Here is a 144,179-nt window from a genome sequence, read left to right as displayed (position 1 = left end):
TTTAAATTAGAACTAAGTTATACTTTAATGATTTAAAGTTATAAATAAAATGAAATTGTTAAAATGAAGCATTTAAGACTGTAGAAATTTTACTTAAACTAAAATAAAGAGAAAAACATCACAAAAAACAGCAACAATAAGAAAACTAACAAAAAACGCTACTTAAAATAGTTTTGAGTTGTAGAAATCTCGTTGTGTACAAACTTTCGACTCGCGAGTTCTAATGAACAATGATTCTAAAACTGAGGTATGCTAAGATTTTCTCGCTCTAGATCAGAAAAAATAATCAAACGTAAAACGTTTAATTTTTTTCCATTGTAATATAGCTAAATAGAACGATTAAAAAAAAATCACAAAAAATAACGCTTTTCTTATAGACATATAATAAACAATTATTTTTTTAGCACCTTTTAAGTTCTGCACTATATAACTTGTACACCAGTACCATCAGTTAATTCAAACAAACTCACAGTGCACTTGTTGGGTCGTTCGCCGGAGTGCACACGCATGTGGATGAGCAGCTTGTACCTCGCGTTGAACGGTTTGAACCTCCTGGGGCAGTCGAGCCAGTAGCAGGTGAACTCATCGCTCTTGCGCTGGTCGATGTGCATCTTCTCGATGTGGCGCACCAAATCGTCCTGTTCCTGATTATTGTTTCATTTTTCAATACTTTTGTGTACAATTTTTTTTTACTTAAAACGAAATGCTCATGCAAGAAATGGAATGATTGTTTCATGTAGCTTGTTGCATACAATAACCAGCTGTTTTAAAATGGAAATAGAGGCTCAAATGTAGAGTATAAATATGAGAAACAAAATTACATAAAAAAAAAAAAATCATGATAGTCTTTTTTCTTTTAGTATTTTAATTTTAAATTAAGTATTTTGAAGCCCTTCCAAGCGGGCTCAGTGAAGAATGAATCTAGTTCTATATTATTTATATATAAAAATTATTCTCCTTATCTTTATTATTTTGGTCATTTTAAAGAAGCAGTTTCTTAATGATTGATTCTTTAAACACAACTTGATAAGAGGATTGTTTTTTTTTTATGAAAGATCTGTTTCTATTAAAAAAAAGCATCTTTTTCTAAACTATGAAAATTTTAAGTGCTTAAAGTAAAAAATAAATAGCATTTTTTTTACATTATTACTTTGCAAAAAATCTTAGTTGAAAACGATTTTAAATTTCTTTTGTAATAGTTCATTTTTAAACTTATACAACATATCTCTAAACTAGAACTTGTTTTCTTGAAGTTTTAATACTGCCTAATCCTAATATAATTTAAACAGTTTTGTTGTTTTTGAATAGTTTAATTGTGTATGTTTTATTGAAATAAAAACAAAAATAATGCTCAAAAAATATTTTAGTCCAAGGACCTTGGTACACAAAAAGACCTTTCGGTCATCGAGTCGCATACCCAACTCTAATTAGAGTTATAATGAGCTAAAAAAATATCAGTCACAGTTTAAACTCTAAAACGAAAAAATCTATGAAAAATGAGATTATTAAAAAGCTTTAGAACATAAAATACTTTCTTAAAAATTTATTAAATTAACATATATATAATACTATAAATCTTATATAACTTTAAAAAAAATATATTGTTTTAAGTTTATTTATAATAAATTGTGCGTTTTTTTTATTAAGTTTGTAGTAAATAGTTATTTAAGCGATAAAAATACAGGTATGTAAAGTTTTCAAGTATATCTAGGTTACGACGAATTAGTTACAAGTACATTAATTTGAAAGCTTAAAAATTGATAAAATGCATTGGTTTTTAGTATATAAAACTTCTAATTTAAATATATGAAGTATAAAGATTTGTACGCTTTCCTTATTTATTTGAAGTAAATCATTAGGAATTTTTGTTTAATGAGAATGTCTAGTAAAGCTTTATCTATTTATTTTTATTTTACAAGCTAAAGTAAATAAGCACTTTAAAAAAAATACAATCATTTTCTTAAAAAGTTTTAAACTAAAAAAAAAAAGGAAAACTAAATTTTTTAAATTTTTTAACATGCCTAAAAATTTCCCAAATTATTGTTTTTGTTTTAATTTGACTTTAAAATAACTAAATTTTACATTTTTTTGAGCTTTAATCATAAGTTTTGATGACAAACTATGAAGAATAGCGAATTTAGTTTTTAATTATTTTAAACTATAATTGTAAAACAATAAATATCATAATAAGGTTGTAGTTTTAATTTCTAACCTACTTTAAAGTACTTCATATTTGTATTATTATTAAATTTACTTAAACATGCCTGTTGATAACTTAATTCTGTATTATTATGGTCTTTTTTTATTTAAATTGTAGTAATTACTTAATTATTACTTGAATAAATTTAAAAAAAGTACTGCTGTACAATGAAACTTTTGAAAAACTGGTTACTACAACAAACTTTTCCTACTATATTTTCTAATAATCAAAACACAGACTACGAAAATTAAGCTTTTAACCAAAGTAGTAAAAACAAAAGTAAACAATTATTTATCAAAATAATACTTATTACATTATACTCATAATAAACTGAACACGCTGAAGTTTTACATATAGAATTTAATGTGAAAAACTATTAATATCAAAAGCGCGCAGTATTTAATATCACTACAAATGAGCTCTGTAATATTTTGGTCAAATTAACTTGACAGTGGTAAACAGTCGAAAGTAACCAATTACGCGTTGTTTGGTGAAAACATCACGACCTTGCAGCTTCACGACTCTAATTAAAAGTTTATCTTGGTTTACAAATTGACCTTTAGCAAGATAAGCCGATCGCTCGAAACTCTGCGTATTTGTGTGAGAATCTAAAACATTTGCAAAAGTAGGATTTTTTTCAGTGCGCAAAACCTTAAATTTGGTGTCAAGAAGTTTTAACAATAGACTGGAAAAATTATCTTAAGATTTCTCATTACAAAACAGCAAAGTTTTTAATTTTCCGTCTACAAAGTATGAATTTTTTTTTGATTAATGTGTATGTTGTTAATCAAGATAAGCCGATCACTTAAAACTCGGCATATTTGCGAGTGAGAATCTCGCAAATTTTCAAAAGTGTTTCAGTGCTCAACGCTTCAGTTTCATATTACAAGCAACTAACTGTAGATTTAAAATCTAATATGATTACTTTTTATTGCAAAACATCAACACTTTTCTAATGATTAAACTTTGCTTATAAAAGATTTAAATTATTTTAAGTTAAACAAAAGCTGTTAAACGTGGTCTGTATTCAGAAAGGTGTAATTTTTTTCAAAGAAAAATACTAGTAGTACGTGTTGTATGTCTACAACGTATGAAGACCTTTTTTGATAACTGTATATATTGGTTTAGTTTACCACAAGTTGTTAAATTAACTACTTAATTAGTGAAAAAAAAGTTAACTTGTAAGTTAAAAGTTATCAATTATTTTAAAGCTTTTATTCTAAGCAAGCTGGTTCAACTTCAACATATTTATCACTTATAAGCTTCAACTGCTAATGAACAATAAAGTCTGATGTTGTGAGTAAACAAGTTGCACGTCTTACGTAACGTCAGGCGAATTAACGTGAAATTAACCTTCACAATTGCGGAAGCAATAAGCCGGCACAACTTCCAACAATCACAAAGTTGACGCCATTTTAATTGCCAATGTATACAGTTTTTGGCCATTATCTGATAAACAACATTAACTTAATCAGTTTTTGTTTTCAATTCAAAGTTTTACTTTTAACTGGTCTTATCGAACATAAAACCTCATGAAATATTTCTTATTGTAAACTCACCTTGAACTTGACCCCGCATTTTATCCACCTGCACACCCACCCCCCATCTTCCGACCTCGCCATGTTGCTCTTCTTGCTCTTCGCATCGCCCTTGACGAAATGCTCGCACTTCGCCACCTTGTGGCCGGACCCCGTTTCGGGCAGCGACGGGGGAGGTGGGTTGGGCGCGAGAAAACCCCCGCCCGCTTTCTTGCTGTGACTGCACGGCTGGTGTTGGTGGTTGCTTGGCAACAGGCGGTCTTCCCCTCCGACAAAAGCGCTGCTGCCCCTTGAGGGAAACGGCGAGCGTTCGACCACCATGCCGGTGTGGAGGGGAGAAAAGTCGTTGGAGGGCCGCCGCGAGGGGGCGCCAAATATGGAGTGGATGGTGGGCGAGATGCGGAAGAGGGAGGCGATCTCGTCGATGGAGAGGGGAGAAATGCTCAGCTGCCTCTTCTTCGACGGGTTGGCCGGCTTCAGGTGGAAATTCGATTGGGCGAAGTTTCCGTCGCTCGCCCAATCGAAGTTCTGCAGGTAGTTGTGGTTCGGCTTGTCGTCTTGCTTGAGCTGCTTTGAGGAGGGCGTGAGTGGCGGCAGGACCTTGTAGGGGTTCAGAAAGCCCGGGCTGCAAGGGACTTTCCCTGGGTTTTGGCGGGTGCACAGCTGGTCGACGATTTTGTGCTTTTTGTCGAAATTTTCGTCAACTGCAAAAGACTCGACGTTGACCGAAGGCACTAAGCTAGGCTGGCGGAGACAATTGACCATGTTTTTGTCAATGTTTGATATTTTCAGACCATTTTGTGTCGAGTCAGAAGTAATCTTTGTGATTTGTTCGTTAAAGTTTTTGTTGCCAGCATTTGCCGCTGTTTGATTTTGAATGCTGCTTGAGAACGTGGTCGTAGGTTGATTTTGGAAATCGTTGTGACTTTGCAAGTTGCCCGGAAAGTTTTCTATCATTTGAAGGTTTGAAAGCTTGTCTTCTTCATCAAAGCTAGCTGTAAAAAAGTTGTGTTGTTTATATTTTAATGGTTGCTTAATTTTAAGTTAACTCGTAGCTTTGGAATAAATTTAAAACTTTAATTAGCTTTTAAATACCATAAGAAAATAATAAAAATAAAAAGTTTTTACAGTGATTCAAGCTAGTATCACGTAGTAGTAGTGCTAAGGACAGCTTGTAAAAAAAAATTGCAGAGATAGCAAACACTTATTGATAAGTTTTAACTATTTTTTCTGAACATTATAAACACTAAATAACTTATATTTGTGTTAACATATAAAATTAATTCAACCTTAATACCATTGAATGTTAATCATTGAGAAAAATATTTTTTTCAAAATAGGTTGTTGTGTCAATACCGTTCAAACCTTCAAAGGCGCCTCGATTGCAAAAAGCGCGAGTTAAAATGGTCAAAGTTGAAAAAGGCCGAGACACGGGCAGGCGCCAGCCGATTTTCAATCAACCCTTACAAGACGTTTCTGCATGCACTACAAACCTCTCGCATAAACCGAAAAGCGCATGTGAATTAAAATCGTCGACGAAAAATATAAGTGGTCACGTTTCCGAGTCGCCATTGAAAACATACGAGTTACTACCACTTACACGTGTAGCGAGCGGATTAAGTGGGGATTAACCGGTTTGCAATAAGAAATAAGCAGCGCTCGGTCGTAATTAGGCGGTTTTCTTAACATATAGAGTGTTTTTTCAAACTTAAATGTTTTTTCGCTTATACAAGTAAATGTACCTGATGAATACTTTTTAATTGAGCTTTGTATTGTAACAAGTTTGAACACGAATTTCGAGCTATTTCGGTTTTTAAAGGACAAAATTTTCGTGAAGAGAAAGCTCTTTTTTTAAATGCTGTAAATAACTTAATCCTCTTTAGTTAGGCAATTACTTACAATAAAGGCATGCTAAAGAATTTAATGAGTAAACGTTTAACATCAAAGTTAAAGTGCTCAAATCGCTAATAGATGTGTCACACAGTTTATGCAAGTTTGTTTAAGTTAATAAACTAAACATGGCTTAGCTGCTAAAGCCTTTAATTAGAGAAGTCCACTTTTGACATACAAATCATGTTGTATTTAACGCTTGTTAAAAAGATACATACAATTCTTGAATATGGGACACGATAAATACAAATTGCTAGTTGTTTTCCCACCTGATTTGTAAAGGCATTTTAGTTTTTGTTTGTGTACATTCTTAAGCGGATGTAAAATGCTCAATAAGCTGTTGTAGTTATTTGAATTTTTTAAATATCTTGATGTAATCGTTTTCACATTTGTTTGTTTTGTGTAGTGTAAAACACATTAAATAGCTGGAGATAACTAAAATAACAACATTAAAACATTTTTCTAAGTAACAGTAAGAATAATTTACTTACCAAAAAATTATCTGTAATTTTTTGAATGTCAAATTCTGTTATTTTTTAAAGTTAAACAAGTAATTCCCGCAACAATCTATTGTAATTTTCTATTATCATCAAATTGTTCGCGATATACTTTTACTTTTACAGACGATTTAATCCTTTATTAAGAATGATGATAATAAGCACGCACGAGTGTGCTGTCTTTAAAGAAAAAACTTTTTACTTTCTTAATTGCTCTCAGTGCCTACTTCAGCGTGCAGACAAACAAGAAAGTTTATTTGTTTGTCACGCTATTCAAATAATAGAAACCAAACATTGCGACTAAACAAACCGACTTCCAGTTTCGATTTAAAAAGTTCACTTTTGTCATTCGAAGAGATTTAATACTTATATAACGCGAGGTGAATCGTTTAAAAGTTTTAAACGTGGGAAATGTTTATGACTAGTTTGTGTAGCGCTTTTTGTTCGTCGTAACTTGTTTGCGCCAGACGTCTTGGCAATAATGGAAAAAATAAAGGGCATTAAAATAAAAGCCCTTGAACTTCAATAAAAGCTATCTCTTTCACACATAAAACGTATCGAGTGCTGCCTAATAGCGAATAAGAAAGAGCTGGCTGCGGACGACCTTGTTTCGGACAACAATATTAAACGCCTTATCTTTGACACAAACGAGAAAAATATCAAGTTTTTTTTTCCAGAAAAGAAAATAGTCTTTCTGTTGCAGGGAAAAGTTTTTACAGCGCCCTTCCTCGCTGTCATCGAATATCTTGTTTAGTGATTTGAATTCCCATTGTGCGGGCAAAAGTTATTTTATTGGTTTAATCTGCAAACACAACTGTTTCTTTTTCTTAAACTAACTCGGTACGTTGTAACTCTGGAGTTTTTCTGTAAACTGCAGGTTTTGGTCGTAGTTTGGTATCGCGTTTGAAACGTCGTAGTCTTGCTCGTCGAATAACTACAAAATTTGTATGCGTTATCTCTTTAGTAGTTGTTAATGTTAGTCTAAAAAAAATTTCAACTCTTAAGACTTTTGTAAAAAATTCAAAATTAAAAGTATAAAAAACTCTTATGAAATTAATTTAAAATATGTTATTTTCTTAGCTTAAAACTAATATTTTTTACTATCACATTATTCGTATGAAGACTTTTTAATATACTAAATATGAATTTGTTACTCAAATTCGTTATGAGCACAAAAAAAATATTTAAGTTTTTCTGCTATTAAATCTAAATACAAAAAAATTTCTAGTTGTTTATTACTAATTTTTTTCTTTAACTCTCAGATAAACAATCGGCATTAGTTATGTGTTATTGTTAGAGTTAACCTTCATTTGTGTTTAAACATTAATTAAAGTATTGTTCAGTAGTAAGCAAGAATTTTTAATTCAATTTCTAAGCTTCTTAGTATGATAAAGTTTAACTAAACTAAAAAAGTATATTCAAGCTTTAGGCTTTAAGCTTTAAAAGTTATTTGTCAGTTTTACCTCATTTCCAAAAATAAAACAGCTTGGCTTTAGGACAAAATAAAAATATTAAAATTCACCAAGCTTTAAAAGTTATTTGTCATTTTTATCTTATTTCCCAAAATAAAACAGCTTTGCTTTAGGACAAAACAAAACTATTAAAGTTTAAACGGAACAAAGTTATTTTAAGTAGAAACTAAATTCACGTAAAAGTTAATTTCCTTGAAAAATTGACTTTTAATTTTACCAGAACCGAAACGTGTTAACAAAAACCCACGCAAAATTCATTGTTAATGCCAGAAGTTTCCGAGAACATCCCGTCTATGTTGCCGTAATAGCCGGGCTCTATCGTGTTACGCTGACAGCCGTCGAGGGAGGGGTGAAACTCGGAGGTTTGCTGGAAGTCCCGGCCCTTCTGCTGACACATTCGGTTGCTCTGGTCGACGTTCAGCTTGGAGAAGTGCTCCTGCAACTGCTGCCCTCTCGGCGATAAAACGTGGAGCTGAAAATGTTGCGTGAGTTAATAAAAGTTTTGTTTGTTGTCGTTTGTTGAACTAATAACCGAGCTGCCAAAGTGTTGTACATTAATGAAATGAAAATTTAGCGGTTTAAATTCTGGAAAAGTTCGTTTAAGTAACTTTAAACGTTATTCGTGTTTGGTTAATCACTTTGTAAAATAGTAGGAGTTTATTATCTTCAATAAATTTGTTGATAATATTATAATTGCATCTTTATTTTCAATACAAACATGTTTTTATTTGAAACTTAAAGCTTTTAAAAATGAAGTTGTAGTTTTGGACTTTCTTTGTAGTATCAATTAATAGTTTCTAAGTAATTTATTTGTAAAAAGATAACATAAGCTTTTATTTTAAAAAATTACAGTTAAGGATTAATTTAAACTGAAGAAGACACTCTTTAGATTATAATGTATAATCAGATAACCTTAATTATTTAGCTAGCTGGTCTACAACAATCGACTCAATTCAAATTTATAAATTTTTGGATGCAACAAAAGTCAAATGCTACTAAAAAAATACTAGTTTTTGTTATAATAGGAATTTTTTTATTTGAATAACTAGTCAGCGAGTCCGTTTGTTGGCAGCAAAGATTTTTGAAGAAAAAATCCGTTTTTTATGTATCTTTTTACACTTTACAAAAACCTTTAAATACTAGAATCAAAACATGTGAGTTATTTTTTCTAGATTTCAAACAGACCTACACAACCAAATTAGATTAAATATAATATAAACTGTGTCTTTTTAAATCATCGAATATTGTTAATTTTATTAAGCCAATTTTTTCTAAATGTTTGTACACAAGTCTACATACAAATTTGTTTTATACCCACAGAGGGTTTGTGTCAATAAAAGTTCAACAAAAATGCATACATGGTAAAAATTTTAAGTTTTCTTAGCATACTGATCTTAAGGTCCGTTAAAAGCTAATAATTTAAACACTAATAACTTTTTTATAAAACCATCTTTGGCTAAACGTCTTTTCACAAGTTTATTGTAAAGTTTCATTGTTGTAAATGTTACCTAAACTTAAAGACTAATGTTTAGGTTAAAGTACTGTGTAAGCTTTGTTTTCAAATATCTAAAGTAAACATTTAAAAAAACTTGACATTTTATTCCTGAGAAATTAAAAATCAAATTTTGTTTAAATGATACGCTCTGCGGTTTTTAAATGCTTTATACATGTAAACAAACCAGTATAAATCAATAAAATAATCGCATTAACAGTTGTTGTGCAAAACAACTTAAGACTACCAAAAAAATACTTAACTCTAAATAGATGGTTGTTAGTACTACTTTACGTTCTAGATACAAACCTGAATTGTGACTTACAAAAATAAACTATTTAAAACTTAGTTGTATTTTTTATGTTATGAAAGTATGCTGTAGAGGTTGCGTTCAACATTAACAGCATAACACCGCTCAAGCTCTTTGTTGCAGTTGTTTACGCTGTCAACTATTTCAAACAGAAACAATAAACACGTGACAAGCAACAACCAAATACCTCGTTTACACCTGCCGCCATCCCTTCTTCTTTGTTCGCGAAGCTTTCCGTGTCGACGATCTGAATTCTCGGCGGGTTCCCGTGGCATCCTGGCGTTTCGGGAAAGTGCGGCGATCGGATCTCGTATTTCTTGCAACTTTCAAAGTCGTGAGCGAGGTACGTTGAGTTCTGCGGGAAACATGGCTGACAACTGGGCTGCTGAAAGTCTTTGTTTGCTTTCATGCTCGCATCAATCAAATCGTCCTCGAACAAGCTGACTTCTGCTGCGTTGCTCATTTTTAAATTTTATAAGTTTTTATTTTGCAATAATGGTTGAAGTTTCGGCTGGTTTAGTTCTAAAAAAAAATTTTTTTGTTATAGCTTCACACTTTGTTTTGTAAAAGAAACAAACTTGGTAGTTTTTAAACAGTTTAGCAGCAAGTTATTGACAATTGAAACTGAAATATTTTCTCATTAATTTCTTCGCGTCAATGTTTGACGATTTATCACTATTATTACGTCATAATCAACAAAGTTTTGTTCAAATGACAGAAAGTTCAATTGTTTGCATTCACGGTGGAAATTAAACAACGCAATGAAAAATAACTTGTGTTGAACAATTTTGTTCAAAAATCCACATGAAAAAGCGAACTTGTAACTGCAGGTAAAAATTTTAGCAAAAATGTTTAAAAAGTAGTTCAATATATTTTTTGAGCAACTTGTCAAGTAAATAATTTTCTCTAACATAACGTACAGTATTTTTATAACTTTTGTTGATGCTAAAAAACTCATTAGGCAAAAACAACTAATTCATTTTTACAAAAACTGAAATACATCAGTTTAAATATTAAGTTTAATCTTTTTATTACAATACATTTAGTACTAAAACCGTATAAGCTTTTCAAAAAAATAAGCTGCGTAAAATTTATGTTTATGTTATAATAAAATTAAAGTGTTTTATAAAAAAGTTAACAAAACTTAAACACTTTTTTTTTCTATAAAAAGTATTACCTGAACAACTTTACTATATCAAAACATAAAAAAAAACTTTATATTATGCTTGAAGTAAAAACAAGAACATTTTCAACAAATAGTTGAATATTGAAAAATAAATCTTATTTGGATAGTGTATTTAAACACATTTTAAATTAAAAACCTCTTTTTTCTACCGGACTAATTAAAAGACTGGTAATTTTAACTATTACAATAATTTTAACTAAACAAAAACGAAAGCGTCTTCACTGTAGACTATTTACTAATAACTGTATGATACACTACTGAAATTTGAAAATGTTCAAGTTTTAATAAAAACACATAAAGTTTTATCGCAAATCAAACATGTAAGAAGCATTTTTATCTGCTCAAACATACTTGTGAAAGGCAAGTGCATCTCTATCGATGTGAGTAAATGCAAAATGTTTTTTTTTATTTGATGGAAACTAATTTTAAATGCAACAAAATTTATTATTGCTTATTAAAGTTGTTATAAATAACAGCAAAAAAGTGTACACGGAGTTTGATTGGAAACTAAAAGTTACCTTTTCTTATGCAAAACAAACAATTTCAAGTTTATTATTTGATTAACATATAACGAAGTTAAAAACATTATGAACGAATTTAGTTTAATAACTAACAAAAAATAAAATTGTGTCTGTATAGAGGAATGTTACTGTACAAAAGCAATTTTAAAAGTTAAATTTCAAAGCTTACCTTGGTATTAAATTGTATAAACTATTAAAGTGTTTTACTTTCGGTCACCTAATTTTCAACTTATTTTTATTTAAAATAAAATCTTTAAGCCTAAGTATCTTTACACCAGTAGGTTATATTAGGTTTTTATAGCACTTTAACATAAGTTTATCGTAAGTAAAAAAAATAAACTTTAATGAATAAATTAAGTAATATCTCATCAATACGTATAGAAAATATAAACTTTTAACAACTCTTAAGATAAATCTCACAAATATCCTTTTAGATGATAATAAAGTAACTATTTACCAATTATTTAAAAAAAACAAGCTTTAAAATTATTCAAGTAAACTAAAAAATGACACTATTTTTATTGTACTATAACGATATTTTTCCTAGTCAAAAAATAAATTATACATTTATTAACTTATACTCAGGTTTACTAGGTCACCTACGTACAGCTACGAATTATAAAACATTAATGACGATATATCGTTGATCAACATTTTAATAATGAATACCTGGAATTAATTTTTACTTATTTCTTTGTAGCGACAGCTTGCGGATTGCGTTTTTCTTAAACTAGATTTTTGTTTGCAAACGAAAAAGCTTTTATATGGTTAAAATCGACTTAAACGTTTTTCCAAAGTTTCTAAACTATCTAAAAATTTCTAATGTATTTTAAAAGCTTTAAAAATTTTTTGAAACGATCGTTAATAAAAATTCATTAAGAAGTTTTGTATGTAGTTTAACTTTTAATGAAATTTTATATAAACTAACACCAATAAAACAATTTTAAACAATAAAAAACTATTTATGAGATTTTACATAGATATTTTTTTGTTAACGAACCAACTAATATTTTATGAATATAAATTAAAACAGTTTATTCAAAAAAAATTAAGTATAGACACGATAAAAATAACTTTCAAAAAACATTTTTTGTCATATGACGTTTCTCCACCATATGACATTTCTCCATCACATGACGGGGCGGGCCTGGTTGTCTGCCACGCACACGATCGGTTGTCCGGCCAACGAAGGTGACAATTCTCCCATGACGCAAGTCCTGACGAAAATGGTTCCCTGCTGTCCGGTGCTGCCCACCTCGCACCTGTACTCCATCGCGTTTCCGTTTTTGACCAGAAAAGTCTCGGTGAGTCCCCTGACCTGCTCGGTGCCGTGCATCGTGGTTCCCGGCAGTTTTCCAACGTAGCAGTCTGAAAAATATTGATTTAAAAAAAGTCATGTTCAAAAGCTAGTTATCAACCTTCTATGTTGAAAGTTTTTAATTATCAGGAATAAAATGTTATTAAGGTATGATTTAAAAGTAAAACAAAAAATACAGAAGGTAAGACACTAACTTTAAAAGAGAGTATATTTCATTTCAATCATAAGCTGTTTAAAATAAATTTTGTCTACCATAGAGAATTGTTCTGATGATTAAATACTTTTTTATACTTTTAGTTACAAAAGTTAAAAAATCAATACTGGAAGTATGTTAAGTCAATTAAACAACATTAATATATGCATACTTACGTGCGTAAGTAATTATTTACAGTTTTATTTAAGTTAAAATTATTCAAAAATTAAATGCAACTAATTAAATTATTTCATCAAAACTGTATTTTTAATTTTATTATCACTTTTTTTTCTAACTAACGGATCTCTTGGGTGCAAACTAGCGGCTCCTCCTCCATCGACGGCACCACAGTGCCACTTTCGCACTTTCTGCTTTCAACCGCCCCCTCGTTAGGGAAATACCCCTCCTTGCAACCCAGGTTGATCGACTGGCTGTGGTACAAAACTGCGGGCATGTCGTTCGCGTGCTGAACTTGCATCATCGGGCAGTCTGTTTGAAATACGAAATATATATATATATATATATTTAAACAAAACATTTGTTTAAAAACACAAAACTTTATATGCTTGTGTATATCTTATTACAATCTTTGTTTGAAATCGAAAAAATACAGTTAATTAGAGATGAACGGCTGAATTAAGTTTAAAAATTACTTGTATTGGTGTAATGAGTTACAGATAAATTTTTAATAATTTATCTTGAAAAAAAAGTTTCAAACAACCGACCGACGCCCATCCGGGTGCACTGCAGGTTGAGGCTGGGCACGAACTCCCCGTCCACGCACTCCGTGTTGAAGGACGCCTCGTTGCTGTCCCGGTAACCGACCTCGCATCCAACTAGGAGCTGGTCACCGTGCTCGTACTTGGACTGGGCCGGGAAGACGAACCTGCCAGTCGAGTTGGTCAGCATCACGCATCCTGTTGATGATGACTTTGTTTTAATTTATGTTTTTCACATAGTTTGAAAGCTAATTACTTATGACTTATTTGTGTGTATATGTTAAAATATTTAATTAGAATTTTGAATAGTTCTTAATTTTTTCAACTTAAGTTTCAATAAATCATTAATCAGTGTTTACACTTTAGAAATATAGTTTTTTTTAAAGCTTGGTAGTAAATCGTGTATAAATTTAACTAAATTTTTAACAAAAAGTATTTTTAGCCTTTTTAGTTTGAAATATGTTTGAAATACAGCTAAACTTTACTCTTAATTCACTATATTTATAAGTATAAAGCACTTTAAGCTTAGTACTTTGAAGTACTTTTTACTTAAAAAATATAAACTCTTTTTCAGCCGCTGAAACTAGTTTGTTCTTTAATAAACGTTTTAATATTTCCAAAAACATCATAGTAGTATTTGGGAAAAAGTTTTGATTGACTGATTTATTTTCATTAAGCACTCTAAAGCAGAGCGCTTTGAAGAAAATAATAATGATTAAAGTAGACATTTAGAAATCAAAATAAGATTAATTAAGGTATAAGTTTATCTAAAAACTTTTTTTATACTGAATTTTGGTTACAGCTTTTTGTATTAAAGTTTCCTCACTGCTACAAATGCTTTTTATGCTTGAAAAAATTTCATATTAAATATAACATGCATAAACTTATTAGTTTATGACATAAAACGAGCTTTTTATAACCTTCTCTGTTGTTAAACATAAGTACAAGCACGACAACTACGGCAAGAATTGAAATAATTGCCAATGTTCCAATAATTGTCAAAACTTGATTTCTGCTTGATTTCTTTTCGATTACCATTTTGTTATTTTAGTCTTTTTATTTATAGTTTAAAACTTGAAAATTAAATAATACTTTTTATCAGTTTAAGCTACTATATAGAGAACAATGATGGATTTTTTAAAAATACAGTTACAATATTATTGCTTTCCTAGCAAATAAACAAAGCTTGTTATTTCTGATTGTTTGGCATTTGAAAACAAATAAACAAAGTTAATTTTTTTTTATAAAAAAAGTTTTATTTAACTACCCTAACTTAAAAGTTCTACTTATGTTTAAAGTAAAACTCTATAAAATAATTCAACTAACTAAACCAAGCATAAAAGTACTACAGATTAAAAATTTGTTAATTTTATCACTTAAAGTAGCCATGAATCATATTAGTTATTATCTAAATTGCTACGTAAATAACCCTTGACGTTAGTTTGTGATTAATAATACTGCAGGAGTACGTTATAAATGTGTATTTTTCCCCATTAAGACTCGCATACGTTTAATTTTAAAGCTAAATATGTTATTTGCTTAACAAAAGTTTATAAAAATAAATTAGTTGATGTTTTTTTCTCATAACCTTAGATATTAATGATTCGTATGTAATATAGTTTATGTATTTTAAGGCTAGAATCTAAAATCGCATTTTAATTTGGTACCATTATTTAGTTTATATTACTTAAAATAAAAAGTTTGTAGACTAATCTTAAATGTGTGTAAACTATTTAAAAATTCGAAAAGTTATAAGTATACTGAACAAAACCTACTTTTAAATTTTTTTTAAGTTTAACTTTCTCTACTCTAATTCACTTAATTAGTATAACATAGAATCTTTAAAAAAGCGAAAACATTCTACATACTTCTTTTAAATTCACAAAAATTTGAAGGAACTTTAAAACAGTATAAAAATTACAGCTAATTATTCAATTACTTTTACTTATCAAAAAAAAAAATAGTACAAAAAGAACTATATACAGCTAAAAAAAGTTATCTTTTGAATTCAATATTTTGTCTTCTCAAAAAAAAGTTTGAAATAAACTTAAGCTAAAATGTGTTTACTTTCAACACAACCTTTTAAGTTTATTTTATTAATAACAGTAGTTCTAAAATTTGTTTTAATAGGGTATTAATGAGAGAATTTTTTATGATGAAAATAAAAAAACTAAATTTGTTTCGCTAACTTTAGAAAGGAGCAGAAAAAGGTTTGATTATTTGAAACCAATTACAACTTGAGCTTGTAAAACAGATACTGATATAAAAAAAATTATCAAACCTAAATTAAAAAAATTTTTGCTGATAAAGTTGGTTTCAGGCTATAATAAAACTTTGTTAAATCTTTTAACTTTCAAGCAAACTTTTAAAAATTACTTTTTAAACAACTAATTTTAACAAAAATATTTATCTCTGACGAAAGAAATGTTTACCAATCTTTTATTTAAGTAAAATTTTAGCTACTTATTTTTTCTTATATTTTTCAGACTGTTATGAAAAATTTCAGAAAGTATTTTTACTACGACTTGTCGTACATTAGTATAAAACTATTTTACTTACAATACATTAACTTTAACATAAAGACGCAAATTGAAAACATTTATTTAATTTTTATAACGAACTAAAACAAAATCACAGTTAGTTGTTAGATAAAAAAAGCTTACAGTGTTTTCATACTACATTTAGTTTACACAGTGTGGTTAGAAGTACAAAGCAATACTAAATGAACACGAAATAAATAGAAAGTTAATTTATTTGAGCCTTTTATACTAACGGACTTAAAGATAAAACTTTTAAAAATAGGCATAAAAATGCAAAAATACCAAAATAAGTAAAAGATAAATAGGCTAAACTTCATCATACTTATTTATGTTGTCTATTTCCCGTTTTTCTTTAAGATTATAATTGATCTGCAAAAAATAATTTTCTTTGTTTGTATAAGATATCACAAGCTTTATGTATATTTTACTTTAACTCATTTGTAATTTTTTTAAAACAAACTAACCCAGTCGAGTAATGCGGATGAGCTTCTGCTAATTTTGTTTGCTTCATCTGTTTCCACTTTGCCTAATGTCTTTTCTACTCTCCTTACAGTTCTGTCACTGACGTTCCTGACGGAGAACCTTTTGAAGCTTGAAATTATTGACGTTTCGCCGTTCACAGCTTTGAAAGTTTTTCTTACGTAGTTCCAATCCTAAAACACGTTTGTTCGAAAACTTTTATTTTTATTTTCTGTCAAGTTTCTTGATTAAAACATTGATTTCAATATATTTCTAGTATGCAAGTAGTTTAAATTTTTTCATAACTTGATAAAACAAAACGTACTTCAAAAAATCACTAGTTTTATATACAATGCATTGTTTTTTGTTACCAGCTTGTTTTTTCATTAGTCGTTTTCCAGATGCAAAAATTAAGTAACTAATATATTTATTTATTGTTTAAAATACTTCCATATAGTTTAGTAATGACCGTTTGAAAAAATTAAAAAAATCTAGGTGTAACTAATGGGAAAAAAAAACTGAGTGAACAAAGCTTTAGAGATGAAAACGAAAATATGAAACTTTATACAAGTGTATTTTAATTATTATTTATTAAAAAACTAGATTTATAAACGATTAAAAATAATGAAATGAAACTAGATAAAATTCTATTAGTTGAAATTTGTTTGTGTAATATAGTTTAGACGCGATTATAATTTTTAACTTTCATATTTATAACAAATGAAAAAGATTTAAAAACATGCTTAAATCAAACATTATTTTCTTAACAATAAAGCTTATAAACTTTTTTGTCAGTGGCGGACATCAAACTGTTTATTATTCAGTTTAAAAACCAACATTTTAAAGTTTGTACTCATTCATTAACTAATAATACAGAATCTTACTTTAACTTGAGTCGGAGTATGTCCAAGTAAGAGTAAAGTGGAAGACATTAAGTTCTTCAAAAACTGTGGAGGATTGGAAAAACTGTTTATTTCAGTCAAATCTGCTTTGCTAATACTGTTTTTAGCTTTATAGTATCTTTTTAAATGATCTATCTGTTGTTCAGACTTCGCAACCTCAGCTTTTAGATCTTCATACCTGTGTTAAATATTATTAAAATAATTTTTCAAGTTTTGTAATCTTCTTAACAGAACTTATTTTTTGTGTGTTACAATTTGAAAATCTATAAATTTAAAAAACGTTTATTTGTTACAATAAACCTTATTATGCATGTACTTTGAACATTTTCACTTGGTCATACAAAAATTTTGTAGATCAGCTCGCAATCTTGAAGTTGCTCACAACTAACAATATATAACTATAAAAACTACAGCTAATATTTATAAGCTTATTTACATCTAAATTTTTTAAACTATAAATGAATTTTGCTTTTTGTTAAACTTTTTTGTACACAAACTTACAATGTGTGTTACAGCAATGTAAAATGTTATAAAAAAATTTATAAAAGTACAATTTTCGAAACTAGTCTATATTATGTAGAATAATAAAAATCACGATGGTTAAAAAAATAAAAATTGGTAGGTTCTCATTTCTTTAAAAATTGTAAAAAAAAAACAATAATAACACAACTTTTTAGTTAAGCAACTTCTAGTTTAGCCATAAGAAATACAAATGGTTAACATCAAAGTGGTTTAAAAAGCAATTGGAAGCATTTAAATTATGCGCAAGAATAGTTTTTATGATTTTCTTTAAGCCTCATACAGCATTAAAAGTAAGAAACCAATTTTTGTTTAGCTTTTAAAAAGTTTTAATCCTTAAAACTAATTAGTTATAGTTTGACAATGTTGGATGAAACTTGTATATAGAAAGCATATTTAATAGTTTTTTATGTGCAGAATAGTTCACTACGGAAAGTTTATACAATTTTCATTATAACTTTTTTAATATAAGTATATTGCTTATTATGTTTTCAAAACTATCTACGTTCGATATTATAACCTTTAACTAGTATTTGTTATCTATACATTAACTTAATAAAAATTAAGTTTTTAACAAGTTCATTATAAAGTGGATAAAATCTAAAAAAACTTAACAATACGTTTAAAACTAAAAAACTTACAAATCTTCACTGCTAGTGGCCTTTTCAACGAAATCTTCAAGTTTTTCAACATTTCTGGTGTTAATTCCCACTGCATACTGCACTTTAAGCTGGTTCAAGTTCAGCTTGACTTCCTTCTTTTCTTTCACACCTGATTCTTGTTTGTCAGCTTGACTTTCACTCACTTCGTGTATCATTTCGTCGTCTTGAACTTTTTCGTCAATCTCCCTAAGCTTGTCAATTTGATCCGCTTCTACCAGCACTCTTTTAGCCTGTAGTTGGTTTAATAATAAAAGTAGTTTGTTTCAAAAAATAAATACATTTGTTCAAAAGCAAATATACTTTGTTTATTCTAAACTATACACTCTAATGTTAACCTGCGCAAAATATTTCACGACTTTATCTCGCTGATAAACTAACTAAACTTATAAAGTTTAATACCATAAAGTTATCAGTTTTTTTTCAGTTATCAGCTTAAACTTTAAAGTGCAAAACGTTGTTCATTTTCTCTTGTAAAATTTTACCTACCCACTCAACGAAGGTTGCGGCGCAGAAGCTGACTCTTTTGACGTCACCGGTCCTTACGTCATCGATGAGCGAGCGCGCGTACTTTCTCGACCTCACCGAAACGTTTTCCGGTTGATGGAACTTCACCCTGTTGGTCACTGAGTATCGGCCCTGCTTGCTGAGCCACGACTGGATTGATGACCAGTCCTAAGTTTTACAAACTTATAAAAAATAGAATAACTTATTTAATTTTGTAATTCTAAATTTTGATCAAAAGCTTAATCACAAACCGTTTAATGTTTTTTATTTAATTCAAAGATAAGATTAAGGTTATAAAAAGTATAAGTTTTGCAGATACGTAGTTATGAGGTTTAAAGTAAAATTTCAATTATAGTTTTAAATTTAAATAAGAGCTTTAAAAAAAATAACTCTTATAACAACGCATAAAGTTAAGCTTGTTATTTTTAAACTTTTAATGTAAGATGCTCTTAAAATTCTCAAAATATTAGATAAATTTCTTGTTTAGCAACCATATTTCAACAACATACTTGTAAAATATTTTTAAACTTTTAAAACATTTTTATAATAAAAAAAGCACTATATGTGTTTACGAAATCACTATTACTAAACTTAGTTAACTTAAATTAAAAACCACTAGTTACACTTCTTGAAAAACACTTGGTGTACCAAAAACTGTTCTTTATAACAAACTTTAACTTAAACTCTATAAGACTTTTTGAATTTTAACTATCTAAATATGATATCAAAACAAATTTAGAAAATTCTAAACAGATATTAAGTATAACATGTACTTAAGTATGCAATGAATGAAATTAATGAAAAATAAAAGTTTATGTAAACATTGGTTAATGATAAGTAAAACTTCTAATTTTTTATTAAGTAGCTTTAACACAAAACTGTTAAGCAAGCTCTTTCGAACACTTTTTTTCAAGTTTATCATCAAAATTGACCCTTAATCGACTAGGATTTTTTAAAATCTATATTAAAACAGCAAGTCTCGATTTTGATAACAGTTATGTATAAAAAAAAACAGTTTACTCACATTTGCTTGCGCAAACGACTCTCCGAGGATGACAAAAGTTGCGGTCATGACGGTTTTGACCAGCTGTGGCGGCTTCGGGTAGCTGCTGATTTCCGACAGCAAAATTCTGTTTGTTTGCACCAAGTTGTTGGTGCAGTTCTCCAAAGCCTTCAAGTGCACGATCTGAGCTCGGGAAACTTCGATTTCCTTTTCTAACTTTGTTGAATACCTTTAAGTTTTCAAGTAAAGTTTATTTTTTGTAAAGCTTTGTTTTAAAAATAGTTATCCTTATTTTAAAACTACAGCTTTAATATTTTAATATTTCTACTGCTATATTAAAAAAAAAACCTATATATGAAGCATAAAATGTAAATTTATGTAAACTATGTACTGTACATAAAAGAAATATAAATAAGATAAAACTTGTAAAATCATTTTTTCATCAATAAAGTTAACGCATCTTTGTATATCATATAATTAGCTATCAGTTTAGCATAAAGAAAAAATTTAGAGCTAACTCACTCATCGGTATCTGCATGTTGTAAGAAATCTTCAAGCTTCAAAAAGTTTCTCTCGCTCATCGCTATAGCGAACAGCTCAAACAAATACTCGATTTTCAAATCCTTAAGCAGCTTCTCCGCTTCCTTAAAATGAACCAACTCCCCTTCATCTATTTCGTTTACCTTCACAGCTTCAACCGCCACTTCGAGCTTCTCAACGTCTTTAGCCAGCGCGGCCGCTTCCAAATCTCCATCAACAATTTCAATCACTTTCTTCTTGTGCGCTTCCAGCCTGTTTTGCCGCCTTTTTTCCCGCGCTTCCCGCCTTTCCAGCTTCTCGAGCCGGTACAGTGTGCGCTCGGCCTTGTCCAGGAACGCCTCCTGGTTCCGGACGTTTGCGGCGACGAAATCGTCTATGGCCGTCCGCAACTTGTTCGTGTCACGTGATTTGGCGGCGCTTTTGATGTCGCGCATGCGCAGCTGAGGGTCGATGAAGTTTGCCAGCTTGCGAGCCGCTTCGATATCTTCTTCGGTGACGAAAAATTTTGCTTTTTCCGCTTTTTCTATCGCGTCGCAAAGCTCTTCGTGGTTGCGCTTGGCAATTGCGGACTGTAGATTGCTTTCTGCCAATTTCGAATTTCCAGCTTCGATTTCAAGCTGGTTAAGTTTTTCCTTTGTACTGATGTAAAAGCGTTCGTTTTCATGAGTGAACAAACCTTCGTACCGCATAAAGGCTTCTTTCAGCTCTTTTATCTCAGCAAACACTGATTTCAAGGTCTCAAAGTTCTTGGGGACGTATTTCAAACTTTCCTCTCGCTCCTTCAAGGCAGCCAGCATTCTCTTCAGCTCGCTCTTCTTCGCTTCTTCTTCCCTCTGCCTTTTCTCGTCTTCTTCTTGCTTCTTCTCGAGATCGCCGACGCTCTCCCTGCAGGCGCGCAACAAGGTCTCGTCGTTATTGGAGAAGACGACTCCGAACTCGTTGAGCTTGTCGCGGAGGCTCTGCGACTTTTTCAAGGCGAACTGCAGCCTCTCCAGGTTTTCTTCGTTCACCTCAAGCTGCATGTCGCTCCTCCAAACTTCCATTTCGCTCTGCACGCTTTCTTGGCGCTTGATTGTTTTTTTATTGGACTTTCGAGTGCTTTTTGAGCTTTTACTAGAATGAGACTTTTTAGAAGAGTTTGAGTTACTAGATTTAGCAGACTTTTTACTTTTTGAATCACTAGCAGCTTCTTTTTCTGATGAGTTGGTAGAAACTGCTCTTTTAACTTCAACGGTTTCAGCTGCTTGAGGATTTTCTGATTTATTTGATTTTACAGATTGTGTATCAGAACTAGACTTATTTGATAAACTTTTTGCTGAAGATGCTCTTGAATTGACATTTTTCTCATTTTTTTCTGAGCTTTTTGAACTGGATTTTTTAGACGTAAGTGATCTTTTTGATTGCTTAGAAGAACCACTTTTTGCAGATGAAGAAATTGAACTATTTTGATCAATTTCTTTACATTTAGCCGATTTTTCAGCTGAACTGTGTACTTTTTCTTCGATTTTACTAGTTTTTGCGGTTTTACTATTTTGGGTATTTTTTGATTTGTCCGACTTAACAGACTTATCGTTTGAACTAACAGAGACTTTACCAGAATTACTTTTTGTTTTTGAACTTTTGCGTTCTAAACCGTCATTATTCTTTTCGCACTCCTCAGCACTTTTAGCCTTCTCCGTTTCACCGGCATCGTCCTTTTCCACACCCTCGGATCTTTCCAGCTTCTCTACTGCGCTCTTCACCTCGACGTAAAGATCCTCGTCCTCTTCCGTCAGCAGGTGCCCGGACCAAGACCACTGCCGCATCCTGTCCAGTCCCCTCCTCAGCTCCGACACGTTCTCGCTCGTCTTCGGCGACCTGAGCTGCTCCCTGATGACGCGCAGCTCGGCGTCGTGGGTCAGCCGGTCGATTTCGTTCAGTACTGACCGCAGCAGCATCTCGTCCTGCTCGCCCTTGTCCCTCATGTACTTCTCCTTCAGCTGCAGCTTGTGCACCGATGAAGATGTTTTGTCCGAAGCCGCGTCGTCCGGCTGCTCTTCCACGAGGCTCCTGAAGTCCTTCAAGACCCTCTTGCACTCTTCGATCACCTTCTTCTCCACCACTCTCGCGTCCTGCCCGTTGAGGAGCTCTTCGAACCGGTCGATCAGCTCGGCTATCTCGCCCGGCTTCTGCGACTTTCCGATCGCCACGTTTATTTCCTTCTTGATTTTTTTCACCGCTCGGAGGAAGCTCTCCTTGCTCCGCTTGGCGCTCTCCACGTCTTCCTTGAGGATTTTGAGGTGGTAGTTTTCGATGTACTGGCCGTATTTTGTTTCTATCTCTGAGAAAATGAAACTAAATTCAAAAAAGGTTATCAGTATGTATAACAAAAGATATTTAAAACTGCTTAAATGTTTTTTTTTTAATTTTACAAGTAGTGTATAAAATGTACAGCTGCGACTTTTAAACAAATAGTAACTGTGCTTGATGTGCAAAAAGCTTTTTTCTAGCTAATTTGAGATAGAAACTTTGTTGCTAAATTAAATGCTTTTAACAGTTGTTTAACAATTGTAGTTAATTCTAAAGCCACTATTACTCTCATTAAATTTAAGTTTAAAATGTTTTGTGTTTTTTAATTGCTTTGAATTTACATTTTTAGATAGTTTATTTAGCAACTATGATTGTTATACTAAAGAACTAACGTAAACCAATATATTGACTTAAAACTGTACCTTCAGAAGTTTAAAACATTTAGTAAGTTAAAAAAAAGCATACTTAGCTTTGTTCATAAAACATTAAACCACAGTTTTAACAACATAGTTAAAGAACTCATTCAAATGAAGCTCTTAAACATGTCTAAAACAAAACTTTTACCATGCTGTTTAGCAATAAAATAATTTTTTTTATGCTTACCTTTCAACAACTTTTCCATTTGAAAAAGATTATTTTCCTTTTTAAAGATGGCAAAGTAATTTTTCAAGTTTTCCACGTACTCATACGACTTCAAGTCTTTTTCCATCATTTCACTCTTCATCTTTTCTCGCTCTTCATTTTCTTCTGGCATTCTAAGAGTAGCTACTTTAGTCTAGTAAGATTTTAAGATAAGATTTGCTAAAGTTAAAAATCAAACACATGTATTACTAATTTATTTTTGAAAAACAAGTAGTTGAAAAATAAACGTATTAAAGTTAAACTCTAAAACATACCTAAGACTGAAGTTCTTATAAGTTTACTCTATAAAAAAAAAACTAAAAAAAATAAAAAACTTAAAAAAAATATTTTAAACTTGCTAGTCATAGTTTTTAGAGTATTGGTTTTGCTTTTGCCAAGTAAAAAAAACATATTTAAATTTTTTATTGACTAAAACACGTTCACAAACCGATTAAAACGTTTTAACTAAGTGAACAAATATGATAGATTTTAAAGATATGTGAAAAACAAATAGGCACAAAAAAAAAAAAAGGTTTTATGTTTAATTACAGTAACCATGAAAACCTTAAAAACCCGCAAATAGCAAACACCTACAATGAAAAAGCAACTTGACGCTAAAGAAATAATTTTCAATAGTTTTGTTTGCTTACGACAAATAAAATAAATAATAATAAGTCACAAACAAAAGATGAATAGATTATGTTCTGTGCGGAAAACAAAGTCAAAGTTATGTAAAATCGAGTGTTTTTGGTTTTAGACTTATAATAAGTTAAAAATGTGTTACAACCCGAGATTAATACTGAGTTGTAATGACTTTTTTCGGTAAGCCACCATTAATGCATTTTATCTTACCAGGTTTTTAGAAGTTAAATAACTAGTTGAAAATAGTTTAAAATATCAGACTGTTCTTTTGATAACTGCAATTTTGTATCTAATACTTATAATTAGATTGTTAATTATTTTCTCTAAAACTAAAACTATATATAAGAATTATTTTTCGTTAGTTTAGATAGAATTAAATACTCTATCTAATGCAGTATTTAAATATTATTTACAGTATTTATGACGTAGTATATGCAGTTATTGTAATATAACAGTAAACAATTAAATACATTACTTTAATTCCCTGCTCATAATATAATACAGATGATAGTCATGAATTATTCAAGTTTTTAATTAAAATATAAATGACAGTAAACTTAAAATAAAATCAAAGTAAATAAAATACCATAAAAAAATAAAATTCAAACTAGTTTTTTTTTTGTAAACAGTACAAGTATATAACTTAAGTTTTACAGCTCAATACAACATATTATTTGATGAAGACATACTTTAAGCAATAAAATGACAACTGAAGTCCAGTGTCTACATTTTTGTATAGCAATTTATCTCTAAACAAACACAACGCTACTTTTCTATATGTTACAAAATAAAGTGTTCTTTTTGTAAAATAAGTAACATAAAACTTAAGTTTACAGATATTTTATACTTGTCTTTTTACGGTTTATTAGTTTGATAGTTTATACAAACCAATCAACTTTAAATTTCTTAAACAGTGTTGTTTTTGTACTAAATATTATATAATTAAACAAAATTGTTGCCACTTCAAAATTGTTATTTTTTATTAAACAAATCCACAAAAAAATACTTTAAAACATAATACAAGAAATTTTAATGAAAAAACTATCATTTCTAACTAAGTGGGCATTCGCTTTTGCACCTTTAAAAGTTTTACACGCTACAGAAAAACGACGTGTTGTTTTAAGCAAACACGAAAAAAGCCACGAAAAATTTTAACAAAAGGCATTTTTAGTAGTATAAAGAGTAGAGCGTTATAAATAGACGAAGTAAAATGTGATTTAATAAGGTATAACAGTAAATTTTAAATATGTTTGTTTTACATAATATAAATAGACAGCACTTGTAAACAATATGTTTTTGATGTTTATTTTTATAAGAGTTGTTTTGTTTTTACCATTTTGACTTATGGCATTTTTAAAAATGTTTTTTAAATTGCTTTTAACAAAAAATTAAGCTTTAATAAACAAGCTTGTTTTGAGTTGTATAAAAATAAACTATAATAAAAGAACTATTTTATTAAATCAGTTAGATGTTTTTTGTACGAAGCATTTCTATAATAAATAAATCCTAAATAAAAATTGTTATTGGTTTCTTCTAACTTTTTTTTTAATTTAAAGTGTTACTTACTTGTTCGAACCTTCTTCACTGTTTTGATTTCTTAAAGGTAAATTATTATCTTTTTCAGTATTTTTAATAATTTTACCACCTTCTCTACATTCTACCTCATTTTCTATGAATAAGAACGTGTTCTTCACATTCTGAATAAAGTAATAAATTTCTTTTTAACTTTAAATTAAAAATTGAAGGAACATGTGTATAAAGAACAATAGTTTTCTCATACTGTTTTAACTATTCAATATGTTTTTATTTAAAATCCTTTGCAATTTTACCTAGATAAACTTAATATTTCTTGTGTTTGTAGTTAGCTATCTTAACTATCAAAAATAAAAACTATAATTTGCATTAATAAAAAATTTCTTTTTCAAAAAAAACCTTGAACATATTGCATTTGTAAAATTAAATAATTAGCTATTGTTTATAAAATTGGGTAAAACTTAACTGTTTTGTTTCAATATTGATAATTTTGTGTAAGTAGACTACTAAAAATACATTAAAACACAACTAAGTAACTCAGTGTATAAATAAATTATAAACACTTAAAAAATCTAAACGACTTATATATTTTTCAATTTCTTAGTTTATACCATTTTAAACAAAAGTGTATACATGATAATTTGTAATTAAATTAACTACTTACTTTTTGATTCTCAGTTTGAGTCTGATTGTTTTTACTTTCTTCATCACTTTTGATCTTTCTTTTGCGTTTTTTAATCATATAAAACACAAACGATAAAGAAAACAAACCGAACAGTATGCTTAAAATATACACAAGTGGAACTAAATAGTATTGGTTCATTTCAGTTAATGTGTGTGTATTCTCTTTAGTGTTAACTAGACGATTAATACCTGTAGCTTCTGAAAGTATTATTTCCTTTAAAATAGAAAAACAAATCTTTTGTTTCAATAACTTAAGTTGTTTACTTTTAACGAGAATACTCTATTGATCACTGTTTTAGCTGATAAACTGAATTCAGTTAGCTTTAATTTTGATGCTAAATATTTTTATTTTCTCTTTTTAGAGGTTTTACGTTAAAATATAAACATTTATACAATATTACTTTAAGAACATTTATACTATAAAAAGGTAAGTAGTAAGTATGTTTTACAGTATCTTTTAAAAATTCACAAACATTATTCAAAATATTTTGTGTATGTAACTTTAAAAAAAAAAAATTTATAACATAAAGTTTAAAATAAACCTGTTATGTATGTCATAAATTCTAAATTTTAGGAAAATTTTCATTAAATATATATGTTTAAAAGTTATTTGCAAATTATTTTCGTACAAAAAAAAACCTTAAAAAAGTCACTTTTTAATAACAACCTGAAACGAATGGACTAGTTTGTAAAATAACTGAATAACTTTATAAAGTACAGAAAAGTTCTAAGATATAAAATTTAAGTATATAGTGTTTGTTTTAAAATTAAAAAAAGTATTTTAAAACCAAATCTTAGCCTAAATATCAAAAAATATACAACAAAAGCCTACCTTTAACTATTGATGTTGTTGTTAAAATAACTTCTGTACTAAGAAAGCTGATAATGCTACTAGTAACATAACTATGATATGTTGAAAGCTCGTTTGTAGTATTATTAATTATCGTTGTATTTAAACTGGTAGCTTGTGTTGTTTTAACCGTCGTTGTATCTTCCCCTAAAATTAAAAAAAAAAGTTAAACACAGTGTTTTTGTTTCTTTGCTAAATTTGTGCTGGTTAATGCTTTATTTTCTAATAAACTCCTAAACTTTGTATTTAGCTTTACAATTTTTGATTTAGTTGTGACAATGTTTGCCGTTAGGTCGTACCCAATTAATATGACAGCTGAATAACATGAATATGCAAAAAGTGTTTGTGATCGGTTACAAACTGTCTTATTTCATAAAAAAAAAGTATGCGACAAAAATAAACGTTGAACTGACTTATAAAAAAAAAATTATTCATAAGTTAAAACAATATTTTTTTTAATGTATAAACATTTGTAGTTTTTTGATACTCACAGCTTTTATAATTGTTTCAATTAGTATTAAACAGCACTGGATAATATTTCATGTTTGTGTATATTTTAGATTTTAAAATTAAAAGAGTGTTTAAAGAATTGATAAAATAATTTTTCTCCATGCTTGATAAGCTCTTATGCTACTGGTTCACAATTCGTACCTCTAAAACTTAATTAAGTTTTCCTGTACCAAGCTCAAAAAATAATACTTTTAAATACGAAGTTAAATACTAATGCCTAAAGTAGACTTTTTAAAAGTTATATGATTTTTTTACTTATACGTGAAATTTCCCGGGATAAACAATGTATTTTCTATTCACAAGAGTATGGTAATTAGTAAACTGCTGCAGAAAATAAGTGATTTCGTGTTAAATATTTTTTTTTTAAACTTTGAACAGTAAATCTCTTACTCCAATTCTTATTGTACATTTAAAGCTATTTTTGATTTAGTTTTACCATTTACGTATTAACACGAAAAAACACGATTTTGAAGTATAAAAATACATTGATTTACATCAAACATGTGTTTACTCTAAACAAACAAATAAGGCAGAGTTAAGGCATTTATAATTCGTGCAGTTACGTAAATCGTTTTGTTTATTAAACTCGTGCACTTGACTCAGTATTGCACTTACGTCTCAATTACTATTAATCTGTTGAGTAAAGACGGGATTATAAGTGTTTTCAATTAAAGCTTAATCTGTCCAAGCATTTAGAGAACAAATCATTTAAGTTTAATGCAATGCAAACACTATTGTTTGTGCGCTTATTTTCATGAGATTTTTTGATGAAATCAAAAAAATGTATTTCAATATGTTTCAAACAAAAATAAATATTATTTGAATGTTTTATTTTTGAGGCTTACTTTTTCTAAAAACGTGTAAAGTTAAACTGTAAGTGTTTTTTATGATCGATACTGCTTCAGTGTATTAAAGACTTTTCCTCAATATTCTAGACTAGTTTTAATTGCACTCAACAACAATTTACTTAAAATAAATATGTTTTGTTTGTCAAAATTATATCAAACAAAATCAAAAATAAGAAAAAACTTATTGACTATACGCAAAACATTTTAGTAAAATATTGCTTAGTTAAGTTCTACTATTTTATAGAACTTAATTAGGTGTAAAATTAAAACAAATTTATCTATTGTTTTGTGTATTTTATTATCATTAAAATAACTTACCAACATAATAGCTTGAGCGATTTGTTAAAAACTCAGTCGACGTTGTCATTTTTTAACCTTATTTGCTACAATGCTTATTAATAAATAAACTATAGATACTTTTATATGGAACTTTAATTGACTCTAATGTAAAACAAACAAAGTGCTTCATCCATTAATACATACGAAAGCTTTATGGTGACTATGGTAAATAGAAATAATTTTTTTTCGTTACATTAAAAATAATATAATTAAAGTGTTTCCAAATTTTGATTGCAAGAACATACTTTTAGAATAAAACACAGGAAACTGTCAAAAACTATGCAAATTAGTAACTAGTAGTATTTTAGTTTTCATTAAATGTTAAAAGTTAGGTATGGTTTTGGTAGATTTTAATCTTTATGTGTACAATTAATATTTTTGTTTTTGTAGTTATGATTTTCATAAAAAAAACTTTAGCTTCAGTAAGACAGCCGATCAGTTTTATTAGTTTAAAGAGTATGTTCGTGTATTTTAAAATTTTACTTCTAGCAATACAACAATATAACATTTTATTCTGTTATTTTTGTTTTTAATAACTATTCGTTTAAAATTTATATTGTGTCAAAATATTTCATTATTTTAACTTAAACTAGTAAATAAGAAACATTTAAATTAATAATGAAAAAGAAAATATCTCGAATACAATTTATAATTCTTTGATTACATTTAAATAAAAATCACTGAAAAATAAATAAATACCTTATCTAATCTAAGTTTTAACTTTAGAATTTTTGAAACAACCTTAGAAAAATTTAACCTTTACAAAAAAAAACTTAATTTTTTTTGTAACGTTGTTCTATCAATACAAAAAGTACAATAGCTAATCTTAATCTTTTTTAAGCATAACAAATTTCGAATGAAAGCTTTTAATTCTTGCGTGCATTTATTTTTTATTAGTTCGATTAGTTAACCCGTAATCTAAACTACTTTATCAAATATTCTAGTATTTAAAAACTATACAATACAAAAAATATTAAATAAATAGTTACATTTATGTAAATATAGATAAATGTATGTGTGTACCTGTAAAGTGTTTATAAAGTTTATCTAAAATACTCTTTAACTAATTTTTCTGATACATTTGAGTACAAAATTGGTATTTATATTGGTAAGTAAAAGTACATTGTTAGATAAAATGTTTGTTTGATTTATAGTTTTTTTCGCCCTAAAAACGTTTACAAATGTTAAGCAGAGTGTAAACCTTTAGATTCAATACATGTTTAGATTTCTTCAATACTATGAAAGGGCATGTTTTTATAATTTCTTGATATAATTGCAATCAGAAGTCTAGCTTGTTGAGATTCAAGTAAATTTGATATTATAAGTGCTTGATGATTATATTAAAACGCAAAAATGTTCTAGCCTACTAAAAACTTTGTTAGAAGTAAAATGTAACTTTGTTAGCAATAAACTATTAATGCTCACGGTTTACTAAAAATGACAAAGGCTAATTTTTCAAAATCATAGTATAGTAGAAAACACGTCTTTAAACTTATGCTAGAAAAAAAGTTGTAATTTAATAAATTGTAGTAAATTGTAGAGTGCTTATATAAAATGCGACGTTTGAGCTTTCAGCAAGGTAAATAAACTTGGAGGGCATCATAAAAATAACTTGGGCAAAGTTTTTGTCGATTTAAAAGTACTTTTCAGAGGCAATTTTGGATCTTGTTTGGAATTTGATGACCTCATTGTAACCTCAATATTTGGAACCTAAAAAATGCGACCTTAAAGTTTTTAACTAAATTTTTTTTCCATATATCAATCATTACAAAAATACGTTGTGCAGAATTAAATACGATTTGAAGTAAGTTTCAAGGAGGCACCTTTTGATTATAAAAAAATCTTTAAATTTAAACAAACTAAAAAAAAGCTATAAAAAATTACATAGAGTCAAAAAATGCCTCCGTCATTTTTTTAAGTCATTTTCAGTTATATTCAATTTATTTTTATAATAATTGCCACACGTAAAAATATATTCAGCTAAAAAACTTTAGGTCGCATTTTTAGATCCCAAACAGTTTAAATTTGGGTGGTATTCAGAAAATCTAATAGTTTCTCTGTCAAACGTTTTTCAAATTAGCTAAAGTTTTGCACAATGTGCTTTTGTGATATTTGCCAAATATAAAATCTTTCTAGCTTAAAACGCAAAGGTCGCATTTTAGTAAGCATACTAATAAATATTCATGCTTAATATAAAAAAACATCTAAGATTTAGATTAAACAATGTTTAAAAATAGTTTGTCTTAACGCTTTTTATTACTTAGTTTTATACAAACTTTAATGGCAGTAGCTATACAGTGAATCCAAGTAAAAATAAAACATACAGTTTACTTGTATACAAATCAAAAAGATACACGTATTACCTACACCAAGAAAATACAGTCACCTTTAAGTAACTAGTATAAAAAAGGAACTTTCGACTTTTCATTTAAAACTAATAAATTAAATTTGTAAAACTAATCAAAACAACTTGCTAAAAAGAAATACGAATAATTTATATTTAAAGTTTTTGAAAAATCACTTAAAGCGTGGCTTATCAGCTCTAAGCTATGATACCATTAACAACATGATCAAAAAAACTTTGCATTTATTTCTACCAAGAAAAAACCTTCTATAACAGTCCCGATACTTCCAAAGGTTCTGCAACACTCCCACTCCTAAACCTGGAATCTTTATCTTTGATCTTCAACGCGAGCACCATCAGCAACACGCCCAGATTCAAGGCGACCACCAAAACCGCCAGCTGAGCCACCGGGTACAGGACCCCGTCGAGCAGGAACATGAGGCAGGATCCGGCCGCCCTGCTGGCGAAGTACAACGCGCTCGTCGCCGCAACCCTGCCACCTTGTGGCCACAAAAAGCTGTAGCAGCTGGGCGCCTGACTCTCGAACACGCCTCGGCAGTGGCCCAGGGCCGCGGACGCGATGTACAGGGTGGCCGTCTGGTTGCGGTCGGGTCGTATCTTCCACAAGAACAGGAGCAGGATTATTGAGTTCTCCGCCACGGCGTTCAGCAGCAGGATTTTCGGGAGGGAAACGTGCTTGGCCGCCCGGCCGCTGAGAAAGCTGCCGATCGCTTTGAACAAGCCGAAGGAAACGAGGCACTTCGCTACGTGGGTCACACCTGCAGTTGGTAGTTTATTAAGTGTTTTTAGATGTTTCTGTTTTTATAGATTGACATTTTAACTTTAACTGATTAAGTACAGGCTGTAAGTTATGAAAAAAGTCATCACAACTAGACTTAATCTGTTTTTAAATATAAAAATGTAAATCTTTATTTAATTTAACTTTAGCAAACTTAAGAAGCTTGCATAAAGTTAATTGTTAATTATGAAACCGTCGCTAAAACTTTCAACTAGAAAACTGTAATGTAAAAAAATTTATTAATTTATGTTTTAAAAAGTATACAAGTCTAAACATATGCTTGCAGTTTACTACATATACTTAATAAGAACAATAGTTTATATATTTATGTACCTTTTGACCTTTAAATCAGATACAAAAAGGTTGTAAAACAAGGTGTTAATAATTTTCACAAACAAATATTGAATACTTTTTAATCTTTATCATTTTAAGTTTTTAATGATTTATCTTATTTAGATACAAATCTATTTAGTCCAAAAAAAAAAAACAAACACCATAAAATATTTACCTATTGAGCAAGAGACCCAGGCCAAAGTAAACTTTCCAAGGATGAACGCCCTCATTAGGCCTCCTTTCATCGCCAACAAAATGACCAACGGTGCTGCTTTATCTTCTTTGAGAGTTTTGAAGATAAGCTTGAAAAGCTGTACATTAGTCCCGTCCTTTTTCTTATCAGTTGCAGCTGACTGTGGCTCCGACAATAGAGTAAACAGCAGAGAGCTTAAAACTTGCATTGCTATAAAAATCGGTAAAGTTTTTCCAAGAGAAACTTCTTCTTTTAGTGATATTTTTTGTAAAACAGGTGGCTCATAGTACAAACCACACGTGCAGTCGGAACTCACGGTTGAATTGCAGGAACTGCTGTTTGCTGAAGTTGAATTGAAATCACAAGAGTAGTCAGCAGTCGTTTTTTTTGACGTGGTGAGTGTGGCAACAACGCTGCCTGTAACGAGCGAAAAGCTGTAGAAAGCGAACACCACTCCCGAGTAGAAGCAGTTCACTTCCTTGGCGTCTTTCCTCTCGGCTTCAGCCTGCCACGTTGACGCTTTCGTGACGTAGACGCGCGATGACGACCAAAGTAAAGATCCTCCGACGCCGACGAGAAACGCTGAAGGGTAAATCAGGTAGGTCGCAGGGTGGTAGTTGGCTGCATGAAGTTACTTGTGTTTAATCATTTAAAATGACATATTTGAAAAAAAAAGTTTACATAAATACAAAAAAAAATTAATGATTAAAAAAATTTTTTTTATAACAATGTTAAACAATTCTTTTTACACCCGATCATAAAAATAGCAGTCTTTTTGAAATAGCTAGGTAGAAACAAGACCTACAAGCCGTGTACGGAACGTATAGCAAAGTTGACAATGACAAAATTGTTTTACTTCTGAATTTGTTCAGAAGAAGTGAGGGCAAAAGAAGTGAACCGAGTAAGAAAGAGATGTTCAAAATACCGAGTGAAATTGTTCCGACGTCAGCATTTATGTTGCTTTGCAAACCTATAAATAAAATAAATCATAAGCCAAAAAAAAAAAATTTTAACTTATTTGTAAAACGTTTCCGTTTGCAAATCTAGCACTTTTACAAAAGTATGCTTAAAACATTTTGAAATGGTTTGACTAGTCACAAAGCAACTAATTTTGATATTAACACGCTTAAAACTTATATAAGCTTTGTAAGTGAAATGTTTTCGTTTTCAAAGTCTTAACGCCGATATACAAAAAAGAATGCTTAAACTTATATGTAAATGCGTATAAGGCAAGTAATGAAGCTTCTTAGAAAATGCATTTTTACAAAGTCAAGTGAAGTATTCAAACTTTTTTTATAACAAATATGTTTACAACTATGTAATATCTACTCAACAAATGCATACATATATTAATTAACAAACTGTTAGCTTTAGTGCATAAATAACTAAATTTGACAAATATTTGTAATTATTTACTGTAAAAAATTGCTAGCCTTCTAGAGTTGCGAAGGCTGAAAAGTTAAGCAATGTTGAAATTGAAAGAACAATCACAGACCTAAGGTAACTTGTTTTTTCTGGTTTACTTTCCATTGAAGTAATTTAAAAAAAAAACCTTTTTATATTAAAATAATATGATACTGGTTTTTGTTACATAACATTTTCACTATTACAACATACCTCCTCAAGTTTATAAATAAATAATATGTATCTTTATTTACAAAGTTTTTATAACATTTATGCTTTGTTTTTTTTTTCTTAACAAAGTTTAAAAGTTAGAAATAAGATTTTTACTAAATTTTTAAATAAATACTTTTAAGCTTCAATAATTATTGTATTGCTTTCTTTAGCAGATTACTGCATAAGTATTGACGAGTAAAGTCAAAAGTAAAAGAAGTTAATTTTTTGAACAAAAAAATTATAAAACCGTGATTTTATTATTATTATTATGTTTAATAGTATTTTTTTATTTTGTAAAAACATATATTGTTTTCAAACCAGTAAATATTTTAAGTATTTCTTATTTACTAATTCGCTAAATCTGAGAAAATAGTAAATTTAAGCAATAATCTTTTATTCTTTTTTTTTAAGTCTTAAAGTAGTTTTTTAGGAGAGACAACTACTTTTAATCGACATTTTGTTGTTTAAATTAGCACCTTACTCAAGCTAAATTTTAAACAGCTTATATTAAAAGATTTTAAAAATATCTGTTTAACAAAATTAATTCAAAAGTTTAACTATAAATTAATTATTTTACAGGTGCTTCACATCGAAATAAAAGTTTTGTACATAATTAGTCACTTTTAGAAAGGTTAAATAAATTTATTTTAAAAAATCTCTAATATCTAAAATACTCGTTTAAAACAAAAAGTATATTAAAATAATTAAGTTTACTAATGCTTTATTGCCACTTTAATTTTTAAGTTTTTTTATGACTAAACATAGTAATATGATGCATCAATGAGTATAGTTTACAAATATAAAAGTTTGTCACATTTTTTTACCAAAATTTATTGTTTTAACACTTACTTTGAACATGTTTGAGTTTATTCTACATGCTGATTGAAAAAGTTCAACTTAAAAAGTATTAAAAAAAAATATGTACATGTCTACTTACTGTTTTTGTTATATTTAATTAAAACTTTATGTAGGCTTCTATATGGATTTTGCATAGCTATTTTTTTAGAAGAAAATTTAATTTTTTATTATAAGCCTCGATTAGGATTAGAAAAAACAAATGAAGCTAATATTTAAAGTTTTTGAAAAAAATTTGAAAATTTGGTTGTGTTTAGCTTTTTTAAGTTCATACTTAAACAAGAACCGTTTAAAAATATTCTTATTGTTATCAACTACATTTACTCTATTTTTGTAAAAGTAATAACTAATTAGTTAAAGTAAATAAATTTCCTAGTCTGAAACTAAGAGTTTTGTCACCATGTTTACATCTTATATTTTATAAAGCATTAATAATAGGTATAGTTTAGCTAAATGTTTCTAACAATTAACTAATACCAATATTTTAGCTCTCTTCATCAAATCTAATTTGTTTTCGCCATCATACAATAAACATTAAACTGCACTGCACCATCGTCAACAAACTATAGAAAAGTGTAGTAAAATGTATTTTTTACATCTTAAACTTAAAACTGCAGATAAAAACACTTAAAATAATGTTTAGATTTTTGTTGTTATAGTTTTTTTTATATTCAAAACCTGAAAAAAAGTCATTTATACCTTAATTTTAATAAAATTAATTATAAATTTAAATAATTATATATGAAACAAAAAACTCACAAAAAAAAAACTTATAACTTCAGTCATAAATGACTTTATATTTTTCTTATAATTTTGTAGAATATCAGTGTAAAAGTTTGTAAGCATTATGGTTAACCTTGAAACTTAAACTTTTTCCAATGCTCTTAAGTGTACTTTTTCACAAATTTCGAACATTAAGAAACCTCAGCTTTAAAAGGTAGTTTCAGTATGATCTGTAATATAAAAAAAAACAAAAGATCTCTTTGAAATTTTTGGTGTGTAGAGTTGAGCGGTTTTATAATTGTTTTTACTGTGTATAGTATTTATTAAAACAATTTCTTATAAACTGTTTATTAAAAAAACACCAACTTAAAGTAATGAAACATTTTTGATTTGATTTTGTATCGAAGTACTCAGCTAATATTCAGTTTAAAATAAGTAAAAATAACGAAATTTTTTGAATAAGATAATAAATACGAGTAAAAATAATTGAAATATGCAAAACTCTTAGTTATTAGTAACTGGTTTTGAGAGAAAAAACAGTCATTTTAGTTTGAAAGTTCTAAGTTATTATTATTATCAAGTTTAAAAGCTTGTTTAGGTGCCATACCAACCGAAATATGAGCAAAAAATCATTTATTATGGTTACCAACATTGATAGCAATCATATGATTTAGCTCATGACTGAAGTCAGTGTTATTAGTATTATTCTTAAAGCTATATTATTAATATTTATTCAAGAAATTAGTTACCTCAAAGTATACTTGAACACTTTAATATTTTTCACTAACAGAACTATTTAGCCATTTTTTACTATTTACATTTATGAACTTTTTTAATACTTTTTAAATATGATAGATAACTTAAATTGGCTAAAATTAGTTTGTTAATACCAATAAACATAACTATGAATTCTTACAAGTATAGTTACAGATCTTTGATAAATAACTACAATTAAACAAAAATGTATAAATTAAGACTATAATTGATCATTTTTATCCAAAACTAAGAAAACAAATAGTCTCAGAGTTTAGGTCAATATTAAAGGTATAAAGCTGAATTTATTTTAGAAAATACTTGAAATGACTTTGATAAATTATTTAACTTTAGATTGTAAAGTAAACTTTAACAGTTTATTAAGTTTTATTAATTTTATTTTAGAGATAGTTAATTTAACTTTTACAAAACGGTTGTTTATATGGTTATGTTTTTCATTGATAAAATCTGAGTTTGAGCATAAAGACCAAGCAAATTAGAATAAAGGTCATGTAGACAAATTTTTTTTTAAATGTTGGGTTAATAAGATAAGTAGTTTATTTTTTTATACAAATAAACTAACATACGACTTAAATTATAAGTACGAAGAAAGATAGTTTATAAAAACAGGCTTTGAACACTTTAAGAAGTAAGTCTTAGCATATGTTCTGAACCCATTTTTGTTTGAAAAAAAAAATCTTTTTTGAATGTTTAGACATAAATAATTAATCAAATAATTGTTACAGTTTTTCAAAAAGCAGCACACTAAACCCTATTTATTATGAACTGCAACCAAAGTATACTCAATCTAATCACATATTTTCAGAGTATAATCATACTTAAAGTTACTTTTTTTTATAAACTAAACGGTATATATTAAATCTAGTTACTTAAGACTATTTTATTATATTATGTTTATATGATATTATTATTATTATGTTATTATTTAATGTATTTGTTAGTCTTTATAGTAAAATAATTTTGTTTGTTAATTTTTTAAATCTTTTTAAAAAAATTTCTCGTTTTTTATAACAGTAATAGAATTTTGGTATTATATTTTTTTTAAGGTTTCATGTGTCTTTTTTTTGTTCACAACTTTTCATCAAGAAGTAAAACTTTAGCAGTAATAAGTTTAGATGTTATTTTTGTTTAATGGTAACTAGTTCGTAACTATAACCTTACTCAGCAAACCTTAAGTAGGTTTTATGTCTTTTATCAGTTTTTAGTTTAATTTGAATTAGGACTTTTACTAATATTTAATAGTTTATCTTTAGAAATACTGATATTGTTTCTTTTTATTTTAAGTATTTTCAGGTTTAATCATTAATGGGAACAAAACTGTAAAAGAGTTTTTACTCCCGTGTTCGGTGTACTTTGAAAAATTATTTGTTGTACAAAACACTTTGAACAGAAACCAAATACTAACAATAAATAGTAAAATGTATTTTGTTTGTTTAGCTAAACAACTTTGTTTAGTATATAAGTCTTAAACCTAAATATTTTTTGTGAATTTTTAATAAATCTAAAACTATTATACTTATTTAAGTATGGTATTTCAAAAAGTTTTAGTTTTCAGAACTTCTTTGTATATAACACTTTTTTTTTGACACAACATTACAAAAATAATTTATATTTCGATATTTTATAAATTAAACCTATATATATTAAATAAAAGCTCATTTTTATTGAAGACAGCATAAAAATAAAAAAAAAAACTTTGTTTTTTAAAAGTTATCAGTAATTCAGAACAGAGTGACTAAAAGAGATTTAACTAAAGTTTATTACAAAGTTTGTTTTTACTCTTTTGGTATTTAAAAAAACTCAGTGTGATAGCTAGGTTATTAATTTTTTTTTTTGCTTAAATCCGATTATATTGACATTTTTAATTAATAAATGATACTTGGTTAATGCTGTACTTTAATTAATTAAGATAAAAATTTGTTTTCAAAGCATTTATAGCAAAGTTTTAGTTGTGTTAACATATATAGATAAACTTATTTCAGTAATAGTTGTGTACAACCGTTTTTTAAACTGTTAAACTCTTCACTAAATATTTTTTAAAAATAAGTAAAAACCAATTACATTTAATTTAAACTAAAACAATTTATTTCATCTAATTCGTAATTATTTAAACAAAGTTATCTTTTTTGGTACAGATACTAACTTGTTAATATAAGTCTTAATTTTTTTTGGTAAACCTAAAAGCTGCCTTTTAAACAAAACATATACAAGTACTTTTAAGATACCATTTGGAACATAAAATATATGAGCTGAAATTACTCTCTTAATTTTTAAGACTTTTTAATTCTATACAAGCGTTTTCAAAACATAAAACTATATGTCTTTATAATAAACAAAGTAATTTTAAAACTTACACTTGAGTAAAGACTTTAAAAAAAGCTTGAGGTATTATAATTTACACAAATAACATTAAAATCATAAAAAAATACTTTGAAATAGTACAAAATGTTAAGTAAAATTGTACCAATAAGTAAATTCCAAACAATAAAATAAACAAAAAACTAAAATAAATAATTTAGGTTTACTTATTCTTATATACTTTCTTTTTATTTTTAAGGTCACTTAGTTTGGTTGAATTGTTGTTATATTTACTAGTATCTTTATTTTGCTTAGTTTTTTAAAGATTTAATTTATTAACTATTATGTATAGCTGTACAACTACAGAATTTTTTTTAATGTTAACAAAATCTTTTTAAATATGCTATATGTTTACGATAAAGGCCTTATAAAATATATAAAATGCATCAGATATAAACATTCAAAGTATACTTATGTATTTTGAAGCTAGTTTAAATTCTTTAAGATGCTAAACTTATTTGAAAATCATAAGTAAGCACCTAAAACTATAACTCTTATATTGATAGATTTTAAAGTTACATAGAAGAGCAAAGTATCTTACTATTAACAGTGATTTATAGTAAAGGTTTTGAATCGACTTTGGTAATATTTTAGTGTTTCTGCATATATGTGATAAATTTTTATATAGTGTTGCTTATTAAACGACAAAAGAAGCGTTTAAAATATTTGGTTTTAAGACCTGGCGTACAAAGGTACCTTTCAGTTACCACTTTGAAACAGTTTAACGTCATTGTCCAGGACAGTCTTTTATAACTTAAACTAATAGTCATTTTTAAATTCAAGCAACTTTAATAAGAAATAATGTTAAAATCAACTATCTCAGAGTCAAAGTTTACTCTGTGTAGAAAAGTATTTTTACTTTTAGCCAAGATGTCAACATGAAGTTAAAACAAGATCTCGATAACCAGTATCGAAACCCAACTGCAGGGTTTTTAGTTTTAGGAATAGGCACATTGCTAGAAGAATAAGTTAATTTTTTTAAGCAGAATTGAAACCTCCTGAGGTAATTCAGAGATTGCTGTATCAAATGCAATCGATTTTGAAGTGGAAAAACAAAAACTTTTAATAAAAAATTAGGTTTCAAGTTGAACTGAATTAAAAAAAAGTGTCGCAGCGAACGAGTTATTGTTTAGGTTTGTGGAAGGCTTCAGCAAAGACTTATGTATTCTAACTTTTAGTTTAAATCATTTTAATGATCAAAATAAAAATATTAAACCTCATTTTCGCTTGAGTCAAAACGTCAAAGTATGCCTAACCAAACAGTTTCTTGCCTTGGGAGCTAAAATAGTAATACAAACAACAAAACAAAAAACTATGTCTTAAACTAAGTCTCATGAAATATTGTAGCCTTCTTCTTGAGAAGGTACTTTAATACAATCCAAAGATAGAGATACGTACTCAAAAAAAACTGCGTTTCTAAGTGTTACCAGTTCAAATGGAAATATACATTTTGAACACAAAGTTTTAGCTAAAAAATGCGCACTTAGAAATAGTACTTGACAGGAAGATTGCTGTAACGAAATAATATAGAACTACATATATAAAAATACAATGTTTTTAAAATATTAATTATAGTATAACTCAAATAAGGGTTTCCCAAAGTGGACCATAAGCTGCAAAGAGGCATTAGGGATCCATGAGGCCTTAATTAGAAAATTGCACTAGATATTCTTGAGTTAATGATGAAGACCAAAAAAAAAAGGTTTTAAGCGTATTTAAAAGTTAGTTCTGTAACTTATATTAGATAGTACGGGAAAATTTCAGAGATTTAGGGGATCAAAAAATTTGAAAGGGAGGGGGGCACAATTTGAAATTTACACTAGATATTCTGGAGTTGATGATGAAAAAAAAAAGTCTTAAGCCTATTTAAGGGCAGTTTTTTGAGATTTTTTTAAAGGGGCCTGCCTATATATTTTTTTTTCAGAGGGGGCCTTGACATAAATAATTGAGGAAACAATGACTTAAACAAACATGAGAGGTTTAAAGCTTAAACGATTTTGTACTGCTTCTCGCTCTAAGAACTGCTTGTACAATTTCTTCATTTCTTCAATAAGCACATATCATATATTTGGAGCGCAACTTTGCCGGTAATGTCTAATTTTCTCAGTACATACTCGACATTTTTTTATAAAAGTTTACGCGCTGTAAACTTTACTTTATGAAAATATATTTCAAACTGTTTATAATTTTTTATACAAACAACCCTGCAGGTTGTACTTGTTAGTTACGCGATTTTTGATCAGGTATTTTTAGCAATAACTTAAAGTTTTGTAATACTTTAGTTTATTGCTTAAAAACATTAATCAGTTGTTTTATTTATGATAAACTTACTTCAGGGTTGCCACTGACTTTTGCCATATTTTCTCCAGTTTTTAAAAGCACTTGTTTTTTGGTCTATTTTTAGTTTAAACTTAATTTTAAGGTAAAAAAAACTGTGTTAAATAGTATAAAAACATTATTTAAATAGATACTGTAAAGCTGCTTTAAATGTGTTTTTTAATAAACAAATTTTTGATGATCACACATTTTTTTTTATCTATATGGTAGATTTTTTGAGTCGAATCAAATCTTTTCTACTTTTCACGTTTTTCCAGGTTTTTAAGTGTTTTTTGTTTAAAATTTCAGGTATTTTAAAAATTTCTCAAATTCCAGTTTTTTTTTGCCTTAATTGTCAAATTCTAGGTTTCTAGGTAAAGTGGCAACCCTGTTACTTTAACTTTATGGCGTTTGAATTAACATTAGTCACTAAAAGAGCAAAACATAGAGATCAGCGCGGTTAATCAGCCTAAAAAAGTGTATTAAATCCTTTAGGGTTCTCGTTTTTTGTTATCGTGTGTAGATCAAGAAAGTCATATCTTTGCAGTGCGGTAGTAACTGCTTAATGTTTAAGTTACCGTTTAGTGATGAATATTCCTTAAAAATTTATTCAAAATACCGCTGAATTTGACGAACTTGGGCTTCTCAAGTTCTTAGTTATTTCATAACTTATTTAGTGCACACCAGGGGCGTCGCCAAGGGGTGTTGCACTGCCGCAATTGCATCACTCTAAAATTTTTCAGAATAAAATCTTTTATAAAACTCCAATTTAGACAATGACCATTTTGCTCACTACACTGCCGCAAACTCTTAGCTGCCTGCCGCAAAAATCAATATCTTGCGGTAAGTGAGCCAAGTTGAAGATTTTCTAAAACAGTACAGGCTTAAGTGTTATTCCACAAGCTATTGTAAACAAGAAATGAAAAAAAAAGCTAAGCAGAGCAGAGGCATCTCAAGCAGAGGCTACTCGAACCGAGGCAACTCAAGCAGAAGCAACTTGAGCACCGGCAACTCGAGCACTGGCAACTCGAACTAAGATGACTCTAGCACGGCAACTCGGCAATTTTTTTTTTAATTTTCTGCACCACCTAAGAAAAATACCACGCAACGCCACTGGTGCACATACAATCGTATTTTTTAATCGTGCAACAAACAGATTTGTAGTTTCTTATTGTGTTTCTTCTCGAGTTTTTCAGGTGTTTTATTATGTGACTATATAAAAGTAAGCGAGAAGATGTTAGTTTAGCTTTTTCTAAAGTTTAAAAGGGATACAACTGATATAATAGCATCAAGTGTTTTAAAATGTTCGAACGTGCAAAGATTGCCCTTCTCTTCAGTTTCTTAGATGGTAAGCTATAAAAGAAGAGGGCACACTTTCAAACTTACACTAGATATTCTGGACTTGATGGTGAAGAGCAAAAAAACTCTTTAAAATGGTTTGAAATATTTAAAGTAGATTATAATACGTTTTAAAGCCTTATAAAAAAATAAAATATTAAAAGTTACACAAAAACACCTTTAAAAATTAATCAATGACTATTTTCATAAAAAAAATGTCTTTATATTTAAATAACAAAAATAAAACTTATTTATCTTCCAATTGAAAAATTTTATTTTTTTTAGTACTAAAAGTAAATGTGTTTATAGTTTAAAAATCAGAATCTCAAAATATTCAAAAAATTTAAAAAATTTTGAAATATTTACCAAAAAATGATAAAAACTTAAGTTTATTTTCTTAAGAATAAATACAAAATTTTCTAGGTAAAAGTCATAACAAATGTAATTGTTGAAAAATATTTTTCATTGTTATTAAAAGAAAAACAGTATTTTTAAATAGTTAAAAGTATTGTATAAGTCAAACATTAGAAATTGAAAAAAACATATATCTAATAAAGAAAACATAAAATATAAACTTACTTGAAGTCAACACAAAACAAAAAGTTATGTTAAGGTTTGACATATATTTAACAATTAAAACAAAAAATTAGTAAAAAACGTATTGCCTAGAATTTAACTTTATTTTTTTACAACTTTACACTGTAACATGCAAAAAATAAAAACAATACCCTATTGTTTTAAGATATCTTAACACTCTTGTTTTTTATTAAAAAAAAATTTAGATGACTATAAAAGATTAGCTTTTTTTGAATAGTCATAATTTTATACATTTATATTTCCTAAAAAACTCAAATAAAATAAGTCTCACGTGTTAGGATTTCTAATAGCCTAACGCGGAATTTTTCAATGAATAAAAAGCTCAGACAACTTTGCAATAACAAAACACTAAGCTCCTTTTCCCTGCTAAATTAGTTTTCATACAAACATATAAGTAAGAGTTTGTTTTAAATTTCAGACAACTTCAACTACAAAATACAGTAAACTCCAATCAATCTTCCAATCAACCCACCAACTAATCGGAGCAATCCAAAAGCGACGCGTTGTATTGGCTGGTGAAGGTCTGGTAGTGCGACTTGCTTATCTGTGATTGGTCGATGATCCGGCTCCTGTTCATCTTGGCGTTGTTGAAGTACAGTGGGGTGTGCAGAATTTCCCCCTCGCTAGTGCACTGCAATGTTTGAATGGTTGAGAAAATATTTAAAATAGAATAATTAACCAATGTAAAGCTTTATTTTAGGATTCTACAGCAGTCATATATACAGTGTTCTGCCACAAAACTCAATTCGAAAATGCGTAGTTATACGGAAGGCAAGATTATACGACAAGCGTAGCCACGCCGTAACTAAGTGTAATAACATATTATAATACTTATTTTTATATAAATAGGTAAACACTTAAGATGAAACACTTTTGTTCTCGTTACAAGACTTTGCACATTCTACGCATTAGGAAAAAGGCTATTTTAAAAACAAAAACTTTGAAATTGTAAATTTAAAATAAACAATAAAAATTTTTACTAACCATGGTTAGCAAGGCGCCATCTTCAAATGCTGGTTTGAAAGTTATGAAACTGGGAACTGAACCTTCGGGAGCCGGAATAAAACCGCTGAAGTAAATTAATACATTATAAAAAGTAATATAAACAACTTTTATAAAAAAATATCTTTAAAATACAAATTCCAAGCTATTACGTTCACTTATTATTATATCTGATTCCTTACCTCCTTTATAACCATACTATGATAAACAATGAATAGAAAAATCAGTGTTCTTACAACCGATTGAAATAATATTTGTTCAATCAAAAACAACTTAAAGCATAAAAGTAAATTTATAAACATAACAACAAGCAACCGTGGAGTGGCGGTGAATATGGGGTTGTAGCTGGTGGCGTACAATACAACACCTTTCTTGTGGTTCCTTCCCACCAGTATTGCCAACCTGTCGCCATTGGAGCTCATCTGCATCGAATGGATCAGGTTGCCTTCGCTGTGAATCAGATACTTGCGTGAATGATCAATTAATTTAAAAAAAATAATAATGCTTTTTAAAAAGATTGATGTTAATTAATATAAAAGTTTGCTTTCAGAATAATTTTGTTGGAAAAATTAGATTAAAATAAATCAACTTTTTTTTTCTAATTTAATCGTTATGAGCAACGTTCATCATAGTTTGTGTTGCTATTTTAAGTTTATTATTTTTGATAGTTAAGAAAATTGCACGAAAACTTTTCAACTCATATAAAATACTGTTTATATTTTTAGTGTGAAATTACTTTATAACCTGTCAAAAACATAAAACTCTTGTTAACAACGATGTTATATTTTATAAAGAAAACAACAACTGAGAATTTCAAGATTAGACGATGAAAATTTAAAAGACTATAAAATACCACAACAGAAAACAAAACAAACGTTTCGCATTCTTCGGCCAGGTGCGACAGGTCGATCGCCAGGGAGGCGTTCTTGGCGCCCTCGATTCTCGGAACCATCCCCTCCTGGGTGTCCGGTTCGGCGAAGGTGAGGCTGAATATCTTGTTGACGTTGTGCAGGGAAAATATCAGGTTGGCCCCGTTCGGCGTCCAACAAGCAGTCTGTGCGGAAAAATAAGAAGTAATACTTTATTTTGTGTAAATTAAAACTTGAGATAAATAACGTAAAACTTCATGAATTTTTTAATCAAGTTCTCCCAATTCCTAGTTGTAAGATTGTTTTTTAGATCTTATAACTGATGTAACATAAACAAGCCTATTTAAATTAAAAAAAAAAATTCTTTTCTTTATTTGATATGACCTTACTAGAACTTTAAAAAAACTTTTTCAACAAATTAGCATACTACAAAAGCAGATTTTTATGTTGGAAATTTCACATTTATCTTTGTATGTATGTCTATTATATGTAACAGTAAATTTGCAATTTTCGTCATCAAATAAAATAAGGCAAAAAGAAACCTACAAATCCAATAACTATTTTATCCTAAAACTTACTAATTAAGACTTTCCAACTACAAATAATTGTTTTTAAAGAGCAACATGAAAATAAAACGATATAAGTGTCGCACATGCATAAACTGTATGCAAGCATATTTTCATGCAGTACTAAAAAATAACTACCTGAACTCTTGCTTCCAGCTTGGTCCACTTTTCGAAGTTCCACGTCGAAGTCTCGTACACTCGCAATGCCGACCACGTTGCCAAGGCGACTTTGGTGCCATCTGGTGACGGGAATATTCCGGTGATTCCCCCGACCATCGACGCTAACACTTGGTGGCTCTGTGTGCTCGTTTCCCAAGCCTGAAAAGAACTTGATTTTAACAAATTTGGAACAGTAATGCTCTAGCGTTTTATATTGACTAACTAAACTAATGTTAGTTTTATTCTAACAATTCTTTTTTCTTATAAGTTTAATTACATTTGAAGAATAATTGCACTGTAACAAAACTCTTTGAAATATAGTATTTGTTTTCAATTTTAATTAAATAAACATTAATCATTCAAAGGTAAATTTATACAAAAACTCTATGTCTAACAATCTTTTCGAAAAAGTTGATAAAAAACGTATTAATTTTTAACATATTTAACCATGAAATTAAATAAATTATCAAACTCTATTCAAACTCACCAAAACTTTTGAGCTGTACGCCGAAACTGCATACAGCAGATCGCTACCACGTGGGCACCACTTGATGCTTGTCACCAGGTGGTGTCGCGAGCAGTCAATTATCTGAATGCAGTTGGTGGAGGGCCGGGTCAGGAGGCTGCACGGGTCCACCTGCCACAATATTATGGAGTTGCGGCAGGCGACGGCGAGAAGCTGGCAGCTCATTGGCTTCCACTCCACGCACGTGACCTGACGCTGCGATTTGTGCTTCAACACTGGAACCAAGTCGCTGTTTAGGGGAATTTATTATAAAAGATACAATAAGAAAATTACTATTTATCAAAGTCATACTTCAAGTTATGAACTAAGAAAGTTTATAAATATTCTTATAAAATAACAAAGAAAATTGTATAAACAAGCAATTAAACGGTTACTTTACTTGATTAACCTTTTTTTACTTTGTATAGTCCACTTATTTAAAAAGTAAAACTTTACTTTAGTAATTATCTTTTAACTATAAGAGACAATTCTTTACAAAAATTAATATAGAATCTTACCTTAAACCTCAAAGATAGTACTATTAATTACTTTTTGTAGAACTTGAAAAAATACTAAACTTTTGAGAATACGTCTAAAGCTCATAAACTATTAATCGTCAGTTTAATTGAAAAATAAAAAACTATAAATTGCTTTTTCATTCTAATTTTTTAAGCAAGAGACCTTTTTTATAAAGCTTAACTAAAGTAATAGTATTAGTATTTTTAACAAACTTTTTTTTAAATGGTGGGATAAAACCTTCTACTGAAAAAAATCATTTCTTTAAATTTAAAAACTTTCAAACTATAATGGTTTGAAAAGTAGTAAATGTGAAGGAGATTACTTTGAAAAAGTTAGAAGAATGTATAGTTTTAGTAAAATAATCTTTTATTTGCCTTTTTACTTTGCAACTTTTAAACAGAACCTATTAAGCTCACTAAGTTTGATATCTTAAATTTTAAAACTAAAAATAGATAAATAAAATATTTTAGTTTGTTTTAAGTAAGTATCTAGACAAAACTTTATAAATTTGTTAAACATAACTATACTCTCCCGATTGCCTAAGAATTTAAATTCATATATAGTTTGAAAAACAATTATAAACTAAACTAAAACATAAAAACAGTAAAAAACACTCTTAATTAACTGTGAAAACTATAAAAAGTTAACAAACTTGTCGTGGTAAAATACCCGGATGCTGTCATCGATGAGAGCAACTGCAAGCTTGTTAGCGTGAGGATGCCATGACAACAACCTGACACTAGATGACTCCCTGTTGAGGAAAAAAAAACTTTTTATCTCGATGTAGCATTAGCATAAAGAAAAAAAAAGTTTTACTGCTCATTCTAAATATAAAATTGTCTAGAACTAGTTCATTGTAATATTACAGTTAAAAATAATTGATTTGATATTACTTTGAAGTTTAGTACACTTATTTTCTGTGAAGTAATAGAATGAAAGCTGGTCAAAGTACTGACACTTATTCAAATGCTTTTAAAAGATAAAAATATAACTATATAATACCTTTGATTTACTTATAAAAATAGAAGTAGGAATATAACACAAATATCTTAAAACTTAAGGTTGATAAAAAAAATTATTATAAAATTCAAAAAAACTATCTTTTGTAATTAAAAGCGGTTATTACAAAAGACTACTGAATTTGATTTGTTAAAAAGACACTTGAACATAATAAAAGAACTTTATATATTAAAAATGAGTCTAACTTACCAGTTATTGTTAGGTGACAACTGAGAAGCAACTTCTTCATATGACATCTGTGAAAAATAATCAAAATACTTACAAAGTTTATAGATTTAAATTAAATGAAAAAAAAATTAAGTCAGAATTAACTTAACATTTGCAGTATTACTTCAACATTTTGATATTAATAAAAGAGTTTAAAAAATTGAAAAAAAAAACAGAATGTTTTTAAATAGTTAAATAGGAATTTAATATTCATACAAAAAAACCTTTTGATGGGGAAACCAGCTTTGCCTGGCTGAGGACAACCAATCTAATGTGAATTTCATATATTTACAAATGTTCTTCAATGGAGTGGACACTGTGTTAAAATAACAAGTTTAAAATAATTAAGAGGATTACCAAAAAACATTTGTTAGATTTTTTGAGAAACATACAAAACTAAATATCAAAAGGCACAAAATGTATATGTGTTGAAAAGTTTCTTTTTGTATAATGCATGTAAATTTTTCAAGTTAATCATGACTAATGTGTTAATGAAGGTTACAAAAATGAGAAAGTTATTAAAACTAAGAATCTGCAAATGAAGCCAGTACTAACTTTTTTGATCATCTTTACTGGAAGATATTTCATCTAGTATACCATAAAGACCTTGCGTTTTCCTAAATCAAGATTTTTATAAAACTAATGAAAAATTATAAATAGAAGCACAACATTTTTCTTAAAACTCTGAACTGTCACTTACAAGAACATTAAAAATATTCTTGAGAAAACACTATTAAAACTTTTACTCATACACATTTAATGAAAAATGATAAAAAAATTTAGTCAAACTAAAAATGTATAAAACTTTCTAGCCATAAAATAAAGTAAAACAAGTCGTAAACTTCATTATCCATATTACAACTTTTAATTACAGTTAGTCTCTGCAATGTTAAGTAACATTTTACAGTTTAGTTTAAAATATACGTAATAAAATTCCAATATTTACAGACTAGAGTTTTAATTAGGATCTCCTAAAAATATTTGGATAATCGCCTACTTAGCAGAAGTTTAAAAAGAATAACCCCTCTATTAGTTATACACACATTAAGTTTTTTGCACATTAATATCTATTGCATTCTGAAATCCAAAAAACACTCCAAGAGGGCAATGTTGCCACTTTAAAAAACCCTAGTTAAAACTTTATTTAAGCTACTTATTAATTGAACTAATATTAGTTTAGTTTTTTTAATAAATAATAAACTTACTTCAGTTTAAAGACGGAAGTACAAATTAATACAAACTTAATTTGTGAAATCAGTTATAATTTAAACTGTTTAACAAAATTCAAAATTCTAACCAGGAGGAAATCAACTTTTCTTTTAAAGTTTCATTTCTGTCCAAGAAGGCAGACTTGGCTGAATTTTCAGAAGTGGCAGATCTTCCGATGTTTTCCAAAGTGAACTGAACTTTTGGAATTTCCGGCTAATAAACATGTTTTTTGTTTATGTCATACTTTAATGTACACACTACTAGCATACTTACTAATAAGAGCTAAATTTTTTCTTTCATTTAATTAGTCTTTTAATTATCTAGTTTTTTATAAAAATTGTAATTTAAATTGAAAATAAGATTATATACTAGCATATATATATATGTATATTTGCATATTTGAAGCTATATAGATTGTATAAATAATTTTACATGCAGCATTTAAACACGCATTTAAAGTTTTTTTTTAACTAAAAAATTATTAAAAAAAATTTTTGAGTTAATTTTAATACAAAATTTTAAGGACTATTGAACAAAAAGAACTAAGATCAAACAAATTCAGGTAAAGAAATATAGTCTGCATAGTCAATAAACTATTATTATTTAATTAATTCATAGAGCCATATTAAAACATCAGTTATGTAGACAAGTACTTATCAAAGAATGTGTAAACTAGAATAATGACAAAAAATCTGCACACTATTTTTTTTATATCTCTGTATCTAAAACTGTTTACTAAACTAACTATGTATCATAAATTAAGTATGATGTTTATGTTCTACAAAAGAATTTATTTAGTTGTTAGAGTTATTGTTAGAGTTATTTTATTGTATTTAATTTTAGCTTTCTATAATGCCAATGCTTTTTAAAAAACATTACCTCTATGGCCTTCATCCTTTAAATAATTTATAAATTGATCTAAAAAAAATAAACTTTGTAAATTTGCTTTTATAGCAAAACTAATAGTTGATCAAATTTACATTATGTTATAACTTCAAGGTTTTACATTAGGTTTATTGGTGATAATTATTAAAGCATTAACTTTTTAAAGACGTGTTTACTTTATTAAAATTAGCTGAAGGGTGCTTATAAAATATGCAACATTCATGTTTATAGCTAGAAAAAATTTCATTTAGTAAATATTACAAAAACACCTTGTGCAAAATCTTAATTTATTTTAAGTAAACCAACAGAGTCTATTTCTGATTTTTTGAAAACAACCCTAATATAAACTGTATTGAACCAAAAAAATGCAACCTTAGAGAATTAGCTGACAATTGTTATTATACACATTGCGATTATCACAAAAATGCATTGTTTTGAATTAAGGCAATTTTTAAAAAGTTTCACGGAGGGACTTCATAATTTTATGTAATTTTTTTTTTAATATTGTTGAGATTCAAATGTTTTTCTTCAAAAAATTAAGAATTGCCTCCATGAAACATTCTTCAATATTTCATTTAAATTTGCATTGTTTGGGTCCCATACAGTTTACACTAGGGTTATTTCCAGAAAATCAAAAATAACCATTGTGATTTCTATTAATTCAACTAAAGTTTGGCACAAGCTAATTAAAATTAAATACTTTTTCAAACAGTATTTTACAACCAATAAATATTAACGATTTGTCCAATATATTATAAAAAACAAACAAATTATCTTAAACTATAAGGTATAATATTATTTATAAAAGAAACAAAGTTTTTCATTTAACACGTATATATTTAAAAAAAATTTCATGAGTGTAATGCAGTTGTAAAATGCAGGTGAAAAATTGACCCAGATCGAAAGAAATATAAAGAAAATATCAGAAAGAGTATACCAGGCAGCCAAACCAAGAGTTATTTTTACATCTAGTTCTGTGTTGAGTCCTTAATGTAAAAACCATATATCCAACAATCATAAAAGTTTCGTGTTTAAATGATGTTTAAATTAAATTACACGTTTAAATTTTGCTGCTCAAACAGCTATGTTTATCAAACTTCTGGACATCTAGAATAAAAGTAGAATAAAATAACTTGTTTCAAAAATTGTAAGAGAACATGTTAAAAATTAGCCAAAGACAACTAATATTGCAGCTTTAAATGCTATGAATAAATCGTCAATATCAGAACATTTAGTTAAAATTAGAATATGTGGAAAATTTAATGAAATGAGATTCAAAATATTAAGAAGTTGTAACAATATTTTTGATCTAATCAGAATTGGAGCCACCTACATTCATTTGAACAAACTTAAATAGAAAAAAATTTATCATTTATTACCCTTGTTTAGTTAGTCACTCTCATGTCGTAGTTAATTATGTTTTTAAGAATTTCTAGTTACTTTTTTGTTTTTTATTGATTAAATAACTTTTTATGTAAATATAAGGCTGTATAAGTTTTTTTTTTGTTACAACTGTATCAAACTGATGAAAATTTATTGAAAAATATTTGTGTTGAATGAAAGACTTTGTTTGTTTTATAATCAAGTAAAATGGCAGATTAATGTTTAAAATAATATAATTTATTATTTTAACTTATTGCTTTTGTTTTTTTTTTGAAAAACTTTTAATCATTTACCTAACATCCTAATCTCCATGAAAATAAACACAGTTATACAAAAATATTATGTGAGTAATAATAAATTAGCCAATATAAAAACTTTTGTAATATAAAAAACTACTTCAACAAGCTTGATTTTTTGGATATTTTATCAAAAAATATTTTTATTTTAATTGTAACTACTTGTACTATAACAAGAAATAAACTAACATGATTTTCAAGAAAATCGTAGCCTTCTTCAAAATTCAGCAATGTTCCATCAAACTCAAGGATTGTGTTGTTAAAAGACATTTTTACTCTTACTTTCTAAATCTATTTTGTGCCAATTTAACTTGAAACTCAAAACATACTTCAAATTATTAAAATTGTTTGTCACAAAAAATTATAACAAGAGTTAATTTATTATAAAATTAAAAGCAAAGGGATGTAAGTTATTATTAAGCAAGTACCTAGTCTAAGTTTACATAGTGCAGCATTTTTGTTTCTTACATAGCTCACTACAGGGTATATAGCTATTCTTTACTGCAAATAATATCAGACTTAAATATTTTTTTAATAATTTTAATTCTATTGATAAAAGCAGATTTATAACATGATTTGTATCCATGCACTACAAATAATAATATAACTTAGCTAACAAAAAGTAATCATAATTAAAAAAAAAAAGAATAAACAAACATATCTTGAATATTTTTAAATACATGCATACATTTTATTGATATTATTTTATAAAAATAAATATGTTTTAAAAACAAAAATATTCATACTTAACAACAAATAATTAAAAAATATATCCTATGTATAGAATTACCTAAACACAACAAACTTTTGTATAATTCAAAACAAAGTAAAACAAAACTTTTTTATAATCCTTTTTAAAAATCTAGGTTTTTAGTCTGTCACAATATTCATTTCTTATCATCTTTCTCAGGCTTTGTGCCAAAAATTTCATCCCAGTCAACCTCTTTTCCGTCACCAGACTTTGCTGGAGGTACTTTGGGTGTGATGCTTTGCATTTTAGCAGTGAACTCTTTTAAGTTCTTGACACCCATCAGTGTCCACACGCCATAGCAAAACAGAGAAAAGCCTCCAACAGAGTACAAAGTGGCCCTCTTCAAAGCTCTCATGGCAAGCTTGGAACCGCTTTCTATATTTTTGTCAAAATCTGCAGGACTCGACTTTCTGGACCTTGTCAGAACCATTCCGAAGCTTCCGATGCCTGCTGCTGTTGCCACTCCAAACAAGAACGCTCCATTTCCTATCTTAGAAATTAGGCTGTTGGATTTTTCATTGCCTGACTCTGTCATTTTAACAATCTGTAAAAATAAGGTATTAATTTAATAATTTGATAAAAACCAAGTATTTATTAAATAAATTATAAATGCATTTATAGTTTTAGACACAAATGAGTCTCAATTTTATTTATAAACAAATTCATTCTTTAAAATTTGACAGCTTCAATAATGTTACTTGTCATGTAAATTAAGTTTTTCTTATTAAGTGCATTTGGACAAAAAAATGACTTTTATTCAATAAGCTTGGATAAATATTGAACATATATTGTTAATTAGCAATTTTTTTTCAAAAATTATTTTTAGTGTTTCTTTACATTTCCCAATATAGTTTTTAATAAAATGAATATTAAAACTACATTACAATACTAGCTCTTGCAAAAAAATTAAGTTTACTTATTTATTCAAGATGCAAAAAAAAAATTGTATTAATTTTTTGTTCACAGTTTAAAAAAATTAAGAACCAAATATCTAGATTATAAATAAAAATGACAAGTTGTAACAACTGGAAAAACAGAGATATTTACATTTTTCAAAACTTAATAAATCTTCAAATTATTACTTTAATAGCTTGTCACAAAACTATCAGGGTTGCCACTAGTTAAATCAAAAAAAAATCTGAGTGACCAAAAAATGTCCTCAGTGACCTTAAATTATCTTGAGTCACTCTGAATTTTTTTTAAATCCCCAAAAAAGTTTTTTGACTCTGCTTCAAACTAGTTAAACCTCATGTAGATTTTTCTTCTAAATAGTCAATCGAAAAACCACATATATATGCTTCTACATTTGATGTCTTTTAATGTACTAATGAAACATACTATTTTTGAATCAACGTTTAGGTTTGAGTTTATAATTGAGACCATAAAATAAAGTTTGTAGATAGATTAGTGTAACCATGGTAGAAAATTTTATATATGATATAAAATTGTTTGAATTTTATGAAATTTTTAATTGACTTACTTTTATCTAACCACATTAACTACTCACATAAATTCTAATAATTTAAATTATTCGAACAATGATAAACATTTACTTATATTAGAAACAAAAACTAAAATGTAATTTTTAAGATCAAAGAAAATCTTATGACAACTTTAAAATAATCTATAAGTATTTTAAAATCAATAAAAACCAAATTATTGAACAAAGTTGGTTATATATAATAACATAATTTTAAAACTGGTTCAAATAAATCTCATGTTAGACCTAAAAAACCTGTCATGAGAGTTTTAAAGAAAACAAAGCTATCCTGAATAAACCTGAATTTTTAAAAAATCATAATATTGTGAGTTATATTTAATGAGCTATCCTGAGTCATTCTGAGATTTTCAAAATTTCATGAACTATTTATACAGAGTGTCCAGAGTGTGTGAGGACCATTTACTATTTTATTTTGAGAAAATATTGTTAATTTTTCTTAATTAACTGTGGTTACTATAAGTATATAGAAAACAATAAACATATGTGCAAATAATGTTATTTAATAAGATTTAAAAACTTTAAAATTTTTCCAGAGTTACCACTCTGGCGAAAAAGCTAGCATGAGTAACCAAATGCTAACATCAGTTATATCAAGATAGTCAAAGTCAACCTGTGTTTAAGTGAAAGTTTGTAAAACTATTTATAAGAGCCTAAAAGTGAAAAAACTACTGTTAAATAAGCACAAATACCTAAACCAGATAAAAAAAAATGACTTATAAACACTATTTTATGAAAAAAAAAAAAAAAAAGTGAAAAAGTTACAAGCCTGAGTTTTCCAAAAAAGTTAAAACTAGTGTAAGTTGGCCTTAACTTTTCAAAAATTCAAACTAGCTTGAGTTATCCTTAGAATGTGGTAAATCTAGTTTTTATACAGCAAAAAAAAAAAAGACTGTTTAGACAATTAAATTTTTTAAACCTACACCCACATAAGTTAATATAGTATTAAAATTGTAGTATTTAAGTTTGTTAAAACATATTAATACATTTGTACAAAAGAGCTTCATTGTTCTACATTAGCTTATTTAGGAAACCAATTTTAAGTTTTTTTTTTCAGCTACCTTTTATGTATTTACTAAATGAAGACAAAATATTTAACAAGGATATTAGGAGACAATACTTACAAATACTTTAAATATTCTTGTAAAAGCAATAATAAAGTTTATTAAAAATTTATCAATATACATTTTATTAAAAACAACTAAGGGCATTGGAGGGTTGGAACTTTTTGTTATAAGATATAATGTTGGCTATTTCATAAAAGCATATGCATATATAAATAATTCTAAACTATGTTTTTTAGAATATAAAAATTTCAATTAACTTTTGAGATATAGGCAGGGTTCCCACTAAAATTTCTAAACAAATTTATAGGGAAATCTTTAAATTATAGCAAACTTGTATGGAAATTATCAAAACAAAAAATTTATTTTATAAGTTACGAACATATTTTTAAGGCACATATAGTAAAATAAGTCATTAACCCTTTATAGCACAGTTTTAATAAAGAAATTACAAAACTTAAGGGAGTTTTTGAGCTCTAATTTTAGTTTAATAAGCAAACTTTAGATAAATTGAATTAAATATAAAAAAGGAACATTTTTATTCACTAGGTGGCATCAAAGAGTCACATTTTTGTTCTGAAATTGCAATGATTTTGACCTATAAAAACAAAAAAATAACCTGCTTTTACAACTATGCAGTGTCTCTGTTTTGACTTTCAAATTTCAATCACCAGTCAAAAAAAAATTATAGGGATTTTTAACATGCTTTTAAATTTTTGCTAGAGATTTATAGGGATTTTTCAGATTATTGCAAATTTATGGGATTTATAGGGAATTATAGGGACTTTTAGGGAGGTGGGAACCCTGTATTGATATTTTTAAAAAAGTTTCTAATACAAACATATAGACCAATTTTTCTTTACCAATTTTCTCGAAAGTTTTAAAAATCACTAAAAATAGATCTTCGCCTCTATTTGTTGAGCTACAACCTCAAACTTTTTTAATATATTCCTTATATAATGCGTAGGCAACTTTTTTAGCCAGCAGTCAGATGTGGAAAAATTTAGTCCTTGGTTGGCCAGAGCATTTCATTTTCATTTAATTCTAGAAAACTTCTCAATTTTCAAAACCAATTTGATAAAATTATATTTTTATGTGACCTTTTTTTTACTATATTTAAAATAAGTTTTAAAATTCCTGTAAACTGTAATTAAGACTTTTTTAATGGTTAAAATGGCCGGATTTACATGCTTCTTAGCAACTTATTTTATCTTTTACTGTCTGGATTTAAATTAAATATTGTGAATATTGGCAGGCTGGTCATTTTCACTCTGAGGGAGGTATCCTTTATTTTATAGTTTAGTAAACTTTAAAGGACATAGGAGGGTTAGTTTTACAAGTTGATCTTATTTTTGGAATCTTTAACTTAGATATCAGTTGCTTTTAACTGCTTTGTAAAGTTCAATTTAGTTTTGAAGAGTTCAATAGGTTACTTATAAAAGGACCAAAGTAAAAGACAAAAAAAAGAAAATTTCATTAAAAATATATCTTCTCCAATAGCTTCTCCAACTAATTCTTCTAAAACTTAATTAGTTACTTCTTAACTTAATATTTACCAAGTTTATAATTACTGAATTTTGATAACATGTTATGTATGTGTACAAGGTTGTGTTGGGACTCTCTTATTTTGTATAGTTTTTGATGAATGATAGATAGTTATATCAGGGTTGCCACTCTTTTTTTCAAAATTTTTTCCAGGTTTTCCAATTTTATTCCAGGTTTTTAAAAGTACACATTTTTGGGTCTATTTTTAGTTTTAAGTTTATATCTTTATAAGAAACTGTGTTAAATAGCATAAAAACATTGAAAAGATACTATAGAGTTATTTTAAATGTGTTTTTTAATATAAAAAAATTTAATGATGACAAAAAACCTCACCTATATGATAGATTTCTTGTGTCAAATCGAAATTTTATTACTGAAAATGTTTATATTATTAAAAATTACAGGTTTTTAGATCAAAATTCCAGGTTTTTACAGGTTATTTTTGCCTAAATTGTGGAATTCTAGGTTTTTCCAGGTTTCCAGGTAAAGTCGCAACCCTATTATATACTATTAAAATATACTATTAAAATAAAATCAATAATTATATACACATATATATCACTTTCAATTACTTTTTTGTTTTTTTCAGTATTGCATTTTAAGACAATTAATGTATTTTATTACAAAAGTTAACTGTAACAGTAGACGTTTTATTCTTTTTTTTTACTAGTAGTATGTTAAAGTATTTACTGGGAAGTTTTGTAAAACTTTTAATTATATTTTTGTTTTATTTTTTCCAAGGATTTTAGAGAACTTAGTGCTTTTTGTTAAGTGTTTGTTTATTTGAATTTGCACAGGTAATTGTATATAACTTTGTTGGCAATGACCTTATAATTTGATTGTTGATGTATTTTTTGCTTGGGGATTAGAGCTTCATGATATTGTCACACTTTATAATTTTAGTGTGGAAATTTTAATTTAATGATGATAGATTAACCAACCCACAATTTGAATTTATTTGAATTTAAATAGTTGGGTTTTGGTTAGTTTAATGTAATTTATTAAAGGGGCAGGTAGAACTACTCATGATGTAACTTCCTTGCTTGACCTTCAAAAGTTGTTCATCATTTTATAATAAAGTTTTCAATGTTTTTCTTTAAAGAAGAAAAGAAAAAAAATCATATTTGTGTTCAAAATTTAATTTTGTTTAGCTTAGTGAGCAAAATGTTCTCTGCACCATCTATACTGGCCATGGTTGTGAGCATTCATTTTTTATTTTACTCAAATAATAGCAAAGTTTTAACTTAGATCTACTTTTACTTTGTCCTGGACAAGACAATAAACAGTATCCAAGTGTGTTTGATTACCAAAAGATTATGTGCTTTTTTTTGTCTTTGTCCAGAACTAACTATTCATGTTTACTTTGTTTGACATTTAATATAATGTTGCATTTTACTAAAGTGTTATAAATGAAAGAATTTCAACAGCAAACAGACTCAAAACATTTTTAGCTTCAATAAATGACTTATTAGGAATTTCAAAATTGAATAAGATAAGTTGGTGCTTATCCCAAGGTGTTGTCCCGAAAACGAGATACAAGGCAAAAAACATTTTTTTGCGAAAAATAATTTAAGTTTGTGAATATAAAATGGAACAGAAAGAAAGAAAGAAATGTAAATGCTTACAACGAAGGTCAATGGGTTGGTCTGGATAAAGACCTTTTGATCATCGAGCTGCAGTCCATTTACTTGTATTGAGCTAACTTTAAAACAATACTAAAAAGAATTTATAGAAAACAATTAAAAATAACTAAATATACATTACAAAAGTTATTTAAGCTTAAAAATGGTAAGCACCCTTTTTTAACTCATTACTACCAATATTGACCATGGAAACCATAGTCTACCATTAGCTCAACGTCTACCTACACCGTCTCCTCCCCTAGATTTCGATTTTTATAGATATTTACGTTGATGTTTTTCTTGTTGCCCTTCCTACAAGAGCAAACACAAAAATGCAACAAATAACTCAAAAATAAATAAGAGAAGAGAATTGGTAATACCACTGTCAATAGAATATTTAGTGTAATCATAATACTGTAAAAGCAACATGTATTAATAAACAGTATCTATCTATAAACTTTTAATATATGAAAAAGAATATATTTTGTGCATAAGTAACATTTAACTTACTTTTTTAATTCTTTATTACTCTTTTTTTTTCAGTTTTCCGCAAATTAAGTACAAAATTTTTATTAAGTATCAAACTTCAATGGACATTTTTTATGGAAAAAATCATCACTCAATCTAATTTAATAAAGTTAAATGATAGTTTAAATCCTACTGCTGAAAATTTTTATACACTAAAAATAATTCTTTTTATTAAGTTTGCTCTGCCCTTGGCAACGATAAACGTTTTCGGGTAAAACTATAAATGTTTTTGCCTACAAATTTGATTTATTTTGATTGTGTGCAGGATTCTTAAAATAAAAATTTATGTTTAAATACCTAAAGAAGGTTTGTTTGTTTTATCTTAAAGCTTCATTTTAAAATAGTTTGTTAATCAAACCAACTAGCACAACAATTTAAGTTTATATATAAAGATCGGTGGTAATACAGCTATTGTTTTCTGATTTAGTCGTAAATAAAGTAAAGCAATTTTTTTTATATGCTGTTTAACCAATTTAGACACTATAATTTAAGTTTTAGCAATTTCAACAGATTTTTGTTCTTTACTTTTGTTCAACTTTTTTATTTTGTTTAAAACTAACCAAATTTTGAATTATTTTCCTTTTAAGTTATTTTTCTTAATAAATGATTTTCGTTAAATATTTTTACTAAAATCAAGTTAAAGTTTTGTTTAGCGATTGTTGAGCTGGTGAACGTTGTGGTTCAATAAAGACATACAGTTTTTTAAAAATAAAAATTTGATGTTTGGCAGCAATGTTTAAAACTGTAACTTCACCCTATTGTTTATATAAAACTATAAACTATTTTATGCTGCTAATTAGTTTAACAGAAAAACATAACTGTCAAGCACAACGGTAAAAACTATTTAATTAATTTCTATTTAATAAACTTTCTGTGCTTACAATTTAAGATGTACATTTGCTAATCATTTGAACTTAAAGCTTTCTTTACGTAACTATCTTCATAGTTTAGCTTTGTTTATTAGTTTAGAATTAAAAGTGATTTTTATACGCTTATTTAAATTTTTAACATACGTATATATAATTTTCATTAAAAAGTATTATTTTTGCTTCCATTTTCAATCACAAAAAAATCTTAAATTTATTTTGCTCATACATAACCAGAAGGAAATTTTTTGTTCAGGATTAAATATAAACATTTATAGGTTACTTTTTTAAATCTTGCTAAGCTTTATTAAAAAAAAAGTACTACTGGTTTTTTATCTAACTACAAATGTTAAACCAAGTAATATTATTAAAAAAATATATATTTTATTAACTAGTTTAATAGCAGGACAAAAAGGGTGGTACTTTAAACAAAATTTTTGGAACTGTAAACGCTTTAATATAAAGCAACAGATTTAGCTTCAAAACTTTTCTCTAACACTCCCAAAATTTCGCCCATCTGTTTTTCCCGCACGTCTTGTAAGTGTTGAAGCTGGTTTCGCACTCTCGCTCTTGGTCCCAGTTGCCTACCACCGGGAAGGGCATCAGGTAGACGTAGTACTGCTCGTCCAACGAGCTCATCTTCCATTCGGGGTCCTGCTCGTACGCAGGGTCGCCCAGCGGGTTGACTAATACCAGGAAGGTGTTCTGGTGAACAAGTAGTTATTAGATTAGCTTGTGCATAATTAAATAAGAATTTGTAAACTTTTTGTTAAATGAGTTTAAATTATTGTTTTTCAAAATTAAAAAAATAGTGTTAAGATTATAAACAAGGTGATGAGTATGTTTAAACGTTTCGTTGATTAACTTTGTTATTCGTTTGTTTAAGGCAATAAGTGGTTTTTATCTCCTGTCTTAGTAATAGTTTATAAGTTTTTTTCCTTAGTTTTTGTAACAAATAAAGATAGATAAGTGTGTTTCATAAACGTTTGTTTTTAACATCTTTGTTCTACCACAAGAATTAAAAAATTGTTACTGTATACATTTTTTAAAGTACAAGTGAACTAACTTAAACTTGGTATCAAACTAAAAAAGGAAATACTGAAAACTATTAAGTAATTTTTAAACAAAGTATTATCGTTACAAAGAATATGATACATTTATATACACAGGCTTTTTTAAGTTTACGAATTCGAATAAGTAATTACCCTTTTGTTTTTGTTCAAATTTTTCGGCAGGTAAATCTTGTAGGTTGCGCTAGTGTGAGCACTGAAGCTGGTCAGACTCATCTGAACGCTGTCGAAATTGTCACTTGTCGACATCGTAGTTGAGTCGAAGGCCTCTGTAAAAACACATTTTTTTATATATAATAGATAAAATACGCCACAGGTTTTAAGTTATTTTTCTAGTCTAGATTTTATTTAGGTTTTCACACCAATTTATATCAGTCTTTTAAAACGGTTATCTTATATTTTTATTTATTCTAAAACTTACTTATCAGGTTTAATTTACTAAATATTTGAAAAGTTACAATAAATACAAATTAGTACAAAAAATACATACCTACGCTAAATTTTATTCTAACATATTCAATAATTTTCTTAGTCTTGTTGCGCTTGGTGTGGAAACTGTGTAAGACCATTTTAGCTCGGCAGTTTTTCAGAGTTCCGTAAGAAGTTCCATTCTCGTTTGGCATATCTTAAATAACAACAGTTTTTTTTTTCTTAATTTTAGCTTAATTTTTTAATTTATTTTTGTTACTTAATTTTTACAAAAAAAAATTAAACACTACTTGTTGTACTTTATTAAAAATGTATTTTTTGATTACAAAAGTTTTAAAAAAAAGTTTTCGTTAAAAAAAAAATATGTATATTGTTTTAATTGTTAGCTGTCTGTATAAAAGTAATTGTTTCTTTTAATGTTTTATGTTTCAGGTGTTATTAAATTATTAACGTATCTAAAAATGTGCATTTAAAGTTCTTTAACACGAACAACTTTTTTTTTGATAAACTTTAATATATGTTTGTTGTAGACTTTATTTTGTACATTTATAAAATGAATTTAGTTTTTTTATTAAGTTTGTTGAAAAAAATACATTCAATCAACTCATTCATTAATTTTCTTAACTTAACAACTATGTTAAAACTTTTACAAAAATTTTAGAAACATTGATTCAGTGCACAAAATTTTTTTATCTAACTAACCAAACATAAAAACATAACACAAGAAAAATATTTTTTTCAATATCGAAGCACAAGTATCTTCCGCAAACAGCAACGCGAAACTTACCAGTGTCATCGTCAACGTATTCCTTCTTTGCAAAGCAGGTGCCGCCGTTGATAGGCTTGTACCTTCTGTCGGTGCCTTCAGTGAAACGTTCCATGCACTTTATCAGTCTGCCTTGTGATGAAGAAATTGTCAGCAAAACTAACAAGCTCACGCAAATAAAAAACTTCATTGCAAAATTCAGCACTAGAATCAGTGGCTTGTTTGAAAATCTAAAGTTAAAAAGCAATCGATATTTTTTAAAGTAAATTTGAAGCTTATAGAACGTCAAGTAAACTAAATAGGCTGACAAAATTAATTACTTAACATTGTCATTATTATACTTTGGTTATATTAAAGTTTTTAAATTGATTATACATGAAAATATTTAAAATTAAAACTTTTATACATAATAACTTTAAACATCTTTTATAAACAGATTTATAAGTTCTAAACTTCTTTAAAACTTTTTCTGTATAAATAGGAAAGAAAAATTTGTGTGGTTTAATTTAACCTTTTAAATAGTAAAGAGAATTATTTATATTTATCTATTCGTGTTGTTTTATTTTTAGTTGAGTTTAACATAAAAACATTATTGTTTTTTAAACAAAAGCTAAATAACTATACATTTATATAATGACTCTATGTCTACAAAGGTAATTAAATTATAGGTTGTCTTACGTATGTAGGTTTCAAAATAATTCGTTTATTTCTGTTATCAATTGAAACCACTGTGGTTTTTTTGTTTCAAAGAAAAGCTAGACTAATAATCTTATTACTTTACCATCGTATTATAAAGTGCATATAAGATTTCTTATTGTACATTATTAAAAAAAATATGCTAAATATGAAAAAAATATCAGAATATTACATGTCAAAAAAATAAGAAATTTTACCTCAATTTTACTTTAAGTTCAACGAAGTATTAAAGTTTTTAAATTTGTTTCCGATATAAAACTGAAATTAAAATTGCATTTTTGTTAAAATTGAAAATTAAATTAGTTTGTTGGTACAATTTTTATTTGAAATGTAAATTAAAAAATAAGTTTCGACCAATAAGGTAAACGTTTTCGTTAAAAATTAGAAAAACAGAGTGTACGTATCGGAAAAATTTAATTCATAGTTAGTAGCTAATACTTAAATTAAAAAATTAATCTGAAAATTTAGTAATCTTTAAAATATATTCAATAGAGCTATATAAAAATTGAATTTATTGTACTGTTTTATCATATTATTAATTATTAAATGCTTTTGATTATAATATAAATGGTCAATCAGGCTCGTATTATTTATCAACTTTTTTTTTCTAAAAACAAGTTTCTAAACACATAAAACTTTCAAACAACTATCGGTGTTATAATACTACATACAACATTAGCTTATATACATGTAAATGTTGGTTAAAAAACAGCATACTAAGTATTTGACTTATTACTATATTTCGCCATTATTTTATAAATTTATTAGTTATTTAAGTAATGACTTAATTCATAAAATCTAGTATGTATAAATTTAAATAACGTTTCTAATGTGAAAGTATAGCTTAAAATATTTTTTGTAAGGTTTAACTATAGTTATAATAAATCAGTTTTATATATTACGATGTTAAAGATAGATATTGATTTAAAAGAATTAGACTTAAATTATATTATTTAAACGATCCATTAAAAATTTATTAAAATTATGTATATTTTTTTCATTTCATTTTAGTATTTTTTATGAAGGACTTTTGACTAAATATTTTAATCAATTTTAAGTTTACTAAAAAAATTAACATAAGCCGCGTACTAGTTAAATACAAAAATCTAAACAGTTTTTATTAAACGTTTTAAAAACCTTTTGGATTAAAATTCTCTGTTATACATTAACTAAACATTAAAACCCTAATGTATTTATATATTCTTTTAAAATATATATTTCGACACATAATACTAAGTTTATGCAGTTAAATTACTATGTTTATTATTTGTATATAATATTTATAAATAAATTTTTATCACAACTTTGGTCTTATATTACTATTATAGTTTTTTATATTTTATTAAACGACAAAAATACTCAAAATAATTGGTTCTAGGACCTAATGCACGAAGAACCTTTCGGTTTTCAAGTCGTACACTACGGGTACCTTTTAACGTCTTGTCCAGGACAGCCATAAATATAACATATATTTAAAAGTTTTAATTGTTGTTTTTTAAAACTATAAAGTTGTTGTTAAGTATTAGTTCAGAACTTTAAACGTTTTAATATACTTTCATATCCAATAAAAAATTCTTACTTGTTATTTTTATTTAAGTCTTATAATCTCTGTTTAAATTGTTTTAAAATATAATTCACTGAAATTATCAAATTTCCAAAAAAAGTTATAATAAATGGTTTCAGTGTAACAAAATAACCCACAAATGTTGCGTGGTTTGTTTGCATAAAACCTACCTAATACTTTAATTTGATTACTTGGATGGAAGATTTTTTGATCTTATTTAAAGCGAAAACAAAGTATGTTTTGTCTTGTTATTTTGAATAACTTAATTTAAATAATTATCCAGCTTAAAGGTTATTTGACTTATGTGAAACTTCCTTATAAAATATTTTTGTGCCAAAAACGTACTATTTTTTGTCGGTTATTTTTGATGTACCACAAAATTAAAAGTTCATTCATAATGTCTTGTTTTTTTTTAATATTGCAGTTATATATCTACTATATAAATATATAAACTAAGTTTTTAATTGTATTAAATAGCTATAAAAAAATATAAAAAACAATTATATGGTTTTTTCGAACTCAATTACGTTTAAAACTAAAAGTTTTTGTTAAACAAAAACTTTGTTCAACAAATTTTTGGAAATTAGTAAACATTTTAAAACTTTAATATATAATTTGTTGATTGACTTTTAAATGTTTTAACGTTTCATTTGATTGTTATAATAACATATGTTTAAACTTTACTAATTTAATAACACATTTTTTTATATTTAAGCTTTATTTAAAAATTTACTGGATTCTTCTAATAACATTATAGTTACTCACAGCCTAGTGTATAAACGTCAATATAAATGAAAATAATTACGCAAATAAAACTACTGAATTAAAAGCATTAAAAGTACTAATAAAAAAATACTTAAATATACTGATTCTTCATCAGAACTAGTACTTGGTTATAAAGTTTAGGTTTACGCTTCATACTTATAATATATTCGAATTCAAATACAATTACTTTAGACAGTTCTTAAGTTCAATGGAAATATATATTATGCACAATAACAAAGATTTTAATAGAAAAAATGAACATATAAAAAAGATGATAAAACTGTTTTTTAATTTTTTATATTATAGTAGATATTTCTTACTTTATACAAGTCACTAGAAAAATTTGTATACAAACTGTATTCGATTTTTTATAACTTATGTTTAACACACTTTTATTTATTTCAAACTTTTTAGTATAGCATTTTTAAGTAAAAAGACATACTTTTTACTTATATTCGTACTTTATAGCCTAAATAAAAAGTATTGTTAGAAGTTTTGATATATTAAAAGTAGTAAAACAGCTTAGTATTAGTTTTTAGTTAAAGCTTAAAATTTAATAAAAAAGAAGGTAAACTGTCAAGTGTCAACAAGCTATTTATAAAGTAAAAAACAAAAATGCGATTATCTAAGTCTAGTTTGTTTAATGACCTGAGAACTTCATTATTTGCTTATTTCAAATAGAATGTTTTGTTGGTGTACATACAAGTTTTCAACTGAAAATGTTTAACTAAAACTTAGTTTGTATACTTAAAGTAAACTAATACAAAATTTTGCTTGACATTATTTATATTTGAAATAAAGTATTTTTGTTTAATTTCAATTTTATAATTTCGAAAGCATATATTGACAGAAACATTCCTAGTTAAAAAGTCCGTTAGAAACATGAAAATGTCATAACTTAAACCATTAGCTATTGCTGACTTAAACAAGCTTATAGGTACGAAGACTATTGTTTTAGTGATTTAAGCAACAAGCATTAAAAATTCTACTATAACTTTTTTCTAAAATGTAGGTCACAGGTCGTATTAAAAGTTACTCTTTGTAAAAAAAAACTTGTTTGAAGTTATATTTGGACAGAACTGTTAACTAAGTTAAAGTTACTAAGTTAATAAAAACACTTAGTTGCTTATGCTTGAAATATATTTATTAAATATTGCTCTTATCAAGTAGTAAAATTACAACATTATTATAAAATACTTTATATTAAATACTTCTTATATAACGTATACTTTGTTTTCAACCGAAGTTAACAAAAGTTCACAATCTAAGTTTTCTAAACTAAAAGCAATATTTGCTCGAGACATTTTAGACATTCTTCTAAAAAATGGATTACTTTAAAAGAAAATCTTTTTTTAAATCTTTAAATGTTTCAAACAAAAATAGCTAACACTAACGTGGTATATTATTCAACAAACGCTTGCTTTAAACTACCGGTAGCTTTTGTTACAATTCTTTTGTTTTAACGTCATTTTTATTATATAAATATGTTTTCTTCTATTTTTAAATAAATATTAATTCATGCTTTTGAAGTATGTTGAACAATTTTTTAGTCTCAGTTTTATTTTCATAGTCAACTTAAAAATACTTATTATCGTTGTCACATCTTGAAAGCTCTAAAACGTAAAGTTATAAAACTTTCATACATTTTACGTCATACACTTTTTAGCTGACAAGAAATATTTCTTCAATAATCAAAGAAAAAGATAACTACTGAACTAAAACAGTTAGTACAAAATCAAAAAAAAAACTTGAAGACAGTCTTTTGTAAACTTGATAAGATTTTTAAGAAATCTTAACTTATTAAAAAAAACTGCTTACTAAAAATTGATTTATGTTTAACACCATTAATTTAGTTTTGTAATCTACAATAGGCCAAACCAAAAGCTACAAATTATGGCGACTATGACAAAATGATATAGTATTTTTATTTAAAAATATTTATTTCAGGTATAACTACTTGTTTTCGTTTATATATACATTTTTGTACCATATAGTTATAGTGTCAACCAGGGGCGTCGCGTGGGGTGTTGCACTGCCGCAACTGCACCACTTGGAAATTTTGTAAGGAAAAAATTAAGTATCTGTAATATTTTCGTTATTTTTTAGAACGAAATCTCTTTTAAAACTCCAATTTAGAAAACGACCATTTTGCCCACTTCACTGCCGCAAACTCTTAGCTGACTGCCGCAAATGAACTCAAAAAAGCAAAATTTCTTCAAGAATTACCGCAAAATCAATATCTTGCGGTAAGTAAGCTAAGTTGATAATTCCCTAAAACAGGACATGCTTAAGTATCATCTACAAGGTATTGTAAACATAAAATAAAAACAAAGCTAAGCTACTGCAAAGGATTAAACTTGACTTTTTGTACTCACATGATTTTTTTAATTTAAACTTGTCATAAATTAAATATTTTGAAAAAAAAAAATAAGAAACTTAAACCACCAATATCTAAGAAATTCGATTTTTTATTTTAATCTGCATACATAAACTTAACTATAACTGATTATTGTAGTCATAAAGTTAATAAAATATTTAATTAAATAATATTTAAATGTAAAATTTGAGCTCTGAAAAAAAATGTTAAGCAGTTTATTATAAACTTCTAGTTTACTCTTACAGAAAAATAATTTAGATTTATATTAAATAAAAATTATTATTATTTAAACAGTCACATATTTAAATAAAGTAAATAGCCTTAACTTAAAATATTGGTCTGACCCCCCAAGAAACTTTGATTACTTAGAGTAGTTTAACATTTTAGTCTACTTTATATGACTTTTGGTTTAATTTTTTCATAAACAAAGCAAAAATTTTAGATAAAATTGTTGAAACATGGTTGCCTTGCCTCATAATCAGGATAACTTAGAAATGTTAAAAAAACTCAAGATGACCCAAGATAAATTAAAACTGACCAAATTAGAAAATATTCAGGCTGACTTAAGCAGTTTTAGTTTTTTACTCTGAAAATAACAAGTTTATTTAAAGTTAAAATATAAGTGTTTTACCCCTATGGCCACATGAAAACTAACTAACAATTTTTTACTGTTATAATGGTTACATATTTATTAATTATCTTTAAATTTCTTGAAAAGTTCAACAGCCTCACCAACTAAACTTTAAAAAGTTGAGCTCCTGAGAAAAATACTGTCATCAAAATGAAAAACAAATTAAATTTGTATACATAAAAGATACCCTTAAAAAAATATTGAATTTTAAACCTCCAACAAAAAACATTCAGTTTAGAAAAAAAGTTAATAAAAATCTTTAAGTTTGTTGAAAAAAATTGTGCAAAATAGTGAGGGGTAAGGGGGGGATGTATAGGCACTTTTTTACATGTTGTTCTTATTCTAAGTTTTTCAGAAAGCTAATAGTTACTCTTTAATAAACTTGAAACTTCCAATTAAACTTTTAGATACAACCGGTCAGGCCAGAGATTACATTGATTTATTATACAAGGAACAAACTAAAACAGCAAAAAAATACAATTTTACTGAAAACCTATATTCTCCATCATTTTTAAAGCAATTTTTATCAAACTTTTTCATCCTAATCTTTATGAAATTTTATACTTTTGTTGAAGAGAAGTGTTAAATTTTTAACTATCAATATATATTTTTATATATACAAAAAAATATTACTTTTGTTATAACTTTTTTTTCTTAGTGTTTTAATATCTATTTTATCAAATTGTTTTATTTTATAAAAGAAACATCTAAAAATTTTGAGGCCAACTTATAAAAAAAGATATGGTTTTAGTGATTTGATCTATTTGTTGTTTGAGTTTATGTTATATTAATAAGGACTCTTTTGTATCTCTGACTGTGAATTCCGATATCTCAAAAATTAATATGATTTTTTATATGGATAAAAAATGCCTTGCAGTTAAATTAAAACTGTATAAAATAAGTTCAGTAAAATAATTCTAAAGTATATGTTAAGGGCATAAAAGGGGGGTAAAACACTTTTTTTTTAAACGCTGTTTTAGTTTGTGCCTCCTGTAAGGAACCTTTTGTTGCCTTCGACTTTGATCGGCTATATCTAAAAATGTATTTTGAATTTTTAAAATCTGTAAAAAGCATCTTGTAGCTTAGTAAAACTTCATAAAATAAGATCAAATTGTGAAGAAAGTGTTTCATCCTCCCAATGCCCTTAAAAGCAAAGCTTATCTTCAGGTGTAGCAAAAGTTCAGTTGTTTTAAAACTTGATATTAAAAATATATAAAAAAAAAAATCTTCATGTCCTTAAAGTTATTGATAAAATGAAACTCTTTGTTTTTAAAATTATTTTAATCTTTTTTTTAGCTATATTCAGGATTGCCACACACTCAGGGTACTCAGTGAAACTTAATGATATTTTAAGTTCTAAAAAATCTCAGGGAAACTCAGGGTATTTTGATTTTTTCTCAAAAACACATGGTGACTCAGGGCATTTCAAGGTCACTCAGGACAGTTTCTTTTGACTCAAAGAGTGGCAACCTTGCTTTTATTTAAATTTTTTTTAATATTGAAATTATTTATTAGTTTACTCTGTAGAGTTAGAACAGTTTAAGATTTTCACAGTTATTGTTGGCAAAATATTTTACTGTTAATAAATCCTGTTTTCCTTTAGAACTTATAGAAACAGTGAAGAAGTGTTATCCTGTAGTTGAATGTCAACAGTTAGAAAGAGAACTGAAAACATTTTATTCACATGCATCAGGATGATTTAGTGAAAATACTGTTATATCTTGAAGAACATAACCTGACTAAAATGTTTAACAAAACTACAAAGTTTCTAGAAACTTTGATAACTATTCCCATGAATAGTGTAAACGCTGAAAGAACATTTTCATCTTTGAAAAGGATAAAAACATTTTTGAGAAACACCATGGGTCAGTCAAGATTAAATTCTTTGAGTGTAATTTCGATTGGTAGGGACTTACTTAAAAACTGTACTAGTTTCAAAGAAGAGGTGATGGAGAAATTTATCAGCCAAAAGGAGAGAAGAATGAACTTTAGTTACAAAGGTGAAAAGTAAGAGTCTAAGTATTTATGTTTGCAAAGTTAGACTTTAGATTTAATTTTTTAGGTAGACATTCAGTAGTAACTAATTTTTGTACTAAGCAAGTTTAGTTTTTCTTTAAAAAGTTGTAATTTGTACATAAATTTTTCTTTGTTTGTAGACTTTTTAATTTACTTGCCAAGCTTCATTATGCATTCCTGTTTTCGTTTAGTTAAAAATAAGTAAAAATATTATTAAGTAATAATATTTCGTTTAATCGAATATTTTTCAAGTAAAGTTGAAGCTAAAATGAAATATTATTATAGTTGCTGTGTTTTTTATTATAATATAAGTTTCTTATATCTAAATTGTAAGCTACTTTTAGTTTTAACTTTCGAGCCTTTGTAAAACTTAATATTATTTAGTTTGCTTGTTTTAATTTTGAGTTTTTTACTTATTTAAACTTTTTTTTTATCATAAATTAATTTTAAATTTCTTCACTTCGTAATGTAAGTTGTTCTTTAAAAAGATTTCAATTTCTACACAACATTTTATTTGTTTGTAGACTTTTTAATTTACTTGCCAAGTATAATTAGACTTTTTTATTATTAAATATTAGTAAAACAATTATTAATAGTTTGATATTTAATTAATCCAATATTTTTAAACTAAAGTTGAGACTAAAAAAATATTATTGCAGTTGCTGTATTTTCTTATTATAATATTAATCTGTTTAATCTAAATTGTAAGTTAGAGACTTCGTAAAATTTGATATTTACGAGCTTGCTTATTTTACTTTTGTGTTTTTAACTTAGTAGTCAAGCTGTTTTTTTTTAAACATAAAAATTTTAATTAGTTATAAGTTGATACTCGTTTATTTTTTTTATTATTCATCAGTAAATAAGCAATTATTTTCTACTGAGTTTTAAATAAATTTTACTTAAAATAAACTTGCAGTTTGTACATAACATTTTTTTGTTTGTTTGTAGACTTTTTAATGTTCTTGCCAAGTCTAATAAGACATTTCTTCTTTTTTTTGTTAAGTTAAATATTAGTAGAATAACCATTCTTAGTATGATGTTTAATCAAATATTTTTAAAAATTAAGTTGAGGCAAAAGAAAAACTATTAAAGTTGCTGTGTTTTTCAATATAATAAAAGTTTGTTTTGTCCAATTTTTTTTCTACTGTTAGTTTAAATTTTAAAACCTTCTTAAAAATTAATACTCGTAAGTAAGCTAACATTTTTTGAGTCTTGTAAATTACTTGAAATAATTTTTTTTCTTATATTGTTATATTTACTTAAAATTTCAAAGTATTTACCTTTTTTTTAAAGTTATTTTCTTACATAATTTTTTTTTGAAAAAGTAAATGTTTTATTTCTAAACAAAACTTCCCAGGTTACATTAGCAATTTAATGTAATTGTTGTAGAAAAAAGTCTTTATTTAAGATAAAAAAAGAGTTTTAAAATAGTGGATTTTTATCTAAATTCTGCACCACCTAAAAAAATACCACGCGACGCCACTGGTGTCAACTATAGTTTTTTTTTAAACTAGTGCCGTTTATGCATCTTTACAAAATCTAAGAGTTCGAAAAGTTATATTTTTTTATCGAAATTGATAAAACTAGACACATTACGAACTATGTAATAAAATAAAAAAACACTGATTTACAAAAACTCAAACTGTAACAACTATATTTTGTAGTTTTGTTAAAACAAACTTAATAAAAATTAAAAAAAATATTATTAACATTTTTGTAAACTAAAACTAAAAACAAAATAATTAACCATCTCATATTAGTTTTGAAAATTTTGAAAAGTGAGTTTTAAACATGTATTATAAAGATAAACAAAACAGTGTATTAACAATTAAGAAAAACTTATATTGTGAGATATATAGTAATTGTAATAATTTTATTTTAAAAAATGCTTATGCTTAGATATCAAAAACCAGTTAACTAGTGTTAAATTGGCAAAGTTTTTGATTAAGCATTAAGACTTTATAAGTATTAAACTCATGTAAAACAATTTAATTATTTTTCAAGAGGCTTATTGTTATTTAAAAAAGTTTAAACCGATATCTAAAAAAATATCAATAATGTTCATATACTGTTTAGTAAAATTATTTTTTTTTGATAAAAAATTTAGTTTTAAAAGACAATTTTTTTCGCATTCTGTCTTGCCTTATTACTTATTAGTTTATTTTTGTTTCTCTTTAATATTAAAAAACTTTATCAATTGTTTATAAAACATTGTTTTTATGGTATATAATATAAATTGCTATTTGTTGTTGTTTGTTATTTTAGTATAGTGGTCATAAATTTAAGTTAAAATGTAAATAAAACAGTGTTTGTTTTTAGCTAAAAAATATTTTTTTTCTCAAGTTTTTTTTTAATTTGAATTTTTTTTATTCCAAAACCTTTTTTTAAATTCAAAACTAAACTTTATGTAAATAAACCTAGACAGACATAAATATGTTAAGCCTTATTTCACTACATAAAATTAAAAAAAAAATCGAATAAAAGTGTCTAGTTAAGACAGAACGACGTTAAAATTTAATCATCAGAAGTTTGTTTGGTAGCAGAAATAAATTTTGTAGTACTGTAAAGCTACTTTACTACTAATATTTATTACTAAAAAGTTTCATATCTCGACTACTTTACTATCAATTATACAAATACGCTTATTTTAAAAATTTTCTAGAGTTTCTGATTTACCACACAAAAACTTATCTTTATATTACGTTTATTTATGTGTTGACAAATCAATTCAATGATTGGTCGAAAGGAGAAAGCACCAATAGCCAGGGGCTTATTAGATAATTTCTTGTTACTCACATCTACCACAAATGTAATATGATAGCTGGTCAATAAACACTTTTTCACAGAGATTAGTATCGTTTAAAACCGTTTGAAGTAGACGTTTAAATTGTTTAAGAAAACAGTTTTTTGTGTTTGATCATAAAGTATTTAGTTTTTAATTACTCTTACTCTAGCAAGTATAAGTCTAAGTAATGTAGTTTATTTGTTTGCTTCTTTTTACTGTAAACACTTGTTTGACTTATAAAGCAAACTCAAACAAAATTAAACTTAGTTAGTTTTCTTTATTCTTCTGATTAAAATTATTTTGATGTTGTAGAAAAACTTTCTTAGTAACAGAGTTAAACTGTATAAGTTACACTTTTTTACGTTATATATAAAAATATATTTAAGTTATTAATTAGTTTTCTGAATAAGATATCTCTTTATATTCAATTATCAACCTTGTAACGTTTTTGAATAAATATTTTAAAATTCAAAAATAATAATATAAAAACTTAACACAAATTGTATAAACAGTTAGTTACAATCATATATGATATGACAGCACTAAGTTAAAAAAAAGTTTGAAAACTTACATATCATTTTATGAGTATTGAGTATGTTTTATAAATTAAGCAGCTAACTTATAAAAATACTTACTTTTTAAGGAGTTTTTGTATCAAAAGTTTTCAAAAGATAAAAAATAATTTACTATATTTTTTTTACTCAAAAATTAGTAAAAGCCTAATAAATTTATATAGCACTTAGATAATAATACGACAATGTTTGTAAAACATTTTAATTAGAGTATCTTGTACGACTGTAAGAACTTTGTTGTTTTTACTTTTAAAATTAGTGAGTTTAACTAACATCAAATTAGCAAATTTGTTTTTTGTTTATAGCTGTAAACTTCAAATATAGCTCTATTATGTAGGCTGTTTAATTTTGTTAGCGAAAGCACTTGCACAATTTTACGTGTTTATTAAACAGCGAAAGTTTTAGTATTTTTCAAAACTTAGTTTTGCACCATTCAGTAGTTTTATATTTCTGAGTAAAGTCATTTCACTTTGATAATTCATACAAAATTTTTTGTGTTGTTTTGTTAAGATAAATTTAAATAGTTTATACACTTATCAATTTAAGCAACTTTTATAAAAAGTTTTTTTTTTAATTTTCTACTTATTTATTTTATGCCTGAGATACGTAATTATACAATTTAAGTTTTATCTTAAACTAATAACTCAGTGCTAAAATGATACTTAACATCTCCTTAATTTTATCAGAAACTTATAATAAAAACAAACTTAGACCATGTATATTGTTATTCTGTTGATTATTTTACAAATTTCATTGGTTGTAACAGGTAGTTTATTTGTTTTATTGTTATTTTTCATAATGATAAGTTATTAACTGTACCAGCTTAATTAATTAGCCAGCATACTTTTACTTGATACAAAAATATGTTCGAGCAAAATTGAAAATCTTGCTAACTTTTTCTAAACCAGGGTTTGGTAGCCATTAACAAGTTACGGTTAAGACTTACTAGCAAAAGTATTTTGGGGGCCAAAACTTTTGGAAAATATCTTCGCGTGTAGCTTTACTTTTATAAAGTTTTACTAAGTATTAAAAAGAGTTTTTATCAAAATAGTAGTTAAATATAACTACTGTTTTTTTGAACTTTAATTAAGAACACATTTCAAAACAAATTGTATAAAAATGCTTTAACTCGCACAAGTTGTTTTGAGACTACAAAAAAGATTTGGGTCAGAAGTTTCTGCTCGGTTTAGATATCGGTACGTAGTTTGTCGAGCCAAGGTCTAAACTAAAATTTAGTCCAAAAATATCACAATATTTTTTCTTCATTTTCAATCAATACTAAAAGTTAATAAAACGCATTTGCATCTACTTATAACAAAGAAGTTGTGAGAATACAATGATTTTACAACATGTTTTATTAAACTTTGTTAAATATTTATGTTTTAGTTTCACCAAAGCTTTTCATTATTTAGCTTGGGCAATAACATTTGAATATAGTTTATATAATGTTACACATACAGTTTATAATTTAAAAGTTAACTGTTTTTTTTTCAGTTAATTGGTTCTAAAATTAATTGTACATTTATTGTTAAATTTGTTCTTCAGACAGTCTAACTCAGTTCAAATTATCTATCGTAGTAGATAATTGATAAAAAAAATTAATTTTTTAGATTTAAAAGAAAAAAAAAAATTTTTTATAATAACTTTTATATAATACTAAATTATTTCTTTTAAATTTTGGTTTGGTTTTTTTTTGTATTTGTTATGCTAAACGTCATTACATTCTCAAAATATTAAAGACATACAAATATCGCAACTTAGTTTTTGAATATAATTAGATTTTTCTTGTTTATTTAGAACTTCAATCTTTCTGAATCGTATAAAACAAGTAATAGAATGATTTTAGCTTCACCATCAACGCTACAAATTTTCAAAGCTATAGAATAAATTTGGCTTTCTACACATAAATAATTATATTTTGGTAAACTTAACTTAAGGCAAAATTTCTCACGAGCTAATAATCTGTAATGGTTATCAAAACATATATGCAAATTATCAAACGTTCAAAAGTTCAACCACACAGCAACTCTCTTTTTTTTTTTTTTTTTTTGTAGTGGAATTGAGAAAGCTCGTTGCTTAATAATTTTGTTTTTCTTATAAGCGGACTTCCTACTTTTTATTAAAATTAATATTTTAAATACTCAGCGGACAGTTTCACATTGGTTACAGAAGAATGAAAATTAATCATAACTAGGGCGTGTACAATAAAATAAAACATTTCAATCCATGTAGGTAGACATATATTCGTTATAATAAATCAAAATAACAAAAAACATTTTTAATTTAGAAGGCTACTACTTGAAAATAATGTGTAAAATTTATTAAAAAAATTTAATAACTATGATAAAATAATATACAATAGTCATGAATTATTATATATATTTTTAATTTAATTTTGATTTAACAGAAAGGCAGCCGTTGGATTTTGTTACTGTGACATCCAAAAGTCTCAAACTTGAGTGCATCACGCCGTTAATTTACAGAGATAAACATATAGGAAGTGTTTGGGAAGCTACAAAATTACCGAGAGGATATAAAGCAATTTCACAGATAATCAGCAAAAACAAATGCGATACTTATCCGAAATTTGACAAGGTTATCATTGGAAGGTATTTAAAATTAATTCAATTTAAAACTTATAAGATTTTATAACTAAATTTTACAAATTTTATTTTATTTAATATATTAAACCACAATACACATAGCAGTAAAAAACTTCTTATTAAGTTTCATAGCTTTAGGGTCTTTAAACTTTTATGACTTTAAATACTTTTTTTTTGAAAAATTACAAATACTCATCAGAACTAGAGGAGACGGGCTAGCTTCACCGAGCGGGTTCATAAAGGTCAATTATTACGTCACTACTTTTAACTTCACGGTTTACCAGCTCGCGTGTCCTCGAGGCTACAGTTCAAGAGGCGACATAGTAACTCACTGTAGTTCTCCCCCTACAAAAGCCAAGTTAATATTTTTTTAATGATGTTTAAAGCTGTTGAAAGTATTTAATTTAACCATTTACTATGAAATGTAATATTATCTCTCTTTAATTAGTATGTATTCTAAACAAGGCACTACGTCTGCGTAAAAGGGACGCTGATGCAAGATTTCAAAATGTTTTCCGAAGTTGGAAGTACCTGCTTAACAGCGACAACGAGCGGTGAAACGGTTTTGCACGGATGCAGAAAAGTTCATCGTGCGGCTGACCTGAAAATTATGAAGAACTTCGACTACTTGCAATATCTAAGTTTGTTATTTGATTTCGCTTGTTGTTTTTTAGTTTCGTTAGGAAGGTTCAGTTTTTTTTGTAGCATGTTGCATTTTATTATTTTACCAAAATAACGTTATCAAAAATTATGATAGTAGAGAATTTGTTAATACACCAGTGTATATATACTAGAGTGTAGCTATATATATATAGTAAATCATAATTTATTAAACTAAATATGTTTCATAAGACATTATAACTACAACATTCTAAAGGCCCACCGCTATTCACACTGACAAATTCTTACTGCTTGGGTGACATTCTGAACGGGCAGGCGTCGGTGTGGCGGGCGAACGTGTCTCAATCCGAGTACTTTATACTTGGTGACGTCATAATGGCTGGTGGCTGCAATGTAACGCCGCCCATGATAGCTGTTGGAAGGTTGTTGAAAAATTCATTCAAACATTTTTATACTTTTGGGCAATAATCGTATTACAGCAAACATAAAGTGTTTCAATTTTTGATTTACTTGTATACATTTAAACCTTTTAATTCAGGATTTCAAACTCATTTTCATAATCGTTCACTTGGATAGAATTTAGAAAATGCTTGTCCACTCATTTTTTAGTTAATTACCTTTTTCAACCTTCACCTGCTAACTAATTGTTGCCCCATGATAGCTAAAATTGACCACAAGCGGTCTATATCGCCAAATTTAACCGACATTTAACTTCAGAGACACAAATGTAAGACTATCTTAAACTCAACAGATCACTCAACAGCAGCTTAGTCGAGCCGATCGGAGTCGACAAGCTTTCGGTTGCGACGGATTACGGCTGGAAGATCAGATTCGTCATGCCCGAGTGCCCGCGAGGATTCGTACCGCTGGGTGGTGTCGCAATCGGCGTGAATAGGAGAAATTTGAACGAAAAGCTTCGGTGCGTCAATGAAAATTTGACGGTTGCGGCTGACGCTTCGAAAGGAAAAAATATACTGTAAGAGCTTTGAATTATAGTAACAACAGGTTGAAAGAAAGTTTCTTCAGTTTAATTATTAGAAAAAAAGCATACAAAAAAAAATTCACATGTATTAAACCATTTTTTTTCATGTAATTCAATTTCAATACTTTCTAAACAAAGTTTTAAAAAGTAATACAATGGCTGTTAATTTCATTGTAAGAACTCAAATTAATATTTTTTTTACGTTTAGGTTTATATAAACTATAACTTTTTATCGCACAACAGGATGTCAATAAACTATGCGGGAAGCGTGCACCCGATAACGACAGCTAGCGGATGGAAAACAAGCTTCTTCAACACTTCCAAGAACTTTTATTCCGCAAACAGCTGGACCCTGAAGTCCGATCCGCTGCAGTACAACGAATTCTACGAAAAATATGATGAAGACAAGAAGGTGTTTGAAAAGAACGATGAATTGTACAAAACATATGTGGATGATAAAGAAGTATCTAAAAATAATCGAACGAGCTCATTTGCTTCAACAATTGATTACGAAGTAGAAACTTTCACTGAAGAACTCACGACTACTTCTTCTTACGAAAAAATACACATACCAGAAGGAGTTATTAAAACAAGTGAAACTTTTTTTTATTAGTCAAAATTAAAGTTGATAAAGTTTGTTAAAATTAAAAGTTAGGTTTGTTAAGTATAGTATAAGTTAATAAGCGTTTTAGTTATACAAAAAACTAATTTTAAATTTAGGCGCAATAATAAGCGGTGCTGCTTTAGGATTCATTGGTCTTCTCTGCGCAATAGCTGGTGCTTTGTACTTCATATACAAAAGGTTTTTATATATGTTTTTTGAAAGTTATGATTTTGTTTGATAATCAAATTAAACTGTTAGGCATCTTAAAATACGTTCTTTTACAGAAAATCCAACAGACCGAAATTTGAATATGCTCCAGCAACTACGAAAGGCAAAAGCTCACACTTTCAAATCGACAGCAGAAATTCTGAGTACGCAACATTGAAACACAACATAATTTACCACTCAATCGACGACGCGCCCGATCTGCCCGCAAACCACCCGAGCGGAAAAATTGTCGTTTGACGTTTGTGACGTTTTTGCGGGAAAATTGTTTGAGAGCGGAGAGATGGGAGCGTGTTTATTAAACAAATGTTCAATTGCATTTAAAAGTTTATACTAAAAGTCTTAGTATTTTTTCGATTACAAAATGTTTTTTATTTGATTCACTGTACATATTTTTACAAAGAGTTTGAGTTCTTCGTATACTTAAGTTCTTCAATCTTAAAAGAAAAATTTTGATTGTTTTTTTTTCATCGATTTCTTTTAATTACTGTGACAATTTTGTGATATTTACGTTAGTTTAAATTTTTTCCTATGATAAAAATTTACTTTAAACTTAAATAGTTTGTTTAAAATGACGATAGACTTTATAAGTGATTTTTCTAATGAAGTGAATAGTTTAATTCTCTTTAGAGTATGCTGCATGGTATTATAAAACGAAAAAAAACAAAGTTTAACCTTCACTTAAATAATGTAGCTGATAGTCTTTATATTTTGCGTATAGCAGTTTAGTACTTACTAAGTTAATAAACCGTATTATACATAAACAACCTAAAAAAATATTTTTCTTGAAACAGAACTAAATGGTCTTTTTTTTGCAAAAATTTCTAAGAAAAATCCTAATATTTCTCTCAAAGCTTATTTTTCAATTTATTTTATATGTAAAAGTTCAAAGCAAGGCGTCGTGATGTGACAAATATAATGATTATTACGTAAGTTGAGAAATAAATATTTTGATAAAACAACTTAAGCTTCAAAATCTTTGTTTAATTAGCAAGATAGAATACTAATGATGGTGTCGTTTCAATATTCAATATTGCTTACATGCTTCTTATTGTTTCTAATAAAAGGTAATATTTTAGTTTAACAGTTTTGTGTTTTCATTAGTTAGTTTGTATATTGTTTTTTTGTCTAACTATAAAATATATTCTAAGCAAAACTAAATCAAGTTAAATAGATATATTTATATATGTCAAGAATTATTAAAATACTTTATACTTACCTAGGCTTTAAACACACCATTGAACTAAATCAGTTTTAGTGTTAATGAATTTTATAAACTAAAAAAACAAACAAAACCTTTAAATAGCTTAAAAACTGTAAGTGAAAAAACAAAGCAACGCTTTTTAGCGCGTTTTAGTTCTTAATAGGGTTATAGCTTATTAGAATGCTTTAAAAGTGAAAAAAAATGTTTTGAAGGAACTTATGTTTGTTATAATGTTTTGTATGATAGTTTTGTTATAATCAACTTAAGCTCACTTCATTTAAAAAAGTTGAAACATTTTTTATCCTTGATATTTATACAACTAAAAAACTAAGTATTTGTTGTAATACTTATATTTTATAAGGAACTCTAGTTTTTTCATGATATATTTCAAACTTTTAATTTTTTAAAAAACAGTAGATACCCGATTTTGTTCTCAGCCAGATTTTATTCTGTACGTTTAAGACAAACTTTAGTTGCCTACCTAATATCATTTTTAGTTGAAATCTTGTCTGCGAAAACATTAATGGAAAGCAACAACTCACTGAAACAAAAAATCATAAGAAATAGTCTTATAACAAGAAATAGAAAAGTTAAAAATTTGACGAATCTCAAACCTTTAAGCAGTCGACAAACAGTAGGTCAAACTTACACGAAGATAGGAAAAGTGCCTCCAAGCAAGCAGAAAACAGATCAAAAAATGTTTATAAAAACTCAGATATTCGGGTAAGTAAAAAAACCTGTATAAAATAATTGATTATAGTTTACTTACGAAAAAACTAAAAAAAAAATTTCAACTGTTTGATCTTTTATAAAAAATAAGTATAATTATATTTATTTGTTCTATAAGTTTTTTTTTTGCTGTATCCTTGTAAAAACACATCTAATGTATTTTTTTGTCATGTTTTCAGTAATATCTACATAAACTACCTTTTTTCTGTTAATAACTTGTCTGTTTTAATTGTTATTTTTTACAGTGGGTAAACAGCTTATAGTCATAGCAGTATCTTTTTTTAAAAACTTTCAGAAGAGAGAATTTACTTAATGTATGGAGTAATATAAATTTTACAAAAAATAAGTTTAACAAGTAAATTACAATAACGTTCAAATATCAAAATATTTAGCAGTAACAAATTAATACTTGTTTACAAGTGAACTGTTATTGAAATGAGTAGAGAAAACATAAGAATAATAAATTTCAGCAAAGAAGGAGATGATTTCATTTCCCCGTCCGGTTTTGTCCGAATCATCAAATCTGGAAATAAAGATGAAATGACCTTCTACTACCGTTTGTTGTGTCCGACGGGCTTCAGGTCGCTAGGTGACGTCGAAGGCACATATAATGACGTAATAACGAAGTACAAATGCGTCAACGAGAGATACGTCATAAAAGCTTCGTTTAACGCATCAGCTATGAATTATGTGGCACGGTATGTAGTTATAATTTTTTAAACTGTTTAGTCTTCTGTAATCTAAACTGAACTTTTAACTTAAAATACTTAAAAAAAAATCTTGGAATGTTTTCTTAACTTGTAGAAAGTAATTATTTAAAAAGGTTCTAAAAGTAGACTAAAATATTTTATTTTAAAATGATACTACAATTTAACACCTTTTCTTTAAACTTCTAGAAGAGACAAAAATCAACCTCTGTTGACAATTTATCGGCCAAATAGTAAATTTGAGACCGGTTTCTATTACGTAATTATGGAAAAAGATGACGTAAGAATGTTTGCATTAGATCCTGACTTTGTTGAAGAGACATCAGGTTTTCATTTTTTCTTAATTCTGTAGTAAAAATTAAACAAATTATTAGAAGCAAACAATAGAACTTATTACAAAGTTTTTACTATGTAAAGCTAATTTATTTATTTCACAGATTCTCTTTTAGTAGCTTCATCACACTACGTTAAAAAAGAAGAAAATACTAGCGCCAAGGACTTTGGCTTTTTTGATATGGATGATCTAATAGTGTTCGTAGTATTTGCGGGTACTGCTTTCCTTATTATTTTGATTATAAGTGCGGTTGAATGCAGGTATGTTTGTTTGATTTTATATATTACAAGTATATAATTATTCCTTAATAAATTGTTTGTAGGTAATTTTAATTTTCAATTACTTTCTTATGGTTTTAGAAGAAAATGTGCAATTAAAAAGAAAAACAACAAAAACGATCGAAAAATTTTGATGAGCAAAGAGAAAAAATCGAGCAAAAGAAAATCGGAAACTCCCACCGTGCTGACCACCTTGCCCGAAGTGAAAGGAGTCGCCGACGTGGAAATCAGCAGGGGCCCTTCGCAGAACGACAAGAAATTTCGTTTCACTTTAAACCATTCCCCAATTTCAGAGGAAACTTCTGAAAAACCTTCCAAGATTGAAGAGCACCCCTACCAGAACTTGCTTCCGGTCACCAGCGTCTCCAACGGCTCCGTCAGCCTCAACGTGTTCGAGGTTGATGACGTCACTCAAGTGTATTCCCATGACGTGTTCTGCGCCCCCTGCGAAAGAAACAGCAGCGTCAGAAACGGACTGTTCAGCCCGAGCTCGGCGGGGGTGGGCGAAAAAAGAAACAAGTCGATAAGCTTCATTTTTCCAAACAACTTTGACGAGTACGAGGAAATTAACATGTTTGTGGAAACTAAATCGCCCACCGCTGTCAATGGTAACAACAAATAATTTTTAAGCACGTCTGATTCTTTAAACTACAAATTAAATAGTCTAATTCCTATGATATTTTATTTGGGTATTAAAAAGTTTTAAAGCTTTTAGATATTTCCTTATCTAAAAGGAATTAATTTGAATAATTACCCCTTTTTACTTTAGCCAAAGGTCTTTATAACGCCATTATAAGCCTTTATAAAGCTTAATGTATATTATAAAAATCGTGTAACTATCTTTATATTTTCATAGAGATAAAAGTTAATTAAAAAACTGCCGCTTAGGCAAACATTCATGTTAATTAAGTAAAGTTTCAATTCATTTATTATTTATTATTTTGTTTGTAATATTTTAGAGCCTTTAATTTTATCAAAAATAAAGATACAAGTGTTTAAACCTATGATATTTAAAAAAACTAAAATGCTTTAATACTTCAACCTAATTTTAAAAAGGATGTTCAGTTATACAATTAAAGCAATAATTTTTTCAAACCAATACTTTTAGTATATATAATCTTAATTAGTAAAAACTACAAAAAAATCTTTTTTACTATACTAAAGTTTTGTTTAGTCAAATTTATTGTGGTAATAAAAAAGACAAAATAAAAAGCAATTCTTAGTTTAACAAATATTATTTAATTAAAAAAAAGTTTTTATTAAATGTATTACTACTATGTGTTAACATAAACAGTACTCTTTTTGTTTACTAAACTCTAATAACTTTATAACCTTTAAAAACAAATACTGTTTCTGTTACTTATTTATACATAACTTATTTGCTTTTGTGGTGTATTTCCTTCAAAAAAACGTTTATGTGAATAAAAAGTACCACACCACATAACATCACAAACTTATTTAAAAGTTTCTACGGGGTAGTGCTTTACTAAAAAAAATTGGTACATTATAGTAATTTTTTTACATGCAAAAACATATTTATCGGTAGAAAGGGCAGTCAAACTAAATAGTTGAAATGCAGCGGCGTTTGACAAATCATGATTTGACTAATATCATTAAGCACCTTTTTAAGACACAAATGTCAGTATGGTTACATATTAATTTCATATATGAGTTTTTTAAGCAAAATTAATTTTATAATCTCATTAAATCGGTTGTAAAACAACTATTTTTTATATTAAAAAATAGTTACCTCCATAAAAAAAAAGCTTTATTTAAGAATAGTTTTACATATTAATAACAACCATAGATATAAGTCTAATCTATGAAAATTTCTTAGAGATTACTATAGTAGTGAAACGTTGTAATATCTTTAAAATTCTACAAAAACTAAATTTAACTTGTCTCCTTATATGTTCTGTACATAAGTTGAGGACTAGTTACAATAAAAAACAATTAAACAGCTAAGAAATTAAAGAAAAAAAAAGTTTTGTTTAAAATAATTAGTTGACCATGGAACATATATAAAAGTTTGTTTTGAAATTATTAGAAGTTGAGCCAACTATTCAGCATTAATAAACCTATTTTCTAATATTTTTCAAATACCAATTCAGTAAGAAACACATTCTACGTTTAAAATTTATTCGCATGACGACGTTTCGACTTTCAATAAGTCATTATCAACAAATTACTGTGCAAAAATAAATAAAATTAGTGATAAACAACTAAGTATACAAAAACAAATTTCTAAGTGATACATTATATAAAAATTTTATAAATTAAGATTATAAACTCTAATACAAAAAAACATTTTACATAAGTACTAACAAATTGTTACACTAATATATATCAAACTAATCAAAAATTCTTAATGTATGGGTAATACCCGGTTTAATTAATTGTTTATTTAAAATTGGATTATAGCGTTTAATTAGTAGAGCTTCACTTATTAGGGTCTCAAATTTATTTCTACATTCTTTCAAAATTCCAAAATTATTAGCAGTTATTTTTTCATTTTTACAAACATTACAATTGCTAATATGGTCCGATACCGATGTTTTGCCCTTTAAATGTTCTTTAATTCTTTCTACTAATGGTCGTGAAGTGAATCCAATATATTGGATACTCTTATCATAAGAGCATTTGTACTCATAGACCACGTTTGATTTTAATTCATGGGGTGTCTTATCTTTATTACTAAAGTAATTGCTTACTTTTGTTGTGGTAAAAATTACTTTGAATTCTTCGATGTAGTTGTTTAGAAGCTTTTCTAGTTTCTTTTTATACTCGATACTAGGTTTTCCAATATAAGGTACCTTTACAACATTTTTGAAGTCTGAGTTACTTAGTTTTTGTTTAGTGCAGTCTTTATTAATATCAAGAGATCTTTCAATTATATCATCAACAAATTTCTTTGGATATCCATTCTTAAAGAACTTTTCTTTTAAGCTTGTGATTTCTTGTTTGTAAATGTTGTGCGTAGAAGCTATAACTCTCGCTCTGTTTACAAACCACAGTATTAGAGCTCTTTTCCATTTAATTGGTGCCACTGCACTAAAATTTAAAATGACATCTGTATCAATTTCTTTTTTATGTACCTTTGTTGTTATTTCCTCTCTCTTTAGTTTGATATTAATGTCCAAAAATGGGAGTTCGTTTCCACCTAATTCATATGTGAAGCTGATAGACTTGTGTAGTTTATTTAACTTTTTGTGGAATTTTTCGAATGAGACATCTTTTCGGAAGATACAGAATATGTCGTCGACATATCGAAGGTATAAAACTGGATTATTTTCATCTTCGGTGTTAAAGAGACTTTTTTCCAATGTTCCCATAAAATAATTTGCTATAGTAGGCGCTAATGGGTTTCCCATGCTTACGCCATCTATTTGTGTATATAATTGCTTATTATATTGGAACAAACCTCCAGTAACAGACTTTAAAAGATTTAACATATTTGATTGTGGTATGGTACTATCACGTACTCCATTTGCAATCATCTGTAGAGTTTCATTTAGTGGTACATTAGTAAATAGTGAGACTACGTCAAAGCTTATGCAGTAATCACCGTCTTTTCGTTCATATTTAGAAAGTTTTTCTAGAAACTCTTTGTTGTTTTCCACACAATATTGTTTTGGGATATGATGTTTGATTGTTACATCCAGATATTTAGCTAATTTATATGACGGTGTGTTTAGCATTGATACGATAGGTCTCAATGGGTAATCTGTTTTATGGACTTTACACGTGCCATATAACTTGCCCGTCGAGTTGCCACCTGTAATTAGGTTGTTATATGTCTTTTTATCTATAAAAGGTTTAAGGTTTTGTTTTATCATTTCTCTTATATGTTCTATTCTTCTTACTATTTTTTTTTGTATTAGAGTTTATAATCTTAATTTATAAAATTTTTATATAATGTATCACTTAGAAATTTGTTTTTGTATACTTAGTTGTTTATCACTAATTTTATTTATTTTTGCACAGTAATTTGTTGATAATGACTTATTGAAAGTCGAAACGTCGTCATGCGAATAAATTTTAAACGTAGAATGTGTTTCTTACTGAATTGGTATTTAAAAACTCCAGTATCCCCACCTGTTTTTTACTAATATTTTTCATCTATAATTTTTCATTAGACTATTAAACCTTAAAATTATTGACAATCTGCAATATTTCAAAGTTGACACAACTTATTAAAAACATATCAGTTGTCGGTCAAACTTTTTAAGAAATATATTTCAATTGTATGTGTCCCATTGAAAACTTAACTACAAAAAAAAATTATCTATAAGAAAATGTAAGAAATATTGTTCAACAAGCAATAATTTACACTAAAAACTTAACTAGGAGTTTAATTAGGTATTAAATTGATATTTGGAACAAAAAACATTAGTTGATACTTTATAAATATTTTTTTGTTATAGAATTGAAATACTTTAATATTGTTACGAAAATTATCGTAAATATAAAGAACACCGGAGTCTAACTTAAAGTTTATCATAATTTATTTAATTAACAGTCAAACAATTCTTTGAAAACTTACCTAAACTGTTCTAAAGAAAAAAACAGTTTTATAAGCAAAAGGTTATTTAAATTACGTATATGTTAGTTTGTAGCTATAACTAATAACACTTATAGCTACAAAATACTTGTAACATTTACAAATAAAATAACACAAAAAAAACAAAAGAATTAATATCCAAATAAAATTTAAAAAAAAATATTTAAAACAAAAGAGTTTAATAATGTTAAGTAGTTACTACTTATCAGTATATTTGTATTTTTTTACTTGAGTCAAAGACTAAAAATGTTTGGAAAATTGTAAATTCATAAAGTATAGATGAAAGCAAAAATACGTATACAAAAAAAAATTGTATTTCATAAACTAAAATTAGGTACTAAGTTTACAAAAATTTCAGATATAAAAAGTAAGTTATCTACATATTATTTAAGTTTTTTAATTAGTTCTTAAAACAATAAAGTTAAACAGTTTTTATTAGAGACACCAAGTACTTAAAAATTTAAACAAGAATACCCCCTATCGTTATTATTTTTATTGTTTTAAAGAGCCCAAACTAAAATATATAGCTATATTGCAAACAGTTTTTTTCCACAAATTAAGCTAATTTATTATTTTTATAAGTTAAAGTTGTTTTTATTTTAAGTTATAGTATATATATAGTTTAATAGGACGATGAAAAAAACGCTCAAAACAATAAGTCCTAGGACCTGGTGCACGAAGAACCTTTCGATTATCGAGTTGTACACCACGAATACCTTTTAATGTCTTGTCCAGGACGAGTACACGCGTTTGCTATTTAGCTAACAATTTTTATTGATACATATTGTGAAATTTAAGTGTAATTATTATCTTCTGAGTTTGTTTTCTATTTGAAAAGACTTACAAACTAAGACTAACACTTAAATTGCGTTAATTATGAAGTTAATTTGAAAACGAGGTTTTGCGAAAAATTAAACACTTTGATTACGAACTTGTATTTAATACTTAATCTGCATAAATTTAAGCAAAACACATTACAGCTCTTATACGTACTTAAGAACAGTGAACTGACATTTACTAACATCAAATAATGTAACTAAAATGTTCATATAAAATTTGAAATTACTTTAGTCAGCACAAAACTAGTTAAAGGACATACTTACTAGTGTATCTGTAAAAATTTTGTTGATTAAAGAATTAATAAACTTTTAAAATTCAATAATTTTTATTTTATTTTACTATTTTGTATTGTAGAAGAAATATCTGAGGACCATTTAATAAAAGTTGAAAGTTTCTGTATTTCATTATAAGTTAAGAAATCATTAAGAACTATTAAAAACAACTAAAAATATATTCCAAAATCATTAACATCCATAGCTGTGTTAAATTTACAAGCCACATAGTACAAATTTTCTAAATTGAAAAAATAATCTAGTATTAAAAAAATAGTAAAAAGAATTGTAGATTTCAAATAAGTTTTGTTTTTAGTAAAATAGTTTTGAATTTTTACCAGTGCCACTAAAATAATTTTTAGTAGCTTTAAGTTGCATCTTTGATAAAGATGTCAAAAACAAAATGATAAAAACAGAACATGCTATACTTGTTTGGAACTTTTTAAAACATGTTTTACCTTATAAGTAGGTTAAAGGGATTATTTTTTAATGGAGGAAATTAATGAATCACAGTATGTAGAAGAGCTGAAACTTTTGAAACTAAACAACAATCAACAAGCTCAAATTGTACCAAATCAGAATGAACCGGCTGTAATTGAAGTAAACCAACATGACGTAGTTGAAGTAAATCAACATGACGTAACTGTAAATGACGTCAACCAGCCTCAAAGTTTATCAGTTCGCATCAGTCAATCGCTCACCTCTTCGTTGTCAAGTGTGAAAAGACTTTGCTGTCGCAAGAAAACAGCAAGTTAAATCAAAGCTCTGACCTCAAATTTTCCATGAATCCAGGCGTCCTGTAGTCTTATTTTTACAACGTAATGGTTATTGTATCTTAGTTCTTATTTTAAACTTTGAATGTACATTTGATAAAATCAATAGCTAATGTGTATGTTTAGTGTGATCTGTTAATTTTACAAGTCTAAATAACTTTTGCCCACATCAGATCAATTTAGCTTAGTTTCATAGAATTGTTTGATTGTTAATTTCATAAATTGTTAAAAGAGTTCAAATTAAACTCATTTGTTCTTTATATTTATGTTAACAATAAAGTAAATTTAGAGATAAAAAAGATTTCATTTATATTTAAATACTGGTTTATTGTACCAATTATCAATTTAATACCGAACTAAAACTCTTAATTAAATTTTCAGTATACATTGTTGCTTACTAAACAAGCATTCTCTTAAACAAGTTTATATATTTATATTTGTACTTAAGACTTCAATAGACCGCGTACTACTGAAATATTCCGGCCAACAAATGACATGTTTTTAATAAGTTGTGTCAACCTTGAAATATGGCAGTTTTTTAATACTTTTTTGGTTCAACAGACAAATAATACTTTTATAATGATTATTTATGAAAAATAAAGTTTGCTAATGTTATATAGTTAATATTATTAATAATCGTTGTAATGTTTATATAACAGTTACTAAGTCGTTGCATAAATTAAACTTAGAAAATAAATTGTATATTAAGCGTTTATTTTTAAATATTCAAAATAGTGTGAATTTTTAAGTTTTATTTCATTAAAACTGGGTTTAATTTACTTTAAATCAAATTATTTTTTAAATGTTTTATATGCAACCTAAACGACAATGAATTTTAACTTTCTTTAAATAAATATAGCCAAATATAGAATTCTTTTGAAAACCGTTGTTTAATTTACTTCATATATTGTCAGAATTTATAAACTCTTTGTTATAACTCTTACAAATATTTTCAAAACTAACAGCTAGAACTTATCAATAAGATCAAAAAGAGAATTTTCGAAGCTTAAAATGTTTGTTAAGGTAGTATTACAAATATTAATTTGTTTTAAAATCTAAATTCATCAGTGATAAAAGTTTGATTTTCAAAAAAAAACTTTAATACATTATTAACACTGACAAGGAAATATTTTAACTGATACCTTAAGATAGCTTTTATATTAGATTCCTAAACATTTAATAAACATTTTATAAAAAGATAAAATCTTTATAGAAAAAAGTTACACAAAATATTAGGAAAAGTATACATTGTGCCACCTTAAAGTCTTTAAAGAACAGCAACAATAAATCTTGAGTTTATTTACCTTGAAAGTATTGCCTTTCAAAATTGCTTTAATATACACAAAAAATGTTTGTAAAACAAAGTAATTGTAAGTGCACTTAAAATACAGTGAAAACGTGTTTGGCAGGTAGAAAAAAAAATGAAAATATGATAATTAATAAACAAACTTACAGTGCTTAAAGTACAGTGAACAATTCCAGCTTAAGTTAAACTGTTTAAAATTTTTACGAAATTAAATAAAAGTGAATTTTCTAAAAATTACGCCCAAACGGATCCGTTAAACTGCATACAGATGGAAAATTTTGCTTGACAATCTTAACAAGAAATTAAAACTTTACTAGCATATGATAAATTTGAAAAGCATTGAAAAATTTTAAAAATAAAGCAAAAGGTAGTTTTCAATATAAAAAAAGGTCAAAAAGCTGCAAATAAAGAAAATGATAAATGAAAAGGTAGTTTTCAAACCAGTCTGCATTCTCACGCGAAACTTTAGTTTTCAAATGAAATTCAAGCACAGCTCCTACGAAGCTGTGGATACAGTTTTTCACACGAAGCTGTAGTTCTCCCAGGACCTGTCGAGGTAAGGCAGGGTGGACCCGTCCCGGCACCACTCCACCGTCCTGCCTACCTCGGGCATGGCGTTGTGCTTGGCGTTCGGTCGCTGCTTCAGCCCGCTCACCTTCCTCGGTTCCCGGGATTTTCTGCGGGGATTTTGGGATTTTCTGCAAGGAAATGGATTTTATTGTTAGCGTTGTGTGTGTTACTGGAGTTCAATAGAGTTCGTTGTTTGAAAATCAAAGCCAAAAATTTTAACGCAGGATATCAAAAAAATAGGCGATTGGCTCCCTTGGAGACGATTTTAGGGAGCTTTTTTTTATGTTAAATGGGGCAATTGTTAAAATGAGTTCATAAAACCTTTGTTTAAAGCAATCACTTATAAACTTTAAAATAGAAAAAACAAAAAGGTAAATTCACACAAAACATCTAGAAATAATATATTCAAACTTCTTTTGTTCCTGCTTTTTCTCTTTCGCCTTGATGACGACGTTGGGGTCGATGCGGTTCTTCTCCAGCAGCTTCACGCCGGTGTGACGCGATATGGTGACGTCATCGAGCTTGGCGAGGAGAATGTGCCTGTCGAGTATCTCGTCCACCACCGACCTCGTCCTCTCCCGCGCCCTCTCCATCGGCTCCTTCAGCGTCTTGTCCCGGAAAACTTCCACGAGGCTGCTGGGATCCGAGTGCGTCATGTCCGATTTGATCTCTGTGAGGTTTTTTGACTTATTAAGTTGGTTACTTTTATCAAGCCTTAAACATTGAAAAAAAATTCTTTATTTTCTATTTATTTTGCTCTATATCTTGATGCTTTAATTTGTTTAGTTTATTAATGAGAAAAAAAAAAGTGTATACAAATTTTAGTTTATCAAATACGTTGACCCTCTGCAAACTTAGTCTTTATTATAGCTAAAAATATAATTTATAACTGTAACTCTTATTATTTTGTTAGTTCTACTTATTTACCAATAACTATTTTGTAAATAAATATATTTAAACATTTTCAAACACGCTGTTAATTTATTATTATCGCTACAGTATAAACGCTACAGTCAAGAGAGTTAGTTTTTTCTTTGTTTACACAATTTAAACTACAATGGTAAATTCAAAAAAAAAACGTTTATTACCTTTTCACAAGCTGAGATGTTTATTACTAAGACATCTAATTGTTTTTAATTGCCATCAAAAATCATATGGTTAATTAAGATTCTAACAAAAATTAAATAACCAGTTTGTGATTACTTAAAGAACTACCAAAATTTCAATTCCTTAAAACAACAGTAAACTCAAGCTACCACGGACATAGTACAATGTTGTTAACCTTTGGAGTAAAAAAAATATAATCTGAGTTACGTCAAGCTAGTTTTAGTTATGTAAAATAGAATAAAAAATAATATTATTCACGCTTAAATATTAAAAAAATAACAGAAAGACTTCACAAAACAAAATTTTAAGAAAAAAAGATTTGAGGTCAAAAAAAACTGAGATTAAAAAAAAAGTATCATAAATATCCCAAGCTTTTCAAAAAAGTTAAAAGTAGCCTAAGTTTTTCAGAAAGTTCAAAGTAGCCTGGTTTTTCAGAAAGTTAAAAGTAGCCTGAGCTTTTCAGAAAGTTCAATTAAAACGTTGCAACTTACTTTTAACGCGGAGGCACTCCTTCCTGTGGTACTCCTCCCAAGCCTCCTGCTTGCACTGGCTGCTGCAGAAGTTGACCTCCTTGCACCGCTGGCACGCCTGCAGCTTCACTCCCACGCTGCGCGAGCAGTAGTAGCAGTACTTGAACATCGGCTTCCTGCGCAAAATGTAAATTTTTTTTTATAATGTTGCAGAAACGGAAACTTAGCGAACTTCTGTTATCTAAAAAGATAATTCTTTAACTTTGCAGTAATTGTCAAGTTTATGTAAATAAGGATTACGGTCAAAGTGTGTTTAACTCTTGTAAACTTTTTTTAAACTCTATACAATTACATAATTTTAACAACCTTTATAACAAGCTTTTAATTTTAACTTAAAAGCAATAAAAATGATCACCTGACTTTGGAGTCTTGAGAAGAGCCGCTCTTCACAGTGAGCGAGGATCTGAAGAACAAACAAATATTATCTAATCAATTAGACAACAAATCAATAACGACTCACTTATTAGACGAGTTGTTGTTTCGCAGTATAATTTCAGAGGAGAGTTTCGCTCCGGCTCCGGTGTAAAGGAACCTCTCGGCTCTGCTCGGGCTTCTACCTTAATATTACGTCATAATGGTTTAATAAAGTCACGTTAAGATTGCTTGTTGCAGTTGGCAAATAATAAGTTGTTTTAACGTCAAATTTAAAATTATAAAGCTAAAACAAACTTATTATAAAACTTTTTGTTTTGTGTTACATTACTTAGACTAAAAATAAACGAAAACAGTTGTAAAATTTTTTTTTAAAGATTTTAAAAAATTGAAATACTTTAGGACTATAAGTAAGTTTTTGAAACGGTACTTACAGTCATTATATTATGTATGTGTATTTATCAAACACTTTCATTAAAACTTTATGCTTTACGCATATAAACATCTTAGTATACAACCATTAAAATAACTTTACCGAGAAACCTGGTTGTAAAATACTTTAAACTGAAATAGTATAACTTTGACACTGTTACTTTCAAAAAAAAAACGTTCTAAATCTTGAAGAGCTTAAATTTTTAAACTAAAAATTTTAGTTTCATTCTGAACTACTTTAAACAAAATACTACTTTTATTCGAATTTGATAAAAATATATATTTAAAGCTTTATAGACATAATAACTTTTAAAAAAAGTTCTGAGTTTTAAATTTTTTCTCATTTAAAACCGACCTTGCAAGTTCTGTTTGGTATTTTTCAGCGTCAACCGTTGCTATCCAAGGTGACTTTAGAAGCTGGCAAGCTAAAACAAACTTTCTGGTGTTAAAATAAATAAACAAAAACTCATAAAAATAACAAACTCTCGTGAAAATAATAGCTAATAACTGCAGTTTTTACTTTTCTCTCTTTTAAACGTTACGGGTAAAAGTATAAGAAGTAAAAAAGAACTAGAAGCTATAACTTTATTTAAGACTACTAACTTACTACTACTATGTGGCTACTAAAACATTTTCGCAAAATTTATTGAAGAAATTTGAAGTTTATTTTCCTTTTACTTTTAAGTTCATTAGTTAGCAGCCTAAGTTCGCATTTTGAAAACAGCCCTAAAAGCGAGCTTAGCAAAACACTGGTCTTTAGTACATTAAACTAAAACCACTGCATTCTAATACGATTTAAATTTACATAACTTGACTTAATTATAAATCTTAATTTCTGTTTTGCCTGTTTAGCCATAAAACTATGTACATTTAAATTTAGTCAAATCATAAAGAATCACATTAGTACTTTAGTATAGTGAAAATTTTATTCTACGAAACTAAACTAAACTAAAATAACTAAATTAAACCATAATAAGAAGACTGGAATTTTATTTTACGTTGCCATTCTAAAACTATTAAGTGTATCAGGTTGTAATAATTTCAAATCCAATTGTTCGTTATTGCCGTTAAATAACTAAGTTTTAATATGAATTTTTTATATTTCTTATTTGTGTTTCAATCATGAGGTATTAGGTATGAACGTATAATAAATATGAAACATGGATTAATTTATTTTTTGGAAAATAAACTTTATTTGCTCATATTACTTAGGCTATTTATCTTAAATATACTAAATTCAATTAGAAATGTTGCGTTTTCAATCTCGTATTACCATGTGATAGTATATTTATTTACAAATTTAATTTTGTACGGAAAACTATGCCTCAAAAATGCAGCTCAACTGAAAGATTAGCGAAGTAATATCATTAACTTAAGTGTAATATAACTTATAAACCTGTACTTATATCACATGCTTTCTATATATTTTATTGTTCAGGGTTGCCACTCGTTTTTTCAAAAATTTTTCCAGGTTTTTAAAAGTAAACATTTTTGGGTCTATTTTTAGTGTTAAGTTAGTTTCTATAAAAGAAACTGTGTTAAATAGTACAAAAACATTTAAAAGATGTTGTAAAGTTGCTTTAAATGTGTTTTATAATAAAAGAATTGTTGATGATGACAAAAAAAAATATTTATATGATAGATTTTTTGTGTCAAATCGAAATTTTATTACTGAAAATGTATATATTATTAAAAATTCCAGGTTTTTTGATCAAAATTCCAGGTTTTTCCAGGTTTTTTTCAAAATTTCTCGAATTCCAGGTTTTTCCAGGTTATTTTTGCCTAAATTGTTGAATTCCAGGTTTTTCAAGGTTTTTCCAGGTTTCCAGGTAAAGTGGCAACCCTGATTATTTACAAATTATAGTAAGAAGTTATGTAATAATAGTAACAACAATTCTTCAGCTATTTTAGAGTGACGTCACTAATTAGGTTTGGTGCTCACAGTTTTTGTTTGCCCAACAAACGAAGCAAAAACCGTTATCTGGTGTACTAGAAACGGCTTCCCTTGCTTTTTTGTTTAAGTGAAGCTTTATAAAATGTTAGCTAAGCGTGACAAACTAAAAAAATAGTCTAAACTAATTAAATTTTAATCAACTTCAACTCACTTTGATGGCCGTCTTTGAACTGTTCCTGCAGTTTCTTCCTCTCCTGGTTGACGGCTGCCATCCGCAGTCTTTTCGCCAGGTGCTTGGCGATCGCTTTCCTGTCGTTGCAAGTCTCACGCTCCTGCGGTTGTTAGTTTAAATTAATCAAGAGATTTATCTTAATTTTAGGAAAATAGATGGAACTGCAAGCAGTTGGAATTTCAACTTTGTAGAAAAATGGCTAGTTGAGGAAAAAGGTTTTAAAAAAGGTAATGTGTTTAAAAACTTTCTTGCTACGAACAATAAAATATAAATAATGTTTATATATATGCAAAAAAAAGTAACACTTTTTAACGTAATAATCTACTCGGTAGTGAATAGTATATATTGCGAATCTGTAGAAACCTGCTTGGTGAGGGCGTGATACGGAGATTTGAATATGCGCTGGTCTGAAGAGTGCCTCCAGTGGATGAAATCGACCACAGTCCCCACCAACTTCTTGCTGCCGAACACCACAGGAGCCAGAATGTTCGCCCCTGAGTCCAGCAGCTTGTCTATCTGTTATATTGGAATATTTTTGAAAAATAAATAAAAAGCACTTTTTAAGAAGATTTAAATTTTTGTTGTGTTAGTAAAAAAAGGTTATTTGTGAGATTAAAAGTTACTTAAAAAAATTACTGATGATTGAAAAAATCAGAGTACGCATTTTTTTCGTAACTTTAATTAAAATTTCATAACTTCACTATATATTCCCCCATTTAAAAAAAATAGTTACCATTTTAATTCGATCGGAGTTTTTCTTGTTAGCCTCGTATTTGGGGTGTGCTGCTACGCAAAGCAGGCTTCCTAGAGATTGTGTCAGCGGTAAGCTCAGATCGGCTCCGAACGCTATCAGCTCGTCCACTGCCTGACAGTATTCAAAATAGAAAAAACTGTATGTATGAATAATATTTTAACTAGAATATAACTTTTGTTTAATATATCTATCTTAATTATTAATAATCAAATTTAATTTATTAAAACTGAAAACGTAATAAAAAATTGTTAATGATGTTCAAAATCGTTAATGTTAGTTTTGAAGAAAACAACTGCTTTAATTGTTAAATTAATTTATTTAGCTTGTTAACAATAATAAAAATTAACGAAACACATATAACAACTTACTTACCAGATCGTTAGCAGAAGCAGCAGCAATTGAAATAGGGGAATGCCCGCTCCAAACAACATTCGGATCGGCTCCTTTCTGCAGAAGAAGCCTCACTATCTTGCTTGATAACTAGAAAAATTAGTTTTATAATTCACTCATGTTCAAGGCATGTACAAATGCTAGTAATTAAATTAGCAAAATAAGAACAATATCTTGCTTGTACTAAAATAAGGTTTCTTCAAAATGACCAAAATACAGATGAGGTAAAATATATTTTATTTTATGATTCTGTTCAGTAAAAATACAACATTTCGGGTTATTTTGATATGCACACAAAAAAAAGATCAAAGTACCATAGAATTTAATTTATAACCAAAATAAAAACTTTCGTATAAAAGTTACGATAAAATCAAAACAATGTAATACTCGGTAATCGTCTTCTCTGTCGCAGGCGATGTGCAGCGGACTCCTGCCTCCGTCTTCAACGATCCTCAATCCTTCCGTCATCCACTGCGTCTTCTGCATCACTTCTTCGCTCAAACTGCATCTAACCAGGCTCGCGTCTGACATCTTACATGAAAAATGTTTGGTTGAAAATTGTTATCTTGAAACAGTTAACATTTGAAACAATTTTTAAAAGCAAAAATTTAGCACCTTAAAAATAGTCTTAACTTTTTCACTTAGTTACGGTTTGTTAGTGTCTGAAATACAATACATTTAAAAAAATAAATAGTATAGTATTTTAATGAGGTAATAAATTTTTAAAACAGCAACACAAACAAGTTATGCTTCGACAACTCATGCCAACAAACCGACCTTTTGATATTTGCCGACGGAATGGGTCACGTGATCATCTATTGCCCGGATGTTGGGATCGGCTCCGTAGTCGAGAAGAAGTTTGACGAGATTCACGGATTCCCTGCTCTTCAGTCCGCAAGCGATGTGCAACGCTGTCAATCCTCCCATCTGAGTAAGTTAGATTTAGATATTATAATAGTGATGTTTTGGATATCAGATTTTTATATGAGCTTTTAACACTATAAACTATTTTCTTTTCATAAAGTGACTTGAAATAACATTTTTCACACGATTCATGCACTTAAAAAATCAAATGTTCAAGTTTTTTATTGGAGCTTTAAGCAATTAAAAAAAAAAACTACAAATTAACAATTCACAACCACCAAAAATTTGCTAAATTCAAAAATAAAACTCTCAAATATGTTTTTATTAGCTCAACGGTAAAGCAAGAGATTTCATACAACTAAATTCAAACCTCATCACAGAGTCGAACGTCTGTGTTAGCTCCCCTTTCGAGCAGCAACCGGAGCATGTCGGGGTCGGAGCACTTGCAGGCGAGGATGACCGGGTAGAAGGGAAGAGGAGTGGAGTTGGGGTCGGCTCCCCTCCGCAACAGGCTCTCAATCACCGATCGCATCTTTGCGTGCCTGAAATGTTGCATGTCATTTGGTATAAAAATGTTAAATATGTTCTGAGAGATTTGAAATTTCCTCTTTGGTGGTTTTTAACAACTTAAATTTGGTCGAAAAGAATAATAAATTAGACTAGAAATATGATATTTAATGGCTACAGATTGCTTTAGTTTAATAAATATATTTTTAAAATGGTAATTAAAATTAATGTTTCACGAACGAAGTTTATGAACAAACTAGCTAGCGTAAGTAACTGTTATATAAGACATTATTAAATAACAATATCGAATTAAAATATTAAATTTATTCAAAGTTGATGTTGTGTTACTTAAGTAGCATTTGCAATTCTAAAATGAATTTTAAGCTAAAACAGGTTTAAATTGAATAATTAACACATAATAAACAGTAAACTATAAAAGCCTAAAATATCACCAACAGTACACACTTTTTAATAAAAAAATAGAATTTTTAAATATAAAAGTTTAAATTATATAAAAAAAACTGTAAGATAAATTATTGTTAGTAGTTCATTAGAGGCTATAACTGTTAAATAAAAAAAATAAAAAACTTTTGCCATTATGTTTAATGAAAAATGAAAAATATAATGAAATAAACAAATGTTGGCAAAAAAGTTTAAGCTCAATGATAACGTTATTGAATGCAATTCAAGTTTCATACTCGACAGTCCTTAACGCAACTAAAATACACCTAGCTTCAAGTAAAAATTTTTCAAATACCTTACTAACAAACAACCACACTCAAACTCACTCGGCTTTCCAGACTGACAACGCGCGCAGAGTGCCCTGCTTCAGGACCTGGTCGCTCCTGCAAGTCGAACCTTCCACGGCCTTCTCGTTAGTGCTCAGTAAGTTGGCAGTTTTGTTCATCAGCTTACGCGTTACATTTCCCTCCATTTTCACCATGTTCGCATCCGACTCGAAATCTTCCCACTTTTCTGTTGCAATTTCAATGTGATTGACTTTTTGATTTTTTAAAACTAAAACAGACTTATCATAAAACTTCGCTTGAGCTTTGTTTTTGGATGCATAGAATTTACAAATGTAGAAAAATGATTTAAGAGTTGAGAAAAATTAAAAAACACTTGTATAGAAAGAAAATGTTTAAAAAAGTATAAAATACGGTTTAATTTTAAATAAAAGAGAAAAAATAATTATCAAAATAGAATAAACTGTTTAAAATTGTTTTTATTTCTTTAAAAAATAGTTGTTTATTATAGATAGCTAAAACAATTTGACCAAAAAAATTATCTTTAATGATACAGAACTTAACATATATGTTAAATATATATAAGTAGTATCATAATGGTATTTATTTTTGCTAATTACCTGATAAACGATTCTTTCTGGCCTTGCTAGTATCTTGGGGTTGGTCAAAGTCGGTCACAAGCGAAATAGACCTCAAATCTTCGGGGTTTTGTGCGTTTTGCGGTGGTTCTTTGAACTTTGGAGCGCCAACCATGTTTTGGTTGTGATAGTCATCAAGTATTCTGTTGAGTGATTTTAATTTTTTTTAAAGATATCTAAGTACTTGTAAGTATTTATGATATAAAATGCTACTTTTTAACCCTTAATTAAATATATATAAGAATAATGGAAACATATACAAGTTATACATACCTCAAAAAACACAAAAATATCATGACTAAATTTACAGCTTCAAGAAATCAAACGAAAACCTATAACTACTTATTTTCAGTTAGAAAACCAACAATATCTCATTTTCTAAAACCTCTTGTCACTGGTAAAAATCTCGTCATCAAGGCACACGCTCTCGAAGTCATCCTCGCGAGAACTTTCAGACGGATCCATTTCCGAGCGAACGGCAGACGCCTCCTCCCTTTTTCCCGCCAACTTCAGGCTCTTCCTCTGCACGATCCTGTGGTTGCTCATGTACGATTCGGCCGAGTTCTCGACAAAGTAGTCGCAGGGAAAGTAGAACATCATGCACGCCGCAAGAGCCGTTATGTTCTCGTCTGTCAGCTGAAATGTATCAATGGTAACAATCAATAAACTAGAAATCAAACCAACTCTTATTTTGTTGGTTGCTTAATATTAACTATCAACTTGAGCACCACAAAAAAAGTACTTCTAATTCTTGTAAACACCAAAATAAATAAATAAAGTTTTAGAAATCACACCTCAATATTTTTTTACATTTTCACCAAACACTGACCTGATTGACGTTGGCGCCAAAATCGAGCAGCAAGTGGAGAACGTGGACGTGCATGTTGGTGGCGGCGGCAATCAGAGGGAAAGTCCCAACTCTGTCACAAACGCTCGGATCAACCAATCCGGTTTCGAGCAGTTTACAAACCGCTTTGAAGTTGCCATCGCCACTTGCTTGTATTAGATCGGCGGAGAGCTGCTCCAAACGGCCCGGTTCGTTACTGCATATTGAAGAGCGATCGCTGTTCAGTATTGAGTGTGGGTCGAACGAAGGCTGCGATGAGCTGTGGAGGTTCATCTGAAGTAAATGGGTGAAAATAGAGGGTAGGTTTAAATAGAGTGTACAATACACAGGTAGCCAAAAAAATTTAAGTGTTTTTAACTAGGATGTTAAATATTAGATAAGAATAAACAGCTATATAAAAAAACTTAGAACACGCAGGAAATAGTATTTTTAATAAAGTTTTTCCTAAGCAATTGATTCTATTTTAATCAAAACAAAATTCAATGAGAAAGTTTAACTAGTTTAAATGAATTAAGCAAATTGTTATTTATAAAATAAAGAAAAAGTTATGCAACTTAACAACTTTTTTCCAACAAAAAATAACTAAAAAAAAATCAATTACTCACATGATTTTGTACTTTAACCATCATGGGTGTTTTGTTGACGTAACTAACATCTAAACAAACTGCTTGATCGGACGTGCTGATCACACTCTTACGAAAAGCGCAGTCCCAGTCTTCCCTTTGCTTTACTGACAACGGAAGGTGGACAAAATCCCGGCAGTACGTCTCAATACCTTCAGGCAGAGTCAGAGTTGCGTGCTTTTTTACGTTTGTAAAAAAGTCTGAAGCCAAACTTATTCTTTTTGACTCATTAGAAAACATTGTGTTCAATTGAATTGAATCAAAGCTTCCATGCTGGGTTTCAGCAGCTTTCTTGTAAACAGGATGCTCATCCAGCGAGAAATAGCTGTTCAAGGTTGAACACAGGCGTATCAGTCGCTCCCTGTGCCAAGTACCAACGTCTTGAGACCCGTTTTCATAAGTGAACACTCCCGGTCCAAACCGTTCATCTTCCTTGTAAAGACCTTCAAATGAACTACCAGTTTGAAACTTGAACACGCCGTAACCGTCTTTTTGACTGTGGTAGAACTGGCCTTTGAACTGGTTTCCGTCGGGCCAAGTGTACAGGCCAACACCATGAAGATGGTCTTTGAAAAACTCTCCCTCGAAAGTCTGTTTAAATTAAATTATTTTTAAAAACAAATCAATTTTTTTAATAGCTTTTAAAACGGGGTGGGTGTCACTTTTGCACGAGCGTCACTTTTGCACGAGGGGACACTTTTGCACGAGGGTCACTTTTGCACGAAGGGTCACTTTTGCACGAGGGGATACTTTAGCACAGCGACTCTTTTGCACGAGTGTCACTTTAGCACGAGGGGACACTTTTGCACGGCGTCACTTTTGCACGCAGGGTCACTTTTGCACGAGGGGACACTTTTGCACGGCGACTCTATTGCACGAGCGTCACTTTTGCACGAGGGGACACTTTTGCACGGCGACACTTTTGCACGGAGGGTCACTTTTGCACGAAAAGACACTTTTGCACGGCGACATTTTTTCACAATGACAGTTTTTTACGGCAGCATTGTTGCACAACGTCACATTTTTACGATGAAATTTTTGCACAGAGACATTTTGTTACGATGACTTTTTCGCACGGAAAATAAATTTTGCATGCAGGCTGATTAAAAGTTTTTTAGTTACTACCAAGTCTGTAACATAAAAAGAAACTGAAAACTAAAATTTTATAATATACCTATATTAAAGGCAAAAAATAAAAGATTAAAAATCTTAAACAGTAAAAGTTAATGTTAGATACAAACTAACGAAAAAATAAAATAATATTATTTGTAAAAGATTCATACCAGAGACAATAAAGTTAATTTATTTAGAAACTAGATTAAAAAATACTTTAAGTGTAAGTAAGTTGTTCTAGTTTATTTTGAATTTTAATATGTTAATCATTAACTATGCCTATTAACTATTATTAAATAAAATAACACATATAGTTTATTGTTCATATGATGAACCTAGGCATCAAAACCTAGACCACTTAAACTGGAAGATGCATAAAGAAAAAATAAAATAACACATATAGTTTATTTATTATAACAAAGATAAAAACATAATTTGATATAAAATTTATAGGATAACATAAAATAAAAAATTTAAACTACAAACTTATATTTATTTACGCTTTGATGTAGAACGAACAACATCAAGTATTTAAATGCAGTGACTAACAACAAAATCAATGATCATGGAATGCTAGTGTAAGCATCTCTTGATACTTTTGATGAACATAAGTTCAAACTTCGAAATGTTACTCTCTCATTGGCTTAACATTATCATGCAACATCATTGTAATGAACTAATCTAAGTTTAAATCATGAAAAATGCGCTATTTTATTGTTTTTTAAACTAAAAAATAAAAATAAACATCAGGTAAAATCTGAAATACCTTTACATTTCACAAACTAACTAAATCTTTTTTATAATTTAACAATTGTTTAAAATTAAAATAAATTTAAAATATTTTTTAACAGCTATATAATGCTAATTATAACATCGAGAGAAAATAAGTAAAAATAATACTTAGAATTCGTGTTTTAAAGCCTTACTAAATTAAGTTTATCTTTCTGTTTAAAAAGTAACAAAATTCAGATTATTTTCATTTAATGTATTCAAATTGTTTTAATTAAAAATTAAAAATGTGTATTCAACTAGTTTATTTAAATTAAGCTAATAAATATAAATTAGTGAATTGTGGTACGTTATTAATTATTATATAGTTCTACGCAAAACTTCAAATAAAAACTTTACATTAAAATTTCGATAAAAAACTACCACATTTTATTTATGTAAAACAACTTGCGTTTAAAAGTGAATATTGCTTAAATTAATTTTTTTTTTAATTAAAAAAAAAAAGTCACCGTGCAAAAGTGTCTCCTCGTGCAAAAGTGACCCTTCGTGCAAAAGTGTCGCCGTGCAAAAGTGTCCCCTCGTGCAAAAGTGACACTCGTGCAAAAGAGTCGCCGTGCAAAAGTGTCCCCTCGTGCAAAAAAGACCCTGCGTGCAAAAGTGACGTCGTGCAAAAGTGTCCCCTTGTGCTAAAGTGACGCTCGTGCAAAAGAGTCGCCGTGCAAAAGTGTCCCTTCGTGCAAAAGTGACCCTTTGTGCAAAAGTGACCCTCGTGCAAAAGTGTCCCCTTGTGCAAAAGTGTCTTCGTGCAAAAGTGACGCTCGTGCAAAAGTGACCCGTTCCCTTTAAAACGACTTCTAAAATTTTTATTTATTTAATTATTAATAAATACTTAATTTGGCTTTAGAATAAATTACTTCACATTTTAAGAGATCTTTATCTAGAGATACGTAACATTTAAAACTAAATTTTGAGAAAAAATAGAGAATACTAGAAGTTTCAGCAATAATTCAAATAAAAATAAGATAAATAAAAATTATTGAAAAGATAATATTTTTTTAAATTAGATGCACAACATATTTTTATATAAAATATGTAAAGAATTTATTTAATTAAAAAATATTCTATCTTAAATTTCGTTAAAATAATGCTATTTAAACACAAACAGCTTGAGGATAACTGAGTAACAAAACCAATATGTTTGTTGAAAAATATAATATCTTGCATTCACATTACTACGAAAAATTTAGGATAAGCACCATAATACACAACAGTTGTACAAAAAAAAACACCTGTCCAGTTGACCACTGAAGTTTACCTTCACCTTGCTTCAAACCCTTCACCAATGGACCATTGTAAGTTTCTCCCTCTTTGCTTATTTCAATTTGAGACGCACTGTGTTTTTGACTTATTGTGTTTTCTGTAGTACTCACATCTATTGAATTTGAGGACAGTAGGCTTAGACTCATAACACTCAACAAAATTAAAAGCCTGAATCACGTTTAATATATAGTAGTTTGTAGGACAGTGTGTTTTTATTGATTTTTAAGTTAAAAAAAGCAACTATTTATACACTTATGTTAGTACTGATATTTATTCAAAAAAGGCATACATTTATACAACAAAACTTAGGAAGCCAAAAAATTATATTGCTCTTTGTTTGTGTATATTCTTTATAACAAAAAAAATTTTTAAATAATAAGTTTAAGTTATTAAGCTTTTATATTCAAAGTCTTAGACACTTTTTGTTATTTATTTATTAATCAAAGTAAAAAGTTTTAAATAAACTCAATTTAGTTGATCAAAATCCAACATAAAGGTCTAAAACTTCTTTTTTAAATATATGTAAAATCTGACTGCAAGCTACGTTTTTCGCCTAGTCACATGATCATATATAACTATTTGGATGTACCCATCACTTTGTATTCTAGTCCTAACAGTGTTGTCTCCAGGAAACGCGGCATTAGGGTCCACATTAACAATTTTTCTATCTCTTTTGTTTTTAAACAGTAACCCTGAAGCATTCTCTGCTATGACTTGATAATTTGAGGTTGGGTTAGAAATTGCCACGTTTGATTCCCAGTTATAAAAACTTAAATCAGTAGGTTTTGGTAACAGCTTTTTCTTGCCTTCAAAGTACGGCTCAAAGTTTTCAGATTTCAATCTGTGAGCATAGTCGATGTAACCAGATATTTCTTGCTTCTTGCTGTTTTTGTCCCGAATGAAAATTATTGAAGTCAGCTTACCGTTTCTGTTTGCCTCTTCTCTCTGTGCAAGTGCTTGTAAAAATGCAGTTTTCAGAAGTTTGCCTTGATGCGAAAGCGCTTTTTGCTGGCTTCTCTTCAAAAGCCTTGAAGCTTCTGCTGCAGCTTTTCTCGAGTTGAACTCTTCCCTCTTCAAGACTTCTCCGCTGCCTCTGTAGCCCAGTTCAACCAGCTGTCTGGCAAGCTCCTCGTCCTCAAGGTAGTAAAGGTCCAGAGAAGTGATTTGGGAGTCAAGAAAATCTTCATAAGTGGCAAACTCTGTTACAATGTTGTCAGCTACAATGTTGTCATCGTCCATAATACTGGTGCCTTTTAACTTACATACAATGTTCTGGAAGAATTTAATGTGAGAAAATTAAATATTAACTATCAACACTTTGTTGCTCATAGCTTTACTTAAATAAAAAATTCACTTAAATAAATTTACTATTACTATTATAAATTCAAATATTTTATGTTCATAAATTTTAATTATCATGTTAATAAAAAATCAATGAAATTCTTAAACTTTACAAAACATATTATACATTTATTATTTAATTTAAGTTTGAAAATCTAATATTCAAAAATATATACAATAATATACACCAGACGAAAACAATACAAAGTTTTTATAACAACTTTAAACGTAACACGAGTAACTATTATTAAAGCTTAGTATTTTTTAAGTGTACTAAAAAACATTGAAATTAATATAAAAACTAACACTATTCTTATTTTCAACAAAATTTAATAATAAAACAAAATTTTGTTATGACTTGTTTTAATTAATTGTTAGTTCAAACTTCACCACTGAGATGAATATTAACAACCTTAGTAGCTCTATTTAACAGTTTTATACATTTGTGGTTAAAAGACAGTGTTATTTAAGGCCATATGGGATGTACAACATCTATTTTTTAAGTAATTTTAACCTTATTTAAAATTTTAAAGCACACTTTATAAAATACTTTTATAGAAGAAAAAAAAATTGAGACATAAACATTTAAGTAAAAAGTTTCTGATACAAAAGCTTAAGAAACATACATTTTTATTGCAAATCAGTACTTTTAAAAATGTACAAAAAATCCATCTCCTTTATTTTTACGCAATGTTTTTCTATTTTTAGCAAGTGATTAAAAACAACTAGTAGAAAGCATATTTAAAAATATTTAACAGAAACTGAAAAAAAAAAATATTTCATTTCATTTTTGAAAAAAAAATTTAGTAAGAAGTAAATAATATTTTTCTCACAACTAATTCATATTTTACAAACTAAAATTAGACTGAGAAGTTATTTTAGTTGATTGCTCACAAACTATATTAGGAGAAAAAATTTTAGTGAAATACTCTAATTTTGAATTTTTAGTTGGTGCCTTCCATCAGGAACCTATTAAACTCTATAACTTAGGAAGCTTGTATCTCAAAGTTACTTTTAATTTAAAAAAAACAATAAAAAACTGGCAGCCTTGTTTTTAATGTAACAAACAATATTAACTATTATAAAGTAATTTACCTCTTCCTATTGTCTTTAAAATTCATAAATACTTTTGAAATATACAACTTCATAAAAAATTTGATAGCTATCATTTTGTTTATCAGCTATTTTTTTTACTTTAGTTACATTTTTTTAAGCCAACAAAGTATTGTCCCAACTTTAAAAAACTTGTCAGCCTAGTTTATGAGTTAAAAAACTAAATTAAGAATACAGTATGAAACAGTTTAAACAACTACTTTTTTTTTATATATTTTGTACTAACATACATGTTTTCATCAAAAACAGTACTTAATACTGACAGCAATTAAAGTACTACTACATGATTTCTAGTTACTAAAATAATGTTAAATTTATGCATAGGAAATAGCATATTTTTATGTTTTATACTGTTTTAAAACAAAATAACTAATGTAAAACTAATATTTTCAATAAAAACTTTGTATTCATTAAGGAGAAAGTAAGGCAATATTTTTTCAGGTATTTAAGTTATCTACCAGTTGTTTCTAAAAAGTTTTTAAACTAGAACTTTTTCTTGTGCTTTTAAGGGCATAGGGGGGGGGGGGGGTAAACACCCTTTTTTGGTTTTTGATCTTATTTTATATAGTTTTTACTAAGCTACAAGATGCTTATTACAGATTTAAAAAATTCAAATTTGAGATATAGCCAGTCAAAGTTGGAGGCAACATTGGTTCCTTATGGGAGGCGCAAACTAAAACGGCAAAAATAGACTATTTACCTAAAATTCTATCTTCTCCTACGTTTTTTGAGATAACTACCTCAAATTTTAAGGAAATGTTCCTTGATATATTTAGAAAACTCTGTTGGAAGGAATTTTTAAAAAATAAAAAAATAAACAAAGACAACAGATTTTTTTTAGTTTTTTTGTTATAAAATTTTTATTTTTTTAATTTTCATAAATTCTGTTCCAACAGTATTTTTTAAATATTGCAAGGAACATTTCCTGAAAATTTGAGGTAGTTATCTTAAAAAACGTAGGAGAAGATAGATTTTTAGTGATTTCTAGTTATTTGCCGTTTTAGTTTGTGCCTCCTATAAGGATCCTATTGTTGCCTCCGACTTTGACCAGTTATATCTCAAAAATTAATTTTAATTTTTAAAATCTGTAAAAAGCATCTCGTAGCTTAGTAAAAACTATATAAAATAAAATAAAAAACCAAAAAAGCTTCTGGATAATTACTTAAGCTTTATTTTTCATCTCTAGTTCTTAAGTCTTCAATCATGTGATACTAAAAAAGTCATGACATCTTTTATACATTTGCTGAATCCATTTAGACAAAAAAAATTCTTAAGTGATCCTATAAGTTATCATTAATGAAATAAAAAGGGTATTAAATCTTTATAAACTTCTTAAGATATAACAAATCAAATGTAATAATTATGTAGGTACTTTATTAAAAGAGCAAACTAAAACAACAAACAGACTACTTTATCAAAAACCTATCTTTTCCATAGTTAAAAAGCAGTTGTTCATAAATATCCTTTTTAATCTTAATAAACTTAACTTAACACATTTGTAAGAACTTTTAAAAGTTTTAATTAAGGTTTTTAGGTAAAATTAAATGTTTTTTTCTTTACTCAAAAGCTTGAAAAATTCAATAGTGATAACTTGTTTTAAACCATGCAAAAAAACTTAAAGTACTTAATTTTCAACACTTTAATGAGATAAAGTTTTTGTAATTTCTAAATTATTAAATAAAAAAATAGCAACATAAAATAGCCTTTCATTCATTTGCATTAAAAAGTTGTTGTTACACACTGACTTTATTTTATAATTTAATTGAAAACTTCCTACAAAAATTAATTTATAGTTTATAAATGAAGCTTAATTTGGAAATAATCTAAAGTTTTGTAAAAAATTACATGTATACTTTTATTCCTAAAAAATAAATTGATATAATAATACTTGAAATCAGCAACCTCAGGGTTGCCAGTCATTTGACTGAGTTAGACTAAGTCTTTCTCAAAAAAAATCTCAAAAGAAATTCTATTATTTCTTATGGTAAGAAAACAAGTCTCAAATTCTACTTTTTGCAACATTAAGTATTTCAGATAATTCTATAAAATTTTACAAAAATTTTTAATCATTTTTGAATTGGTTTATTTAAACTTAAAAAGCTTCTAAAATACTTAAAGCAAAAAGATCTATTTTGAAGTCAAGAATTTTAAATCTATCCAAATAAGTAAAAAACTTGGTTTAATTTTCTGTTCACCAATATTTCAATGGCTGCTTGACTCAATTTTAAGCCCAGTGTCAAGCTACTATACAATTAAAGTAAAAATGAAGTTTTTCATGTCTTATAAGAAAGTATTTAAAACAAAAATTTTAACGTTGTTACAGGGTTTATGCATAAAATGTTTTAAAATCAGCCTGATATTTCTTAATTAAGACCAATTTAGACTGACATTTACCGAAAGTGGACAATAATTTGCCACTTTTTATAAAAAACTGATTAAGCCTGACATATTATGGAACTCTGTTGTACACAAGTCCTATAGAAATAATATATATAAAATATTATAAATATAACCAATAAACTAGTTGTATAGAAAAGCTATCTATTTATCAATTACTAGACTATGTAAAAAAATGTGTTAAAAGAATGAGACTGATGTTTTTTGACCATAAAAAAAAGCTAAATATTGTAATTTGTTTTTAATCAAACAATTCAAAGTTCTTGACTTTTGTTGTTAAACCATAAATTCAATACTTAGTTTTTCATTTTGTATTATTTAACATTTTTACATAACTTCCATTTATTTAGTTCAAAAACTTTTTTCAGATTTGTTTATTACAACTGATGATCAGTTATATAACTGTTCAAAATTTAGGTTTAATTGTTTGCTAACAAAATCTATATATACCAAGATCTGTTATATACCAATGTAGGAGAGAAACACTGTTTTGTAAATAATAAACTGTAAAAATAAATAATAGATAAAAAAAAGCTTAAATATTTAGTATGTAAGTCTCATTACAGATTTAAACAGTTTAACTATATCAGACAAATTCTAGTTCAAACACGATGTATATTTAGTGAAGTAAATAAAATTCATGGATTTCTTATGTTAAAAGAAATTAGTTTATTAATTTAAAGTTTTAGTAACATTATAGAAAACTAGTATAATTATTTTAATTATTGAAACTTGTATAGTAAGTTTAGCTATAAAAGTAGCCATAACAACTAGATTTGTTTTAATGGTTTCTTTCAAAATTATCTCTAGTCTACTCAGTATTAAGTTTTAGTAACTTTTAAAACTTACTTTATAAAATTATTGGTTTTTTGAAAAGTTTTTTTTTTGCTTATGCCTTATTCAGTTATTTTTGTTTGCAACCAATTCAAAATGCGTTTTTTAATCTTATGAAAATAATAAAAGAAAACAAATACTTAAATTTCAATAAGTCCTTTATATTGTAAATTTGTTTATTTATTTCTTTATCTAGTAAAAATAGAACTTAAAAATCTATTTTGTGTCAAAAATTTTCATAAAAATCAACAAAGGTATTGATAACTTTATAATAAAATGTTAAAAATAGCTTTTGCCAATTTTATTTTTTATTTTAGAATTTTAAAATTTTACGTTTTTACACGACGTTGCACTCTATATAAATGTATAAACTTTTTATCACCTTTATTGATTGTTTGTTTTTACTAATTATAAAAATAAACATTTTTTGAAACTACTAACTTTTTAAATGATAATTTATAAGCTATTACTGCAAAAACTATGGTGGCGCTGAAAAATATTCAAATGTTTCATTTCAAAAAAGAAACTAAGGTATAGGCATTTGTTTATCTGCAAGTTTTGGATTTAAGTTCTAAACAAAACATCAATTAAAATTAGTTTTATATTCGTAACTTATATACACACGACAATGACGACATATATCACCTTATTCTTCTAAACTTTTGATATTTTTTCAAATAGTTTCAAGAATCAAGACTATAGAGATTTGCAAACCAGAAAAAAATTTGCAAATAAATCAAAAATTCTTTACTAGCCTGATCTAAATGGAGTATGTTAAGAATAAACTAGTTCAACAAATTTAAGGCTGCAGTTGTGATCACTTCAACTTATTTAGAATTATGAGTAATTAATTTTATACTTTACTTATACGACCGAAACTCATTGCCTTCCTTGAAAAATAAATGTAATACTGTAAATTACATAAACACACAAAAAAAAATACAATTAAATTCATACTATTTATTTACCAATTCATACATTTGCACAACATAATTATAATCAATAATTTCAAAAAAATACAAGCAAAAATAAATGAGGAAGTAAACATTAATCATGCATGTGACATTAAAGGTTTTAATGGCAAAACGTTAAAAGGTATCCAAGTGGTGTGCGACTCGGTAACCAAAAGGTTTTTTCGCGCACCAAGCCCTTGAAGTTTTGACCGAATATTTTAAACATTTTTATTGTCGTCAATAAACTATATAGTGCATTCTAACAATATAGTGAAGGCACTCCATTCCATAGTCTATGCTTATTTAGTCATCACGAATAGTCTGATGTAAAATAAACTAACTCTCTGATTAAATGTTACTCATTTTTTCTGTAATACTCAAGGTTTTAAGAAAGTTGAAACAATGGTGATGCAGCTTTTTACTTTTCTAATTAAGTAGTTTTAAATGTTATCCGCTAATGTTGTACATACTCGCTGAGCTGGGAAGTGAACTTATTGTAGAACAATTATGATCCCTTATTAGGTAAAGCAACTTATTTCTGTTAACAATAATTGATGGACTAACAACATTTGAAATTATAGAGGTAGAGCAGTATATGTATTGATCACAATAATTATTGTGATTTTAACAACTTTTAAGTAAAAATTTGGTAAAAAACTATGTTACTTCACTACTCCCTATTGTTAAAACAAATCTGGGTCTTAAGCTTGGTTTGTAATTTTTCAGTAAAGTATTCTTTGAATTTTAAGTAATAACAACCGATTCAAATATATGCTTTTTTTGACTTGTAGTAATGACTTTTATATAAACTTTTGCAATTAAACCAAAAGATGAGCACAGAAAAACTTTGATTTAATAATAAATGAATAATTAAAAAAAATCGGTTTTAACACAAAACCTGAACAATTTATAAAATATGTAATTTTCTTATTTAGTTACATGCAGAATAAACGTTTAAAGTTTTATAAAAGTATTATAGCTATTTTTTAAACTAAAAATTAAGTAATTATTTCATTAATACTGAAATGCTTGTTTAGTAATTTTTTAAACATAAATTGCTGTTTATAAAATACTGGTATACTGGTGTAATATCTTTTATAGTTTTATTCTGTTCTATGTTGTTTACCGTCATCATAAAGGTGTTTGGTATGTTACTTTTTAGTTTTAAATGAACTTTAAACCATGCTTTAATAAATGTTAGTTTTTATATTTAACTAATAGATTAAGCTTATTACAAATTGATTCTGTAATTTAGTATCTTTTTAACCTAGAAATTATATAAAAATTTAATATCAATTGTTTCAAGGTTTCATACTTTTTTTTATAATAATACAATCAAAACGAAAATAGTTTTAATAAAATTTTTAAAATGATTAATTTTCGTCAAAAATCTTAACGAAAAACAGTACATGTAAAAAACGTTCTAATAAAGTTTTGAAAACTTATTTTACAACCGAAAACAAAAAGTGATAAAAGATAGCAAATGTTTTGTGTTATTTTACTTAACTACTTGGTTTAAAATCGTTAAACTTCACAAAAATTAACATTTAAATAAATCTAAAGGATACTACAAGTTTCTTATGGTTATATAAAATATTATAAAAACTTATAAGTCAAAAGTTTTGACTCAAACTCTAAAATGATATGGATAACTGTGATTATTTAAAAATTTTTAATTTTCTTAATCATTTTTGCTTCAAAAAAGTTGTATCAAAAAAAAGTCTATGAAAACTTTAACTATATTATTAAGTTTATAATCTAAACTTTTTGAACGAAACAAAGTTTAGCAAAAAACTGTAGTTCCTTTTTTATTTGATATTTTGTAATACTATAATCGAATCGTATTTATAGACGTTATGCTTAAGAAATTTATAATATTTTTTAATAAAATGAAAAATCTTTAAAATGTAATTTATAAATATAATGTTTTATTAAAATACAATTAAAAATACTTGCAAAAAAAATTAGTTTAGGTAAAATATTCTAGTACTTTATAATTTAAATTTGTTTGTCCTTTTTATCTAAACCTTAGTTTTAAACAAGTTTTCTGTAAAAATAATGTCCTCGAAATGACGAATGCAATTTGATAATCGAAATTATTTTTGTGCACTAGTTTCTAGAACAAAATATTTTCAGTGCTTAAATTTGTTGTTCATTAAACAGTATAACATAGTTCACGGTCAGTTCTAAGAATTAAGATTGTTCAACAAAATTAGTATATAATAATATCTGTTAAAATTAAAAAAAAAACTCTACTTATATACTTCATCCGTAAATATTATGTTTTAACTTCTAAAATTATATTTAACAATTAAATATTTTTTGTAAACATTTAGAAATTAATTTTTTTAATAAACTCCCATTAATTGATTACTATAAAATTCTATTTGTAATAATAATATTACAGCTATAAAATTATTATTTTTATTACAAACAGTTATTGTTTTTTTTAAAACTTTGATTTGATACCTAATAATAAATATTTTATTTCTTTTGTAAAAAGTGGTAGAAATTGTTATATTTTTTTATCCAATACAGTGCAACAAAATAAGTATTCAAATTTATTAAAATGTAATTACAAAACGACATTAGTATGTCGATAAGGTTGTAGAAAGCAAGAAAAAAAAAAACTGGCTTAAATTAATTTTGGTCATTTAAATCATTGAGTTTCCTTAAGCTACTTTAATTGACGGAAGTACACTGAGCTGAAAAAAAAATGAGTCAGAGTTTTGTAAAGCGTTATTTTTATATATTTTTATTTATATTCTTATAATTAACCCAAGTTACCCAGACATATTAAAAATTTATCAAAAATTAAAGTTTCTACAGTTAGAATTATGTACAATAAAAATTAAAAATATTAAAAAAAACTTTTTTTTTTGCTGAATAAGTTTTTTTTCCCTTTTTTTCAGCTCAGACTGACCTTGTGCATACTTGTCTACTTTGACTATAAAATTATGCATAAGAATCTGAAGTTGGAATTTGGAAGTACGTAGAAAAGCTAGTTACTTAAATAATAAAATTTAGTTATAAAAATGTTGTATTAGCTCGTAATTAGACATACTAGATTAGTAAAGATGATCATTATTAATAAAATCAATTAAAAAAAAGTTATGTAATAATTTAAGTTACCTATAATAGCAAAAAAGTGTTCTTTTTTCATTTTGAATTGTGCAAAAACATAAATGTTGTTGTTGGCATAAAACTTTTAAGTTTTTACCTAATATAAAATTTGTACACTAAAAATATCTTATTTATTTTAAGTTTAAGCTTGAATCTTAAAAAACCACTGACCATGCAAAACAAGCAAGCTTAGTATCTTCAATCCATGTGTTACAGTTTCAATGGGATTGTCTGTTTTAAATTTCGTTTTATATTAATTTGTTAACTTCAGATTTACACAATGGAATTAAAATGTATGTAAGTTTCATATTTTTATATAATACTTGATAAAGTTATGTAGTTCTTAAATAGGATTGTGTTGAATAAGTTATTAAAATGTATTAAAGAGTTATTTTGAGACTGATGTTTTTTTACCATAAAAAAAAATAAATTGTTATAAATTGTTAATCATTAAAGGGCAGATGAAATTACACAATAAAAAAAAATATTTTCTTAACATTTGCATAATAATAACCAATATAATTAAAAAGAGAAAAATATTTACCAATGATTTACACAAAAAGATAAGAGAAATATAATTTCAAAAAAAAAATCAACTTTATGTTTACAAGTACCATACATGCATTTATATACTTTTGATGGAAGTAAGTTCTGATCAATTTTTATTACCTAATTTACTACACTTACAACTATACACATTCATATACTAAACATTCATATTAAAAAGATTTTATTTCATAGCGTTTAAATTTAAAGTAGAAGCTTAATAGATAAATTTAAGGTAATAATACCATCATAACAACAAGCCGTTGTGGGATAAATACCTATTTATTACTGAAGTTACTGCACAATGCACATATAGTTAAGAAAACTTGAATATATGCTAGTGATGACCTTTATTTTACAATATGTAAAGTTCAAATTATTCTGCTAAGTTTTTATTACAAAACAACACTAATTAAACTCTAACAAGAAGTCAATTAAGTATTATATAGTTAATTATGTTTTTTGTTACCTTTTAAAAGTTTTGTAAATGTTGTTTAGCTTTAAAGTATATTTTTAGACAATTGATTTTGCCCAAAAAATAATTACTAATTATTAAGGTTTATTATCTTAAAAAATACTTTTTAAAACGATATAAAGTTACTCAGTTTTTTAGAATCATTATATAAGTTACATAACATTTGTTTATTTTCATATGTAATTGTATACTTCTTTTCAATAATATTTTTTTAAGTTAAAGCTCTCCATAAAAATCTAAGGTGTTAGTGTGACTTTTCATTTCAGAGGACAGTAACTATTTTAAATATTGGGACATAACTGACTAGTAATTATACAATAAGTTATACAAGACACACAAATTCAATGAAACTAAATATATTTTGAGCAGTTCTTATCAGTTAAGTACAAAGCTAACAAGAGATAATATTTCACAAACTTATACAGTAAGCAAATAATCATAAAGTAATTAACTGAGTAATAAAAGACAAAAGCAATTAGTGACAATTTAAATGATTTAAATTTACGTACATTATAATTAACCTACAGTAAATTTATACATTGTTATAATGACAATAACATGCCTTATAAAGTATTAAGAAAATACAGAAACAGTTGAATTTTTTTTTTGCTTACATAAAACAGTTTTTTTGATCAACAAATAGCTTCTAGTTTAGTTAGATCAAATACATTACTACAAGTTTTAATTATGTTAAATCTGTTAAGATTATAACTGTTTGCATATGTTGAGTTGTTTAGCAAATGTTCTGCAATGGAAGAATGTTTAGATACATTTAGAATTTAACCAGTGTATCATCCTTCTTTTCTGAGTAGCAGAAGTTCTCTACACTCTTTGAGATATTATATTTTATGTTTTTACTTGATGTCTTTTTGTCAATCCGATATAGCTTGCTTTATCAGATTTATTATATCTGTATCTCTTACCTTTTACTTCATGTTAAAGCCTCACTGGGGTATTTTGTTCTGAGGCAAGTAGCACATAAGTTGTTATTGAAATCACTAAAACTGCACTGGCTTTTATTCTAATTGTCTTGTAATAAGTTGACCAGTAGTGGCAGCATTGGAATGGCAACTTCATCCAGAAAAATATGAAATTCATGACTATATAGACTTCCATATGTATCAAAAAATGTCTATGAAATGTACCAGTTTATACTTGTTGAGTTTAAAATTTTATTGTTATAATTTTTTTTATATCTGCTAGGTTAATATTATCTGCTGCTCTTGCTATAATGTCTTGGACTGAGGACTATTTGTGATTTTCGTGGGGCGGTTTAAAGTATTTGAACTCTCTATAGTTTGGAGAACACAATTGTCTATAGTCTTCACAGGTAGATAACTCAAACCTTTTATCCATTCTTCTTTGATAGCTGTGATCTTAAATAAGTTTAGAATTGATTTAATGTTTTAGTTTGTTAAAATTAAATTTAACACAGGCTTTTTTACATTTGTCTTTTTATAAAGTAACTGTTTTTAAGTATTTTTAAAAATTTCTAAGCTTTACTAAGGTGGTTTTAATAAATCCTTTTCTCATTTTTTTAAATACAATTTTAAAATGAATGATATATGCATTATTAGAAAAAAAAAGTTCCAAGACAAAACTTTTTAATAACCCTCTAAAATATATTGTTTATGATAACTAAAAAAAATCCTATATTTGAAAATTTAGATATTAGTCAAAGGTTAACTGTAAAGTTTGAAAGAGGATGGTTGAAAAATGAATGATCAAATAAATTTTTGGTAAAAGTTTATATATTTATTTTATATCTGCCTCTTATAAGAACCTATTGGATTAACTGTATTTGATCTCTTGTAACACAAATGCTACTTCAAATTTTGTAAAGTGATTAATAGTGTCTGATAGCCAAGATAAAACTACACAAAATAACATTAACTCATGAAAATCAAAGTAGACCTTCTATGCCCTTAAGTTTTATAAATGTTCTTAATATAAACCTATGTTCATTTGCTTAAACAGGGTTGAAACACATTCAGGCTAGTTTAAAGTTTTTTAGAAAACTTAGACTAACTAATGGTAGTAGTAAAAAATTCAGGTTAGTTATGGTATTTTTCTTAAATCTCAGGCCAGTTTTTTGACTTTAATTTAAATCTTGTTTTTTTTATACATGTGTTTTAATTAGGTCATCATCTTAATATTTTAGATGAGATTTAGTTAATTAGTTTCAATCTGTTGTTTTTTTATAACCAATTTTGTTGAAGCACTTGATTTTTATTGACTTATAAAAAAATTAAGGTTTAAAAAAAAAACAGAATACTCAATACAGTTTAATGTCACTAGGACAGTTTTTTGACTAATAGAATGGCAACCTTGTATTATAAAAGGTTTATAGAATTTTTTGATAAATAGATTTACAGTTGCTAAAAGTTTTTAAAAATAGTTAACTGTATTTCCTTTTTCAGATCTATAGATGTCTTTCAAAACTGGAGAGTTGGATAACAATTATAGCTAAAAGTAGAAGATTAAAAAGAATATAATTGGAAAGGTAAATAAGCTTTTATTTTGGTGTAAATTATATTATTTAAAGAAGCTACCTAAACAATAATACACGATTAATTATTTGAAAGTATTTAAAAAATTCTAAGACTTGAAGTATAAAATTAAGGAAATTTTAATTATTTTAAGTTTAAATTGTAAATATTTCAAACAGTAGTTTAAAGCTTAAGTTTTTTTAAACATTTTGTTTCTACTTTTAGAAAATTTAACAAAAGTGATCAACTTAAAAAAGTATATCAACATAAGAAGACGCATGTAATCATATACAAATTATATTTCTAATGTTTTAAAAGCTTGTAGTCATGTTTAATACAGTTAATTTTTTCTTTTTTTAAATATGTTTTTATCAGCACTTAATAGTTTGATTTTTACGTTTACAATTATACTAAGTTTTGTTTAAACTATAAGCTTGTTTGTGAACTAGATGACATTATTAATATTGTTTTGAAGTTTTCAGTTTAATTTTATCATTAAAAAAATAATTGTATTATTATTGTTTATTGAACGACAAAAAATACGCTCAAAAAGTTTGGTCCAAGGACTTGGTGTACAAAAAAACCTTTTAGTTATCAAGTCGTACACCAAAACAGTTTGATGTCATGTCCAGGACAGAATTTTATTTATAAGTTATTATATCTTATTATTTATCTTACACTTGTTTCTAAACGTAACAAATTTAGATCCTATATTTTTGAATTTAAATTCACATTAAACTATTTTTGTAAATGGTGTTTATTACCATGTATTTAGTACTGAAATGGTTTGTACTTTTAGTTCAGGGGTGGACAGGTTGAAAAAGGAACAATTTTTATGTGTTTAATTAAAAAAAAATTTAATTAAAAAAAAATATATAATTTAATATAATTTAATTTTAATTAAAAAAAAAAATAAGTGACATATTATTTTTGGAAGAAAACACTTATTTAAGATAATAAAACTGAAAACAAAGATATAGTAAATTACTCTAAACAAAACTTTAATTGCTGCTGGCGGGCCGCAGTTTGCCAACCCCTGCCTTAAATCTGTAATTGAACAGCATTTAATTATTTTCCATCATAATTTATAAAGTTTCTGTTTTACCTCTGTATTAGCTAAAATTATTGCTCATAAATTTATATTACATTTTGCAATATTTTTTTTCACTATCTTGCTTAAATTTTTTTTGTTGTTGAAGCTTCTTAATTTTGGTCAACTTTTTAATATTTTTTTGTAATTTTATTGATTTATTGAAGTATATTGCTTTTTGTACTTTTTTACTTTGTTCTACTTTTTTTTAAATTTTATGTGCTCTGTATTAAACCGTTTATTTAAATAGTAAATTTTTCAAGTATTTTTCTATCTAGCTACTAGAATACACAGAGTTGCCACTTAGCCAGGCAAAGTTAGGGTATTTAAAAAACTGATCAGCTTGTTTAAAAATATCAGACTGACTCAGTCTAAATTGAACTTTTCTATAAATCTCAGGCTATTTTTTTAAACTTCAAATCAACTGTTTTTCTAAATTTTTATAAATTCTAGCTAATTAAGAGGTTTTTTAAGTTTTTTTCTCACTACTTTTTATCAGTTTTTCATAAATTCAGGCTAGTTTATATTTAAACTTGGTTAGTTTGATGAATCTCAGGCTTGTTTTTTTATCACTCAGGCTGGATTTTTTACTTTGAATACATTATTGTTTTATTTAATCTTTCAACATTAGGAAGTTTCTTAAATAATTTTTTGTTGGTTTTCGTTGTGTTGTACTTATTGTTAAAGTTTTGTAACTGTCGGAGATATCTAAAGTTAAATTCCAACTTTAACAATAAAAAAAACAGCAAACAAAACGATGTAGATTAGTCTTGAACAGTTTTAATATTTGGAAGTTAGTTTTTTTAGCGTTCTTAAACACAATTTCTAAATATAATCTTAGATTTTTTGCTTCTTTAAACATGTAACTTTGAAATTCGTTTCCCCATCTTTAAACTAAAACTATGATGTTTTAAATTAAGTCCAATTGCTAATAACTCTAGATTATACAATTTGAAAAAAAAAAACCCTAGCAAATTTTTTTTGTTTAGTTATTGATACACAACTCGTTGAAAATTATCAAATTAGTTTAATTACGAAAAAAAAGATGACTTAGTTAATAAGGTAGGTTTGTGAACAGCATAATAAATGACAATTAATTTAACCAAATTGTAATCTTAAGCATAAGACAATACCAATTCTTAAAATTTTTAGCCAACAATTTTTAATGAAATTTGAATATAATAATCCTATAAAGTTTTTTAACAAATATTATAATGCGTATATTAATATATTTATGAAAGACTTTAATTACTTGCGTTTTGGTGTTTATGTTAAGTTTAGTTATACAGTGCTTATTCACTTATCCGGGTGCTCACTTATCCGGACAGTTTTGGTCAAAAGAAAACTAAAAATTTTTCAATAATAAAAACTAACGTTTTTGTATGATACAAATATTTAAGCTTTCATGCTGTAAGAAAATTTTAAGTGATTTTATAAATTGTACAACTTGTTCATTATTACGACGTAATATTACTACTAAAGATTACACTCTATTTTTTAAAACTAGTTTAGTTATCCAAAATTTATTTTGGTTATTAGATGATATTTTAGCTTATTATCGGTCTTAGCCAGAGGCCACGCCAGAGGCCACGCCAGAAAAAGTTTCACAACTTATTAAATTCTTCAAACTTTCTGCTGAAAAACGTGCAAAAACTATAAAACAAACGTCTATTCTTTCTTACTTAAGTAAAAATTCAAATAAACACTAGTTGTTAGGAGTAATATGTTTCCGTTAAATTGACTATAAACTTAGTCAAAACTTTTTGTTTATCTTGATGTCTGTTTTTTTTTCTTTGTTTTAAAAGTTATTTTTACTAATTTAGAGAGATAAGTTTGCATAATTTTTAGTTTTTAAAGATAAATTTTATTAATATTTTCTCTTAAATAAAAGTTATTATTTCTTTAAAATTAATAGTTAGGGCAGTTGGAATTACAAATGATGAATTTTACTTGCTTGACCCTCAAAAAACGTATATCGTTTCAGAGGGTTAGTAAGTCTGATGTTTTTCTACCTTAAAAAAATAAATTAATTAACCTCAAATTTAGCTTTTAATATTTATCATTTTATTATATTTTATTCACAATTACTATGTATTTGTTTTTACCATAACACTTTTATTATGCATTGCATTATATACAGCAGTAATATTATTAAATGAAAAAAGTTGATTTTTGTACTTATCCGGAGTTTTGGTTATCCGGACACGTTTACAGAAAAATCTTGCCCAACGTGTCCGGATAAGTGAATAAGCACTGTACTAATGTTTTAGTTTTCTCTGCAGTTTTAAGTTTAGTTTAACATTTGTAACAAAAAAAAAACGACTCTTTTTTAAAAACTAATTTTTTAATCACTAGCTTTTGCTTTTCTTAGTATACCTTTATTATATATTTTTCTTCTTACTTATGACGTAGTATTGAAGTATAATGCTGTATCTTTAAAAATATTATCTTTTTACTATTACTTTTAAATTAAAGTATTACTTAAGTTAATTTTTTTGAATCATTTTTGTTAAAGTGTACAATTTTTCTATAAAACTGTATCTTAGTTTAATCTAAAATAAATACTGAAAGTAAATTTAAACTTGTATTTAAAATTTTGTACTCAAAAAAATATCAAGTCTTACTATTAAGCTACAAAATGTTTTACTTTTATAACAATATGAAAAGTTGGTGTATTTGTAATACTTAAACTAAATAAAATCTAAATAACTCGTTTCGGGTACAAAATTTATTTAGAAAATGTCAACAAATACATTGCATCTTTTTATTAAGTAGAAATTTTTTTAAAACACATTTATCAATTACTTTTGTGTTTAACTAAGCTATAAAATATAGTATTAACATGTATAAAAGCTAGATAATGGATACGTCATAATGAGTTTAAATAAAAAATGTTGAATACTGTTTAGAGAATTTGGTAAAAATTAAATACATAAGACTTTTAAGCATAATTAAGTAAATAGAAAACTTAAGATGGTAAAAGGATATTATAATATAGTATATACTTTATTGTAATATTCTTTTTACCATCTTAAGTTTTCTATTTACTTACTTACTTAATAAATGTTGAATACATACTGTTTAGAGAATTTGGTAAAAATTAAATACACAAGACTTTTAAGCATAAGTAAGTAAATAGAAAACTTAAGATGGTATAAGGATATTATAATAAAGTATATACACTTAAAAACTTTTTTTTACAAAAATTAACTTTGGCTTTTATATGAAAGCTTTAAGTACAAACTACAAGTCACTTTTTATAGAATTCAAAAATATCATTTAAATTTTGAGATATTTTATTTTTTGTAAAAAGTTTCGGATACAAACGTAAGGACCGCAAGTTTTTTGGGGTCAATTTTCTTGGAAATTATAAAAATCACTAAAAATCTATTTCCTTCTTCATTTTTCAAGCAATCTTCTTCAAATATTCAGGAAATGTTCCTTATATTAAACGAAAAAAACGTTACTTATGAATTTTTATAATTAAAAAATACAAAAAATTTATGCATAAAAAAAAATTACAAATTTTTTTTTCAAGTTTAAAGTAACGTTTTTTTTTTATTGTATAAAGATTAGACTGTGAAAGTTTGAAGAAGATTGCTTGAAAAATGTAGGAGAACATAGATTTTAAATAAAATAGACTTTTTTCGCTGTTTTAGTTTTCCCTTCCCATAGGGAACCTATTATTAGGCCCGACTTTGACCTTTCATATCTCAAAAAGTAATTCGAATTTTTTAAAACGATAAAAAGCATCTTGAAGCCTAGAAACTACTATAAAATTAGATCAATTTGTAGAAAAACATGGCTCACTTCCCTATGGCCTTAATATGTTTTTAAGTAAAATTTTAGTATAGTTGTAGAAGTTTTTATTTATTTTAAAATTATAATAATAAGCAATTAAAAAATATTTTAATTAGTCTTGAAGCAGTAACAAATTTTGTAATTTTATGGATAAATAGTTGAACAAAATACTGTCACATCTTAAGTTGAAATTTAAACTTGTATTTAATTTATTAACATATTTACAACTTTTTATATGTTTTCATACTGTACCAAACGTCGTTTAACATTTTACAATTTCTTCATACACAATTTAATATAACATATTTTCCAACAGAACGCTCCGACATGTCCTCCTTCCTCGACACCCTCTTCTTCCTCTTCGACGACAAGAGCGTCTTCCACGTCCTCCTCGTCCTCTCCTCCGCCTCCCTCGCCTCCGTCTTCTCGTGCGTCCACCGCTTGTACGAGGAGAAGGCGCAAGCCGTCAGCACTGTCGAAACATTCAAAATCGGCAGGGAGTTTGCAGATTTTTTACACAATTGTCCCGAGAGGACTCTGAAGTACGTGGCGCTGTCGGGGCTGGTCGCCACTTCGAGCAGGCCGCTGGAGGCGCAAGGGAGGCCGGACATCAAAGGGGTGAGCTTTTTATAAAATGTTTATGCTTTCGATTTTAATTTCCTGGTAAAAAATCAAAAATAAATAATTAAACTTTTAAGTTCAAGTTTTCAGGTGCGAATAACTCATTATATTCATTCTTAACAAAAACCTTCTGTTTAATGTTGAGTTCAACACAAAAGTTTTAATTTATTTACTTGAAAAAAAGGTGGCCAACTTCAGGACGCAGCGGGAGGTGAAGGAGAAGTTCGTGCCGTTCAGCCAGCGGTGGGAGAACGAGGACCAGGTGGTGTCCAGCGTGCAGGAGCAGGTGCCGATGGAGCTGGCGGACGGGAGGGGCGAGTGCAAGGTTCAGGTGGTCGACCCGCAGGAGTCGGAGTGGTTCGCCGAAACGCTCGAGGTGGTCAGCAAGGAGTTCAAGCCTTCGAAGGACCCTTCGCTGCTGGACGCCGTGCTCGACATCACGGCCGGTGAGAGGTTGCGGGGGTACAGCAACACGGAGCGGATGCTGAAGCTGGGAGCGAACCTGCTGGTGGTGGGCGAGTGCTGCGCGGACGACGAGGGGGTGAAGATCAGGTCGCCCGCCTCGCTCGTCCACGACTTCATCGTCAGCCGCAAGTCGGTGCAGGAGGTGGCGGGCGAGCTGAAGGAGGTGTCGCGCGCGTGGAAGGCGGCCAGCTGCGTCACGGCGGGAGCGACCGTGGTGGCGGCGTACTACCTGCTCAGGAGGCTGCGCTCCAGGTACGTGGAGCTGAGCGTGAAGAGGCGGCGGACGCTCGACAAGAAGGCCATCAGGGAGAGGCGGGAAACGAAGCCGCTGGACCCGGACTGCTGCCGGTCGGACATGAACATCTGCGTCGTGTGCCTGGTGAATCCCCGCGAGGTGGTCCTGCTCGAGTGCGGTCACGTGTGTGTGTGCGCCGACTGCCTGGACAAGCTGCCCGGCGACCCGCTGGTGTGTCCGGTGTGCCGCAGCGAGGTCACCAGGTGCCTGCCCATATACAACGTTTAGTTTTTGTTTCGATGGTCGTCGAAGGTGCTTGTGAGCCGTTTTAAGTGTGAGACTGTGATTGCAAATTGATAAATCATACACCTGTTTTGCTTCGTTTTTATATCAATGCTGTAATAAACTGCTATCAGAGTCTAGATTAATTTCCAGCAATTAGTTATTTTAATTTTAAACTCGGTCCAAATTTTAAACAAAGTTTATGCAAGCAAACATTTTCTTAAACAGTAGCTTAGATACATAATATAGTTCGTGAAGTATAATCTGTTTAGAAAAGAATAAAAGTTTTAAGAAATAAAATATTTATATTTTTTTTATCGTATGTGGTCAAATAAATTTTTGTGCACTTTGTTGTCTTAAGTTTATTACATATAGTTTTTATTATCTTTTAATTAAAACATGTTTTTGAACAAGAAAATAGTAAATATTTGATTAGAATTATCTACAAGAATTTAAAGCTGTTTATATGATAAAACTTTCATCATCAAATATATAATGAAACCTATGTAAAAACAATTATAAGTTAATGTTATGAACTGACAGTGAGTGAGTTTTTTTCTTAGTCGTGTAATTTAGATCTTAATTTTTTTTTATAACTAGGTAAAACCATTTGATAAAAGCTAATGGGCTTTGGTATCATTACAGGACTTGGGTTTTAAACATTTTTCAGGAGAACGGTTAATTGTTAGGCATTTTTAGCTTTTTCTCTCTAACAAACATTAATTAAAGGGAGCCGATCATTTCTAACCCGCTATCATTTCTCACCCGATCACTTCTAACCCGATCACTTCTAACCCGATCACTTCTAACCCGATCATTTCTAACCCGATCATTTCTAACCCGATCACTTCTAACCCGATCACTTCTAACCCGATCATTTCTAACCCGATCACTTCTAACCCGATCATTTCTAACCCGATCACTTCTAACCCGATCATTTCTATCCCGATCATTTCTAACCCGATCACTTCTAACCCGATCACTTCTAACCCGATCACTTCTAACCCGATCACTTCTAACCCGATCACTTCTAACCCGATCACTTCTAACCCGATCATTTCTAACCCGATCACTTCTAACCCGATCATTTCTAACCCGATCACTTCTAACCCGATTATTTCTAACAAGATCATTTCTAACCCAATCACTTCTAACCCAATTAAACCCGATCATTTCTAACCCGATCATTTCTAACCTGATCACTTCTAACCCGATCACTTCTAACCCGATCGTTTCTAACCCATTTTACTTATGTTACGTTTTAATTTTTTTTACTGGACTTCATGCAAAAACAAACTAGTCTTAATGAACTTATTAAAATAATAAAAAAAAATTAAACTTTTACTTACTTTAAAACATAATGATTTTAATGTCCTACGTAAACTTAGTATAAATTTTAATCTTAGTATTAACTTAACATAATCTTAATATATTTTTTTTTACCTCATTTTTTATTTTTTTACCTACACATAATTTTAGTTTTTTTCTATTATTTTTTTTTGTTTTTTCAATACATTTTAAGAGACGTTTTTCGTTAATCATATACAATTTACTAAATTGTTTACTTTAAAGTATTTTGAACTCTTCTTTGTAGGATTTTAAAATAAGCAGTGATAATTATATTTTAATTGGATCTTATTGTAATTAACGTGACTACATTAGTTTTAACATTAGCAAATTTTAAAAAGTAAGCTCTTACAATTGTAATATTCAGATACAAACACTTTTATATTACGGTTTAAAAACTACATTGAAAGTCTGACGTAAATGTTTTATTATTGCTTACTAATGTATTAACCTTTTATAGTAGGATAGTTTTAAGTTTCATCTTAATAACTTATTCAAATTATTATGCAACTTGCATAGGCCTATTAAGATAATGTAATTCAAACAAACATTAGAAGAAGTTAAAAACTTTTGTTATATTAAGTGGAAAAGCCTGGTTTTTAATAGAAACTAGCTATTAAAACAGTTATGTCATATAACTAAACCGCAAAAGTTGTTATGTCGATTGACCGTCTAGATTTCACATCATTAATAAAATCCTACTTAGTTTTAGAGCAAAAAAAAAAGTTTAACACTAATAGTTAAAAAGACAAGTTTATTTGCATAAAAAGTTCGAGGGTAATTAAATTTTGCTTATGTTTTAATTGCGACTTAAATTAGTACTTTAATTGACAAACATTTCTTTTAAATTACTTTATTATAAGCAATTAAAATAACGAAAGTAAAAACAAAATAAGTATTAAAAGTAAATAATTTTGAAATAGAATAATAAATTAATTATAGTTAAATTAAGAATAATTAGGAGCAGAATTTTATAAAAACTCCATTAAGTTCTTTGTTTCTTTTAATCAAATTTTTTTCCAGACGATTATTACGCAAAACATATATATTTTTTATTCATTACTGTAAAGCCAGCTTGCAGTCTATTGACTTTATTCTCGGTGGTTTTTTGCACCTCTAAACTTTTATAAATATGATGAGTTTTTCTTTATTAAAAATTTAAACCTATATAATAGGTTTCACAATACAAAATGGTTTTATTATTTTGTTATAAGTTTTTAAGTTATATAATTTACTCTAATAATTTATACTTACATTTCATATCAATGATCGCTAAATAATCTAAAGTTTTTGTGTTTTTGAAAACCTGTAAAATAACAATTTTCAATAGCTATGAAGAAAATTATTTTAGAAATATCTACTATTAATCGTGAGAATAATCGCGTTTTTGCAATTTTAAATTTTGAAAACTTTTAAATTTTTATGAAAAATGTAAACTTATTTTGCCCTACATAAATTTTATTTCAAAAGAAAAAGAAAAATGCGTAATAATAAGTTTTCGACACTAAACTTTCATAGTTAAGTTTATTATAATTAATTATAACTTAATTACAGTTAATCTTTATATACAATTTACCAGTTGATTTAAGAATTAAAGTTAAATCAAAGTTCGAGTAAATGACAAGTTCTGAATATTTAAAAAACCTTCTACTTCTACTTTTGGCTTTTTATTAAACAGTATACAATTCCGTTTAAAGAACTTAGAATTTAATGATATTAATTTTAAATGAAACCACCATTATAATTACAATTACTAAATTTTATTAACTGTATTATTTAAATTTTCATAAACGCTGATATTAATATTTTTAAAAAGTTGTATTTCATATAAATTCTCCCTGAATTTGGAGGCAAATTGGTAATCTGATTTCTACACTTTAAAATATATATTAACCATATAGAATCATTTCAAAAGAAAGTACAGAATAGACTTTAACCGCTGCGATACTCATTATATTTCTTACATTGACGACTATCAAAACTTAATATTTAATCCTTGGAATACAAAAGACTTATACTTTTCCTAATGCTTTTTAAAACTAATTAACTACACTTAATTAATAATCCAAGTTTAAATCTTATTGCCAATACATTAAATAAACCAATTAATATCAACAATTAAATTTTAACAAAAGCTATCTGAGTATTAGGTTTTAATTTAAACAAAATAAACTAAACTTCACAAAAAAAAAATTGTTGAAATTAATTTGTTTAAAAAAAAATCCTTATCTTAAAAAAAATAAATTAATATATTAATACAGATCGACTAAATAAATTTCGGGTTAGAAGTGATCGGGTTAGAAACGATCGGGTTAGATATGATCGGGTTAGAAATGATCGGGTTAGAAATGATCGGGTTAGAAGTGATCGGGTTAGAAGTGATCGGGTTAGAAATGATCGGGTTAGAAGTGATCGGGTTAGAAGTGATCGGGTTAGAAGTGATCGGGTTAGAAGTGATCGGGTTAGAAGTGATCGGGTTAGAAATGATCGGGTTAGAAGTGATCAGGTTAGAAATGATCAGGTTAGAAATGATAGCGAGTTAGAAATGATAGTAAACCTAATTAAAACGACAATGCATATTAAAAAAAAATCATTCAAACAACGTCAAACTTAAAAAATTAATCGACTGGATCACATCTTTCTGTGACATCACAATGCAAGTTGATCTCACAGAAAGATGATCTTTTTCTGAATCGGCCAGTGTAGACATTCCTCGGTTTTCCGTCACCTCTATGCGATTTTCTGCACAAGAACGCGTCATGTACGAAAAAAATTGTTAAGAGGATAAAGCTCGTGATTCTGATTGGTTCTCAGTTGTTGGTTTGTTACTTTGTACGGCTGCAGTAAACTTTTTAAATTTTCGTTTTAATTAAATATATAGTATAAGCTGTTAGCAAAACTTTTTGCCCTACTGAAATAACTTTTCTGTGTATGATTATGTTTAATAAAATTATTTATTCTGACGTATTACTGAAGACTCATTGTATATTTTAAACATTAAATTACTATAAACTCTAGTATTTGAAGGTGTATATTTTTGTGCAATCTATTAATTTCTCTTTGCCTCTATCTCAGTGAATTAAAACAAAAGGTTTAGTCTTTTGTACATCTACAAAATACCACAATATTAGTTTCTATAGTTAATTAGTCTTAAGCTTATAAGTTTAATTTTTGTTACTCAACCTTTGACAAAAAGAAGAAGTATGTTTCAACAATTGAAAAAAAAAACTATTCTATTTGTATACTACAATTAAAATTAAAGCAATCATGAAAAGTTGAATTCTGGAGCTGCATGAACTTTCAGCACCATGTGAATTAAATCATGATCGTTGTTGAAAATTTACTACAAAGCAAGAATAATAAGACAAGTTGAACTCGAGCAGAAGAAACTCGAGGAGGGAACACTAGAGCAGGAGAAATTCAAGCAGGGAAGACTCGAGCAGGGGCAACCTCGTTTTTATAAGTTATTTGCATGCTTTTTTTATTACTGGTTAGACAAGACATAAATTAATTTGGTAAATTGATAATTGTGCAAATACAGAAACTTACATGGACATAAATAAAAGTAGCTATAGTTGTTAAAAAAGGTATGATATACAAAGGTATGAGATATGTGTTTTTTATTGTATAGATAATTTTATTGAACAAAACACTTGTATTGAATATTTATTTTTCAGTTATAGCCAACTGTCTTTTTAGGAGTCCTATTGAAATTCTAGGTGTTTCCCCAATATCTGCTGAGTCAGCATAAAAAATTATCAAAACTTAGTTTTTTAAACAGCTTTTTATATGTTTGGGTAAGGTGGGTTAAGGGTATTATTAAAATAAAAATAAATAACTTGGGTAAGGAGGGTTAGGTTTAAGGGTATAAATTTTAAAGATAATTTAAAAAAATATTCATAAAAATGCTGACTTAGCAAATATTAGGTTAATTACGTTTCATTAAAAATTGGACCCCTTGTCCAAAAAAATGTCTTTTTTCAATATTTTATACTTTCACTCAGAGCTGCCAGTTTCTCTTAAATTTTGCCATTTTTGCTTCACAGTTGATTATTGATTTAATTCAATGTTGTTCACCATCAGACTCTATACATTGTTACCAGTGGCGTCGCGTGGTCTTTTTGTTAAGGAGTGCTGCAGACTGAAATTGTAAAATTAAAAATCCCATAGTTTGAAACATTTAGATTAAAACCATAAAGGTAATATAAAGAAATAGCAAATTTTTCAGAAAAATAGTTGTGGTCCGATTTAAGTGAAAATTCACTTAATATTTGCTAAGTCAGCATTTTATATATATATATATATATATATATATACTTTTTTTAATTTTCTTTAAAATTTATATCCCTAACCCTCCTTACCCAAATTGTTTATTTTTTTTTAATACCCTTAACCCTAACCCACCTCACCCAAACATATAAACAACTGCTTAAAAAACTAAATTTTGATAATTCTTTTATGCTGACTCAGCAGATATTGGGGAAACACCTATAATTTCAATAGGACTCCTAAAAAGACAGTTGGCTTCAATTGAAAAAAAAAATTCAATTTAAGTAATTGTGTTTATGTAAGAGTTTGTTAGTTTTCCAATATTTAATTTGTAGTTAGTTTGAGTAATAGTTATTTTTTTTAATTTTTTTTCAAAACAGAGTTATATTAAATGTTTTTTTTCATTATAACTGATAACACAAGTGTTTTTATATGCCATTTCACTGAAAATAAGTTGTTAAATTTATGTTAAGAACTTTAATAACTAACTAGATATAAATGATGCTAGAGCAGTTAAATATTATAATTGTAGTTTTTAAACAAATTATGTAAGTTAAAACCTTAGAATGTAAATTTTTGTGCTACCCCTAAAACAAAGGAATCTTAGAATATTTATTGACGAAGTTTCTAAATCATGAATTTCACTTATGTTATCAGGTTTGCTTGTTATTTCTTAATACTTTTAAAGGTTGAATGTTGAATATACAGACTGGTTTCTAGAATTTGAAAAAAAAGTAAGAAATAATTTAAAGAAGGTTTGAAAATCTCTGTAAATAGTATACATTTTAAATTGTTAGCATGCGACTCTATCTAAAAAAGTGAAATTATGAAGTTTAAATAAAAAAATAATAAATTAATATGCTTCACTGATGTTAACAAGAAACTAGTGCAAAGTAATACTGTTAAGTTTAAATATTTAAAGTTTTGTTATTTAGAAAAAAATTGCCCTTATTTAATTGTAGAAAAAGTTTATGTTAAGTTACTTTCATGTATAAAGTTTTGTAGTATTTTCTAGTAGATTTCTGCAATCAACTTAACACGATATTTATTGGTGAAGTTTAAAATTTTCTTAAAAATTAAGTTACTGATTTCTGAACTTAACTATAAACTAGCTATTATTTTTTAAGTATTAGACCACATATTTTTTTCCTTTAACTTGGCATCTTTATAGATAACTAACTTTACCTTGAAATTTAAAGATACTTTAATAGTAACAGTTTAAGTCATTACTTTTTATAAAGTGGCATTTTAACAAAGTAAAAGTTGTTACTTTCCTAAAGTCAAATTAATATATAAACTAAAGGTATTCAAACCTGAAGAAACTTAAAAATATAAGTATAAAAAAATTGTTAAATTGTCACTACAGTAATGTCAATAAGTTGTTGATAGATAAAGAGTTTTTGATAAACTATAAAACTTGGAACTTAGATTTGAAAAGAAAACTACAATCAAAATTATTAATAGTATTATTTGATAGTAGTTAAGAAATAAAGTTTTGCCTGGTATGAGGTACAGGAAAAAGAAATAAGTGATATAATTTATATTTTAGACTCAAACAAAGAAAATGGGGCTGACAATATCTCTGTTAGAATTTTAAAATTGGTAAACTCCAATATAGCCCAGCAATAATTAGTAAGCTAATAAATTTGGCATTTCAAGAAGGTAGATATCCTAGTTGTTTAAAATTAGCCAAAGTATTACCAATATTTAAATCAGGTTTGAAAATAGTTCCTGGAAACTACAGAGCAATTTCACTTTTGTCAAACATAACAAGATCTAAATATAGTCGTTTATACAAATTTTTTACTAGGTTTAATGTCCTAAACACTTTCCAGTTTGGGTTCAGAGAGGGCCATTCAATTACCTTAGCTTTATCAGAAGTTGGAGAAAGTACACTGTCCTCTTTTGATGAAGGTAATGCTGTTTGTGCAGTTTTGTTAGATCTGAGTAAGGCATTTTAGTGTGTAGACACAAAAATATTGTTAAACAAGTTAGAATACCATGGTTTAGAGCAGTGGTCTTCGAGCTAATCAAAAAGTGTGCACCCTAAATTACAAAATTAAAATTCTGTGTACCCAAATGTGCAAATATCTAGTATAAGTTTCAATTTTTTTCCATAATATTTAGTATAAGTTTAAAATCTACTACTAAAAACGCTTACGACCTTTTTTTTTGCTTTTCATCATCAACTCCAGAATATCTAGTGTAAGTTTCAAAGATTTTTTCCATACTGTCTAGTATAATTTTTTTATTGCTCTTCAAAATTTGAAATAAATTTTTCAAATAACCATTCATGCACCCTTAAATTAGTTTTGTGTGCACTGGTGCACACTTTAAAGACCACTGGTTTAGAGAACAAATGCTTAAGTTATTAGAGTCATACCTATCTAAAAAAAAAACAGTTTGTAGATTTTGCTAAGTATGTATCAACTTGTAAAAGTATAAACACAGGAGTGCCACAAGGCTCAGGTTTGGGTCTCTTATTGTTTTTAATTTATATTAACAATTTACCAAAAATTATAACCCTAAAAAAATTGAACACCCTGTTTTATACTACCCTAAAGAAAAACACTTATCAATGAGATAATATATACTTAAACTCACAGTTGGAAAATGTACAAAATGGTTAATTAACAATAGGCTTAAACTTAATGTTAACAAAATAAGGTACAATCTGTTTCACTCTGGTAAAACCGAAGTATGGAAAACCACAAGTTTAGGTATAAAAACAGGTAATTCATCTATATTGTAGAAAATTATAAGTATCTCGGTGTTACAATTGATAGTAACCTCAATTGGTCTAACCATATTGAAACAGTAAAACCTAAGTTATTGAAGACTATAGATATTTTATACAAAACTAGGTACTTTTTAAATCAAAATTTCTTGTATTATATCTTTAACTCACTTCTGATGAGTCATGTAAGATATGGTTTGTTGTGTTAGGGTAGGGCGAGTACAACTATAAATACTGAGATTGATAAACTTGTTAATAGACCATTAAGTTGCATTTATTTTAAAGGTTGGAATGAAAGTGTTAACAGTATAAAAGTAGATAAGTTAATATTAAATTTAGAAATATGTTTAAGTGTAAGTTAGGAGTTTTTATGCACAAATTTAAGATACATACTTTGCCAGTAAACTTGAACCCTACTTAACCAGAGTAAATAAAATTCACAACTATTCAACAATATTTTCAGAGACAAATTATAATATCCCTAGAGTAAATAGTTTTTATGGTCCTAAAACCTTATACTATCTTGGATGTAAAGTATGGGAGGAAATTCAAAGAAACCTAAAAGATCATAGCTACCTTGGAGCTTTTCAATCTGGAACAAAATCGAATTTATACTTAAAAACTTTTACTTGAAAATCAATCAGATAGAAGTCAAACTTAATTTTCTCTATATTTATTAACAACTAAGATAAGTTTTTGGTATTGGTATGTTTTAAATCTATTTTTGGGCTGATTAATGGTAACTTGACTGGGTGTGGGTAGAGATGGCTGGGTTTTGGTTTTTTAAACTTGGGATTTAGTGTTATTGTTTTGGATCCATTGACTTTGTGGCTAAAGTTTTAAAAAATTATTTAGTCTTTTACTTAAATTAATTTTTATATCAACTCATGAGTTAGATGATAGAGTTTTTTTTTACAGAGGTACAATACTCTGTTTAACTATCTTGAATAATTGGAAATCTGTTTACTCGTTTAATATTAATATTAAAAAAAAACTGCTGATGAGTCCATTATACAAGTAATAAAAGATTTTTAGTTTCTACAGTACTATTTGATATCATGTTTTTTTTTGTTTTTATTAGGATTTTTTTTTGTCTAATTCAATTTTTTTCATTTGATCCATTATTAAGTTTACTTTATAAGTTGAGTTTTACTTTTTAACTTGTATTTATGTAATGTCTATTAGATATTTGTTAAGTTTTCTTCAAAATCTGATTGTACATTAAAAAGTATGATTTTTCTTACGTAAATATTTACATTGCCTTAAGTTTTTACAACAACTCCAACAATACATTATAAAAAATAGCAATAATAATCGAGTTGTAACATCTACTAGAAGTACTAAAAACTATATTAGTATTATCTTTTTTAAATATATTTAACAACTAGCAAATAAAATTTACAGATTTTATTAAAGTATAGTATGATTTACAGTTTTTTATTATACTCATGTTTATTCTTATTTATATATTTAAAGACGAGATATATGTTTTTCTTTTTCAAAGCATTTTTATCAATTCTGCCTTTTTATGTTATTATGGAGCTTTATATTGCACTTTTTGTGGTTTTTCTTGTAAAAAGAGTTTGGTGGTAAAAATTGAAATCTAAGGGAAGAATATGGTGCCCATGGTAGACTATGGTTTCCATAGTCAATATTGGCAGAAATGGGTATAAAGAAGAGTGCACACCAATTTTTTGTTTTACAAATAATTTAGTTTTGAAGTAATTTAAATAAAAACTTAGAAAAAAAAAAATTTTTAATAATAATATTGATTTTTTATTGGTTTTAAGTTTTTTGTTTTTTTGATTAAAACTGCTTACAAATATTATAAAATGTATGGTGTGAGGCTCGATGACCAAAAAATCTTTCTCCACACCAATCCATTGACAATATTTGTGAGCGTTCACATTTTCCTTCTTTTTTTTCTTACTATGAAGTTTTATAACTTAAGTAGAAGTGATTTGTAGTTTTATACTAACTTTATAGGTTTTTTTCAAGTTATAGTAAACAAATGCTAACACAAGAACTTAGTACTCACTTTATTTTACAAAATGTCTTATTGAAAAATACTAGTTCTCTTTTACAAAACAAGTATGCTCTATGTAACGTAAAAAAGCTTAGACAATCGCTCCTGCTGAAAGCACGAAACCATTTTATTTTAAACTAAAAAGCTGCAATTTAATTAAAAACAACTTTAAGAACAAAAATAAATACATCCAAGACTTTTCAAAAATAAACACCAATAAAACTATAACTGATGCATTTTACGTTATTAAATCTTAAAACTCCTTAAATAATAGATTTGATTACGTAACAGACAATAATAAAGAGATTACTGATCAAAATTTTTCAACTAAAAAAATTTTAAAGCTAAAATAAAATTAAAATCTATACCTTGGATAACAAAAGAGATACTAAAGTCCAACAAAAGAGATAATAAAGTCCATAAAAATAAAATATAAGTTAGAAACACTTTTCAAAAAAATTTTATTAACTTTGTTAACTACAAAAATACAAAAAGTTTAGAAATAAACTTAAAAAAACCATAAAAAATTCTTAAAAACCATACAATGAAAAACATGCTAGAAGATTCTTGTAAAAGTACATCCAAAATTTTGAAAATAGTAAATAACACCACTAATACACAGAAAAAAGACAGCTATTTTCTTCTTAGGCTAGAATTAAATCAATAAAATCTTATACAAACCCAACAGATATAGTATACAAACCAAAAACGCTTATTTTTAACATTTAAAAGCAGACCTCAACAAAAAAGATAATCCCCTATATTTTAATGACAATCTAAAAATTTTAGTAATAGTTTGTTTTGGTTTGATGTTACAGAAACTGAACTGTAAGATACCAATGTAAATTCCATTATATTATATTCTACTATAATAATTCTTGTAAACAGAGCACTTAGATTAGGGGTGGGAAAAGTTTTAATCGCTGACTGGATCAGGAAAAGTTTAGTCCTTAGCGTGCCGGAGCATTCGATTTAGTAATATCCTAGATCTCGTATACGGACTCGATCGGATAATCACTCTTTATATCCGGATATGGCCTGATCCTAAGCAGAAATTATTCGGATCCGGCTGGTTACTAGATTTAAGGATCCGGTTGAGCACTATTGCGAGTCCATTTGATTCACAAAATGTTCTTTAGTATGACATTTTTAGTCAATATTTATTAAGTAATTATATTTCTATGGTTGTTATAACCCTGGGAAAAACTGATACTGACTTTTAAAACACAGTAGTTCTATTGATGACTGCTATTACTCGAGACATACAAAAACATGTTAAGTGTGGGATTAAAATATGAATTTTTTCAGTTTAAATTTTTCTATATAGATATTGTTTTACTAAAGATCATCGTCACACCAAATTCATTGCCAGCTTAAAATTTGATACGAATGTATATTTCCATTGATATCAATGATTGTACTGTATATGAAGTTTTGCAAAATGGGACAAGTTATTCTTACTAGAATGGCGAGATAGTAGTTTTAGCTTTAATCCTTAGCCTAAACTACAGAGTACGTCTCGTGAGCAACAGTACCCTTCCCCATTAGTTTGGTATTCAGTTCGTTCATATTCCTATAAAAAATGACCAAAATGCAAGATCTGTGAAAACTGAGTAAAACCTTAACACTTTTCTTTCAGTTTTAAAAGTTGCCGAACTTGCGGCTTTATGTCCCAAAAGCATCTTAAAACTTTTCCTAAACTTTGTGAAAATTTAAGTTAAGCAGATTGACCGAAAATAGCTTTCAACTACTTGTCAGGAAGTAATGAAAAAATCAATTTTCTTAATACTGTTATAAACAGCTCAATATTTATTCTGGAAAAATGTCATTTTGACTCCTCTATTGTTTATCAATGTCATGGACATGGTAGATTGACAAAGGTAGATATGTGAAATATCAGATTCAACACAAAAAAACTTGCTTTGGTTAATTTGACAAAAAAATATTCCAATTGAGTTAAAAAAACAAAATTTTAGGACAAAATTGTGTTTTTTGAATAAACATAAATTTAACATATTTTTAGAGTCTAACTCTCACGTTTTGTATTGTAATTTTTTTTTACAAATTGTTATATAAATTTTGTAATGTTTAGCTTGAAGGGCTGGTCACTTCTTTTTGGGGCCGGATCTGGCTCGGGGGTCGAACGTTGCCCACCCCTAAGTAAGAATAATCTGTTAAAAGAAAAATGATGATAGTGTTTGAAAATTAAAAATAAGAAAACAGTTGTAGAAAGTCTGTATCGAGTCTTGATGAAACATTAAGGTTTTTCCTCTAGTCTTCGCTAGGTCAGCAAAAAAAAAAATTATTGAAGATATTTTTATTTTTAGTTATTTAAAATCTATTTTTTGATTAATTTTTAATATGTTTCGATAAAGTGGGTTAGGGATATGGGTACAAATTAAAAAAAAATTGCTGATCACACTGAGCAAATATTAGTGAAACACCTTAATGTTACAATTGGACTCGTATGTATCTTTATTACGAATTAGGTCTTTATATATTTAAGTTTAATAATAATACTATGTTATAAGCTAACTTCTTTGATTACTTTAAAAGAGTGAAAAATGTACATAATTGCCAAAACTGTCTTCAAAATCATTTTTTTTACCAATCTAGATTCAACAACAAATGTAGTCAAAAACTTCTAGCCTACCAAGCTAGTAAATTATTAACTGAGCTACCATTATGTTTAAAAAGTCTTAGTCACTTGGAAAAGTCCAAGATGAATTTAAAAACTGTTTATTAAATAGTGATTATCAAGGTCATAACTGATCATTGCTACTTGTTTATTTACTTTTGATTAAGGAATAAACAATAATTTTCATTTGATTCAATAGCCAAAAACTATAGTTCAACAGTTGATTTATTAAGCTACAATAACAGTGGTTCAGTCTAAATGCAGCATTTTCTGTCTGGCTATTCTTTAGTTTGTTAATTTTGACTTCAGAATGTTTACAAACTTCTTTTTTTAGCAGGCCTATGTAAAATTTAGTGATAGATGTGCTTACTAACAGAGAGTAAAGTTTAAAAATAAGTAGTAAGCTGAGATTACTGTCTCGAACTAACTTATGATAAATTAATCTAATTTTCTGAGAAAAACTAAAAATTTTTTTTATTTATATTAATATTTTTTATGTTTGGAAATTTTTTTTGCTTCTTAATAGTTAAAATTTTTGGCTTGGTAACGTATTCAAAAAAAAAAGATATTTTTTTATTATCATTCATTGTTACTGTTTTTTTTTCTTATCAAATACATAGTGTGCAAATATTACAGTACTTATTTTATATAATTATATATAAAAGTCAAGTTGAGTTTATGGTTATCACTTCATTGAAAATTAATAGAAATTATTTATAAATATCTATTAAAATGTATTCAAATATTATCTTCCTCAATAACTTCTATAATGTACTTAAGAAAACTTAAACTTTAAACATGAAGTACTTATAAAATTCAACGTAAAATTATTTCAGCTTATTACAATTTTACTTTCTTTAAAAAATTTATGACCTTAACCAAGTATTTCCATATCTGCAATTAATATTGTTAATCTTGTTTTATAAATGTACTTAAAGTTTTTGATTGTGAGTAAAAATTTTAAGTAAACATTCAATTTAATTAGTTTTCGCTTAAATTTCTTTTCTCTAATTTTATTGGTTGTACTGTTTCTTAAGTTTTAAAATCTAGACTAAAACAAAAGTTTGCGTTTTAGCTCGTCAGAAACTGCAAAAGCACATGATGTAAGATGTGGTTTTTTGTACACCAGATCCTTGTAATTATTTCCATCGCTTTTTTTACCAATGAATAAACAATATATATAATAATAAAACGTTTCAAAGGTTTTATTTGGAACTAGTCTTAAAGTTATGAGGTATTTAAAAAGAAGGAAAAAGGAAAATGAAAAATTTGAGGAGCTTGTTAATGAAGTCTCTGTTTCTGCTATTTCTGAGCTATTTCATAGCAGTACTTTAAAAAGTTTACAATATCCGGAGTTCAGCGCTTTCAAACAACTAACAAACTTAATAAAAACTGGTAAGTTTTTTTTAATTATAATATGCATAAAACAATGAAAAAAATCGTTAAAAAAATTAACTTAAAACCAAAAACTTACACAACACTATATGTTAGAAAAGTAATAAATATGAAAAACTTAGCAAATATAAAACATCTAAGACTTTTTATGATAACTGCAGTGTCATTGCGCTTTTTTGTTCAATACTTTTTAATATTACTTATTTTTTTAGTTTATATAAAATAGAAACCTTTTCGTCTAAAATATGCCTGATAATAACGAATTTCTTTGATTTTTTCTTTACAAAAATTACAAGTTTTTTCATAGTAATCAGTATTGATACTCGTTTGAACAACTCAGGATAATCAAACATAACTTGGCCTATTTAACTCTTATCATACCTCGCATATGTCAATCCTATATATTCTTAGAACTTGATGCATATATTATTGACAAACTAAGTTCAAAGTAGTAAAAATTTTAGAATCGCTAAGCTTAAGTAACTTTTTAATTTAACAGCTCAAATGACTAAAATCATGTATGAATAATTTGAACTTTCGCAGTTCGGGCTATTTAAGACTTTGTATTGGTTTTATTCTAAATCAATCATAAACATATAGCAAAACCATAAGTTTTATGAATTATTCTCTATCATTTATTTTTTCTGACCCTTACTATTTCAGTCCAGTCTTATTTAAGACTGACTTGGATTACTTATTCTCGTTTTTGGTTCGAAAGAAGATTTCTCTGCTTTATAATTTGATAAATTTGAACAACCTAATGATATTAACCTAATTATACTTTTAAGATTACTTTAAATTTAAAACATATCAATGTTAATTATCAATGTATATAAATCATAAAGATATATAAATCATATAAATATATAAATCATTGAATATATATACCAATTTTTACTTAAAAGTAATAGCTCACATGGTAAAAAAATATTCATAAAGATAATTTTGTTTTTTAAGTGTTGCAACCTAAAAACTTTAATAAAAGCATAAATATAACAAACTACCAAACGTATTAGGTTGCTGTGAAGCTGTTTAGTCTTGCTTGAAACAGTGTTTAAAGTTAATTTTATAAAAATGTTTTATATTTAAAAAAATTTTACTAAAAATTATTAATGTATATATTCATTTAAAAATATAATACTACAAATAACACTTACTATCAACTTTTATATTTTTTTATACTAAAATAGCAGCTGTAAACATTTTAAACTGTCAACAGGTGAATTGAATTTGAAATGTGATAATATCATCCCATTTATAAAGATAACAAAAGTTGTAGAAGTTAAAGAAAGTCTGTACGTTGATGCATTAAAAGAAAAAGTCAACAAATACAACATTTTCTTTTTTTTGAACATCTGTAGAACATTCTCTCTTAAAACTCTTAAAAATTATATAATGTCTGTATTGAGAAACAACTTTTTTACTTTTTCACAAACAGAAAACTTAAATGCCTGTGACTACACCACTTTTCAAAATATCATTAACAGTTCAGAGCTAAACGTGAGCAATGAAATTGAAGTGTTTCAAGCGGTCGTCAGCTGGGTTTCGTATGACGAAAAAAACAGAAGAAGTTTTATGTGCGACCTTTTGAAGAAGGTAAGGTTGCCGTTGTTGCCGCCTCAAGTTGTTAAGAAAGTTGTGGGAAACCACCCGTTGTGCAAAAGCTGTCAAAACTGCAGCGAGTACATTAAACGCGTCGTGGATAAAAGCTCTGACGGCAATAAGCCTGGTTCGACCGACCAACAGTTTCAAAGCCGTTGTAGCGCGAATAAATATGTTCCCTTTAAGTTTGCTAAAAACGTGAAAGACCAAAAAGTGTTTTTTGAAACTGGAGCCGAGTTCATTGTAGAGCAGCTGGGTTCGAAAAGAAGTTCGCTGCAGGTGAACGATTTCGCGTACAGATTCACTAAGCATCGGGGGCTCAAAGTAATTTCGAAGTACGAAAAAAAGTGGAAACAAATACTACCGGAGGGTTTTGCCGACAGGTACGCGGCTTGCTTCTTCATGAACAAGCTTTACATATTGGGAGGCGGGGAGTATTGCAATCGAACGTCCGATTGCGACCCGCTGAGAAGGTGCTACACGTACGACCCCAAAACCGACCGAATGCGCCGCATGCGCAGCATGCGCAACGAGAGGCAGCACCACAGCTGCGCCGTGTTCAACGGAAGGGTGGTGGTGACGGGCGGGTGCGTCAACGCGAAGAAAACCGTCGAGGCGTACGACCACTTCGAGGACAAGTGGACGTACATGCCCGCCATGACGAGGGCGAGGTGGGGGCACGCGTCGGTGTCGACGGGCAACAGGTTGTACGTCGTCGGAGGGGTGAACGGTTGGGGGTTTCGCAGGAGCTGCGAGGTTTTCGACACGGTCTCGGGGAGGTTCGCCCGCGTGGAGCCCATGCTGCGCCCGGTTTCGATCCGCGAGGCATTTTGGGCGAACGGCAAAATTGTCGTCAGGGCCAAATGGACTGATGAGGACGAATGGGCCAACTTGGACGAATGGGCGAAATGGACTATAGAGCACAAAACGGAGGGTTTTTTTGTGTACGATGTGAACGCTGACCGGTGGTCTCCGGCGAGCGTCCAATTATTTACAAATATTCCGTGCCTTTCAATTGTGCATAGGTTTTGAAAAACTTTGGAAGAATACTAAGTCATAGGTGTGCGTTTTTTAAGTTTTGTTTTTCGTAAAAATTTTATAAAACGGCGAAAAGTGCTTTTTTATAACTTGTATCAGCTATTTTTTAAAGTTTTCAAATTACGAAGAAGATAAAGAATTAAAGTGATGCAACAATTTTAACTACGTTTTGTATATGTTTAAAATAAAAACAAAAATGTTTTACTCAGTTTTTAAGTTTATTATTTTATATTTTAACTTTCGTCAGACGAAGAGATAAACTATACATTAAATAAACTGTGAATTTGCATAGAATTTGCAAGTATTAGTTCGTAATTGAATTGTTTTACTAGTTAAGTTTACAAAAGATGATATACATTGTTATAGTTATAAAATTTTTATTTGGTTAAATCTACGTATTGTATACCATATTTATTTATATGTAAAATAAAGGGATATTAAATTATCTCTACCTTTAACGGGTATAAATAGGTATACAACTTAATTTAGTTATAAAATAAACAACAAAAACTATGTACAATTTATTGCCTTCAAAAACAAACGATTCAAAATGGTGCGCGACGCTTCAGTTTTCTACACATTAATCTTATACGAACTTCAATATCGATAAAGGTGGAAAAGACGATATTTATGAACGTAGAAATCCTATCAAAATTGTTTCATATCGTACCACAGCTTACGTCTTCGGCCACGAAGTCTCACGTAAGCTGTTTTATATCGTTCTATAGTTAACCTCTGCGGCCGCGCAGTCCCAAGCCAATTATTTTGTATCGTACTGCCATTCACGTCTCCGGCCTCGAAGTCTCACGTGAAAAGCTGCAATTACTTCCACGAAGGAAGAGTTGCCCCGTTGAAGCGGCCTAGGTCCGCTCCGTAGGGTAGTTGAGGTATAATAACCTAATTTGTAGATGTGTTTCATCGTTTAAATACATTTTTACTCTCTCTTTTGCAGGTGGCTTGACAGTTGCAGGTGTCTTGACTTGTTGACAGTTGCAGGTGGCTTGACATGTTGACAATTGCAGGTGTCTCGTTGCATGTTGGAAGCTGCAAGTGTTTCGGCATGTTGGAATCTGCAGGTGTCTCAGCACGGTTTTAATAGCCAGCTTACATACTCACCTGTTTTTGCACACGGCAATTAATGAATACAAAATTGTATGTATTTTGCCTTTGTCAATCAAAAAATATCGAGTAGAATTGGAAATATAAATTAGAGAACTGTTGTTATTATTTATTTGAAACTTGTCTTTTGAAAGGAATTTTTAATTAAAAAAGTTTTAAGATTTATTCTAATGCATGCATCGACATATGGACAATTGAAGTGAAATAAGTATAATTTCACATAAATGTCCAACATAGGTTTGGCAAACTGAGGTGCGTGAGGCAAAAACAATCTAAATCTAACAATTAGATTAATATATATTTTTTAAAATAATAGTTTGAGACAAGAATTTATTTTGCAGTTTATTTTATTTTTTGTGAACTTAAAATTTTTCAATCTACCCTTTTCAAAAGTTCTTATAGATAACTAAATAGATTTTTGTAAAATAGTAAACTTAATAAAATTGTAAGACTATGCGTCATAAAACTTTAAATTTTGTTAAACAACTTTATAATAGCATCGCATAGTACATATAATTTTATTTACCTATTATGAAGCATAATCTTACAATTTTATTAAAATTACTATTTTACAAAAACCTATTTAGTTATCTACAAGAACTTTTGAAAAGGGTAGATTGAAAAATTTTAAGTTCGCAAAAAATAAAATAAACTGCAAAATGAATTCTTGACTTAAATTTATATATATATTATTTTATAAGTGCTATAAACTATTTTCAAAAGTTTATAGCTTTAACATTTAAAATATTAAATTCAAAATGATATGAAGCACTTACATATTTAGCGTTTTAAAGAATTTAAACCATGTTTGTAAAATAATTTAAACAAAGTAAGCTTTTTTTAATAAAAAAATGTCATTATGAAGAGAAGCCTAAACTCCAATATTCTTTTGTGTAACTATTTATAGTGTTTAGACTTTTTATTGTTCAATATAACAACAGATAAAATTATGATGAAAAGTTTTAATTGTTTTTGAATATAAAGTAAATCATTTCTTTAAAATTTTTCCAGAACGCTTTTTTAGAAACATATTCCTTTAAAATATAAATTAGCTTAGTTGTTGCTAATCACTTCACACAGTTTTTTAAAGTTTTTTAAAATGATTATATTTTGTTAATTCGCAGATTTGAAGACAGTTTAAAAAACAGCAGAATACAATGTTAAATTGATGGTAACTGAAGTACTTATGAAACATAATTGCTTATTGAATGCCAAGAAAGCACTTAAAAAGTTTGGTATAAGGTGTTGTGTACGAAAAACCTCTCGGTTATCGAGTCGTACATCAGAAGCTTTTTACAATTCTTACGAGCTAAAAAAAAAAAAATTAAGCTAAACTTTTAAAACTTAGAGTAGAATTGATAACACGTAAGAAAAGAACTGAAAATAAAATAAACCAGTTGTTTTCTTAAAAAAAACTATTTATAATGTACTCAAAATCTTGTCGAATACCATAAAAATAAAACTAGTCTAAAACTTTTAAAGTTTAATTTTTAATTTTGAAAAATAGTTTATTTGAAACAGCTGAAGAGTTTTATATTAGATAAAAATATATATAATTTTTACTTACTTTAATTGAAATGAATTTAACCATAAACTCAACTTAACTTTTTAAAATAATAATTTAAACAAGTAATGTAACATTTATACACAATGCACTTATGAGAAAAGCAATAACAATGAACATAAATAACAACAAAAAATTTCCTTCTATCTAAAATTTTTTGAATGCTTTTCTTAGCCTAAAAATGTAACGATAAATAAGTAAACAATTAAAAAAAAAAGGTTATAAATTAAACCTGTATTTATTACGGAAATTATCAACAAAGTTGAGATGCTTCGCGCAATCAATAATATATAATGAACTTTATCACACAACCATCAACAACAGCACCCGAGACAACCTACGAGCGGTTTCGTCCTCACTACGACTCATCAGGCAGGCATAGTCGCGAGAAACCGCTGTTTAGATCTAACCAAGCGGGATTAAGTACAAAGCACTGGAGCTTAGAAATTAAATCAGTTTATTATAAGTTTACTTGAGACAGTAATCTGAGCTTACTACTTATTATATACTTAACTCTCTGTTAGAAAGTACATATATGATTTAGTTTTTAAATAGGTATACTAAAAAAATAAAATAAAAATAAATTTGTAAACATTCTGAGGTTAGTTCAAAATAGTGTTCCTAATAAGTAGTCTAAACTTAAGAACAAATAAATAGAAAATGCTGCAATTTAGACTTTATTGTAACCCAAAAAGTTAACTGTTAAACTAATTTTTTGTCTATGAAATGATAAATATTATTAACCTACTAAACAAAAGTAAATAAATAAGTACCAATGATCCCTTATGACCTTGATATTCATTATTTAATAGATAACTTTTAAGTTTATCCTGAAACTTTCAAAAATGACTAAGGCTTTTTAAACATATCACAAATTTATCCAGTACAAAAAGAAGAAGGCATTGTAAGTATAAAAATTTGATTCAATAACATTTAAAATAAAATATTGTTATGAAGATTAAACATTTTATTATGTTTGTTAACTATATTTTTTTAAAGAGGTACCATTTAGCTTAATTAAGAATTCTGATTTAAACAACCTTTTTGTACTATTTCTAATTAAAAAAAAAAAATCCATTTAGTAATATTAATAACACTGAACTTTTCTTAATTAGTAACAACAACCTAAATAGAAAATTTAATTTAAATACTGAACTAAGTGTTTTTAGTACCCAATACATTTCTAATGATGACCTTGTATCACAAGGGGATAAAGATTTAAATGATAAAAGTTTAAGTTTTCTGCATGTCAACATAAGAATTCTTAGTGTAATAAATCACTCCTTGAGGAGCTAATGTAATATTTTTCCAGATATCATAGGTATATGTGAAACAAAATTTAATAGTAACAGCAACATAGGTTTATTATCATTGGAAAATTATCATCTACATTTCGTCAACTCTGAAACCAGATCTTGCGGTGTGCTTTAGAAAACAGATCATTAGAAGACAGAAGAAAGACAGCCGTTTTTCACATAGACTAGATGTGAATCAAAAATCTTATACAAAACCAATAGACATAGTTAATAAACTTAACATTCATTTTTCTAACATTGGAAAGCAAACATCAACAGTTTGAATTGGTCTTAAAACTACTCATGTTTTTCATACAAGATTTAAAGCAAACTACAAACTAAAACAATTTAACAATTCTAACAAATGTTAATTTAGATCTAAGAACTTTTTACTTTTAATAATCAAAAAAAAAGTTAATGTGTTTTCCTAGCTTCGAAAATTGTTTTTAACTTCTAAAATAAAATTAAACAAGTGTCACATTCT

General features: G+C 27.6%; 11 protein-coding genes across 13 annotated transcripts; 4 read left to right on the top strand and 7 right to left on the bottom strand.

Moving 5' to 3' along the window:
- Positions 1-12,121: 12,121 nt before the first annotated feature.
- On the bottom strand, positions 12,122-14,402 carry LOC145842738 (complement factor H-like). The gene is made up of 4 exons (XM_082950217.1): positions 14,257-14,402; positions 13,343-13,534; positions 12,918-13,106; positions 12,122-12,474 (listed from the first exon to the last, which is right to left on the bottom strand). Exons 1-4 carry the CDS (start codon positions 14,372-14,374, stop codon positions 12,236-12,238), a joined length of 738 nt encoding a protein of 245 aa, XP_082806343.1. The 5' UTR covers positions 14,375-14,402; the 3' UTR covers positions 12,122-12,235.
- A 16,990-nt stretch (positions 14,403-31,392) lies between these two features.
- LOC145843084 (protein unc-93 homolog A-like) lies at positions 31,393-33,980 on the bottom strand. Its single transcript, XM_082950548.1, has 4 exons — positions 33,884-33,980; positions 33,256-33,420; positions 32,433-33,071; positions 31,393-31,904 (listed from the first exon to the last, which is right to left on the bottom strand). Exons 1-4 carry the CDS (start codon positions 33,978-33,980, stop codon positions 31,393-31,395), a joined length of 1,413 nt encoding a protein of 470 aa, XP_082806674.1.
- Positions 33,981-43,164: 9,184 nt separating this feature from the next.
- Positions 43,165-51,931, bottom strand: LOC145842420 (aladin-like). Its single transcript, XM_082949858.1, has 12 exons — positions 51,838-51,931; positions 49,173-49,297; positions 48,431-48,492; positions 48,100-48,191; positions 47,858-47,904; positions 47,301-47,399; positions 46,112-46,379; positions 45,604-45,783; positions 44,906-45,084; positions 44,346-44,480; positions 44,013-44,097; positions 43,165-43,659 (listed from the first exon to the last, which is right to left on the bottom strand). Exons 1-12 carry the CDS (start codon positions 51,916-51,918, stop codon positions 43,504-43,506), a joined length of 1,509 nt encoding a protein of 502 aa, XP_082805984.1. The 5' UTR covers positions 51,919-51,931; the 3' UTR covers positions 43,165-43,503.
- A 112-nt stretch (positions 51,932-52,043) lies between these two features.
- On the bottom strand, positions 52,044-52,934 carry LOC145842570 (transmembrane protein 242-like). Its single transcript, XM_082950032.1, has one exon. The coding sequence runs from the start codon at positions 52,932-52,934 to the stop codon at positions 52,536-52,538; it is 399 nt and encodes a 132-aa protein (XP_082806158.1). The 3' UTR covers positions 52,044-52,535.
- Positions 52,935-59,886: 6,952 nt separating this feature from the next.
- Positions 59,887-62,013, bottom strand: LOC145842586 (uncharacterized). Its single transcript, XM_082950052.1, has 4 exons — positions 61,809-62,013; positions 61,083-61,217; positions 60,728-60,861; positions 59,887-60,227 (listed from the first exon to the last, which is right to left on the bottom strand). The coding sequence occupies exons 1-4, from the start codon at positions 61,975-61,977 to the stop codon at positions 60,015-60,017; spliced, it is 651 nt and encodes a 216-aa protein (XP_082806178.1). The 5' UTR covers positions 61,978-62,013; the 3' UTR covers positions 59,887-60,014.
- Positions 62,014-69,681: 7,668 nt separating this feature from the next.
- LOC145843082 (uncharacterized) lies at positions 69,682-78,468 on the top strand. Its single transcript, XM_082950547.1, has 9 exons — positions 69,682-69,820; positions 75,601-75,802; positions 75,996-76,154; positions 76,262-76,437; positions 76,674-76,839; positions 77,169-77,336; positions 77,643-77,992; positions 78,120-78,201; positions 78,288-78,468. The coding sequence occupies exons 1-9, from the start codon at positions 69,682-69,684 to the stop codon at positions 78,466-78,468; spliced, it is 1,623 nt and encodes a 540-aa protein (XP_082806673.1).
- A 754-nt stretch (positions 78,469-79,222) lies between these two features.
- LOC145842683 (uncharacterized) lies at positions 79,223-82,262 on the top strand. Its single transcript, XM_082950158.1, has 6 exons — positions 79,223-79,295; positions 79,930-80,155; positions 80,632-80,859; positions 81,058-81,194; positions 81,306-81,462; positions 81,562-82,262. Exons 1-6 carry the CDS (start codon positions 79,235-79,237, stop codon positions 82,100-82,102), a joined length of 1,350 nt encoding a protein of 449 aa, XP_082806284.1. The 5' UTR covers positions 79,223-79,234; the 3' UTR covers positions 82,103-82,262.
- A 7,083-nt stretch (positions 82,263-89,345) lies between these two features.
- On the bottom strand, positions 89,346-100,115 carry LOC145841854 (ankyrin repeat and MYND domain-containing protein 1-like). Its single transcript, XM_082949141.1, has 17 exons — positions 99,721-100,115; positions 99,098-99,388; positions 98,654-98,904; positions 98,251-98,411; positions 97,673-97,859; positions 96,748-96,919; positions 96,291-96,440; positions 95,901-96,044; positions 95,496-95,603; positions 95,103-95,234; positions 94,733-94,885; positions 94,349-94,469; positions 91,900-91,996; positions 91,795-91,842; positions 91,401-91,555; positions 90,214-90,472; positions 89,346-89,930 (listed from the first exon to the last, which is right to left on the bottom strand). The coding sequence occupies exons 1-17, from the start codon at positions 99,976-99,978 to the stop codon at positions 89,753-89,755; spliced, it is 2,865 nt and encodes a 954-aa protein (XP_082805267.1). The 5' UTR covers positions 99,979-100,115; the 3' UTR covers positions 89,346-89,752.
- Positions 100,116-103,191: 3,076 nt separating this feature from the next.
- LOC145842230 (cilia- and flagella-associated protein 299-like) lies at positions 103,192-104,168 on the bottom strand. Its single transcript, XM_082949647.1, has one exon. The coding sequence runs from the start codon at positions 104,137-104,139 to the stop codon at positions 103,441-103,443; it is 699 nt and encodes a 232-aa protein (XP_082805773.1). The 5' UTR covers positions 104,140-104,168; the 3' UTR covers positions 103,192-103,440.
- Positions 104,169-112,841: 8,673 nt separating this feature from the next.
- LOC145842194 (mitochondrial ubiquitin ligase activator of NFKB 1-like) lies at positions 112,842-122,894 on the top strand. Of its 3 annotated transcripts, none has more exons than XM_082949594.1 (4): positions 112,842-112,954; positions 116,103-116,185; positions 121,379-121,680; positions 121,868-122,894. In XM_082949594.1, exons 3-4 carry the CDS (start codon positions 121,390-121,392, stop codon positions 122,669-122,671), a joined length of 1,095 nt encoding a protein of 364 aa, XP_082805720.1. In that variant the 5' UTR covers positions 112,842-112,954; positions 116,103-116,185; positions 121,379-121,389; the 3' UTR covers positions 122,672-122,894. The 3 variants fall into 3 exon arrangements, with proteins under 3 accessions (XP_082805720.1, XP_082805721.1, XP_082805722.1); XM_082949595.1 differs by having other exon boundaries at positions 112,928-112,958; XM_082949596.1 differs by lacking the exon at positions 112,842-112,954 and adding an exon at positions 114,913-115,012.
- Positions 122,895-138,472: 15,578 nt separating this feature from the next.
- On the top strand, positions 138,473-139,711 carry LOC145843081 (kelch-like protein 6). Its single transcript, XM_082950546.1, has one exon. The coding sequence runs from the start codon at positions 138,473-138,475 to the stop codon at positions 139,709-139,711; it is 1,239 nt and encodes a 412-aa protein (XP_082806672.1).
- The last annotated feature ends 4,468 nt before the right edge of the window (positions 139,712-144,179 follow it).

Source organism: Thalia democratica, chromosome 8 (genome assembly GCF_965202585.1).
Source record: "Thalia democratica chromosome 8, ktThaDemo2.hap1.1, whole genome shotgun sequence".
Lineage (NCBI taxonomy): Eukaryota > Metazoa > Chordata > Thaliacea > Salpida > Salpidae > Thalia > Thalia democratica.
This window is presented reverse-complemented; position numbering and strand designations above follow the sequence as displayed.

What these genes read in the sequence shown, in the direction of transcription:
- LOC145842683 (XM_082950158.1), top strand. Translation starts at nt 79,235, where the DNA reads ATGATGGTGTCGTTTCAATATTCAATATTGCTTACATGCTTCTTATTG. An exon ending in ATAAAAACTCAGATATTCGG is followed by an intron (nt 80,156 to 80,631) that starts GTAAGTAAAAAA and finishes AATAAATTTCAG; the next exon opens with CAAAGAAGGAGATGATTTCA. An exon ending in GCTATGAATTATGTGGCACG is followed by an intron (nt 80,860 to 81,057) that starts GTATGTAGTTAT and finishes TTAAACTTCTAG; the next exon opens with AAGAGACAAAAATCAACCTC.
- LOC145842738 (XM_082950217.1), bottom strand. Translation starts at nt 14,374, where the DNA reads ATGGTAATCGAAAAGAAATCAAGCAGAAATCAAGTTTTGACAATTATT. An exon ending in TATGTTTAACAACAGAGAAG is followed by an intron (nt 13,535 to 14,256) that starts GTTATAAAAAGC and finishes CATCATCAACAG; the next exon opens with GATGCGTGATGCTGACCAAC. An exon ending in GTGCACCCGGATGGGCGTCG is followed by an intron (nt 13,107 to 13,342) that starts GTCGGTTGTTTG and finishes TATTTCAAACAG; the next exon opens with ACTGCCCGATGATGCAAGTT.
- LOC145843081 (XM_082950546.1), top strand. Translation starts at nt 138,473, where the DNA reads ATGTCTGTATTGAGAAACAACTTTTTTACTTTTTCACAAACAGAAAAC.
- LOC145842420 (XM_082949858.1), bottom strand. Translation starts at nt 51,918, where the DNA reads ATGTCTTTTAACAACACAATCCTTGAGTTTGATGGAACATTGCTGAAT. An exon ending in GAAAAGTTGATTTCCTCCTG is followed by an intron (nt 48,493 to 49,172) that starts GTTAGAATTTTG and finishes ATCTTGATTTAG; the next exon opens with GAAAACGCAAGGTCTTTATG. An exon ending in GCTGGTTTCCCCATCAAAAG is followed by an intron (nt 47,905 to 48,099) that starts GTTTTTTTGTAT and finishes TATTTTTCACAG; the next exon opens with ATGTCATATGAAGAAGTTGC.
- LOC145843084 (XM_082950548.1), bottom strand. Translation starts at nt 33,980, where the DNA reads ATGGAAAGTAAACCAGAAAAAACAAGTTACCTTAGGTCTGTGATTGTT. An exon ending in ATACGTTCCGTACACGGCTT is followed by an intron (nt 33,072 to 33,255) that starts GTAGGTCTTGTT and finishes AACTTCATGCAG; the next exon opens with CCAACTACCACCCTGCGACC. An exon ending in CTGGGTCTCTTGCTCAATAG is followed by an intron (nt 31,905 to 32,432) that starts GTAAATATTTTA and finishes TACCAACTGCAG; the next exon opens with GTGTGACCCACGTAGCGAAG.
- LOC145843082 (XM_082950547.1), top strand. Translation starts at nt 69,682, where the DNA reads ATGGGTCAGTCAAGATTAAATTCTTTGAGTGTAATTTCGATTGGTAGG. An exon ending in GACAAGGTTATCATTGGAAG is followed by an intron (nt 75,803 to 75,995) that starts GTATTTAAAATT and finishes AATACTCATCAG; the next exon opens with AACTAGAGGAGACGGGCTAG. An exon ending in AATTTGAACGAAAAGCTTCG is followed by an intron (nt 77,337 to 77,642) that starts GTGCGTCAATGA and finishes ATCGCACAACAG; the next exon opens with GATGTCAATAAACTATGCGG.
- LOC145842570 (XM_082950032.1), bottom strand. Translation starts at nt 52,934, where the DNA reads ATGACAGAGTCAGGCAATGAAAAATCCAACAGCCTAATTTCTAAGATA.
- LOC145842194 (XM_082949594.1), top strand. Translation starts at nt 121,390, where the DNA reads ATGTCCTCCTTCCTCGACACCCTCTTCTTCCTCTTCGACGACAAGAGC. An exon ending in GGAGGCCGGACATCAAAGGG is followed by an intron (nt 121,681 to 121,867) that starts GTGAGCTTTTTA and finishes CTTGAAAAAAAG; the next exon opens with GTGGCCAACTTCAGGACGCA.
- LOC145842230 (XM_082949647.1), bottom strand. Translation starts at nt 104,139, where the DNA reads ATGGACGATGACAACATTGTAGCTGACAACATTGTAACAGAGTTTGCC.
- LOC145841854 (XM_082949141.1), bottom strand. Translation starts at nt 99,978, where the DNA reads ATGTTTTCTAATGAGTCAAAAAGAATAAGTTTGGCTTCAGACTTTTTT. An exon ending in ACTCCGATCGAATTAAAATG is followed by an intron (nt 94,886 to 95,102) that starts GTAACTATTTTT and finishes CCAATATAACAG; the next exon opens with ATAGACAAGCTGCTGGACTC. An exon ending in TCTCAAGACTCCAAAGTCAG is followed by an intron (nt 91,556 to 91,794) that starts GTGATCATTTTT and finishes CATTTTGCGCAG; the next exon opens with GAAGCCGATGTTCAAGTACT.
- LOC145842586 (XM_082950052.1), bottom strand. Translation starts at nt 61,977, where the DNA reads ATGAAGTTTTTTATTTGCGTGAGCTTGTTAGTTTTGCTGACAATTTCT. An exon ending in ATACGTTGACGATGACACTG is followed by an intron (nt 61,218 to 61,808) that starts GTAAGTTTCGCG and finishes TTGTTATTTAAG; the next exon opens with ATATGCCAAACGAGAATGGA. An exon ending in TAGAATAAAATTTAGCGTAG is followed by an intron (nt 60,862 to 61,082) that starts GTATGTATTTTT and finishes GTGTTTTTACAG; the next exon opens with AGGCCTTCGACTCAACTACG.